We start from the raw sequence: 116,005 nt of genomic DNA, 5'->3' as shown, positions 1-116,005 counted from the left end.
GCAAATGTACTGACTAAAAACTAAAGCTTTTCAAAAATTTGACCCCAAACCATTTTCAAAACACATCATGGAAGCAGGGTGAAAATAAAGACACCCAATGAATGTACAAATTCTCCATTTACATTTGATTATAGCATTATATATTAGTGCTATTCTCTAATTGGCTCTGAGAGTATTCATCTATTTTTTAATATAATGCCCTTGAAATCTACAGCCTATGAGAGATAAGTGCTGGTGAGGAAGCAACAGATGGCATTTGGAATTCACTCACTTCATTAGCACCAGATCATCATTTCCACAGGTTAAGGAGGGCCATTGGCTGGGTTGCAGGTATAATTGGTTCTATCATTGCTGGCTAGCAGCCAGTAAGTACAATGATCAGTCATGCAGTGCCACTAATATGGACAATGTTCAGTGTGTGATGAAGTGAATCAATCACTATCCTGTGTAGCTACTGGGGGAACTGTGAGTATAATAGGGGTCAGGAGCTTTGTAATACATCTCTGATTAGCCATAGAAGAGCAAGGATACCCAACTTTTAGACAGCACTGTTTTATCAGTAAAAGACAGATTATAATGTAAGAGAGTTTATGAATTTGTTATATCTTTAGGGAAAAAACATAAAGGCACCATCCATATTAATTATTCAAAAGTTGTGAAAAGCTTTCTATTATCATTATTTTTATTCTTTATAGTAATTGCTCATATATTTCAATCTGACTCTAATGTTAACCCACAAATTACCGTTTTTTTCTTTCATATACAATCCAGTGGATTAAATTCATCATTAGCTCATGTCTATGATTTTTTAAGGTCATGCATACAAGAGAAATATAGTTCAATTAATCATAAACGACAATACAAAACACAAGAATGATTTGTGTGAATCTTTTTGTGGATATAATGTAGTTCTCATGTGGTAAATGACAACGGCCGAATTTGATTAAAAACTGTGAGTGTTAAAATTTTTGTTGACATATTTGTTGTAACTTATTTGCCTAACTACCGTTGTCTTCGTATCCCGGATGTTACCGCAAGCAACGTCATGTAAACAGGAAGTTCAGTCCCTAACGCGGCGAGTTCAACTCGACAGAGAGCAACACAGTTGTTTTAACGATCTCAAAAATGCTCAAATGCTGTTTTGGCTGGTAGAAATATAACGTCAGATACGTTTATTAGCTACTCCAGCAGCTGGAACTGTTGTTTTAAAACGACTGGCAATGAGTTTGTCCCTTTGAGCTCGGGCGTTAAGAAACTTTTACCGGGCTGCTAACTTAGCTAAACTAGCTAAGCTAGCTAAACTAATGTCAACTAGTTAAGGTTAGCTAGCTAAGTTAGCAGTAAACATTTTTGGGGTCCGGTCAGCTGTTGTGCACATGTAACATAATATGTCTTAATATTTATTTTACATGGGCAACGACAAGAGACAAACGAAACAAGTCATCGTAATGGGAAACAAAGAGCTGAGTCTCATTGACAACAATATAACAAGGTAAGGAAATAATCCGAGTTCATTTTCTAGCTTTGTTCGACCTTTTTCTAAATGTGGTGGTGTCCTCGGCTATATAAAACGTCTAATATATAATTTCTGGGTGGGCTTAGACCACTGATACTGACCTAATAACATCAACACACAAGTACACGTTTCCTTTAACGCATAAAGTATTCACTTTATGTTGTTGTCTAGTTTGCTGGATGTGCCACTGCATCCCACTGTAACATCACTCAATCTGCACTGCAATCACGTCAAGAGGATCGAGGGCCTGACCTCTGCATGGCACCTACGGCACTTAGACCTTTCCTCCAATTCCATTTCTAAGATAGAGGGTCTAAGCTCCCTCACTTCCCTGAGGACTTTAAATTTATCATGCAATTTAATCACCAAGGTTGAAGGTGAGTCTTTCATCACTGTTTTACTTAAACAATAAATGTTTCAGCTTTGTGGGAGTTCTCCAAATAATAATTCTTCATTACTGGTCTTTGTGTTTATTCTGACTTTGTTTCAAGTGCTTTAAGAGCTTTAAAATAACTCAATTGTTAATGTCCCTGTGTCACAGGACTGAATGGCCTGGTGAATCTAACAAGATTAAACTTGTCCTACAATCAGATAAATAACCTCACTGGTAAGTTGAAGACTGACTGAACAGAGATTTTTGTTTCAACACCCAAATAAAAACAAGTGATTTACACATCAATGTTATTGATCCCTGATGTCTTTATTAGGCTTGTTGTATCTTCATGGCACTGAATACAAACTGAAGCACCTCAGTCTCCATAGCAACCAGCTGGACAGCATTGATCACCTGCTGCAGTGCATGCTGGGATTGCAAAGTTTAAGAGAGGTCACTTTAAGCCAGGATCACAGAGACAACCCTGTGTGTAGGTTGCCAGGTAGGGTGTGAAATTTGGATTTTCCAGTATTGTTGTAAGTACTATATATAAATATAAATATATATATATATATATATATATATATATACATACATACATATTGTCAGTGCATGGTAACTGATATGCAAAATATACAAACAAAAGCAAATACGACGGGCAAGATATATGTTTGTTTTCATGTAACAAAGCAACCGTAACACATTATGTTTTAGTTAGTTCATATACATTATACTATAAATGTGCCAATACTGAATACTGGAAGGTCATGCAGCTTTAGCATGTGTGTGTCTGTTGTGCTACAGGTTACAGAGAGATTGTTATGCAGTCTTTGCCACAGATTTCTGTTCTGGATGGCTTGGACCGTCTGGGAAATCAATCAAATCTAGGTCTGGGCAGTCCATTGGATATCCCTGGTTTGGTGGCCTATGTGGACCTCCTGCTCTCCTCAGACGCTAGTCACAATGAAGTGGTAATTTTTGATTCTGTGCTACCAGTGAATAATTCTCTAGTAATTACCCTATTGTCATCTACTTCTGGATAATTTTTTACTTAATTTCTTGATGTTTTTTAAACATCAACCCACTTGAGATAAATTGTCTTTTTAGTAAAAGACACCTGATCAACACACAAGCAAGTATTAAGCATAACAGTCCAAGTATTGTTTTTCATGTAGAGAACCTCAGATAGACTTTGGTTACTGGATGTGTTATTTTGGATCCAAAATTACAGAATTCAGCTTTGTTTGACTTGTTTTGCACATCTCTATATTCATTCACACATACAGGAAATTAGTGTGATTTTCTACCACAGAGCTGTCTTCCCACTTTCCAAAAGTGCTAACAGAAAAAAAAGCATAGTTTTATGTTGTGCAGGGAATCTGATCTCTTTTCCAATAATTCACTGTATACAAAACATTGCAAGAGATGGCAGTTTCTATCAGATTTCTCTTAAAGAATTAATTCTAAAAAAAAATCTGTTGCAGTGGTCTTAAGTGTTCTTAATCAAGTGGAAAAATACAATTTAGGTTTACATTTTAGGTTACAGGGGATGGCATTCTCAACACACCTCGCATTGATGACGTGCTGACCCAGTTTCATCAGCGGATTGCCTCTGAAGCCGTCGTTGATCCAGTCGCACAACCAGATCACTTCCAAGTAGTACGTTCCACTTTGGCTGATCCAGCAGACCCTGTTAATGAAGAACGTATCAAGAAGCTTGAGCGGCAGGTTTCCCAACTCATTCAGCAGGTGCTTATTTAACATTGCTGTAAACTGTTAACTCATGTATAAAAATTGTCAGTGGTGAAGTAGGTGAGAGTAGGCAAAAAAAAAATATAAATTTTGACCTGCATAGCTAAGGGTCGCTTTTATGTGTAGGTGTTATAAATCATGGAATTTATAGCTGCATTTTAGCATCTACAAATTTATGAGAACATTTAATTTGTCATTTCAGGGACACTTCTAGTATCCAAGTTGTATCCCAGCATGACATTCAGATATTATTTGTTTACCTTCAGTGTGAAGATCTTATATTCAAATAGGATTTATAAGGTTAAGTGATCTAATTTAAATTGCTGCTATGTTTCTTAAATGGACCCTACATTCAATTTATTATTTATTGTGAATTATATTTAAATATTTTCTATGTAATTACTATTCCTTTATTATGTAGTTCTTACTTACTCACACATATATGCTGTTAAATATTTTTTAACCCCTCACAAAATATCAGTATTTCTGCAATATCTACTCAGGCCCCTGCAGGTGACAAATCCAGTACCTCTACCAGGTCTGTGGTGATGGTACGGAAAGCTAAGAGGGACATAGACCGCACGTCAGAGAGTGATTACGACAGTGGGAAGGAGAACAAAAGGCGCACTAGGATCCCCAAACATCGTAACAGCATAACAAAGAGGGTGACCACCAAAGGTCAGGCCAGGCGATCAGACAGGTAATTCTACCTATATATGCACCAAAAGATGTCTCAGCTTTCAAGTTAATTACTCTGTAGTGAAAGAAAAAATAAGCTTTTGGTGTGTACTCCCTGATTTTGTGTTTGAATACATTTAAGCACTGTTGGACAATATAACAAAGTCAGGGAGTCTACTTTTGATTAATGATAATCACAGTCATATAAAGTTTGCTGACGCAAAAGTGTATATTATGTAATAATTGACAAAATCTGCATCCATAACAATCAAGCACAATTTTCAACAATAGATATTTCCATTTTGTTCTGCATGCATCAACTTAATATCATCAGCTATCTCTACAATAGAGGAAATCCTTTTATATCTTAGCTGAAAGTGGGTAATAAATTTTCTTCTCAGAATGATGCAAACTTTCTTCCTCTCTGTTAGAAATTACAACTGTCATCTCACTCCAGTGATTAACGACAGTGCTTCTATGGTTTACACCCTCATCTTACTTCATCAGCCACTGATGACATGTGCTTAAGATTCAGTAATTTAACTTAAGTAAGCTCCCAACTGTCCTCATTAAAAGGAAGGTGATTTAGAAGAAATAGCTCAAAATTCAATTCAAAGTTGTCCAAACTTTTCCTACCTATAAAAGTGAGCGAGTCATCTGCTTTGCCCTTTATTGAGCCAGACATTCGCTTGAGGGCTGTCTATAATCAATTTTACAGCTGGTTCAATACCTGTGATTTGTTTTATGTGCAGCGATCAGGAGAATCATAAAGAGAGGAGTTCAAAGTCTGCAGTGGGGCTCAGGAGGAAGGCTGGCTGTGCAGGGGGTGCAACCACAGCAGGTCCAACACAGAGAGCTGCTGAGACTTCAAGTGATGTGAAAAACAAAACAGGGGAGGAGGCAACCTATAGGGTACAGGATGGATAGGTCACCTGTGGACAGGATGGCAGCTTTTGTTTTTAGGATATAAATGCAATATACAAAAATTCTATTTCCATCATCAGGAATACCAAAAAGGATCCATATATACAGTACATACATATGTACAATGTATATATATATTCATAATTATCCTATTTTAAATGAATGGTTGTGCTACCCTGAAGGGTGAAACATACACAGTGTATATAAAAATACAACTCATTCATTAGTACATATACAACTCCAGTCTTCACCCAACCAGTGCCAACTTAAATGACTCAACTTGTGGCAATCAGTCAGCTTAATTATATGCCATATATCTTATGATTAATTAGATATAATATCAGATATATCTTGTCATATATCATATAGCTTAATTATATATGCAACTCTCTCTGGACATTCAAAATGCTCCAGAGGAGTCTGTTGAACGACTTTAATGTCTACAATCGATGGAGTTCCCCTTTGTAGTTATTGTGTTTTTGTAGGAATAATTTAAATGACAAAACATTCACGGGTGTTTATTTTTCATTCTTTAGATCACCAAATTAATACCACCAATCACCAATTTATCACCAATTAATACTAGAGGACGTGTAAAAATTAGTTATGTAATGCAAATTCATCTTAAAGCCAAAGAAGTCATTTTTTCATATTTGTATTTGAGCTTTTGTGTTTTGTGTGCGGCTCAGACTATTGTGGAGGAACGTGACCAGGAAAGGGAGAGACGTTGGAAGGCAGAACAGGCTGTTAGGAAGCTAACAGAGGAGCTAAAGCGCCTGCAGACAAAGGTCAGTGAGGAAAAAGACCTTCAGAGCATGGCCCTGCATACCACAGACAGGTAAGAAAAAAACACTGCTGCAGATGTATGCCCTGTGCTCACAAACAGCAGTACTAAAACAGATATAACGATGAAAAGGGAAAAGTGAACTAGTCTCTAAGGATTTTAGTTTTCAACTACATAATGGATTCTGTACCCTCTTCATCTTTTGTATTGGCTCTCCTGAGACAAGAGCTTACTGCCTGTCTCATTCTCCCACCATTAAAATTCCTCCCTATCATTGTCCTCTTGCAAAATCAAGCACATATTTTGGCTCTCTTGCCCTAAATACAGTATGCCTGCAGTTTTCTGTGATAATAAAAGTAATTCATATAAAAAAAGACAATTAACCTACACACTCATCTTGCTTATGTACCTTATATCTAATTTCCAGAGGCTATAATTATCTATAATGAAATATTCCTTTCTCTGTCCCTTCCTTCTGCACTGCAGAGATAGATCCAGGAGAGTCAGGTGTAGCTATCTTGTATACTCTCCACGTATCCCACTCTGCTTAGATAAATCTGTGTTATGGTTGTAATTAGAAGCCTGGTGACAAGCATATGTCAATAATATTACATTAATTATTCGTGACTGTCATTCTCTAATGACACTGAACATGGCTGTTACTCTGGACTCCCTCGCTTATCAGGAGACGGATAATAGAGAAAGGACTCATAATGGTACATTTAAAGAGGGAACTACTGTATACGTAGTTTTTGTATTGTTTTTAGTTTCCTTAGTTAATACAGGTCTTCAAACATTTTTCCCCTCGTCTTTTCTTTCCCCCACATTGCCGTTTTAATATTAGTTTTTCCTATTTCTATTCCCACTATATTTTCAGTTTCTCTCCCTTGACACATAGTTAGATTTCTTCGATTTCACAGACTGTCAAAGTTTAACACAGGGATAAAACACAGACAATCAAGGGCATCAGAAAATTAGTAGTAGTTGCCTACATATATAAACATGTAAACAAACATAAAAACGCACACACATACATGTGTATATATATATACACTTTATGTCAATAAATGTCCTCACATATATATACAGTATGTATATGTGTGTGTGTGTGTGTGTGTGTGTGTGAGGACATATATATATATAGGATATAATGTATTCTCTTATCCCACCCTTAACCATCTTTAACCATTAAGTAAACCACTACTCTTATTATAAACCTAACCTAATTCTAACCTTAATCGTCAAATTAGTGGTGTGTCGTCATTTTCCCAAAATGTTCCCAGTATGATAGAATTATGCTCCTAATGGTCCTCACAAAGACAGAAGTACAATTACGCGCACACATACGGTACATAGACATTAAGGATATTTCTCCTGCTGCTATTGCACAGCCTCATCATGCATTTCTTCCCACCCAGACTGAAAGAATTGTTGCTAAAGGAGCAATCAGGGCGCTCTGAAATGCAGACTCGTGTTGATGAGCTGGAAGGGAGGTGTCAGTCTCTCATCCAGCAGCTGGAGCAGGCCCGCAGCAGTGAAGAACAACTCAAGACTGCACTACACAGACTGGAGGAAAGCATCTCCCATGGAGAGGCACTCAGGGCTTGCCAGCAGGCTGAAGAGGTACATTGGCTGATTTACTATACTTGAGAACAGTTTAATCACTGAGACAGATAGCAAACACGCAGTTCTTGAGACTCATACAAATAAAAAATATACCATGCTGTTTCTGGCACTCCTTATTACTCATCACTGAACATGTGGGGTTCATATGTCATTATTTTTGTATATACCAGTGTTTGGCAGTTCAGTGATCTAGCCTCTAGAGTGAATAAATGCACTAGCACTCCAGATTAAGGGATTCAATGTGACAGGCTGATAGAAAACACATGCTGACCATCCTCAGATGAAGCGGTACCAGGAGCTGCAGAACAAGGCAGCAGCCCTGAAGAGAGAGTTGGATATCCAGAGAGCCTCAGTACGCCAGCACAAAGACAAACTGCAGCAGATGCATGAACTGCTTGCATCCAGGGAGCAAGAGCACAGGTACATGTGGAGGATTTTTTTTTTTTTTTACTGACCATAGTAAAAAATTTTTACAACTCTATTCCTCTTTGAAAATCCTTGAAAATCTATTTTCATAATAAGTTTCTTATTTAAAGTGATGGGGTCATGCACGTATGCAGCATTTTCTGCTAGTTAACATAAGAAATTTTAATATATGCGCTTTCTGTTTTCATCTCACTGCTGTGAAACTCAGTAGGTAAAAGGTCATGCCTTTTGAGATAATTTTTATTTTGTCACACAAATCTAAGCAAACCAAAACAACCCATAAAGCACATTAGATGTGTTTTGTGTTAAACCCTTAATAAATGAAAACTATTGATTGTTAAAAAAAAAGTCTGTTAAAACAGTTGGTGTCAAAACACTGGTTTCAGGTTAACATTGTAATTTTAAATACATTTTTTTGCATTTTTTTGCATTTTTTTTTTTTTTTTACAGAACACAGCTAGAGTTGCGGTTGCAGCCTGGTGGGGTGGATTTCCATGAGGCGGTGGCGAAAGAAGTTGCATCCGTGGAACAGCGACATGCCCAGAGGGAGGCAGAGCTGCAGGGGAAACTGGCAGACAACAGGAAGCAGTATGCTGCTCTGGAGGATGAGTTCCGCATAGCGCTAACCATTGAGGCTGCTCGCTTTTCTGAGGTGTGCTAAAAGATACACAATAGCCATAGAGATTGCCTGTAACGACTGTTGTTATTCCCTTGAATTTGACTACAAACTGTCTGTACACTCAAGCTGATAAATGATTACTGTGTGTAGTTAGAAAGTGACATAATTGAACTGGAATTGACCCCAATCTGTGTAGCACTAGTAGATATTTTTTCAGCCTGGTGATGAAAGCTTAGATTAAATTAAGATCATTCATTTGACTTTACACAAATAGTTGGTCATTGCCACAGGAAGGAAGCTTCAGAAAAGGATTGAATTTGAATCAGTCTTTACTTTCTCGTTATATTCAGCCTCTCGATAAAATGTAATCTTATTCCTGATTGCCACCGCCTGCACAATTTTCTCCTTCAAGTTTCCAACCTTTTGAGCTTTGAGAAAAGTCTGAATAAGATTGCCAGCCAAACCTTCATGTGAACCTTTGAAAGATTTCTTTCTGTAAATCCCTAACTCTGAAACCTTTTCTGCGAGACCTCAAATCTAACATTGGTAAAATTCCAACAAGCCAGGTAATGCTTGGACTGAAGTCTTTCAGTCTTTTTTTTATGTCCCTGTCTTATTCACATTCAGTTACACATCCTCACTACCTCTCTTTAGGTAAAGGAAGCTTGTGATCAGATGACTGCAGAGCTGATGGAGCTCAAGGCGACCCTTGCCCAGTCCCAGCAGAGGGAGAATAAATCAGGCTCTTTGGTGAAGGAACTCACAGCCATGGTCAAAGAACAGAAGAGCCGCATCTCTGAGCTCATCAAAGCCAAGAGAGAAGCTGTCACTGATCTAAAGGTACAGCACCACTGAAAGAGCTGAGTGATCTTTTTTTCTCTAGCACTCCAAATAAGTTAAGAGCAAGTTTGTTTGAAAATTTACATGATATATATAAGGTAGAGATGATGAGCTGTGGGCATCAGTCATTGCCAGTGCAAAAATGATTCAGCCTGAGCCTGTAGGAGACTGACTACTTCTGGTCCAGCTGCCTTTCCATCTGCTGGCCATGACAGATGGCTGTTGGTCATTAATACTGTCTTTCTGTCTGTCACTCTGCCAGAGCCGTCTGCATTCCTTGGAAGCAGAGGTGGAGCAAGATCAGCGTCTTGGCCTGAAGCTGGAGTTCCTCAAGAAAGACAAGGCGCGTCTGTTGTCTCAGCTCACAGCTCAGGAGTCAGTGATAGATGGCCTCAGGGCAGAGAGAAGAATCTGGGGCCAGGAGCTTGCTCAGCAAGGTGTGATGCATCTAAGAGGCCACTTGTTGTCCACCTTCAATGAGTCTGTGTGGCTTACACTGACAGCCAGTTATTTGTTGCTTATTGATACATGCTAGTGCAGGTCCCTCCTCAAGGCTGTCTGTCTCCCTCTATAATGCATTGTGCTATGAGTCACTCTTTAACATTTGGAGATTAAACATGAAAATGAGTGTAAAGGCATTAGCTGAGGTTTTATTTCATTTGTGTCAAGCCTGCCATCTAGTGGTTAATTGGAACACACATCTTTACACAGTAAGAGTAAGCTGGGCACAAGACAGAGTAGGAAATTAAGTAGCCTAATTATATAATTCAAAGACATTTAATTACTGGTAGGCTAGATGAATAAAAGAATGAGGAACACAATAAGAAAATAAAAGTTGTACATCATAATATGTACAATTTTCGGTGTATTTTTTCCATAGGAGCATCTTTAGCTCAGGATCGTGGACGCCTGGAGGCCAGGATAGAGGTGCTGAGCACAGAGCTGGAGACACAGAAAAAACACAATGAGAGGGACAATGATGCCCTTAAAATTAAAGCCAAAATCATCGATGATCAGACAGAGACCATCCGCAAACTCAAAGAGGTAATAAAGCTTAAAAAAAACAAAACAACCCAACCTACCAGAACTTGTCTCTTGTTCAAACCTTTATGCATAAGCTACAAGCATGGCATGTGAGTTGGTGTATGTTTATGAGCATTTGCATAAGCGTACACTACTGCTCAGAAGCTTTAGAACACCTAGTTTTTTTCCCAGTTTTTATTGAAATTTACAGTTTAATGTCTATTTTGGCCTACTCTGAAAATTAAGCATAGAGCAAAAAAATAATTGGACATAGAAAAGAAATCATGGAATCATTTTGTTTCAGTCCACCAGTTTATCTATCAGTCTTACCCTGTTTTTAACTTGAGACTCTTTCTTCCCCAACTTCCTGCTGTTCAGACCTTGCAGGAACGTGATGATCACATCCATAGACTGCGTGAGGAAGTGGTCCAGACCCATAAGAAGTTCCAGCAGCAGCTGGAGGAGGAAACAGCACAGCAGGCTGAGCTGAGGGAGCAGCTGGAGCATCTGAGCCTGCGCAAAGAGGAGCTGAAACAGCAGCTGGAGAACAAAGAGTCTGAGCTGGAGGAAGTCAAGAGAGTTTACAGGCAAGTGTCCCATCCCAAGCACGAGCACAAAGGTATATTTTGGACAGAAGAAATGTCTGTTTGGAGTGGTGTGTGTGGAACATGGTAAGGCAAAGGAATAAATGTGCATTATTTTTAAACAGTTATTTTGAGACACCACATAATATTACATTTTATTTTGTAGTAATATTTTATTTTACGTACGAACCACAGTCAAATCCTCATTATGGACCAAGACTCCTGCCTCTGATGCGTTTTTACTTTGACACCATTATGTTTTTCTTTTTTGTTTCTGTCCTTTTAGTGATTCCAGTAAGAGGTGGCAGGAGAAGGCAGACCTGCTCACTCGGCTGGAGAGCCAAGTGAAGCGCATGAAGGAAAACTTTGATTCTAAGGAACACTTACTGCTGGAAGAAAGAGATAAAGCAACAGAAGCACAGAAGTATGCTACAAGTTTAGAGTGTATAAAATCTCCCTTCAAGACTTCTTAGCTGCTATTATGGGCCTGTATATAGCAGTTCCACTGCAGTTGGTCTACTCTCATGGTCCAAGCACATTTGTGTAACATGCACAAAATGTGGCCATATTATGCCTGCATAACCAAAATCTAGGTTTTTTTTTTTTAAGTTTTGTATTAGTTGACTAAATATCAAAAAATGCAGCCTTGCTGTGTAATAGATTCAACCACTGATGTTAAATCCCAAGTCATAGACATGTTTTTTTTTTTTTTTTTCATATATGTGCATGTTATTCCATATTACTTTAAATCAAATGTTCATTGTGGGGAACAGGTCAGGATTACTCTGCAGCTCTCCTAACATCTGGATGAAAGGAAAGTTATTTCCTTCGTCAAGATAGTTGATAAAATGTGTTTCCTCTTAAGCCTAACAGAAAGTCTCAATCAGCCCCACAAGACACTAAGTAGTTTTTAATTCATCATTTTACGCACAAAGTCTTGGGGTCAAAATCATGATTTTGACAGTTTAGTGACAAGGAACAGGTGGATGAGGTTATTTTTAGATAAAATATATGTGTAGGATTATGTCAGTGCTTTCCCCATCCACTCTAAAAAAAAATTGCAGCCAAGACAATTTTGAAACATTTTATTAAGCGTCTGACTTTAATGTAACATGTCTTTATTTGTGGTTGTCTTTGCTGCAGAGCTGCTGTAGAGAAGTTGCGCTGTGTGGATGATGCTTTTCGTCGACAGCTGGAGTCTGTCCAGGCTACCCATCAGACTGAGCTGCTTCGACTGGCTAATGAAAAGCAGAAAAAGATTGAAGAAGCCAGCCAAAAGGTGAAATATGGACACTTTTCAAAGAATGATTTGAAATGCCTGGTTTCTGTTAAAATAAGAAGGCACAATCGCTACCATGTGCCAGTGATTTCATGATGAGGATAAGTGTGTGGTAAATACAGTGTGCATTCTGATTAAAATAGTCTTAGTATAGGATATTTAACATTAATTCAATTTTCTGGTGTTTCACCTGCTGCATGAGATCTTGAAAGAAGGAGCTTTGAAAGTGGTTGCCAGTGGTTCCAGGTGACCATGCTGGAGGAGAAAACATCTATAGAAACATTTGAATGAAAGCCTGTGTTGCCAATTAGATTTTGCCGAATGGGAAAGATTTTGTCTCTGAAAGGCTGTCATTCTCGAAATAGCAGACAATTGCCATTCAGCAGTTCATGAAATTATTGAGTTTCTGGATTTGAGAAAAATGAAAGGAGGCAGGTCAAGTTGTAATACAGATCTGCAGATGGAAAATGACAATATCATGAGTAAAACTGCTCTCTATGGTTTCTCAGTGCCTTGTTTTGCCCTAATTGCAAACTTGTTTCTCTGCAACAGTTCATTTAGTTGCTAATATGTATTGACTTAATGAAACACTTCTTTTTAAACGTAATGTGTTTTCTGAAGCTGACATTGTCTCTTTGTGTCTGTGCGTCTCTTCAGGTATTTGAAGTAGAGGAGGAGATGCGTCAGCTCCTGGAGGAGACAGAAACTAACAAGAGAATCATGGAAGAGAAAATGAAACGTCTCACGAGTGTTTTAAAAGACTTTTAACATGTGAAATGTGACTTGTTTTGAAGCCATAGGATTATATGAATTAAATCACACTACTTTTTATGTTAGTTATATTTTAATATATGATTTGTCTAATAAATTCCATCTCGGGTATATTTTTTCATTCTTTTTTAATACAGATACATTTTGTTTACACAAATTCAAGATGAATCTTTAACTTATTACTTATTTTAGTTTTTCACTCATAATGCATTTTTTTTTTTTTTTGACATAATTATTATTTGACAGAAAAATGTCTTCCACACTGATTAAGATTTTTGTCAAAACTCAGGTCTGATTTCAGATTTAGGATCAGTGATAGTTGAAGTAGTCTGCACGATTGAAAGGGGAGGGGCGGGGCCAAATGCAGGGTGGGGCGGGGCTCCACTGACAGGGAGGGCAGGAGCGGGACGAGGGTTGCCGTGGCAACTGCAACCTAACGTAACAGCCGTTCATTTAAAAACCTCACAGGTAACGTTACTCCCGTCCCGCTGAGGGAACAGAGCATATCTATAAGTTCAAATGTTAGTTAGTTTGTAGTTAAACACAGGTGGCAGATTAAAAACAAATAAATAAAAGTTTCTTTTATAGAAAGAAGATGGAGTTTGAGACGACGGAGACTGTACGCTCGACATCAAGTCGCCACGAGAAAAGTTTGGGGCTCCTGACGATGAAGTTTGTCAGTTTGCTTCAGGAAGCTAAGGATGGCGTCCTTGATTTGAAAGTGGTCAGTGAAACGGCGAGGCAGGCTCAGTGTTGTTTCAGGGGCTGTTAACGCTAATCTGTTTTTTGTAATGCCACCTTCCAGCACATGTGAACAAAGGGCTGTCAGTCAGAGGGGACAGTCAGGTGCATTGATTATGTACCAATTACTAACAGATGGACTAGCGAGCCGCCATTATCCAGTTTATGAGTGCAGTAAAGTAGCTAACTAAGTTTCCATTTGATGCTGTTTTGTACTAACCACTACATTTCAGAGATATTTTGGAGTAACGTTATTTTTCTGCTCCAGTCATCTTACTGCTCCAACGTTAGTCACTTTTCGGATTTAGTTAGCTTAAATTCACAGGATGTGTATCTATCATTTTTGCAGTGAAATAATAACCCAGCTCATACTGAACATTAACTATATTAGCTATAAGTGTTCCTGAAGGTCCACAAAATGACTCATTACTGATCCTCTCTCCATATAGATTTAAACGTGGCCTAATGAAACCACGCATAATTCGTAAAGCAGCCCCATAATGATAATGTCATGTAACGTTAATCAGAGCGGCGAGCATAGGACAACGTATATTTTATGTAATAACACCAATTAAAATCAGCCTAATTAAATCAGAGTGAAATTGAATCACTAATTGTACTGCAGACTCCATTGAAACTCCTTTTAATGACCTGCGGAGGTCCCCAGAGTGCACATTGGGCCCCACAACGATGCACTGTATTTGACAGCAGGCTTGCTGTCCAGTACTGTGGTTCCTATTTTTTTGTAATCATAACCTGCAAATCAAAATATCACCAGTTCCATATGTCTGTGGATTATGAGCAGACAAACCAAAGGGTATATATATATATTTTTTTTGTTCAGACAAAGGGGAAGTACAATTATCAGTAATTTGTGACACTGAGGTTTTGAGCCTTACATTGAGAACCGCTAATCAGACACTCTCTCCTTTTAATTCAACATAGCAGCTGTAAACCACTGCTGAGCTATTTAAATTGTCATATTTTTTTATCAGCTAGGACTGTGAGTAAAAAATTTTTGGCATTAATTTTATTTGTAGCTTATACAAAAAAGAGTTGACATAAATTTTAATAGTTGTAAACAAATAATGTCATATTTTTGCTTAGAAACATTTATCAAAAATGTTGAATAATTTTCAATTAATCAACTTTCTTTTCAGTTTTAGCTGCCTTCAGTGTTTTGACATGACTATATTGTCCCCATATCTGCCTATTATTATTTTTTCTAAACATTTGCCTCCATTTATCACATTGATAAGTACTTTTCCCTCTCTTCTTGCGCGCCAAAGCTTGGTAATGCTTACCCAGCAGGCTACTTATATCCTTTATCTTCCCTCCTCCTTCCTTTTCTTCTATTGTATAACTGCCAAGGAGGTGAATTTGCTTTTTGTGGAGCTTAACTTGCCAAATTCTTTATTTTTTGCCTTTGCTTAAATCTCTGTTTTTACCTCATGCACTGCTTGCCATTGAAATTTCAGGTTTTCTCATGTTGACTGTTAACTGTCAGCGATGTACCTCGTCAGTGATGGTTCACATTAATCTGTCTAAGTAGCCTAAGACCCTTTATGGAAATGTCTGTCTGAATTAAAAGGCTGCAGACAGCTTGGCAGTGAAGCAGAAGAGGAGGATATATGACATCACCAATGTACTGGAAGGAGTGGGGCTGATTGAGAAGAAAAACAAGAATATTATTCAGTGGAGGTGTGAAAAGTTTTTTTTTTAATATTTTCATATTCTAAAATCTATTTGAACTTTTGAATATTGTCCATGGTAATATTTTCACAGCTCTTCCTTTGCAATATATAACAACAGGCATCTTCTTCACCTTAGGCTCAGCAGAAGATAATTAAATTACTTATTTTTTGGTAGAACCAGTTCAATTTGTTATTATCCAGACACAAAAGCTTACATGTGGCAAATATTGGCCGGTGACACTAACATTTTCTTTTTTACCAAATTTGATTAGCGAGCATATTTCACCCTTTCTTCTCTCATCTTTTATCTTCCCTGTTTCAAGGGGCAAGAACACAGGCAGCCAAACTCAGGAGATGGTGGAGCAGGCAAAAGCATTAAAGGCACAGATCTCTGAGCTGGAGGTCCAAGAGAAAGAGCTGGACAGCCAGAAGGCATGGCTGGAGGAGAATATCAAACACATTCATCACGATCCCCTCGCCAGCACATATCCTTTTATGCGATCTGACTTTAAATTTTGATGTTTTTAGGATGTTCAGTCTTTGTTTAGTCCAATTTTAGGTAACCTTTTTGTGTATTCTTTTGGCACTCATCGTTTTTTGCAGTATCGAGTGCACAAACTATGCTAACATTTCCTACGGGAAGTTAAAACTGGATACACTTCCATTCTTACGTTGTAAAATAAGAATAAAGCAACTTACTTTTCCACTGAGCAAATTAGGTGATTAAAACATCTGCTACTGCTTTACATGTGATGTGATTCAAGTAAAATGTCACTTGGTGTATTTTGTATTCTTGATTCTTTTTTCTGTCTTGACAGTCTGTAATTCTAGTCCTCCAGAGGCCCCATTTACTAATTCCAGAAGGAAAGAAAATCCCTGCTTAATCTTTTTAACATTGTTTGCTTATTGAACAGCGAAAATGCTATAAAGGGAGGATTATAAATATAATTGCTATTGTCAGTCTCTTGTGAAATAACAGCCAGGTTAATCCTGACATGTACAATGCTCAGTCTTGTTTTTCCAGTTTATTGTCTTCATCCCACCTCACCCCTACCCATAAGTTATACTTCTCTTGTGTTCCTTAACACGTCTGCACTTATAAATTTGTGACCCATGAAGACATATGCAATGCCTTCAGAGGAGACACTCTTCTTGCTGTTGTGGCTCCTGTTGGCACACAGCTGGAGGTGCCACTACCAGAAATGGTCAGCTACTTCTTTAAAACTTTCTTTATTGATTTGGACACATACAATTTTATTATGTGCTTTGTTTAGAGTGTTAGTCACCAGAAGTTAGTTATTCATCATGTTTCATGTGGTTAACCACATGTAGCCGGTTACAAACAGGCCACTGTGATGATAGGTTTTTATGGCTTATGAAGTGGAATTGGAAAGAGCTGGCTAATGAGGCACAGAGCCCTGTACATATTTGGCTGTGTATACTATATGTGCCAGTATGTATTTGCTGTAACATCAATCAACTTAGTTTCATTAATTGATGCAAAACCTTTGGTAACAGTACAGTGTACTACAATTTACATATTTTTGTTGAACTGTGGTTCTAACTTAGGATTCCTTGAAAGAGACTGCTTTGATTCATAAATATCCAAGTATAAATGAATAGTGTCTTTTTCTTTCAAGAATTAAAACTTAAAGTTGATTTTGTTTGGCTAGAGAGAGAACTGTAGAATTGTTTAATTCATTTCTGTGGGTTTGTCATTATAAGTGACCCCTTTCATGTACATATAGCCAAGTGTCTTATTTTGTATAAAAATATCAACTTTAGCTGCTTTAATGACAAGCTTGTCAACAATTGCTGTTCTTAGGGCCAGACTGGTCTGAATAAGTACCAGGTGAACCTACGCAGCGACTCAGCTCCCATCCAAGTCATGCTTATCAACAGGGATTCAGACTCCACAATACCTGTGGTCTTCCCTGTGCCACCCACTGACGACATCTGTCCAATGCCAACTCCACCAAGCACCCCCGCCAGCCTGCAGAAGTTCCCCGTTTCAATGTCTGTGTACTCCACGCCTAACACTACCTCCTCCTACTGCAGCCAGGACTCTTTCTACTCAGACCACCAGGCGGTGCTGCCAGAACACAATGAAATGCTGACGCCATCATCCACCCCTCCTGATGTGCAGATGGGTAAGAACAGAGACTTTAAAATTTAAGCACTTTAATGCTATGAAGCTCCTCTAGAAAACCACCAAAATGTTTAAGGGAAAGTCTTGGCACTTTAATATTTTTGTGCAAAAACACATTTTATACGGTAGAAACTTTGCACATAATAATGGAAAGATTATTTTGTCAAATTCAACTGCAGCTGCAGTAACTTTATAACAAATTGTAGTCCACCTTTTCAGTCCAAAGTACTAGCCCCCGGGCTACTTTCATTATCCTTTCTAAGATCCTCCATCATTATCAACCTGAAATAACATATACGAGACAGTCTGAAGAGACCTATTTGCTATTTCTACCATTAATTTTACTTTCAAGGTCTTGCATACTCATGTTACATGACTACACATTCTTCCACTTATTTTGCCTGGTAGGAAATATAGAGCCTGTGCTTCAGCAAACTCTTCCTCAATTTCCTGAGACATTAAAAGATGTCCTGTGGAACTTTCTTGTAAATGTTGGGACGTTTGCTTTCTGTGTCAGTTACCAAAATGCATTGTGTTTATCCCTAAAGTTTAAAAACCCAGTTTAATGCCTTTTCTAACTCTTTGCATGTTGATTTAAGTATTTAGAAGCTTGCATTATTTACTTATTCCCTGCCTTTGCTGGTATAATGTTGCATTTCATGGCACATCACCAACACTTGTAGATAAGTGGAGTAACATGAAAGCAGTGGTAGGGATGTGAATTACATTTTAAAATGCCTTCAAAGACCAATAGAGATCAAAAGCTCCACAGCGAAACTTGTTAAGTGAAAGGTCAGTGACCTCTTCTCGAGCTTTTCTCAAATTTACCCTGAGCAGTGTGTTAATAGACCAGGATAAGTGAAAACACCTTGATGGGTGTGCAGAGCTTTAAAAGCCAAAATTAAGAGCAGCTAGATTTGTTGGGAAACAGGAACTAATGAATATCGTCTGAGTCAGTCGATTACATAAATCTGGCTTATTTCACAAGCCCAACCAGTAAAATTAGAGTTTCCACACCTGAGGGTCTCAGTGCCATATGCTGTTTTGATTATTTTTTTAATGTCTCGTCTTACACATAGATCTGTATTTCATTATAGCAACAAGAAAATGTTTTGCCTACAAGGTAGTCTAAATATTAGAAACACAGCCCAGCACAAATTTATCGCAGGACAAATGTATTAGATTAGTTTAAAAACTCTGTTGGTTTTAGTAACACTCATTTGTCCAATAACTAAAAGTAATGCATTGCTCAATGGTGTTGTCAGGAAATCAATTCCTGGAGACAACCGGTAAGACTGGCATCAAATGAATCATGTGAATTTGGTTCATTATCGTTTTGAAGAAAGTAGCCACTCAGCAGCTGACTCAGAAATATCAGATGTCAGCACTCTGTAACATGCAAGAACAGGAAACATGTATCCGTAATCCTCTCTGTATATCAGGCAACTATAAAAGTGCTATATAAGTTGAGATGTCTTGTCTACATCCAGCATGTTGAAGTCTCAGAGAGTTAATTTTCACAGTGCAAATAAATTAAGCAAAACCTAGAAAAATGGCATTTTAGCATAATGGCAGTAAGGCATACATAGTTGTATATATTTTAATTTGCTTAATAAACATAATTATAAGTCAACATACTGTGGATATGAAAGCACACCCAGTGACAAATACCCATACAGAAATTTATATTTTAATTTTGTAAACACATCAAGATGTTGAAATCTAATGTTTGGCTTAGAAACTCTCATTGTATAAGTATTTTCCTACATCAGCCTTAACTTGTAAATGTTCTGTCCATTTTCATCAGTGTAAAATACCTTGCAGAATCATTTGATATTTTTAGAAACTGTTCAGAACATCTCTAGTGGGAATAAAGCAAAAACATCCTGAGTTAAAGCAAAGAAAATAAGGCTACAAGATTTTCCCCTGCATCAGTTTTATGTAGCAACTCAGAATCAAATTCATTGCAGTATAAGGTCTGATCCTTTTGTAAGGAGCAGAGCTTGATTGTAAAGAAAACTTTTGTGGATAGAAATTTGATTGAACCCAAATTAAGGGACCTGTTATGCATTTGTAGAGCTAAACAAAAAAAGAGAGGTTTATAGCACTGTTACAGATGATGGTGTTCAGACACCATGTATCTCACATGACACCCTGCATCGCCTAAAAGCAGATTAAACTCAGGATGAATCCCAATTCCACTAATTGCTTCCATGTTTCCCTGACTTATTTCTTTTGCAATAAAAGGACACTTTCCAACTGACATGAGGCGTCCTTTCCTCTGATCCTTAATTATAAAGTGTCCAATCACAAACTGATTTTGGATAAAGGGGCATATCAATCTGGATCAGACTTCCATGGAGGATGCACTTGTTGTACCCTTGTTAAAGCTCTTCTAGGCAGGTCCTCGCTCCTCAGAGCAGATATAAAAGCTTAGGGACATCCTTCGTCATGGTGGACTGTGAAGACTTCTGGGTCAACAGAGGAACGGAGAATGATAAAATAAGGGAATTAGGATTCACCCAGAGAGGTTTTTTTTGTGTAAGAGACTTGCCATTTGTGTCAAAGACAAACCACTTCCTTACCCAGATTTAGATTTCTAAGAGAAGGGTGAGTCTGTGTTGCACCAAGTGTGTAATCATACTTGTGGCAAAAATGAACAAAATCAAAGTGACACTGTCAAAGTGAAACTCAAGTCAGACCTTCCCTCCAGAAAAAAATGAATAGCTAACACAGCAGATTTACCAAACAGCCTTTACTTTGTCTGTCCCACCTGAAATTATTTTGAAGATTTTCTTGAAAGAAAGACAAATATTTCTGGGGCAGCTGTGTTGGGCCATATGCTTCAGCAAGAGGTAGATGGACATACATTTTTGTGTGTTGCATTGTTACTGTTCTGCATTTTTGCTCCACAAAGTTCTCATTGTTGCTACACCGTAATCACTGTTTTTCTTCAGGCATTAACAGATGAATGTAATCAGACTATGAATGATGCTGGTGCATGATTGATTACATTCTTCCTAATAGACAAAGCTGTTGTGATGATAAGCCAAGAAAATAAAACACAAAATGCAGTTTTAAATTCATAAACCATTTTAACAATGTAACTAGTCCTTTTAATAAGTTTTAGAGTTGATATTTTCACTTCAGCGCCAAATTAGTTGCTATATGTTCTGGCCATATTGATCTATTTCTTATGGTGCAATGATTTGCTGCAGTCCTCATGGTAAGCTAGGCTGAAAAGCTGCTGACTGCAGCTTTATGTTGCCAGAATGTTATGATAATGGCATCAAGCTTCTCCTCTGAATCTTGGGAAGAAAATAATTAAGCAGATTGATTATAATGTCACACCTATATCTACTCTTTATAAGGCTTCCACTCTGTGCTGTAATCCTCATTTCAAATAACAAAAAGCACAGAAATAAGATTTTGAAGATTTTCTACACATTTCAATGCCTGTAATTTTAAAAACAGCAGATTCAATGCTCTGTGTTTTTTCCTAAATATAGTTACTACATTTCTAATTAACAAAACACAAATACTTCTCTCTGCTTTCCATGTCTGAAATGTAAAAGGGACTTCACATTATCGTTAAGCATTCTTCCTATACCTCCTCCTTCTCCTGCAGACTGCCACAGTCAGCCAGCTACAGTGTTGGAGCAGCAGCAGATAGACCTAGCAGGCCCAGAGTTCCAGTCTGTGCTGGACATGAACAGCATACTGAAGCTCAGTTCTGCTGGAGACCACATGAAGGATGACAGAGAAGGTGTGGGCATGTGAACTCACTGTATTCTGATTGCATCCAGCAGTGGGGCTCATGGGGAATTTAATGTTTGCTTCACATTTGTTTCAGTTATGGTTCTTTTGAGGCTTTAAGGTCTAAGCATTGGACCTGAACTGATGGTTGATAACATGCTCATACTTTGGTATACTCTGCTGAAACCTGGCTTTTGTGTCTATTACAACCTGATGTTGCATAGTCACACAGTATATAAACATGTTTTCCCTTTTCTTGTAGAAGCTGTTGATTTGATTGATGAGCTTATGTCTACTGATGGTAAGCATCTGAAAACATAGCTTAAGCTTCATAAATAAGAAGTTGTGTCAGTGCTACATCACACAACATCACTATGTCTCATCAACCCATTGATCAACCAGTGTTGCCATTTCTAGAGCTATGAAATAAAGATCTATACCTAGTGTTTCTGTCTTTGACTTATTTATGTTTTACAGTGTCTTAATTGTTGCTTCTCTCTCTGCTACCTGTAGACCCAGACTACAGCTTCAACCTGGATGGCACCGAGGGAGTGTGTGACCTGTTTGATGTGCAGATCCTCAATTACTGATGACTGACAGTGACTGCTGTGTGCTTGTACTACTCTGGAAGAGCTTTTTGTCTTTCACTAAAGGTGCTTTAAACACACCTCTTCCCTTTTTGTTACAATTACCTTTAACACACACAAAACCCTAAAACAATTTTAATTTCAACACAAAGCAAATGCCAGAATAAATTAACCATATGATCCTGATGTAGACTGGGGTAATTATGTCTGTACTGGGTTTTTCAGTTGTTTGGGGGCTATCTGAAAGATTCCAGACAGATAAGGTGCCTCAGAGGAAGTAAGCCATGACAAATGTTTCAGCCTTCTGCTGCATTTTTGCTTGTATTTTTCCCACAACCAATTGAAAGTCTGAGACTTTCTGTAGTTTATCAGCTTTTGGGACTGTAACAGTGTTCTCCTTTAGTTGATATTTACAGTGACTTGTTCGGTATTGGCTTTTTTTTTTTTTCTTCTTTTTTCTTTAGGGTATGTAAGTAATTTTCTTTACTTGTGAAGGATGTTGTGTAAAAAACTAACAAATTTCATGGTTATATTTTTTAAAATGGCCTGTTGTATTTAATAGGTTTTGGTTACGTTTTGTAACTGTGTTCTCATGAAAAAGGGCTGTTTTCTTTTATAAATTATTGTGACACTGCCATTTTAGTCCCCTGAGTTTTTTGTTTTTAAATATTTCCTTTCAAAGCTTGTTATATATTTGAACAGGTAGTATTTTTACTTAATTTAAGTAAATACAATTGGTTCTAGGCTGTTGAAACTGAAGCTGGTTGACTGCCTTAATTGTAATTTAATGATTGAATTAGCCACATTTGTACATTCATAGTTTTGTTTGATTAAAAGAAGTCATGTTTTTGTTACATATTGTCATTTATTTGCACATTTAATTTTTTTTTGCAATACATGAGTAATCTAAGCTGTATGCTAACTATAGGCTAAAATACAAATATATAATGAGGGAAGGAAGATAGTCACATATTATTAATAACAGATATTCAGCTTTCATCATGCAAGACTTTAAGAAAAGCTGTCTTAAATGATACTGAATTTCAAAGTTTGGTCCACAGGTTGAAATGTTTTCTTTTTTGGCAGAGTGAAATGTTTTGCTGCGTTAACAGATGGTAAACCTTAGTCAGATGGTTTCCACATGACAGCACGCATGCCGGAGCATGACCTTCAGTATCGCTTGAGGGCAGCTGGGATACAGGGAAAAAGGTAATAAATATTAAAATTGAACAAATATGAACAATGCATCTATTCTGCTCAGAACTTCTGATATTCCCTTCTTTTTGAGAGCTTAGTGATTTGACAAACCACAACATGTGTCACAGGAAAAACAACCACTGGTGCAATGGAAATTTAAATCATTTTAACCATGTGGTGCTGTGTTTATGTCAAACATACAGCTGGAGACTGAACCAAGGAATGTAACTGATTTGCAAAGAAAAACACTGGCCTGTTTATTTAAATAGGTTCAGGGTTGACGAATGCTGGACATGGACTTCATTGTTGGAATGTATGCCCTCCCTCTCTGTGAAGCTGCTCAGACATACTAAGAATGTTTTCTGGCTGGGCTAAACCAGCAGTTGATGGTTTTCCACCTTTGACTTATAATGAAAACCTGAAAACAGTGTCAGAATGTTTTATAATATCACACCTCTTAGTACACCTTCATCCTATAACTCATATTTTTAAAAAAAAGGTTTAAGTATATTATATTTAGATTTCAGGTTGTGCAGACTTTCTTAAAAATACTGTAAACAACTAAAAGATGTACAGTTGCATGTTTTTCAGCTATATTTCTACAGGCAGAATAAAGGATCAAAGGCACTGTGTTTGCACACTACACCACTGTGAGAGATTAGATTATTTGAGCTATACAGTGATCTAAAATGATTTATCTTCTCTTCTTACCAGTGGTGCAGGCATTTGTAGTACATCTGGTTTATAGTGTGGGCAGATGTGTAACATTAACTGGATCAAGAGGATTTACTTCCAATTAAAACAAGCAAGCTAATAAATAAAGCTGTTTTCCAACAGTGTAAAGTTCCATCTCCTACGTACTTTCACAGAGAGATCTTCTTTCTTCTTGTTTTATGAGGTTTTAGCATGAATCTCAGTTGCACTTTGTACTGTGTGAGAGTTTCTTGTGAAATCAATATGCTATCTCAGGTGGAGCATCAAAAACAACCTTGTTTAAGCTTGTGTGCTATCTGTTTCTGTTTTTGATTCTGTAGAACTGTTTTCTGTAAAACAACTTCAATTTGAAGTTTAAACATACCCACTATAACCCAGCCAGCATGTCCATGTGGGCCCCATTAGGGTTAAGTTTGGGCTGCAAATATGGGTCCCAAGTGGGTTTGTCCATGGCTTCTATGGTGGCCCCACCTGTATTTGCCCATATGGGTTCAAGTGGGTTCTGACTGCATTTCTTGTGGGGCCCAACTGGTTGACTTACATGAGACCTAACTTCAAATTGAACTTGTTTCACAGAAACAGTGGCCGCTGGCTGGTTATTGTCATGTTTATGGTTTTTCTAAAATAAAAATGCATCTCTTCATCCATTACTCACAACAGAGAAACACAATCTTCTTTACTGTTTGAACGTAAACTTACATATATCTTTTAAGAGCATTTTAATAAATGAGCAATACTTATAATAATAATATATACTGTACGTCTTTCACCATCAAGTACAAACTCATATTGAAAATGTGTTTGTCTCTTGAGATGCACTGTTAAATGACATTTCTATCCCTTCCTCCTCTGCAGGATGTTCCCTTCTCCTCCTCCGTCTCTTCTCGCCAAACTTCTTGGCCACTTTCATCATGTGCTGTCTGAAGGAAGACCCCATAAATGCATAGAGGATCGGGTTGAGGCAGCAGTGAGTGAGAGCCAAGCTCTCTGTCACCTGAGCTGCCTGATCCAGCGCTTTACTCGTCCCACAGTGGGTCACTAAAACATAGACTTTGTCCATCGTTCGATAGACCTTTAACACATTATAAGGCAGCTGTGTGACCACAAACACCCCCACTACAATTAGAAGAACACGCAGAGCTTTCCACTTCTTGCCTCTGCTCTCAATAGGGAGATCCTTTAGTACCCGGCCCATGGTCCAGTAACAGATCCCCATAACCAAGAGAGGGAGCAGAAATCCCAGCAGCACTTCAATTATCTCCAGGACAGCTTTACCTCCTACAGTCATAGATGGAGGGTAAATAGCTAGGCAGATGTTCCTGTTAGATGCCCACTTCACTTCTGAGAATATTAAATCAGGAAGACCAAGCATGAATGCTGTCACCCAAACAACTAAACACACCTTCCAGCAGTGTCTCCTGTTAACCACCCTCTGCAACAGCCCTCTTTGGTCTCTACCTTGTGCTTTGGCTAATGCTATGTACCGATCCAGGCTGATGCAGGCCAGCAGCAGCATGCAGCAGGTGAAGTTGACTGTGTAGCAGGCCGAGATGATCTTACAGGCGACAGCCCCCAGCTCCCAGCCCCTCGCCGCATCCGCTGCCCAGAAAGGGAGCGTGAAGAGCAGGAGCAGGTCGGCCACAGCCAGGTGTGTAAGGAAAGCATCTGCCATGGTTTTCAAGCGTTTATGGTAGGCGTAGACGGCCACGACTAAGGCATTTCCTGCCACTCCCACCACCAGACACACTGAGTACATGATGGGGAGGAAGAGGGCAGCAAAGGAACGGATGTCAGCCTTCTCACACAAAGAGGGATAGTCTTCATAGCTAAAGTTAAAGCTGATGTTTTCATGGTAAAAGTATCCCTCCTCTGAGACATCCATGTTCAATAGGCAGAGCTGTGAAAGAGATCATTTTGGATCACTTGTCTGTGGCCTTTAACATTAACAGCTTTGCATGTGTAATAATGTGCATATCTACAGTGGTGGAAAGGCTTTATGTACATTTACTCAAATATATTACAGTGAAACGGCCTTTACACCACCTTTAGTTACCAATTTTCAAATGGTGAATGTGGATTAGTTACAAGAGGGATTTAAAGGTGCAGCGTGTAAAATGTGAAAGGTTTAGGGGCATCTAGGGGTGAATTTGGAGAATGCAACATTCCTAGTACCCCTTATATCCCCACCCCTTCCCCACACCCCATTTCCAGGCCCAAGGGAAATTACAGTGGTGATCGCATTTAAAACAAAATGTGCTTCCTTGTCTAGAGCCACTGTTTGGTTTGCCTATGAATACTGTATAACATTTCTGCTGATAGATGCTGCTAAATATTACACATTGATCCTTTAAGTGAAATCCTCCTAATGTGGTTAGACTGCAAAAAAGTGAAGCTGGTTATACATTTATTGTGCAATACAGGGCTCCACACTGTGACGCTGCTTTGCCAGTCACTGTATACACCAGCTAATGAGGCTAGCCTGGACATGACATGATGATTCTGGCTCTCTATATAGTGGGTGGATGTAGCTAGTCAGCCCAAATGTCATCTGTTTGGAAAGATTTCTGTGACCCGTGCCTGAGGTCAACTTGATTCGACAAAACAAGGGTGGGTTTTGTTATAAAAATTCTAAAAAATGTTTTTTTTAAACATCTTTAGGATGCCAAAAAAGACACTTAAAAGATGGAACATATTTTTCAAGTTGATTTGTGTTTACACAGCCAGCACTCCGCTAGAGCCACAATGTGTAGATACTTGGGAGTTTCTTTGGCAGAGGAAATGTAGTAAATCAAAAAGGAGCACAGATTTAAAATTTCCAAAAGGAAATTTAATTGCTAATTTAAAGCAACAAGTAAATCTCAAGTTTGTGTCTGGAATAATGATCTCAATAGAATAATACAATGCACTTTGGAAATAATCTTTATTTTCCAGCTGACCTAGAACTAGATTTGGCTCTAATGTAGGAAATATGTGGAAACAAACATTCTTCTGGTTTGAGAAACTACATGCACAGAAGACACTCCAAGCTGCAGATGGTTGTTGTATTGTAAGTTATTGCACAAATTATTGTACCGTGATAGGATCAATGCCAACATCCCCCGTCAACATCTGGCCATGATGTTGTAACCTGAATAAAGCCTTCATTCTACTTGTCTGCACTGTGATAAGCATGAAGGATAAATAATTTTGTCAAAGGTATCAGACTCTCATGGTGAGCCACAGTACCTGCTGAGATTTCACCTCCCACACCTTAAGATAAAGTGATAAATGTAGCAGTCGACTAAAAGTCTATTTGATCTTGACTTGTAGTGGAGAAGAGGTATAACTCAGTCTGAAATGAGTAAATATATCTGAAGTAAAGTTAGTACTCATTGCCAAAATGTGACTGTAAACAGTCTGCACCTGTACTGTAAAGTTAAATTATCATTTAATGTAATATGACATCTGAAGTACTTTGACATCGTGATCTTTTTTACAAACTTGTTAAATGACCTTGAAGTTAAAGAAATAATCACTGACACACTTGGAGCTGTCTGTCACATAAATCATAGGCTGCTGAAATGTCAGTGGAGCAGTTCACGGAGCAGTCAGGTGCAGTTCACGAAGAAACGGTTTAAAAAGAGAGATGTAAGGTTAAAGCTGCAGCATTTAGATACTCACTGTGTTTTATTTAACTCTCTATCCCGTCTGTCTGTCCAGTGTTCAATTTGCAATGCTCAGCTTTGGCTGGACTCCCTGTTCAGAGTAAAGGTTTGTTTTTTACACTTGCGCAGCACTAATGGGCGGATTATAACTTGGTCTGTGTTTTGACAAAATAAGCAATGCATGAGTTTACAAAAGAAAAAAATAGGCTATGTGAGGGAGCCTGCTACTATGGAAACAACAAATAATTTGTCTTGTATTATAGATTAAATTACTACTTTTAGTATATAAAGTAATTGAAATATTTACTGTCACACATGATAAAACCATGCAGCAAGTCCTCTTGTTTCTGAAGCTGGACCCAGCAAATACTTAGTCAGTAGCCTATAGTTGTTTTCCTTTGATCAACTAATCAATGAAGTGGCTAACAGTGGCAGATCTAGTTTGATGCTGATGATTTGTACTTTTACTCAAGTAAAAAGATGACTTCATTCAGCACTGTATTGCTATTCTTACTTTAGTAAAATATCTGAGTAGCTGCTTCTTCCCCCATTGATCAATGTCTTATCAAATATGTCAAATCACTGCTGTGAGCAAGTTCATTCTGAGCAAGTTCATTTTACCTTTATATCAAAATTTTTTTTTTTCCACATCACAAATGAGAATCTCCCCAGTCCCACCACCCCTTTACACATATAGCACCAGAGAAAGCTGCAATACATCCCCCTATACAGAGCAGAAACAAACCTATTGAGACACTCAACACATTGTGGCTAAACACTGACAGTTGTAACAATAGCAAAGATTTAGTATTTCCCCTCTCTCCTCATTTGTTTAGGCTAAATTGAAATCAGCAGGGGAAACCACACTGGCAAATGTCCCCCAAATCAAATCACTACATAGAACAAAACTTTTCACTTATTATAGTAGCTATAAGGTGTTGCTGTGAATACACCCAGTAATCAAGTCAGAAACCAGTCTTACCGTTTTTCACTGCTTTGCTTCTCTGGCCAAAGAGCAAATAATCCAGCTGAGTCTTGTAGGTTCCACACTATACACACACTTCTGAGAAGAATGACTCAGAGGAAGAAGTTCAGTTACGGGAGAGAGAAGCTGTATCAAACACCATTTGTTTCAAGTGTTTATGAATGGGGAAAAAAAGACAGAAGTAGATTACTGGCAATTGGTCATTAAACAATACATAAAAGTAAAGAAATGAATGTATGAAAATTCATGTACATTTAAAAATCCATGCCGAAAGATTTTTAGCTCAGCAGGCAAAAGAGAAACCATGCAAAAAAGGATACTGCATCTTAAATATGCAATATTCTAGTCCATTACTCATACAACATACTGCTGCCTCCTTGTAGTGTAGTTCACTGAATTTTATCTGACATCCACACCCACAGTGTTAATAACAGCCCTGCAGCTACAGCCACAAAGAATGTAGAGGATTACATCTGAGGTTAAATCCATTTAGATTTGTTAGAGGCAATTTTCTTCTTTAAAGAAAAAAAAAAAAACGTCTTCTGATCCTCATTCACTCGGGCCAGCAGTAAACACCAGATTCTCTTTTGTTTTCAGAACAAAATTGTTTTGGTTCCTGTCGGTTACAGAAATGTTTATACACATGTAGAGAAAAATCATGGGTTATACATCACCTTTCAGTGCTGGGGAGGTGGCCCATGTGTGTTTACAATACCTTCATTCAAACAATGGAAATGTCTGGGGAAAAAAAATGCAGAGTGCACATCCACAGTCTTCTGTCAATAGCAGATGTTCAGTGGTGTTGAGAGAGCATCTGAAAATAATTACAAAGAACGTCCTTCTCTTTGGTGCCTCTCCAGGTGGTCGTATCCTCATTGACTAGTCAGGAAGCCCCCAAAGCTTCGGTGTGTAAAATATGTGTTGCAAGTTTGCTTTCACAGTCCAAAGACAGGATGTTTAGCTAAACCAGCTAATTCAAGATGTGAGTATGTGCACACTGCAATGTAAACTGTTTGCCAGATAGATGACTGAATATTTTACTTCAAATACAAATGACTTTATTATGATTTATAACCATGGACTTTTCTTGTATCTATGACAAACTTCTGTAGAACACATCCTGTATAGTAGTACAAGCATTTAGTCAATGTAAGAAGAAGCTGTACTCAGATATAGTGTAATAGTACAACATTAAGAAGCCTTAAAGGTGCAGTGTGTAAAATGTGAAAGATTTAGCGCCATGCAGTGGTGAGACTGGAGAGTGCAACCTTTCAGAGCACCACATTTCCAGGTGTGAGGGAGGGTCTTTTCAAACTTAATGCAGCGCTTAGTATTTTCCTGTGGTTACACTCTAATGACAACATATTTATGAATAACAATATTCCATTTCTGCTAATAAATCACTCTAGATAAGATATGGATTAAATGGCTTTAATCCATGAACAATAAAAAGAAGGTACAAGGTTTTTTTCCCCCACCCATGATAATAATAAGAAAATTTGTCATATTAAAAAACAGTTTCTAATAATATTATATTGTGGCTCTAACTTTCTATTGGTACATTATGCAACACAGGGTTAGATGATCTCTTGAAGCAAATCTGTAATTAGTGCAGGTTTTCATGTCAGTTGTCATTTCTCTGGTCCTTGTCTTTGTTCCTCGGACCACTGCAGAAACAAAGGAGAGAAATCACAGAGGAGAGCAGGAATCAATATAACAGTATCCATAGTAACTGTCATTTAATCAGTGAGCTACATTAAAAAAAATACTGTGAGCTCCTTCTGAACTTATTTTTCATGAGTGAACAATTTGCATCATGTTTGTTTACTTACACAACAGTTCACAATGAATGTGATCTCTTTTTAGTTTGGCATCATCACGTCCTAATAATAGCCCTTGATCCTGTTCGAAATCTGTGTGGGCCAAAATCAAAAACATAACTGAATCTTTCCTGTAATATTTTAATATACTTTTAGTTTTTTTATTATTTTGTTTGATATTTTATATCAATATTCATGAGATATTCGCTCTTACCTGGGATGAGATCCTCGTTGTTTTGCTTTCTCTCCTCGCTGGAATGTCTGCAATATATAAAAAGAGTCTGAGAAACAGCTGCTAAATTCAACTCACGCACAAAAAAACATTCATTAATTCATAAAATCAATGAGATGTACACACAAGCAAACTACTGCGTTTTACCTGCTAATGATCAATTTTGTTGATGAACAAAATAAGACATTCAAATCAAACTGTGCTGGTCTTTAGTAATTAATTTTTGAAGATGCATTTACCGGTGGATATGGTTGTTGCTCAATTGTCAACGGCGATGTTGCATCGGACGAAGTGAAGGCTGCGATGAGCAGGAAAACCTGCAGAGACAACAGGATGAGCAGCACAGTTCTGTTCATGGCTGATGAGCTGATGACTCTAATACAGCTGTGAAAGGTCTTTATATATTCACTGCTGAGCACTTTATGTGGCCAAAGATAGAAACATAAGAGGGTATATCCAGATGCAAATTAACCAAATTACCCACTAACAAGGGCACTTAATTACAGACCATTTGAGATAGTTTGTTTAGAAGTGCAATATAATCATCTCTATATATGTGGTATCTGGTATCTCTGCTTCCTTCCCTTGTAGACACTCCTAGGGCATTTCCTGAACAAACGAGTGAACGCAGGTCAGCTGCTTTACAAAGACACGTTATATTTTATAAGTTATTATTTTGCTTTAGGTTACTGTACATAAAGTTGATTAAATGGCACAATGGCTTGGTTGAATAATATTGTGTTGAAAAATCTTTTAGATTTAATAAACTATTGTGTTGTAGTAAATTCAGAGATTGGGTCTGCTTTGATTTTAAGATCAGAACATAGAGAAGTGTAAAGTATAAGTGACCTTGGCAGCTTGAATCCCAGTAGTAGACTGAGGTTGTGTGAGACTGAACCAACCTGTCATGGAGCTCCAGGGCAAAGACTAGTAGAAATAAATGAATTCATGGATTACGCCACAACATTTTAAATGCTGTTGTTGTTTGTCCCACGTTGTTGCAATGTTGACCAGATTTGCTGTGTGGTAGTTTAATTTAAAACAAATATATGTACAGTATGAATCAGATAAATGCAAACAAATACATTTCCCTATGAATGGAATTGAATATATGTAGTATTTCATGCCTAAGTAGATTTTTTTTTCCAGTGTCAGGGGTTTAAAAAGAAGTATTAATCTTTATTGTAGATGTTGATAGCTATTGCATGCTAGTGTAGCATATAAAGACTTTGTGCTCATAATTATTGATTATTGATGTCACCAAAATGGCAAATGTCAAGACAAAAGTTGACTTTTTTTAATAATAAGTAAAGCAACTTTATTGAAGAAAAGATAGTTACATAGTTATACAGAAACACAAACCAAAAGTCCTGAAAGGCTGTTTGTGTGGACAGTCTACAGATATAAAGGTTGCTCTAAGGTGCCCAGTAAGGGTACATAGAAGTACACAGGTGTTTATTGTATCCCAGGCTGTTTATAGCATAGACTGATGAACTACAAATTACTTGCTTTAGCATTTTTTTATGTAATGTGTAGAAAATTTGCAGTAGAAGACATACTGTGAGATATATACATATTTACTGTATACATTTACTGTTTACAATCAGGGACAATGTGAGCAGAACTGCACTCACATACAGGGTAGAAATACATGTTCAAAGGGAAGTAGAAGCTTTAATACCACAAGGTAATCTATGAAACAATGCAAACACAGTACAGTGTGACTGCAGTGAAGATAGATACAAGGTCTTGAGTTATAACTGTTGATTATATAAGAGAACATGTCATATGCAAAGACTGGTTATGAAACATAATGTCAAATTGTATTTTGGCTATGACAACACAGGGAAGAGATTCATTTTGGCCACAATGCAAATTTCATACAATTATTTTAGTTCCAAATAGAAAAGAAAACTAAACTTTCTTAGAATAAACAGAGTAACTCGCTTGAAGCAAATCAAATTAGTGCATGTTTGTTGTCAGGTCTCTGATCTTTGTCTTTCTTCCTCTGATCACTGCAGATACAAAGGAGAGGAATCATTGAAGAGAGCAGGAAGAAGCTTCTTTGCAGGACTTGCATTGTGTTTGTTTACTTACACAACAGCTCAAAATAAGGTGAGCTCTGTTTAATTTGGCATTATGTTTTCATGAGAATAGAAAAGCCTCCTGGTCGATATCTGTGTGGAAAAAATGAGAAACATACATGAGTCCTAATGTGTTCATTTTCATCCCAAATACACCACAAAGATTTTATTTTCCAATGCTTTTCAAATGCCTGCTGCTCAGTTGAAATGACTACAGTTTGCAGCTGGTAATAATAGTGATGCTGTCAGTCTTTTAACTCAGTGGAGATATGTATTAACCTTCACATGAGATATTCGCTCTTACCTGGGATGATTTTTTTGTACATTTGGTCTTTGCTGCAATATACAAAAACAGAAGCAGCTATCAAATACCACTAAACCACAGACACAATAATACACTGATAAAAACAAATGCAAATAAAAAAAACATTAATGATATTGGTACTATTGCTTAAACGAAGGATTTAAGGATTTAAATCGTCCACAAACTGCAAATATAAACAGAACAAAATCATCTGTCAATCAAAGTCATCTCATATCTTTACATGTAGAAACATGAATCAATTATCTCATGACACCATGCAGGGAAATGTCTGCATAGATCTTCTTACCTGACTTGTTTGCTTTTGCCGATCATCATCTGCCATCAGAGCGGCTGCATCAGTGTTAGTGAAGGCTGTGATGAGCAGCAAAACCTGCAGACACAGCAGGACCAGCATTCTGTCCATGGCTGATGAGCTGCAGAGCCTGACACAGCTGCGAAACACACAGGCCTTTTTATACTCACTGCCTTATAATCACTTCCATGTGGGTAAAGAGGAGGGAAGTAAGAGTGTGCAATCAGATGCAAAACAACATATCCACATTAGTAGAAATAGTTTGGCTTTGAGTATGTTTGAGTGAAAGCTAAAAATATTATTGATCCACAGGGGAATTATGGGGCATCAAACCAAGATAAGCCATAACAGAAACACTAATGTGTATATAACTATAACATGGCACAGAGCCAAAGTTCAATACAACTGAATTAAACAAAAAATATAATTCACTTATTGCTTTTCAAAGGCAAACATTTCAATTATGATGTTTAATGTTATTGGTTATTAAGAAGCTCATTCTGTATAAAGTTTGTCAGCTAGCTGTTTGCTGTAAAATTCACAATGCATGTAGGATCAAAGAAAATGGGATACTTGAGTATTTTCACTTCAACCGCTTTATTCTGCATGAAGTACAGAGTGAATCGTTGCTGTAAAAAAGGCTGACTGACTCCACCTTGTGGTCACATTGTGCAGCACTAGAGAGTAAAACATTACTTTGTTTAATGTAGGATTAAGCATTTAGAAACAGACATCTCAGTGAAAAGGCAAACACAAATTAATGTGTCTCTGTAGAAGTAAATGGATGCAGAGTCTGTTGACTGGTCCGTTGTTGGCGGCTGTGTCTGGTCTGTTGACGTGCACCTTGTTTCTTGAAACATCTGTGGCTGGTTTTTGTTTTGTTGACTCAGGAGCAATGTGGAGTGGAGCAGTCAGCCCATGTACTCAGCATCGCTTCCACTTTTCTTTCCAATAGGCCCCTTTATAAAGAAGCAAGAATGAGTTTATAGAGTCTGTCTCCGTTCAGGTTTTTTTTTAATGATGAGCAAAATAAAATATATAAGACTGACATTCATTTTCTTTAGTAAGACTTATCTAAATGGAGGTTTTGTGGGAGATGGTTATTTTATTTTATGACAACAATGAAATAAAATCAGAGTGAAGAGTTTTGACTTACCAAAAGTTTGTAAACCACCACTTCAGTTCCATCCTGGTCTCTGAAAATCGAAAAACCAGCTTTTTGTACCATTCTTCATAGTTTTCACTTCATTGAGCAGTGTACCATAAACACCACATCTGTACAGAACAAATATCAAGTCATCATCTCTCAACCTTTCTTACCCCTGCAGAATGTTGATGGTTATGGCTCAAAGGTCTGGCTGCATCACTAAAAGTGAAGGCTGTGAGGAGCAGGAACGCCTGCAGAGATAACAGGTCCAGGAGCAAACGTCTGTCCATGGCTGATGAATTGAAATGTTCCAAACAGCTGGGAAACACACAAGCAATTAAAAGGGTGTATGCAGCAGCTTAATGACCCATCCACACGCACATACATGCACAAGTATACAGACAGAAATGATTTCAATCTGATTTAATCTGACGGATATCTTTCTTTGGAGACCAGTCAAACCTCTGCTCCGATTGATGTAAAAAAACAACAGGGACTGTGAGGGACAAGCAAACATCATTCTGGAAAATGAACATTTAGTGTTAAATGGATCACACAATGTGTCATGGCACCAGTTCCATTTAATCCAGGATTCCTCACAAGGCTGGATTTGCCTTACTGACCTGTGAGTGCAGTAACAAGCATATGTTTTTTTAAGTTTCTTCTCTTTATGTGTTTATGATGCAAACAACCATCACACCAGAGATCCAGGGTCAAAAGAGCAAATCAAATGAAGCGTCTGAAATCACTGTGGACTGTCTGTTGCCCTAACTTTTCTTTATTTTTACACAGTAAAATTAAGCAAACAGTTTAACAGTTTCATGGTCATCTTGTTTTTTTCACTTCGTTTAACCTGTGCAAATTATGTGTGGTATATTTAAACAATGTTATGTAATTCCAAATTTAATTCAACAAAAGACACTGACAAGCAGAAAATGTTTAAACTCCTCTCCTGTCATTTCAGAGCCTGTCAGTGGTGGAAAGTACATTTACCCAAGTTCACTTCTTAGGTACGTGACCTGAGTACTTAGGTTTTCTTTATGAATGAAAGCTAAATGATCTATTATCATAGATCAAGCTACAAAGGAGCAAAAATAAACCAGCTGCAACTTTTAATTGATGCCTGCACATAATTGACCAGTGATTGTGATCTAAATAAAAATATTGCTTTGAAATGGGCCATTTTGCAGAAATCATTAGATTTGGTTATTTTACATGTATTCTGAGGAGCATATACTTCTGACGACCTTATTCTCTACCTGTCCACTAGTTGTCCTCAGTGGGTTTCTCGCCTGGGTTACCTGCAACCGGCACACCTGCTCCTCATCAGCCTGTAGCTTCCTGTGCCCACAGCCCTCTCCCTTATTTTCTACTGTTATCCTCAGGTCATTTAGTTCTGCAGTGTGCCAGTTAAACATACTCTAACTTTAGTAATTGTGAGTCCCAGCCTGAATGTTTCATAGTATTGAAGTTATTGTTACTTTTGGGACTTTCTCCTGCTTCATTGTGTCCAGCAGGGAAACAGTGGAAGTGGGCACAGACCAGGATCCTGCTAATATCCTGAAGACCAGCCGGCGTCACCCAGCAGCAGTTAAACCTTTGCACCTTCCACACCAAGAAGGAGTTTTTAAAAGAGCGTCTCGAAGACTCCTTGTGACTTTGGGTTTTAGCAGCTTTTGGCAGAGGCTCACACATAACTCAGACGAGGAGTAAACGGATTGTGTTTCTCCTTTATGGCTGGTCAGGGAAGGACACACACTCAGGGACTGGTGAGTCTTTCTACATTTTAATTTGTGTGACACTTTGAGAGCAGGATCTAAAATAAAACAAGCCTGTTTAAAAATATGATTGTTTATCATCATCAGCCTGGACAGGACTTATGAATATTCCTTTAATTATTTCATATAATGTGGGTGGTCAAATGAGGAAAACTGATCATTGTGGTGTTTATTAGTAAAACATTTGTTGTTGAGTGTGCAACATCCCTGAAAAGCTTACAAGATGGTTGTGATAGTTGATACTGAGATAAACACTATTGTGCACTGGCCAGCTACACCCACATTGTCACTGCTTTTATGTTGGTTTCAATCATAGAAAAATTGGCTTGAACATCATGTCTGAGAAAGAGATTTCCTCCTCAGGAATGCTAATGCTGAAAACCCAAATCCTGCTCAGTCCTAATACCCCTGATTTTCTTATGTAAGTTGCTTGTAGGACAAAAAAAAAAAGAGTTTAAAGTTCTCATGGACACATTTCTGTGCTCTAATGTTGAGCTGAGTGTTGTGTGTGTCTGGTCTCTCTGTAGTTGTTATTTTTAGTTGTTGTACAGTGTCAAATGTATTGTTTCTTATTTTACATCTCTGTAGTCCTTTCACAGATTTTCTAGAAGAAATGTAAGCAGTGCTTTATTCAGAGGCTCCTCAGGGACCACCTAAACCTGTGGGCCCCTTGGCCCCTTTCAGTAACCCATTCTCAGTGACTAGATGTAATAAAATCAATAATCTCATGACACATGTAATAAAATGTTTTCTTAATAGTCAAGGGGTGGTTAAATATCCCACATACAAGTGATAATTACAGACATTATGTTCTCACTCTACTACTAGTACTATTATTTTATATGATGAGATACTGTGGTAGCTAATTTTAACGATTAGCACTCCCATCCTACGGGTCAACTCCCCTCAAAGGGTCACAAGATAAATCTTAGAGGGCGATTATAGGAAAAAGGTTCCAATTTTTCATTCTTCAGGATTTTCATAAATCCTGGGAGCCTCCAACCAGGGTTTACAACCAGTTTTGTAAGGGACCCAAATCTATAAAAGGAAATTGCTGGTTTAAGTTTTTAACTGTCGGTTAAAACAGAAACCTCCTAAAAGTGCCCCAGAATTATAGTTAAGTGCAGTACTTGTGTAAATGTATTTACTGTAGATACTTTGTACTGCTGTTTACTCTGTACTGTAAACCTGTCTGCTGATAATTTTCCAATGCAGGAATGTCAATCTGTGTGGCTTTGTTTGATTATATATTGTCTTTCCTGATCTAATATACTGTAGTCTCCTTTTCTAGATGGTAACAACAAGTTGCCTGATTGGTCACAGTGGTTGAGTGACAGCCGGAGCTGCGCCAGTGATGGGTCGGAAGATGGACCTGTCGGGACTAACGGACAGCGAGGCGGAGCATGTGCTGCAGGTGGTGCAGAGGGACATGAGGCTACGCAAGAAGGAGGAGGAGCGTCTCAGGTGAGTTCACGTCACCCTGTCAGGAGGTCAGAAACTCAACACCCAAACATTGAGCTGAAACATTTTATAAAGCTGAGCTTCAGATTCAGCTGAATCAGTTCACTGCAGGTTCATCAATGTGAGCAAACCCTTGTTATTGTAATTTGATAAACTGTGTGATACAAATGTTTGATTATACTGTGGCTGCTTTAATTTTCATAAGTTCATCTCTTAACCCAGACAGATTTAGATTAACTCAAACAACTCACATTGAACATTATAGATTCTGGCAATTAAAATACAAGCAATGATAATAATAATACTAAGAATATTAAGAACAGAATAAAATGGAAGTTTACTTTTATTTGCATTCCAGGCATTTTTAGTCTTCAGTGGAGATTTCCCATCCTGCCTCTCTGCTCTGGTATCTGTGTTCAAAACACAGGAGAGGAAGTGACAGCCCCTTCCTGTTGCATTTAGACCAGCTTCCTCGAACTTAATCCTTCACCTTCCAGACACAACAAGCATAAACACAAAGAGACAGATATGCTAATTGGGTGGATTTGAACGTCCCTGGTGCATATCAACCTGAGGTTGGGCAGAGAGTGAGAGCGCTACACAATAGTAGGAAATTAGTTTGCTTGTTGAACAAAAGTCATCACTCAGTGGCAAGAATAGCATGTATATGTCATTTTCCTGTGGCTTTCTTACCTGCCTTTTATGTTTTATTTACAAATGAGTTCGCCCATACACCATTACGCCTCTGTGTACCTTACTGAATGTTTTCAGTGATCAGCAAACCCAGTGAAGAGATAAGAAATTGCTTTGCAAGGAAGATAGAGATAAACTTAATGGCTGAAATTTCCTCCAGATTTACAACTGCAGGAGGCCTTAACGTGGAGATTTGGCCTGTATTCTGTTTTGATCTCTGCGACAGTCTGGTGGGAAGTTTTTAATGCCAGTTTTACCTGCGCAGTTTCATCTCTTGATGAATGTCAAATGTCAAATGTCAAATGTTGCTGACGCTTGTGGATGAAAACTGGCTCAGTTTGCTTTAAGCAACCAAACCAGCACACATTATCTACCTTTCAATGAGATCACTCATGTCATCACACACTCACTTTAATGCTTTAGATTACTTTAATGCAGGATTATAAAAGATGAGGTATAAAGCTCGATTCTTGCCAGCCCCAGAGAAAGATTGCACACACGTTCTTCATATAAATGCTTTTGTAAGACTGAATGAAACTGAACACAAAAACAAAATGCAAAGGAGGCCAAACTTTTGCAACTAGTCTCTATCTAAATAAAGCTGCTTTCATTGCACATGTACCTTACCCTCAGCTCCTTAACCATCAATTCTTAATATGTTCTAATGTTCAACTCTTTAGTTTAATGTACCACTAACTGCAGACTGTAGTAGACAGTCTCACGCTGCCCTCTACTGCCGAGTAGTAGCTCAGCTGCTGTATTTCACATTATGTGTACTAAGCAATATGACAGCAGACATCCTAAAAAAAAACAAGACGACTCCAATTCAAGTGTTCAAACACAAGAAAAATAAATAAATATAAATGTACACAAATGTGAGTCCACATTATCAGACGTCACTACAGCTTATCTCCAAGAAACAGACTTATTGCCAGGATTATTGCAGATGACACAGCTCGAGCCTCGCTTTGTTCTCTTTATGCCTGAAGCTGTAAAGCTCCTTTACACGAGGGTGTGTGAGGACAGAGCTGCACTCTGGAAACTTTGCAGTGTGAGCTGCTAAACATGTACTCTATGCCTCGTGACTGAGCATGCAAACGAGAGCGAGAGAGATCTATTGCAGTTGTTTCTGCTTTGTGTGTTTCTGCATCGTCCACTGTTTGTTTTTTAGCTGCAGTTTTGCCCTGCTGAGTCACAGCTACTGTGTTTAGGCGTGTGTGTGTTTTCCACATATTCTTAATGGGATATTGCCATGTGTGTGTATATTTCTGCATGTTACTTTATATCTTGTGTGTGAATATCCTCCTGTGACCCTGTCTGCTTGAGTGTGTGTGTGTGTGTGTGTGTGTGTGTGTGTGTGTGTGTGTGTTCTGGTTCAGTGTTATTTATACCATCCACTGAGCTTCAGTGATTGAGAGTGCTGCAGCAGTGAGAGAGCAGCCGTGTTTGAGGGACACCGTTAAATTTTTATAGTTTGAGAGTTACAGAAAATGGGACCTAAAGGTTGGTGCTCTAAGAATTGCTGAGCTAGTGTTAAAGAAAAGACCTCTAATGCTATAGTGTGTAAAGGATTAGTTGATAAATAATTAAAATTTAATCTGCAACAGTTTTGACAAATTGTGCCTTGAGTTATTTTATATATTTTTCAACCCAAAAAATCCCCAAATTCACATTCTAGCTTGTCAAGCTGCTTTTAGACTGTTTTGGAGACATCAGCTTAGATTTAAGGAAATTGTGACTTTCTGACATTAGTTTAATAATACACATTTATAATGACAACAATCAACCCTCACAGCATCATTAAGTCATATTCTCATTCATTAAGATTTTCTGTGGTTATCAGATGGATATTTCAACCACATTGAAGTATTTTCTTCTCCAACTCTATTCTCAGTCTCTGTCATTCTGTATATAAAGCACACACCAGTTTACTTTAATCATTTCAGAAAGTGGATTTTCCTCATGTGAAAAAAAAAAAAAAGCAGGGTGTCAGAAAGGATTGATGAGTTTTACTTTTTGTTTTACATTTTGAAATTTCACAATTGTGAAACTGAAATGAAGGCAACTTTCATTTCCACAATGACTCTACTCTCATGTTGTCAGACTCCATCAGTCTCCAGCAGTAATCACCCATAAATGATTCAGTTATGGCTGATGCTTCTGCAGCCCTGATGCCAAAATAATGGCTTTTTCCTTTACATTTTCCTTTTACTGCTACTTACACCGTAGTTTCCGTTGGTGTTTTTTCTCTGCCTCGATCCATCTTGTTTTTCTACTGTCACTTGTTATTCTGTCGTCTTTTAGTACAACGTGTCTGCATTAGTTTAGAATGTAGTGTGTGTAACTATTCATGTGCATCTGTATGTGACTATGGATTAGTGCCTTTCATTAGCATTTTTATTCTACATGAGGGACATGCAGACAAACTAGAAGTGTCTGCAAGTATATGTCAAATATTTGACAGGTGCATTTAAATGTAGGCAGGTGAGATCTCTGTTGAGGGTTAGATTTATTTCGCTCTAAAATTTTTGCAAATACCAGAACCTCAACTGTAGTTGCAACGTTTTAGTATGTGTGCTTTTGCCTTTGCTGTCTGCTACAGAGACTAAAATGTAAAACTTGTTTTCATCTTGAATGTAATGTTTCTGTTTTCCAGCCGTCCCGCAGTTTTTTTGTATCTTTAACGGCAGGTGTTTTTTGCAGCAGGTTATGTTAATTTTTGCCGAACACTTTTAGGTCTTCACTCACCAACTGTAGTTCCAGATTAGAGGGACCTTGTTATTCCAGTTCTGCCCTGAGTACCCTGGCTCCCTGTAGACTTCAGACTTGATTCTAAGGTCCTTTTATTGGTTTCTAAAGCTTTAAAAGGTTTAGGCGAGCCTGTTTACCTGAACTCTTAAATCCATATACTCCTCTGTGAGCTGTGAGGTCCTCACATTCAAAGCTGCTCTCTCAACACCGCACTGGAGATTCAGTTTCCTCCCTCTGAGCCCCCAGAGTGTGGAAACGCAGACATCGAACAGGCGACCTCAGTAAGACTATCATTTAAACCTTGCTTTTAATGAATATAGCTGTACTTATAGCTGTATGAAAGATATAATCATTATTTTTAAACTAAGCATGGATCACTACACGTAAATGTGACAGACATAAATGATAAATTTCTTGATAATGCTCTAAAACCATTTAGCTCCCTTGAATTAAACAATGTACATTAAGTGATACATGTATTAGATATTGCTCCTCACTTACCTTTTAGTCATATTTAAAACCTGATGAAATTAAATGACCATCTTTGGGAAACCACTTTAATTTCACCTCCACTTTCATTAAAGGGAGACAGAGGATTTATGTGACAGGTTGTGTGTTTGTGTGCAATGTGTGTCCTCATTGTGGTTTGGCACACTAAACCTATAGCTGTTGATTTATCCAGAGTTGAATTCATCCTATGCATCCTACAGGCTGTCACAAATATTCTCTATTTTTAACAGATTATAGTGCACACACACACACACACACACACACACACACACACACACACACACACACACTCACACACACACACACACACACACAGACACACACATTCCTGGTTTTACTATCTTTCTCCCTCTAACCATCCAATCTCTCCTGCTCTCAATCCTCCCCCTCCTCCTCACAGTGAACTGAAGCAGGAGCTGGATGAGGAGGGCAGTCGCTGCCGCCTGCTGTCACGGCAGAGTTGCTTCAACCAGCGCTGCTGCATCCGCTGCTGCTCGCCCTTCACCTTCCTGCTCAACCCCAAGCGCCAGTGCCGTGACTGCCGCTACAACGTCTGCAAGGCCTGTCGGGTCTACAACAAGCGGGACAAAGCTTGGCTCTGCTCCGCCTGCCAGAAGAGCAGGTAAGGTTAGTGGTGGTGTTAGTAGTGGCTGTGTGTGTGTGCGTGTGTGTGTGTGTGCGTGTGTGTGTGTGTGTTTGTGTGTTCCACATACAAGGAGGCTCAGTTTAAGGATGAGAGTCTGTCAGTGGTTATTAAGGTTATTAAGTTCTGCTGCTGGAGAGATGGATTTAGCACTTAATGCGCACAACATAGTCACTCAGATCTAGTGCAGGATAAAGTTGACCACTGGCTGGAATACTTTACTCATTCTAACACAGAAAGTGACTCACTTGCTCTTTATGTTGGAAAGTGTGAAGCAACAAAAATACATGGACTAATGAATTTAAAAATATGGATTGTGCCGTTTCCATACAGTATTTCACACAGTTTCATAATGTATTAATCTGTCAGATCAAACTTAGATTATTGTCACATTTTACTGCTCGGGAATGACAGTTGGAATATTTGCCAAATATGTGGTGATGTGGTGACCTCCCTAAAACTATTAGAAATGAACTCTACATTATCACCTTCACGAAGGGAGAATTTCTTTCAGGGGAAAGTAGGTGGTGTACACCCTGGACATACCAGGCCTTCATAATGAACAGATGGACAAGGCAATGACACACACTGTGAGCAGCTTAACATTAAAAATTCACCTTCACACCCATTTCAGAGTCTCTAAAAATCCAAACTAGATGATTCTATGCCCCATTGTGTTTAATGCCAATGTGCTGTGCCAATGCAGAAAGTACTGTGCCCTTTTATACAGATAGAGTAATGGTGCAAGGCTTAAAGGGTGAATGGGTGAGTCCAACTTTCAATCAGGAGACTGGAGTTTAAATCTCATCCACAGATCTGCAGTAATGTCATTTTTTTCAAACCATATCCACAATATTTCAAATATTTCAAAGGGGAACTCCACTGATTTTACACATTAAAGTCTATTTACAGGTCTTAGGGATTAATACAGCAGGGAGCTGTGTGAAATCTGTTAAATATCCTCAAGTGGCCTCAAGTGATAGATCAGCATCAGTTTAAAGTTAAGTTTGTAAATCTTGGGGGGTGTGGAGTTGGAGAGAAGTGAGCCTACCCGGCTCCTACAGCCCACTCCTCATCTCTGCCTGAAGCCAGCAGCTTGAGGCTGATCTTCATTGTGGGTAATGTTCTCACTATGTTTAAACAAGGACCAGTAGTGTGTGGAATAAAAGACTGTATCTGCTGCATCCATCTCCTGCTCCACCATGAAGCTGGAATAGTTGTAGAAGTGCAGTGCTGAATCAGTGAACTGTTTTAACTGTGCTCTAGTGAGCATGCATAGATATTATCGTCCTAAGAACAAGACTCTAGATGATAGAACATTAAAAAATGCTGTAGAACATAAGGGTTTTGCAGAATCATTCAAAATCAACATTCTTGTTTGGTGGAAGGACATTGTCTGGTTTGACATGCACTTTGAGAACCTTAATAACGTTCAAAAAACTTCAACTCTTATCAGACAATATTAGATTCTATAAAGACGTTTTCTTACATCCAAACTGCCTGTTCAGTCTGTTTGAGGCGACTGTGGTGATTGTTGGAGGAACCTGAGGCTGGGTGACACATGGAGACTTCCTCTGTCACCTCCACCTCCACTTATCACACCTACTCTACACACACTCGCTCTGCTCCTGTCACACTGAAACTCCCTGACACAGTGAACAGATGGTAACTCATTAAACACGCTGACATGAATATCTTTGTGCTCTCCCGCAGCTGTCACTTCTAAACATTCAATTAACTTTTTCTTAAGTGAAAAACATAAAATTGAGTATACAGTCTTTTAGTTTATCTTTTACCACATTGTAACATGGTGCGTGATCATGCATTAGTAAAACTATCTGTGATTCAGAAGTTACTTGTGTAAGTAATAGATTTTCAGATGCCGTTTGCTTTTCGATACATCATCTTTATGCAAATCAAATAGCTCAGGGTTTTCTGGCTCTCACTCATCATTTCGTAAAGTCACAGAGAAGCAGCTGAACTGCAGACTCATTCCCACTTGCTACCCCTAATATCTCTCTCTGAGCTCAGTATGTGCTGTATACAGAACTAAAAATCAGACAGTTGTTAGAATAATGTTGCATTGTGTAAGTGTCCGGCCCTATAGCACAGAGTGAAGATGTGGGCCCATCTACTTAATGCACTCTGAAAATGTTGTCAGTGTTTCTTTGATGGTTAGATACAGTCTGAGTGTAAGGTGGTTTGAATCGATGCACAAATATTCAAACACACACACACACATTACTTAGAGCAGCTTTAAGAAGAGGATAGAGGATAGTGCAGTGGTCGGCCGCTGATGGGTTTGCTTTCAATTATAGAAGTACATAAAACAAATACTCAGACCTGGACTCCTAATGTGTCAGTGTCAGCCATATGTAGTCTTGTACATGTCTGAAATGTTATTTCTAATTCCTGATAACTTGTTTCCTTTGCAAAACCCATATATACAAGTGCGTGTGTGTGTGTGCGTGTGTGTGTATATATATATATAATAAGATAAATAGAATATTAATATATTTATAACAGCAATAGCAGTTTAACGCACAAGATATACCTGTAGCTCAGTATATGGGAAAATTAAACTGCGGGTTTATCTGTCTGTCAGGTTGCTGAAGACACAATCATCAGAGTGGTTCTACACCAATGTGAAGAAACGCTTCAAGCGTTTTGGCAGTGCCAAGGTGTTGAAGACTCTCTACAGGAAACACCTGGCAGAGCACAGTGCACTTTCAGAGCTAACCGGTAAACCACCGTGTTCATTGATGCTGCTGCTAACACATATTTTCATTAACCCATCCATCCATCCATCCATCCATGCACAGATGCCCGAGTCACCACCTTGAACCGCCACCTTATTGTGGTGGAGGGGTAAGTAAGTAATCAGTAAGAACTGATTGTGTCTCCCTGAATACGTCAGCTCTGATTATGTTTTGAATCTGTATTTGTCAGATTTCTGCTGTTTGATATCTCAAGGCACTGGAGAACAGGATGTTTGGAGCAGGGTGAAACAGGATTAAGCTCTCACTTGGCCTTCATCTCACATAACTTCATCAGATTACTCTGGCTGCTGACGCGCTCTGAGAACATCCATGTTTGTTTGCTTCCTCCATATCATCAGTCAGCACGGGAAATGATGGTGTCTGTGCTCTGTTATTATACAGTATATAAGCACCTGTGTGTAGGTAGATGTGGTAGGTGTATATATAAATGGAATAGAGTTGAAACTATTCGCCCTTTCATTGATAAGTAAATGGAGTGTGTTCCTTTTCTGAATGTGTTTGTGATGAAATAGAAACTAATTTAATTACTATGTTGATTTGTAGCTTAAATACGTTTTAGCAGAAAATAGCAGAAATGTACTAATTTCAGCTTCTTACATGTGAATGTTTTCTTAGTCTCTGATAGTAAAATAATTATATTTGGATTTTAAAAACATCACTATGGGTTCTGGGAACTAGTGATGGTTATTTTTGCCATTTTCCCTTCAGTGCTTCTAGAACTAGTGTGTTTCTTTAAGCAGTCCGACACAGTTCATTATTATGAAGCATGTGGCGCATACAGCCTGGGCTAGGAGCTTTGCTGCAGCCAGCCATGCTGAAAATGTATTCGTAGTACTATCCAGTGCTATGAATAACTAAGAGCGTTCGCCCAGCAGCATATGCTCCCACATTTATAGTAGGTCTAGTCAGGGGAAGAGTGATACAGGCAGAGAGATGCATCTCCAGGCCATTAGTTCACAGTGTCTGATCTAATTGAACTGAAAAGGGATTTCAGAGAATTGTGTTTTGTGGAGGAGAGGTCCCTGGATGCAGATGATGCAGAGCTGTGACCGTCATAGGAGAATGACTGATGTTTTTTGGCAACGTGTCACAGTTTAGTGTCTCATCCAAATTTAGGTAGCTGTGTTTTCATTTCCCCCTCACATGCACTCTCTTAGAACCAGTCGTATTTTACATTTTAATTTGTTTATGACCGACCTGCACTGATTCCACTGTTTATTCAGCTGCCAACTCCAATCAGCATAGTCTGACTCATGGAAGGCCCTGCTAATGTTACTTTGCATAAGAACAATACAAGCTGCAACTGGAATCAGAATTAATAGAGCTGACATTTGGGAACTCAAAGCTGTTGGTATAGGCATCATCATGCATGAGGTTTATGCAGCAGTGAGACTCTCATAGCCCAAGGACTTAACAGTGCTCAGAGGCCTCCTTCTCAAAGGAATCACTGACTGTGACCCTGAGGACCAGAGCAAATGTGCCTGAGAACGCACACACAGTAAAAATCATACAATACTTATGATATAATGAAATATATATAACGCTGCTAAGCCAAAAATCAGTTTATTGAAAAGCCATTTTGCTATTTTATTATTTTTTCTTTGTTTTTTAAATTGAGGCTTAATTAGCCACATCAAAACAGAGAGACGGAGGAAGAATCACCAGTTAAGCACGAGGGGTTGCCCAATAATTTGCAGGAAGACAAAGAGATCCAAGCACAAGGCGTTTACATCTGCATTAACACACACTTTTCTCATTCAGATAACATGCACATCCGTTCACTGACAATGATGTTAATTGCTTCTGTGATTGAGCTCATTGAGGTTTGATCGTAGCTCACTGGTTCCTGCAGTCTGTGATGAGAACTTGTGAGTGGACATTAACTGGATACAACAGCTGGGAACCAGTGACTTGGACAAGATAGAGATGAGGGGGAATAATGGTTTGAACAAGTAAGGCGACTGTGACACACTGACACCAGATTTACACTTATCAGTGGTATCATGGTCTTTTTATCATGCCCTTGACAATCTCAGTAAAATTGCTGTCTATATTTAAAGATGTGTGAATGGATGTTTTATGACCTGTTTCTGTTATTATATGTAATATTTGGATTTTTTTTTTGGCTCAATTGTTTTATTGTATCAAAATATTACTTAAGCTGCCATGGTTGTTACCTGAGTTAACCTGCCAGTGTTTGTGATTAGTCAGTGACTTACATATGCTTATGCATGCTGCTGCTTCATGGTGCCTTCAGGGTAACTCTGACCTTTAGCTGCTGTAGTAGACAAAACTGTTGTTCATGAGTGTTTTTCATGTCTCTCTGCTGGGGCCATATGTGTCCTCATTAGCTGTTACAGCAGACGTCTGCACGCTCTCTGTGAGGTGGTCACAGAAACAAAAGACAACCCTCCAGCCCCTGAAATAGAGAGGTCTTCAGTTTGTCTTCATTTACCATATATCTCCTTTATCAGTGAAAGTGGAGTGCATTTTTAAATGATCTACAGGTCATATCATTTGGTTAAAGTCCCCGGCCCTTAAAATGATTGGAAGTGACCTCGTGTACTCTACTCTACATCCGAATCAGCGCCTGCTGTGCACAGATCAGGTCGCCTGGTAATGCCACACACGGGGCCGCACTAATGCACTTACATAACCACAAACGGCTGCATTGTTGCATGAATATTTACATGATGTGAAAAGAGCTCAAGGCTCAGAGTTGGAAGAAGAAACTACAAAACGACTGAACTCTCTGCTGCTCATTCACCAACTCAAACATCCAGTCATGTATTTGAAATCTCAATCCTCATATTAAATGGCAGAGATACTGTTTTTGTAGTAATCCTTTATGCTTAATCCTCCATCTGATTTAAAAGTCACAGTGATCCAGTTTCAGGGTTAATTTTATGTAAATATACTGTATCTGTCTTTTCATGTACATGTCCAAATCTGTGTGTGTCTGTGTGCGCGCAGAGGGCAGCGCCTATGAAGAGAGCATCTGCAATGAGGGCAGTGTCTGTGGGAGCGACTCAACCTTCTACAGACAAACTGAAGGTGCAGATGTATTTTATGATTTCACTGTTTCTTTTTACTGTACACCTGATTTTGTTAAGGATTTTTTTCTAGTCATCCCTGGACATGTGCTGCATTAATATGGTTTTATTTCCATGTCAACTAAAATATTTGATTTACACAAGATGCCGTGGAAAAATGACATTTCTATACAGTAGCTATTTATCAACTGGATTGATCAGTGTTCACTTTCAAATCTGTACAGTAAATAGTGATAGTCAGCCCACCTTACCATAAAAACCACATGCATGGCTTTATCCAAAGGAAACCAGTCTGCTTTACTGGATTGCCTTAGAGGTGCAGTGCAGCATCTAGTGGTGACATTGCAGAATTTAATCTTCAAACTCCCGATCCCCCAAATCCTGGTGCAAAGGAGGGTACAATGGCCATCACTTTTAAAACAAAGTCTAGATTCAGTGTTTGGTTTGTCCGTTCTGGGCTACTGTAGAAACATGGTGGTGCAACATGGCTGCCTCTGTGGAAGGAGACCTGCTCCTAGTGCAGTTTTAAAAGGCTCATTCTAAGATTAAGAAAATGCAACGGTAGGTATTTTCCGGTTATTGCGCATTAATGCCAACATTTTTATGAATACTATATTTCTGCTACTAGATCACTCTAAATATTAGGTGTTTAACCTTCAAGGTTGTTTCCATTTAGTTTTTTGTACAAATAAAACATGTTAATGGGCTAAGCTACTGTCTCTTAATGTTAAAGGTCTGACAGGACACATAACAGAATCCTTCTCATGTAAAAAGACAGGACCTCAAGATTGAGGTAATAAATCCGAATCCTTTTGGAGTCACCATTCGAGGCTTTCATTAGATCAGTCCACTCTCACAGTTCACTGCCCTGACGAAATGAGTGTGAACAGTCATGGTCCTGTAACATGAATGATGCTGACAAATTAGTTACACAGGGCCTGAAAAAAAAAAAACTGAAAAAAAACTGAAAAAGCTGGAGTTACTTCCTCTTGTTGAATAACATTGTTCAATAACAATAAAACCAGTTATTGTTTCTTTGTTTTCAGAGCACAGCATGGCAGAGACCCTCACAGTGGCCTTGCGGGTGGCAGAAGAGGCCATAGACGAGGCCATTTCCAAGGCTGAGTTTGATGCTGCCAGTCAGGTTATTGATGATGCTTAAGTCTTATCAATAGTCTATTGTTATTTTCCAATCTGTATGCACTGCCTTGCCCTCTGTGTTGTAAAAGCCAGTCACTTATGGGTTCAAATGTTTAAATGCCTTCTGACCTTTAATTTGCACGATGTGTGAAAGGTGGATTCTTTGAAACAGCACTGTACTGTAGATGTAGCAATGTAATACTGTTTATTGGTCTGTAAATAGCAGACTGTTTTTATTTCCATCAAGCTCCTCCTTAATCGGACTTCTTTGCCTTTTCTCTCTGAGTCAGATTATGGGAAACATAAGGATTACCCTGAAATCCAAATGGCAGTTTAATGCTACAATATAAGACGATGTCAGGGTCATTGTTAGGTCACCATGAAGGCAAAATAACACAAATAATTGGCAATAAAGAGCCTGAAGTAGTTCTTTTTAACAGCTATAATAGCAATAACTATAATATCTTACAATTTAAAATGATTCTTCTTAAATATAAAATAACAAAGAATTCATTTAAATTCATGAAGCTGTAGTTCCCTGTAATTCCACAACCTACAGCACCACCAGGTGCAGACGTGTTGTTTACAGCAACAATTCTGAAGCTGCACAACTACAATGAAATGACCAACATCTATAAAGAGTCGCAACTTAAATAATCAGAGTTTATAACTGCTCTATGCTGAATCCCACAGTACATCTGTGGTCCTGCAGCTGCTTTATAAAACACTACTGTATTTTGGGGAAGATTTACTTCTCACTAATCTGATAAAGTATCCCAAAGCATTTGGACTGAGTACAGCAAGGATGTATATTTAGAGGAATAATCAGCTTATAGTGTGTGTGGTTCTGAATGGCTTTCTTCTGTGTGTGTTTATTTGTTTACCAGGAGAAGCAGAATGAGGCACTGTATCTGCGGGAGCACAGAGGAGAGCTCATTGAGGAACTGGCCAAAATTATTGTACAAAAAGTAGGAAAACATGATGAGCTGCAGACACACTTTGCTTAGTTACACACGTTCACACAGTCCTAATCCTGTCTCTGTGTGTGTAAGATCATTAGTAGAAGGAAGACTTTGGCTGAGATGAGGGCAGAGTATGACCAGGACTGGGACCTCAGACATGACACTGACCATCACCATCATCCACACTCCGCCTGCGATCAAGCCTGCAGCTCCCACAAACAGCAATCGGGACTCTGGGTAAAAAACAAAATAATAACAACACACCACAGTTACAGTCTTAGGATGGAGTTGTTTATCTGAGTGTGTTTGCTGGAATATAAATCCAGTGGGGGTTGTGGGGGGTGGGGGGTGACAAACAGCAACATTCTGGTTAAACTGTTGATTCTGTGACATTGGGAGTTACTGCAGAGGGAGAGTGTAAAGGTAAAGAAACAGATAAAAAACCTGAAACTTGATTTGATTTTATTGACATCCAGTTTTCCCACAGAAGGGCTGTAGATAAAGTCAAACAGTTGGCATAGCTCTCATTCCTTTCTTCTGTTTTTAGTATTTTTAATGAATCTTATCTCTACTCAGAGGTCACACTCTGCATCCTCACTGTTGGACAATGAACCTCTGGGTCTGAAAGAAGATTCTTCTCAGACATTCAAGAAGGAAGGCTGTGGGTCGACCGCGTCAACCTGGAAGAGTGTTGACCGGTTGGATAACGCTGGTATGGTCTTGTTGCTCTTTGCTTTGACTTGTTTTGACTCTTGTTTATATTTGCTTTGATTTTGAAAATTTTAAAATGCTCCACAAGTCAACATTACAATTTGATTCAGTGATCCAGCTATAAAAAACACTGGATCTGAATATTTGACTGTGTTTGTCCGTGCTTGCATGTGGAGGGGTGTCATCAGTGCTGAAGAGCCCAGACGGGAACTGGATTGCCCTGCAGAGCTCCCAGCTGTCTCGTCCCAGTCTGTTGACCAAAAGGAAGAGCCTGGTCTACAGTGCCTTGGAGAGGGAGTCGGGAGTGGTGTCCGCATACGAGGGCATGGATTCTGACAACGAAACCAAGCCTGAGCCTGACAGCTCCTGGGGCTCAGTCCTCCTGGAGATCCACAGGAAGATGACAGACTCCAACTTCACCCCACAGGACCCTCAAAGCAGGATCCCACTGCCACTGATGGGGCGCCGAGGCAGCAGAGACCATGTGTATTCAGACTCTGAGGGGAACTGGAAGTCTAATAAACCTCTGATTGCTGTGTTTAAGAGGAATTTTCCTGCAGAGATCAGGCGACCATCATCCCGCAGGACCAGTATCATCGATGTGAACTTTAACGCAGAAGGAGCAGGAGAGGAGCAGCAGAGCAGTGTGGCTACTGAGCCGGAGGTGGGGAAAGTCCGGAGAATGTGGAAGAAAAGGAGGAGTAAGAAAGAACGACCGGCTGCTTCTTGTGTGTCGGTAAGACAAAAATCTCATCAAACTACAACCGGGTTAGATGAAACAGCAGAAAATAATTCAATAAAAAAAGGTTTTACATAAATGTGAAAAGTGTTCTCACTGCTGTTATTTCTTGTAATCACAGGATTTGGCCAAAAAAGACAACCAGTCCCAACATACTTCTGACGACCTGACCTCTGGAGCCACGACACCTGAATCTTTTGACCTCGAGAATGACATCATTGGACATGGAGCCAATCAGATGGAAGAGGAGCTGGCATTAAAATTACAAGCGTTAACAGGCCGAGTTTCGGACTCCATCGATCCACAAGAAGAACTTGCTGGATATGATGGACAAAGGGTGGAAAGGAGCCGAGGAAGTGAGGACAGAGATGAAAGGCTGAAGGAGATAGACAAAGCAAGAGCAGAGGATCAGGAGGAGGAAGAGAGAGGTTTAGGAGATGTAGATGATGAAGATATGAAATGTAGGTTATACAGTCTTGTCGCTCAGTCAACGCTCACATACCTCTCCTCCACTGATGATGAGTTGGACAAAGTTGGCCAGAGTGAAGGAGAATGGGAGGGAGACAAGGATGAAGATATGGAGGACAATAAAGAGCAGGAGGAGAAGACAGAAGGACTCACTTATAAGCTCTGTCAGCTGGAACAAGTCAGAGCTACACAGTTTTCATCCACAGAGGAGGAGCTGGACAGAGCGGCCGTTAATGAGAGGAGAGAAGCGAAGGATGACGAGAATGAGGGGCTGGCGGTGAAAGTTTGCAGATTAGCTAAGCAAGTCAACGCCACCCAGTTTTCATCCACAGAGGATGAGTTGGATAAAGCAGGGAGAGGTGCAGAGGGGGAGGAAGTGATAGATGAGGCAACGCTGTGGAACTTACAGGCAGAAACAGCGGTACAGATCGCTCAGCTGCGCGATTTGGCCAGTCTAGTCAGCGCCTCTCAGTTTTCGTCCACTGAAGATGAGCTGGACAGAGCTGGAGAGAGAGAGCCAGAAGAAATAACTGAAGGAGCAATCAAGGGCATCGTTGATGTGGACAGAGAGTCACTGGGAGATTTGGATGTTAAAATGTTCAATTTGAGGGATGAACCGGAGGAAACAACGAATGAGAACAGTGATGAAAAAGCGGAAATTATTTTGGACAGTCAGATTATAAAAGATGGCCAAGAAGACAAAACAGAGGTAGAAGAACCAGAAAGGACAGCAGTGACTGAGGATGAAAGAACAGCAGCAGAAGAGCATGTGTGTGACGATAAGTCAAAAAGCAAAGCAAAAGGGATGGAAGAAGGGAAGTTGAGAAAACTTGAGGAAAGGACTAAGGAGATAGTAGCCTCTAATGAGACAAGACTGAAACTAGAAAATGAGCCAGCGGCAAAGTGGCTGGATATAAATGAAGGAGTGAGACAAGGAGAACAAAGGTTTAGTTCAGAGAGTCGGGGGAAGTGGGAAGCGGCAGCAGACAGCAACGAAGAAGAGTTTGACAGAATAATCAGCAGCATGTTGATGATGACTTTGCAGGATGTGCAGGTAGAAACTATAAAGGATGGAGTTGCAGAAAATGAGAGAACTAGTAGAGAGCTAGAGGACGGACAGACAAGGAGAGAGATTAAAGTGTGTGCAGAAAGTGGATTCGGGGAAAAGGCTGTTGATGTCCGAAATATAGATACATCAGAGGAGACAGGAAGTGCAAAAGAGTTTCAAAGTCAAGGTGACACCAGGCCAAAGCCAGCAGTCAAAGAAAACCCGGGAGAAACTGTAACTGAGGAAACAGAAAGAGATATTTCCAGAAAAAAGGAAGGTGAAACTGCTACAAGCAAAAATGAAAATGAGCAGGGAGAAAGAGATACACGTTCACATTTATCAAATTTAACAAAAGAAAACCTTTTAACTGTCAGAGAGACACTTGGGACGAATGAGGCCGAACAGATGTGTAGAAGAATAGAAACGGATGACGAAGAGCGAGAGGATGGAAGAAAAGCGATGGAGACATTGGGAGTTACTGCAGAGGGAGAGTGTAAAGGTAAAGAAACAGATAAAAAACCTGACGAAGCCAAAAGAAATGCAGACGATTTGGGTCGGAGCAGCACATCGTCTCGTCAGGAGGAGCTACTGTCACCAGAGGAGATTCAAAACGTAAGCACTGCAGCTCGTTACCCGGTAATTCTAACTTCAGTCAGTCTATTTAACATTGACAAGATCTTTCTGTTAAACACCACCAGATCATTGCACTGCAATTAACTCAATAACCAACTGCTGCTGCTCTGTCTGTCCCGTCTCTCCTCTGTGCACTGCAGGGCAGTGACATGGAGCTTTACAAAACAATAGTGTTTATATCTACTGTGTTGGAGCAGGTGAGAGTTAACTCCTCCTTGAGTTTTTTCATGCAACTTATCTATCACTGCTGCTTAAATCAGTCTAACACTTATTGGCCAATCATGTGATTCACTGCATTTTTCTGTAAATGTTTTTAAATATTTTATTAGGAATGGAGTGTTGAGAAATCAGATTAAATGTACTTCCTATGATACTGCAAAATAGTGAGTTTTACAAATATATCAGTGACTCCTTTGTGTGTGCATTGTAGAGATATTCAGCGGTTTCTCTGCGCAGCATCACCACTGAGGTGCTGAAGGTGCTGAACGCCACCGAGGAGCTGCTGCAGGGAGTGGAGGGGGGAGACAAAGCTCAGCTCTCCACCACAACACTGCCCCCCAACAGTGACCCTAAAAAGCTGGATGAACAGTTCTCCAGACTGGAGGAGAATGTAAGTTTCAGTTTTATTTATCTTTTTTTATTATCACATTTTATTTCTCGCATATTTCAGTATACTAGATTCTGCAACTACTTTTGAGTTGAGTTTTATTTTGAAGAATTGTCACTGTGGTTTATGAAACAGACTCAAGTAAAGAGTATCTATTCTACTGTGTGTTGAAGCATCTTTGAAATATTATAAAATGCTAATAAATGTCAGTGTGTGCTGAATGTAACCTAGCATGGTACTGATTCAGATAAAGCCTCACAATAGGTGATTTTTCTAGTGAAGCTTGCTTTGTTCTGGATGTGCTGCAGGTGTACATGGCGGCTGGTTCAGTGTACAGTCTGGAGGCAGAGTTGAGCGACCTGGAGGAGTGTGCACGGGGAATCTGCAGCTCCACGTCAGATATGGAGCTGTCCTTCCTGGAGGAGCAGGTGGCGTCAGCTTCTGCTAAAGTCCAACAGTCTGAAATACAGGTGGGCTGAACACCCATTCTTTACAGCTGAATATGGCACAGTAGGAGAGCCAAATCTGCTTGTTATTACACCTCAACACTTTAAGCTGTGAGCTGTGTGACGCTTGTGATGGAAGAAAAAGGTGGTGTTGATAAAAAGATGAAACAAAAGACTGTGTGTGTGAAACAGCTGCACTAACTGGAACACTGGCTTAATCCCCAACTCAAACTCCTGCACACACAGATCCTGTAGGTAGATAAGGTTTGAGTACTGTCTCAACATGTGATATGTGCTCTGGTGATCACACTGATAATAGTATAATAGACAATGGCCCTGAAACCAGCTTCACCTTATGCTATCAGAGGAGCAGTAACTCTGAGATGGCTGAGATATGCTTAAGGCCTGCAAATTGATTTCTTTCCTATCACAGCAGTGAAGACCTGTGCATGATGTCAGGTGTTCCTGGATTGTTTTGACTTGATTAGGAGTCAGCTCTTTATTTACTTGCCACCATCAAAATATAACCACTAAAGTTTGATGTATTGACTGAACAGGATTAGCCTGATTTGTGAACTGTTCTTCTTGGTGACCTCCAACTTCTCTCAGATTTGGGAGCTAATTTTAAAAATTGATGAAATTTGGGGTTATATAGTATTTTGTTGTTTAAAAATAGGATAGTCATTATTCTTACAGATGCACTGCAAACAGACTAACAAGCCCACAACAGCTACAACACAAGGCGAATGTACTTTATTACCTATTTCTTCTCTAGATCTGTGACATCTCTGCGAGAATTGCTGCTTTGAAAAGTGCAGGCCTCAATGTGGACACACACTCACGTTTCACTAAGACCAGGACCATTCCAGTTATGGTACAGTATCTGTGTGCATTATTACATAGTTGTCAGTATTGTAACAGTGCCCAGCTTTCAGAATGTGTACATCCTCACACAGCAGTAAAGAAAAGTTTGCTCTTCACAGCCTGCCACCCTGAACTCATCAAGGCAACTTCGGAGGCGATTACCTGCACCACCAGTGAAAGGTAAGAAACGTTGTCTTTACTTGTTGTAAATAAACTGGTACTATACAAATGTAACAGAACTGCTTTATATACATGTGCAATTTGACAAAAGAAGTCTCCTTTTATTACCCCTGATCATTTTGTACTTAAGTTTAACTTAAAATTAATACAAAATTGTTTTTTTTCAATTTTATACCTCAGACGAAAAGAAAACCTGAACCATCAGTCCAGGACCTTCTACACAGCAGTGCCTTGATCCTGTTACTCTGCAGCATACAGGCCACTCTCAGTGTATTCAGATGCTATTTTGCCTTAATTTTCTTCTACACTAAACAAGCCTCAGATAATGCAGGACACTTGTACTGTATGTAGATTTTGTGTAGTTGTGCCGTATGTCACAGATATAAGAAAACTAAATCTTGTCAGAAATATATAGTAGATGAAACAATCTAGAAGCTGAGTCATGGAAACTGGACTTTAACAACTTTAGTTTCAGATTGGTGAGAAAATTCATCAGTGTTGATCATCTTTAAATATACGGAGCTGGTAAGCCCACAGCTTAACAAGGAAATCACTAACCTCAAGGATAACACGTTTATTAACCTGCTGTATTATACCTAGTGCTAGTTTTGCTATCTGTATTTCCATTGTAGAGGTTCAGGGAAATGAGATGTGTTAAGTAGCATTCAATGGGGCAGGAATGTTGAGGTCAGAGTGAATGATTTCAGTTTTGTTTTACACACTGGCAGCATGATGGTGCAGTGGTTAGCACTGTCACCTCACAGAAAGATGATTCTAGGTTTTAATCCCTTATAAACCTGGGCCCTTTCTGTGTGGAGTTTGCATAGGTTTTCTCCAGATACCACAGTCCAAAGTTGTTCAGGCTCAGGTTAGGTTAATTGGTGACTCTAAATTGCCTGTAGTTGTGAATGTTTGTCTTTCCAGTGTGTACCATGACTCCCACCTAATGTCAGCTGGGATTTGCTCCAGACCACCATAGCTTTTCACACATTGAGTAAGGAGGGGGGCACTAGTCAGTCAGCAAGTTGACCCAGATGTATATTCCTATGCGCTTAGTTGTAATAGCTTCCTCAGTCCACTGTCTTGTATTTGCTGTTCTTCAGAAATCTTCTGAGAAAACCATGAAAAATGATTTGAGTGAAATATTTGTTCTGCGCACTCTGAGCCTGACATGATTTCCCCAGTGACTGCCGTTTAATGCAAGTTCTTGTTTCCCTGGATTTCTACAACGGAGGCAGAGATAGCAAAATCAGCACAGGCTACAGAGCAACCATACCTGCCTTTTGGGGGAAATACAGAAGGTAAACAAAGTTACCCTTTAACATCATTACTTGTTCATTTATAAAGTGAAATCAATGACAGAATTTGTAACATTAAAACTAGGATTTGCAATTCAAATAAGGTTTTGATGCATAAAATGTGGTATAAATCTGAAAAATAAGTTTTGAAAAATAATATTTGCAGTTTCAACACTCCTGAGTTTCTAACCTACTTGTTTCAAAAGGGGAAACTGTAGAAAATGCACCTTATGGTTATAAAATTGATCATTAGGACAGAAACATAAGGTTTTGGTAAAATTCTCACACTATCACTGAAATTGTATTTTTCAGTTTTTAAAATATTGCATGAAATGTATTTTCAGTCTTTTAAATTATAGTTTCAAGGTTAGAAATTATCATTGATTTCACTTCATATCCATCTAACTTGTTGAATGAAGTTATACGAATACTGTACAGTACAAACCAATGAACACTGTTACCTGTCTATTGTGAATAAATAAAACAGAAACATACATGGATCCATTCATAGCCTGTTAAAAATGCTGAAAGATGTTTCAAGTCTGAAATTAATACTACAGTCAATATAGACTTGTTTTTCCAAAGCTGTGGATATTGTAGTGTATATATTTGTACAGCGAAGTTATCAGTAAATGTTAAAGAAAAAAAATAGAAACTTCCAAACAGATGTTATGCACTGAGAAACACCAGTGAAAAGACTTTGCACCTTATTTGCCCCTGAGATGAAGGTGGGTGTACTGGTGAGGAATGTAGTCTGTATTTTTGAGATGAGGAAGTGACACCCAAATATGACATTCCTTCTCGTGAAGAAGGTGTGGGAACGTCACAAACAGCTCTGGAAAAATAACAGCCATCTTTGAGAGAAATGTTTCAAAACCAAACACTCAGCACTATTCCCTCTTGCTCTGTAGTACGTTTCCATCCACTACCGTTTAGTGAATCTCAGAACACAGCACATTAAGATGATGTATTAAAAGCCCTAATCCTCAATGGTAAAATTCTTTATACACCATGATTCAGTCACTAAATACATTTTGCAGTTTGAGACTTTTCCTGGCATTTCTGCTGCATTGCTTTGTGTGCAAACTGAACATGTACACTAACAGCTGGATGGAAGCCCACCTTGTGTTAATAGCTCTGTCACTCACCAATTCCATACAAACATGAAATCAAATGGTGCATTAAATCATCTGGAGTTACAATTTCCTCATAGAGGCTTGTTCTTTTCATATCTGAATTCTGTCCTTAAACTGTGCTTGAGTAAAACAGGAATAAAAGTCAGTGTTCAAGCAAGGAATGTTAACTCACATAGACCAGTTGGGTCCCCAAAGCCCTCTGGGATATGTAGTTTAGGTCAGGAGCTGTCTGAAATTAGGAAGCGCTCCCTTTGATCGGGAACTATGAATCCTTCTTTTTGCTCACTCTCTCTTCTGTCTGACATGGGGTCAAGGACCACCATGTTGTCTTTGTCGTGAGTGGGAGCTTCCACCTCACAATATGAAGGGTGACCAGATCCCCTTCTGAATTTCATAACTGGCCAGTGGGTTGGACGCCGCTGTGGAGGAGAGAGAAAATAACAGAAATCTGTACTAGGATGAAGGTGTTCAAATCATTGTTAGTGGTGGTGTACACTTATTATGCTTAAAAGTGCTCTAATATTTTACCTATACAAGTCTGTAAACAAGAAGGACATCAACTTTTTTTTTAAACATTTGTACGTATAATATATTTCAGTACAATAGCATCAGCAACTGTGGTGTCAGTGCTAAAACATAATTGAAATTACCCAATTCTGAGAATGCCAACAAAAACTGAACATTACATGTAGAATTTATAGCAGTGCTATTGTATTAAATTATAGTTTGCAACAGTGTACCTAGTAAAGTGGAAACTAAGTGCTATATTATTCATGGAAATCTGCCAAAAGTAATACAATAAAAAGTTTAAATACATAACTATGTTCTGTAATAGACACACACTTCTATGCTCGGTATGCTATAACTGTACTGCCACAGTACTAAACCTCATCAATCACCTGGATCTGGGGCAGACATTCTGAAAACAACAGAACCTGTTTAGACCAAAGAAAGTTTTCAAAACTAGTTAAGTTTTCAAAACTGACAATTCAATCTACATTTGACAGAAAGATGTCAATATAAGGATAATGAATAGATACGAGGGGAAAAGGGTTTGAGCCTAGTGATGCTGAAGAAAATGTCAATCATCAAAACATTCAAATTCCTCATCCAGAAATGAATCTCTGCAGCAAATGTGTTGAATTCTGCCCATTATTTTTTTTTTAGGTTTTTAATAGAGCAGGTCATGCTGGTTACAGAGAATTGTTGCCGTGATTAACACTGAAAAACATTTACATTTAGGGATCATACAAGCATCTAATTCTAAGGTCATGGTAATTTTCTAGTAGGTGTTTTAATGTCACTCTTTGTTTATGTGGTGGAAAGACCAACTTTTTATCAAAACTACCAGCTGGATGTTACTAACCTCCATGAAGAAGAGGCTGGCACTGGAAGTGGGATGATTGTACATGTAGACGGACAGAAGGACAGCTGTCGCCATGAATATCATCAGGATAACAATGCCCACCAGGAGACCAAGCTGCAGCTCATCGCTCTCTCCTGTGTTCTCACCTCCTGCTGCACAGGCGTGACACTGACGCTGAGTGACAGCTATTTTCTAAATGCTCCACATTTGTTACTGAATTGGCAAATATGTTTTTTTTCCTGTGTTTTAAGTGGCAGTACTTTGCGTGCCTAGGGCCATCACAAAGCAATGATCTTTACAGATATATAGTGCAGGCATCAGGCGATGACTTACATGCTTTGTTGACGTGAAAAGATATCTTTGTGTCACCTGGGAAAACAAAAACATGACATATTCATTGAAATGAACTTCGTATTATAGTTTCTGTTTATAAGAACTCTTGAGCCAATAAGAAATTTTAATAAATGCTGTATAAACTTACCATCTAGTTTACTCCCCAAGCATTACAGTTTTGGCGCCATATGCAGTGAACAGATCACTTACACTATGTAACTACGCATTTGTAAGGTTTCACTTTATTAATCTCCTTGAACTTTGTCGTCTAGTCATTTTGAAATTGAAAATATCCCAAAATTTGAGAAAGGCTAAAAAAAAAAAATTTGGAGATTAATGTTGAGAGTAAACAGATGACATTTTACTGCTGTACTTTGCACATGAAGTACTTACTCTTCTGTATAAGTAAAATAACTCTGCATTTGTGTGAGTAAGACATGATGCAGACAATAGCCACTACAGTCAAAAATAACAGTCGTTCCATATTCTGATGCAACCAGGACACAGAGTGATGCATCCGTAGCTGAGGACACTATGCAGTATTTAACATGGCACTGTATACACTGCACTATGAGCTAACAGAGGGCTGGGAAATAGCTGACCACTTAACCCTCACACTGTCAGAGCTTACAGAACACCAGGTGATACTCTGCAATGACAACAAACTTTAATTCATAAAATGGAAATGAGCTGGGGAGCTGTAAAACAGAGTTCTATTCTGTCTTATGCCAGATAGGACTTTGTAGCTTGCATAAAAACAAAATTCTTCTACAAAAAAATATGAATGTTCAATCTCAAATTGTTTATGTACATCTCTATAACTTATAGAGAGGGCCAGATTAGCATAAACCGCTGTTTTGTATTTCACCACAGTTTACTTGAAAAGCCTTTATCAGCTTACCTTCTGCAGGTTTGCTGGTTAGAGGCTGTGCAGGGGCTATTGTGCTGCTGTGTGTGGAGGGGTTGGTGACAGTGGACGTCTTGCTGAAGGGAGTGGAAGTCATGCTGGAAACCCTCTGCTGCGCTGATGTTGCTGTAACTGGAGTAGACATGTGTGTCAGGTGAGGAGATGTGATGTTCATAATGTCTTTCATCTGAAGGCACCGGGGAACCCGTCTCTGGAAAAATAAACGTCAGTATCATCACCTTTTGTGAAGAAAGAGACATGGTGCCACGGTCTATCTGTGTTAAACTTCAGTACTATACTGAAATGATAAAATAATGAGAACCTCCTCTGGGCAGCCAAGGTCAACCCAGTCCTGCCGGTTACGATCAAAGCCACTAGAACATCTGAGAAAGGATGGAGAGTACAGTTGAGCTGTCATTATAGGTTTACCTTTATACATGTACAAGTAGTGTACTGACAGAGCAGAATCTAACTTTATGTTAAAAAAAAAAAAAAAAAAAAAAAAAAAAAAAAATGTTTAAGGGACAACTTCAGTTTTTTACAGGCAAAAGTTTGTTACTTCTAAGTTTGATATAAAACTTTTGCAGGCAGCAGATATAATTTTTATATGTTCTTTATAAAATTTGAATGAATAACACATTTTAAAAGAAAGTGCAATATTCAATGGTATGTGCTTTTCCAGTTTACCTTTGTAGCCGACTGCACCAGCTGCAGTTAAAGCCAATCTGAGAAGTGACACATGAACCACAGCTGGAGAACTGGAGACATGCTGAAAATAAAGACAGTAATAGTAACTTGTGTAGAGCAAGAGACGCCTTTGGCTTCTGAAAATAAAACTTGCATGGGACAGACTTCAATTCCAGTCGCTAGTATTCTTTACCCCCCCAAAAAAGTATAATATGGATTTTTAAACTAGATACACTAATGAACTGTGCACAGTGAAACTTAGTTGTTGTATGAGTTGGGGAAAAAATGTGCAAAGTGTGTTTTTTAAAAGTAGATTGAACTTACTAGGAAGAGGTATCATCTCCACAGCTGTAAAGTTAGAGATTTTGGACTTGAGGATGTTGACTTTATGATATTCATAAATAGTTGTCCTCCGAACATCTAGAGCATGAAAGAAATAATGTGATGTGGGCAGTTACTACTGAGATTCACTGTTTTGCTTATAAAACAAATATAACACTATATATAATGCAGTTATAAAGTCATAAAGCTTTAAGTTTTTTTAAAAAGACAAAGGTGTCGCTCACTGGGGATTTGCTCTATTTCATGAAGAACTACAAAAGCATCTGACAAGCCCACTTTGACAGGATGATTCTCAGAGCTGATGCTGTTGATGTCAACTGGAATCTATGAAAGAAAATGTTGTATAATGAACCTCATTTTACATAAAAAGAAAAACCTGAAGAAGAGAAGAAACGTCACCTCTTTGTATGCAAAGACAATTCGTCCATTGTCGTGCAGAACAGCCTGGAAGGTGAACGTTCCCAGACTGATGTTGTCCTGGATGTGAATGCAGCTCCACTGAACTACAAATGCAGTTCCTAAAGGGCAGACAGGCGTAATTTGCGACCATGCACATATTTCCAGCAAAAAAAAATGTATGAACAAAAGAACAGAATTGATGACACTGTAAAAGTATGGCAGTGCAAAATCTGTCACTCTTACCATTATCACAGTAAAACACAGTCGAGTTTTTGGAAAGGCTTGGGACAAAATTAGCCATCAGGGGGGCGATGTACTGAGTGGCTGTGAGCATCCGGTGGATTATATCTCCAGTGTAAATGAAACCTGAAAGATGAAAACATGCAAAGTTTGTTGTCAGTACTTTGTTTGGGCATGAGACATTCATAATATTCCTTTGTCAAACGATAGCAAGCTATTCAAAATTTTACATAAAAGCAATAAAGGAGACCTGTGATGCAGGTTACACTTTCCTGAAGCAAAGACTCACCTCCAGTTGCAACTGTGATTTCTTTTAGAATATGACCATAGAAAGGAAAGTTGAAGGAAAGATTTACTCTCTGCAAGGAAAGAAAGGCAAAGTGCAATAACAGTTGTATGTTAAAAATGAACAAAAACTGGTCAAGTACACCAACAATGAGAAAATATATTTTGCCAAAAATGTTGACATTTTCAAGAAAAGATAAGAAGATAAAAAGTGTCACTGTAAACAGCATCTCAAAATCTCTCAAAAATTCTTTTCATTCAGAAAAGCCAAAGTAAACACAGCAAACAGTTTCCCAATGAACTTTTAAATTAAATATTTCATTTGCACAAAACTGATTGTTCCTTTCATGTAAACAGATTGATTTCATACCTCAGCCTGCCTGTGGGTGTTGGAAAGGAAGCCATGCACCTTCCACTGATTTTCCTCCATGTCATCAATGTTCACCCACAGCTCTTTACTGGCTGCATCTCCAGGGCCGTAGATTTTAGATATGTAGTAGGCATGATCAGCATCCTGTCCAAACAAAAAATAAACTATATCCCAATCTTTTTTTTTTTTTAAAGTGTCTGTCCAGTCTCAACATGTACATCAGTTCCAAAGTAAATACCAAAAAAAAAATACAATTGTCTTCATTAAAATGATTCTACTTACAATATATTCATAACCACGTGATTATTCTTACTAGATTTTAGCTGTTACTCTATAGCCTTTAACTAGGTTAACCTGCCCACTTTCCACAACGTTTGTTTTTCATTTGTCTTAGCTTTAGAAAGCCTACCACAATCTGTGTAAAATTGTTGGGTCTCTCCTCCATCAGCAGGTCAGGGTCTGACTCCTGTGGTTGGTGTCGGTCTCTATAACGGCCCCTGTTATCTGTAGCCCATCCAGGCGCTTCAGGTCTTGGCCTGGATGTCCCTCTGGGCTCGTTGTTTCCTGCGATAACGTACCTTTCTTCTGTAAGAGACAACCCCTGTGTGTTGGTATGGTAGACCCCTAAAGAATCAAAGATTAAGATCAAGTTATTGCCGTGATGTGAAGTTGACTCTGATAGGCATCTTATAGCACTCCAAACACAGGCTTACAATTAGGGAACAAACTGGTTTTATGACCACAATAACATCGTGTCACAAATGTGGCTATCTGTAACTTTGAATAGATTTTTGAAAACATAAAAATAACCATAAAGAAATAATGGGAAAAAAAGGCAGTCATTGCTGTCAAGGGCTTAAAACAATAAACCTAGGATATAAATAAGCCTACACACATTTAGCAAACAATTCCTCAAAGCTCTGAATACAGTCTAAATAAGCTGTAAAACTGGATTGTCACAAAAAAGTAGAATTTAGACAAGAGCAAACAATATTAAACATTTGCTAGTTCCAGCTTAAATGTGTTCTCAATTTTCTCCAGCGTTATTCAATCCCACCAACACCAAAAACATACCATAACATACATATTACAGAAGCTAAAGTCTCTATAAAATGCACACACCTTATTGAATATTTCTATTTGATGGAATTTTGCAGCTGTAAGAGACATGGAGTCTTGGTTTTCACTCAATATGCCATATACACCAGTGGTCCTAGCGATTTCTTGTTACTGTGTGTGACCCTATTCTGCAATCATAAGTCTGTGGTATTATCTACAACTGAGGAACTGAGTGTATGTATGTCATGGCAGAGCTTGAAAAAACTGGCACACAACAAGATACTGTCAGTGTGCAAAATTATTTTAAAAACCTTCAGACTAGTCCAGTGGAAATAAACAGGGAAAACTGAATATTAATGCTGAACACAGAAACCCTTGCAACATCACTAAACTAATTTCTGCATCTTCTTTTCACATACAACAGGACATAAAGAATTCCTCAGCGTGGGTCATGTGGTAAACATGCGTGGTCAGCCTGTCATTCTGCCCCTCCAATGACAACACTGCGTCCTAACTTTTCTTTTCACAGCAATGGGTGAAAGCATGCTTCACATTCTTCACACAGTCAGCTCCAGGACCAGGCATGTGAGCCCAGACAGCAGTGGGTGTTTTGTTTACAGTTCGGTCACATGGTGGTCCTGTGGCTGCAGAGCTCTCATATCCCTCCACGTGTTACTGTGACGTGGGCAGTGTATCGATGCTATAGGATCTATATTACTGCAGATGGCAAGAAGAAAGGGCACTTCATGAGTAGCGAAGGAAACACACTGCTGCCAAGACTGAGGGTCTGTGAGACTCAGTTAAAATGGCCAGTCTGTTGTTAAATATCACATTAACACATGTTAAAATGTATGATTTTTTTTTTACAGATTAACATGAACATTTGCAGTAACTAGTAGGTCTAATAAATATCCTAACTAGCTACTCTGCTATAACTATAATATGCTGTGCAAACATGAATAAAACATTTCTGGAATCCCTTTTAAACACATAGACCAAACTGTTTTTAATAAAAACACTGGCAGAGAAAAAAAACACATCTTTCAAGCCAATAACGTTAATTATACATGAACTGAAATAATAAATATAAAAAAATTACACTGAAGTCTCAATGTTACGCTAAAATGAACGGCGCAAAAAACGTTAATGTAAGATTAGACTTATAGCTAGCTAACATTTATATTTAGACGACACAGAAATATTAGAATAAATTATTTTTATACAATGTGCAGTAACGTCACAGCTTATACTGTAGTTATTGCGCAAACTGCATTATTTGCGGATTCAGTATCATTTTATTAACGTTACTTACCATAAGCGGCTTTTAGCTTCATGAAGCTTATCTGAAACTGGAGAATCACGACCAGTTCTGAAATGAGTTGAAATGCCTTTGTGGCGCTTATTGCCATCCTGTTTCTGTTTGGAAAGCAGCTTCAGAGGGCAAAAAATATAAATATAAATAAAATAAAATAAAAATAAGCTAATGTTAACGTTAGCTTGTGAAGTGCACTCCGACGTCTCACTGTTGGTAACTTATTTTCAACTTTCCCAAAATTACTCAATCGTTTAATTTAAAAACAAATTTAATTAAAGTAACAAAATGTAAAGTTTCTCATCGTGGTGTCCATGCCTGGGTCCCAAATTGTCCCCAAAGCACATGTTTGCGTTTTGCCAACCGGGCGCTAAAATACGGAATTGTCCCGTAACTAAGAAACTAAAGTATAAGGCAACCCGCTCTCAGCCCGTCTGACACAAACACTGGATGAGCTTCTCATTGGTCTGACTGGGGGGATGACAGAGAGCATCGCATATTAGTTTTAACTCTGCAGGGCCCTATGTTCTGTTAACATAATTACAACAAACTGTTTTCTGTATGAGACACACTAAACAGAACAAGTGTACTGTATGAGAATGCATACCTTATTAAACCTGCTGGAAAGAGAGGGCGGGAAGGGTTACTAGGTTAGTATGTTTTGGAGAGCTGCTGCAAAACTGGCCATCTTAAAAAAATAAATAAACACAAATCAAAATCAGCATAGCAATTTCATGTTCATAACATGTAGAGAGTTAAAGTGAACTAATACTGCATCAACATACAAAGGTCAAAATGAGTATACTTTAAGAGAGGGACCAGAGGGCTGCATTCTGAAGGCTCACCACTGGATGGCACTAAATCTTTTACATTTTACTTATTGCACATTTAACTTAAAACACACAAGCTTCATTAAGAGTAATTAGCAAGAATCACAAATACTGACAAAGCACTATTAACTTTCACTTAAACACAGTACTTCAACCCCACTGTTTATAAATTTCTCTACACAGATATGCTCTCTTTTAGAGTAATCTGCCTAAACAGAATCCAATTTGACAGCGTTACTATTTTCCTGCCCACATTATTAAAGCGTGACGTGATGTTCCCTCCCAGGCAAATATTGAAAGATGTTAACCCATGCCAGCCTTCCACAGACACACACCTGGTACAAAATGAACCTTAGGTCTGTAGAACTGCCTGTAACGAAAATATTTAACTTACTGCAGAGACAGTCCTAATATGCATTAATATGTGTATTTCAAGTATGATGACGAAACATATATATGTACAGATTTTTTTTAATGCAAGAAATGCAATACTCATGGATAAGATTTCTAATTAATGATATGCTAAAGAAACATTACCAAAACGTTTATGGATCACATCAAAATACAAGAGCACTTCAGGCCTATGCCTTGACAAAAAAGCCCAGGAACAGGTTTCAAAGTCTTCAAAGTATGGATTAAAATGATGACCCATTATTGTTTCCAAACATACATTGTGTCAAAGATTTAAGCTTGCAATTCAATGAAGAGAAAATCATGCTGGGAAAAAAAAACAAATTAGCTCTTAATTGAAAGGTGTCACGAGCATTTTGACATTAAAAAAACCATTACCATTACTTTTAAGACACAAACACTTCACAACAAATCAGACGTTTGAAGACCGCCATTCTCCAAAGTTCGTTTAGTGCCACTGGTTCGATCTTTCCAGTATTCCTTTGTTTTGTACTGAACAATACAGCAAAGTAAGAAAAAAGGCCAGATAAATCCTCCAAGATTACCTAATGATGCATACATAAAATGGTCAACTCAGCTTATTAGATCAAACAGAAACTGTGTACTCCATTTCTGAAAATGTAGTTTCCTGCAGTCTACATCCTACAATTAAAATGTACATATTTTATTTTTACATGGATAATTTGATGTTTTCACAATTTTGAGTTTGGACAGATGAAGCAAATAAGGCATGCTGTATTAATGAGTAGTTAGCTTGAGCTGCTGGCAGATTTAGCAGATGCTTTCTAATTTAACAAACTGACAAAAAAAGGAAGTGCACATTTTCCCCAAAATGGTGTTCTTGTCTTTCTAAGTTGTTTTTTGGATCAGAATGTTATCTTAGCACCAACATTACAACCGGCATGGCCTCAGTTGTCTCAATTACACCGTGATAGAATAAATTCTACAATGATCTATTCATGTTTAAAAATGCCTCTGACAGCATCTTTAATTAACAGCTATTTGTGTCAGATGTGGGTGGAATGAAAAAACTCTTAATAGCAATCTTCATCTTAAAGACTCAGCACTCCAGAAGCTCCACCTCAAAGATGAGAGTGGAATTTGCTGGAATGACAGGAGGGTGTCCCCTGGCACCATACGCATAATCTGGTGAGCAGGTCAACATGGCCACTTCGCCACAGCTCATCTGCAGAGGAGGTGAAGAGTTAATTAGAAGAAATATCACTGGTTAATTTGTTTTTGTTGATCTCTATTAAAAGAAGTTAGAGTGATTTACACTTTCATAATACTGGAGGACTCACAAGAACTAACTTTCAATGAAGAGAGTATTCTGACTTTTACTCTCTAGTATAGCTCACACAGGTTCCTAAATTTCCCATCATGCAACAGTGCTCATTCACTAAATGCAGACCTCTTAAACTTTTGCCCGTTTCATAACTCATACTTTGCTTTTGCTTAGAGTGACTTTTCACAATGCAGTTCTCATGGATTCTGGGTCAGTTTTATAATATGCCTAAAGCAGCACGAGATGTAAAAATTTACAAGCATAAACACATCCCAAAAAATGCCTTTTCCAAAAATGTTACATGATATTTTATTGGTTTCTTTTCTTAAAATACAGTTCTGCCCATAAAAAAAATGTTTGGTATTGCTATTGCTCAAAAATACAAGTCAGACCAAAGTTCAAAGTTCAGTTTGCATGTCTCAATATGTAAGATCCCTTCCTGCTGGGTACCTAGCCAACTGACTTCAGATATAAAGTAGTAATCTCCACAATTACCTCACTGATTTTTGTGTGTAAAATCTGTAGAAAGCCTCTAAAGTTCCTACACTTACCTGAGCTACACCCTCATCCCAGCCACGGATTACTTCACCCACTCCGAGTTTGAATTTGAAGGGCTCTCCCCGGTCCCTGGAGGAGTCAAACTTTTGTCCATTTGTCAGTGTGCCTGTGCAACAATAGAGAACAGGAACAACAACAAACCCATTGGCACTCTATTAGAGCTGCAGCGATTAAATGATCCCCATTTTGATAATAGATTAAAAACATTCTCTTGCTCTAACTTACCAAATGTAAGGACCTTTTCTTTCTCAGGTATTATAGTTAACACCATATTTTTAAATTTTAGGCTGCTAGTCAAAGAAATTGAGGCTTGAAGGTGTCCCTTTGGGCTGTGGGTTACTACAGTGATGCTATTTTATAGATATTAACGATGAAAAAGTTTGGCAAAATAATATTTATTGGAAAGAATCATTAGCCCTACACTCTAAATACATAAAGCCACCAAAACAACAAGGCTTGTAATGTTTTGTGGCACTTTAATTACAGTGTGATCAAATATTAAATAAATCCATCCGCAGAAACAATTTTAAAATTTAAAGTAATGTTTGCACAAGTTGGGACGAAGGGTTTGATTTAACTGCGTCCATTCATCATGAAGACAGAGCCAGGATGCGGTTAGCATTGTTTAGCTTAGCTCAAAGACTGGAAACAGAAACCGCTAAACTAGCCTAGCTTAGAATAGCGAATCAACGCCTTTAAACCTTGGTTTTAAACAAACGCGATACATCGTGTGGCCAGGCTAGGCTAAGTTACCCATTCATATCTTGTTTCCAGTCGGTGCTAAACTAAACTAAACAAAGCTAATCGAAGCTAAGATAAGCTAAGTCAAAATAAGCTAAGCTAAGCTAAGCACATCCTGCTTGTAACGTTAGCTTCATTTACGCTCAGACGGCACCAATAATATCCTCCACTAGGATTGTGTTTAACGTTAAGTGTATTTCCCAATTGTAAAAATATACAATGGATCAGCAGTCTACATTTAAGTAATACTTTCTATTTGAAGTAAACTGGATGAACAAAATAACCTCACACCAAGCAACAATGAAACGAGTCTTACCAACGTAGTGCACGGAAACCATCCGTCCTTTCTTCGGAAACGTCTCTCCTAAAGGATGAAAACATGGATTCAAAGTCATACATGGGGAAACCACAAAATTTAAGCTTTGTGTCTGTGGAATAACAAAAAAACTTACCGTCTCCATTTCTTACGGTCTCAACCTTTACACCCATTGTTCTGTCCGTGCAGCCTTTCGCTCTTCCTGACTAAAAGATGGTTCAGTCCCGTGTGAAAAGGTTGGCTCGTTCATGGAGCCACTGCGCGTAACATGAACCACGTGGTATTTAGGGCGTGTACGGTTTAAAGAAACATGTCTTCTGCTCGAGGGTGCGTTTGTGTCCACGTGTGGATGCTTGTCGGGAAGTAACAGAAAGGAGGAGGCCTGCATGTCCTAACTATGTGTCTGCCAGATGTTAAATCATATTCCCCATATCACTTACAATTTAATAACCTGGCCACATCTAGTATCCCTACACTTTTGCAGGGGTTATTTTATTCATTATTCAGCTTAATAATTAAGATTAAAACAGTTACTCCAAGCTCTGATTTGCATTTGATCATTACATATAATGCTACACCACTTTTTTGTCCTCTCTGGGGTCAAGATCGAATCTGACACTGAAGGACTATTATTTGTCATGATAGTACTAAACTCTGTATATGTTATATACAGTACATTCAGACCCCCTTCACTTTTTTATGATATTACTGATACAATTGTTTAAATTAATTTTGTTATCATTAATCTACGCTCAGTGCCATATTAATGACAATGTGAAAACTGAATTTTAATATTGTGAAAATATGTGTCTTGTTTACACTTTAAATTAACTTCTATAATGAAATTATCTTACAGTTACAGTACACAAGCATGATTTACAATTTCACTGTGGTTGATTTATAATTATGAATCTAGTCTAAGAATCAGATGAACCCATAGTGGTGTCAGTTACATGGGGCGATGGATCATACAGATTGTTAAAGAAGGAAAAGTTGGATTCAGTTCCATGTTGTGTGCCCTGAGAAAAAAAAAAAAAAAAAACTCTTTTATTATGAGTCAGTTCAAGAAATTTTATTATCAAATCTGTCTCACTTACATCTATCTTGCAATCAAAAAGGTCAAACACAGAGTTCTGGTCGATCACATCGTTCTTCAAAATTGTTGGCTGGTTCCTAAAACAAACATAAAACAACACAAATGAGTGTAATTTAGTGTTATTACAAACATTTTGTAAATTGTGTGTATATTATAATTATTGTGTACATTTTACAACACCTCTTGTTCAGAATAAAGAGGAAGATGAAGATGATGCCTCCACCCAGCAGAGTCAAACCAACTGCGAGGCCTACAGACAGCAAATCTGCAAACACAGCGATATTCGACTTTTATACCTTGGCAACATCCATTTCTTAGTTTACTTTTAACATCCACTGAATGAAAATACCTTTTTTTTAAGCATTTGCACAAGGAACAACCAAAAATAATCTACTCTACCAACAGGTTCTATCAGGTAAGGTCAAAGCCTGATATAAGGTAGCCTATTCTACTTCTGTTAAAGCATGTTTATTAAACCACATTTATCCCAATTACTTTATGCTTGTTTGCACTATTATCTAGGCAATCCCACAAAAGGAGCGACGATTTTTGACAGATTTAACAGATAAAGTGTCAAATCAATCCTTAAGAATAGCATATGCAACAAAATGTACTTCTATTTTATGTCAAATAACTAAGCCTGATACCGTAAACTAGATACTCAGCCTAATGTTACCATTATTACTATCAGGGGTGATGGTGGGCTCTGAGTAGCAGGCGCCTGGATGGATGGTGATGTCATCAAGAGCAACATCCCCACCTGTATTCATCCCCCTTTGATACACAAACAAAAACTGAGAGAAAAAAAAAAGAGGGATGTTAAAAGTCAGCATGGCAATCGAGGGAATTCTGAAGAGACATTAGCAATTAGTCAGTGGTTGTTTTAAACAAGTTATTAACGCTTGACAATTTTTGCCTGTCGTGTCACTGACACTTGCTTTAAATAGACATATGTAAGATAAGATAAAATAAACTTTATTCATCCACAAAGGGAAATTCAGCATATATATATCTTTTATATTGAAGTTGTATTTTATCAAAATAGTCCAAAATGTTCAAGCTTAGTTTTTTTATTCGCCAATCTGAAGAAAATGGCTTTTCTTCAGATTGGCAAATACTAAAGGCCACACTAAAAGAGAAAAACAAAACCCTGACTTTCTCCATCTGCATTCAGTCATATATTACCCAGAATGCTTCTTCATGATTAACAGACACACTGGCCTCCTGCCACTTGTCTCCTTTGTTTCCCGTCTCAATCCACTTCAGAATGCCTTCTTCATTGCCACTAGTGTGGATTTTTCTATGGGAAAAGATATCACCAATTTAAGACATTACATTTGTAAATCAATAGTAAGTTTATATTTAATGATGCTACCGCTCAGACATTAACAGTTTTGTTTACCTGTCGTTTATGTAAACTCTAAGAGTCCCAACATGGCTGCCGTACATGTGGTACCAAAAGGTGAGACAATGCCCTCTAGTGGATGGCTGGAAAACATCACTGGTCAGAAAGGACATGTCTCCCCACTCACCCACTGAGCTGTCCACATATAGATAGTGACCTGGTGAAAACATGGTAAAATCACTCAAACATATCAATGAGCTCTTACAGTCACATAGTCATAAAGGTACAGTAGTGCAATTTTCTGACCTGCTAACACATAAACCTAGAAACATTATATCTATATACTGACCATGTGTTGAGTTGGTGGTGTGATCAACGCTGGGCCCTGTGTTGGGGTTTGGGGAGGCTGCTCTGCCGTGGAGCCAGTCTCCTTGGTCCACTTCTGCACCCAAGTTGCTCCAGCTACACATGTTGCTCTCAAAGTCACAAAATCCAAAAGGTGGACAATGATCATCTGTCAGCTGCACATCATCAAAAGCCATGTCTCCCTCCTGGGTGGGGCCGGCCTTCATACCTTCCACCACAATCTGAAACATAATGAATGGATTGTTGGAGACCACATAATTTAAGTGAGTAAATGTATTCAGTTAAGAGTTAAGAGTTACCACACTTTTTCAGGCAGATCATTGAGACTCACCCTGAAGGGCCGGATCCGAGGCAGAAGGGAAGCCTGGGCAAACCTCCACAGCCGGCCCTGGTCTCCTGTCTGAGAGAAAATCAAAGCTTTCTCTCCATCTTCACTTTGCTGGTAAACCTTCAGGGTCCCCATGCCTTTGCCATACATGTGGTACCACAGCTGCACACAAAATCCTTTGCCTGAGGGGCCACAGAACGGGAAATCATATTGAATGTGATTTCAATAGTGATGTGACGTGTGAAGTGAAATATGTGTGACGTGATATGATGTGTGACATATTTCAAAAGTGAAATATAGGGAATTATAGGGAATATCTACATCAGCTGGTATTGTACCTTTCATTTCTGTACATTTTAAACTGCATAGATGTATTTAAAAACATTTTTTTTCTTATACAGACATCAGTCAATCAAACAAATTATCAATTGTTTTAGACAGAGAAAGGAGACACTTGACACACTACTACTATTTAAACTGACGGAACTTTTTGGCCTTGTAAAATTGTGGCTCTGTGCCTGGAAGTATCATAACACCTATTATAAGATGGCGATCTCAAAGGAAATATTTAGACAACAGAGGAGAACGTGCTAGCAACTTTGCCTGCAGGGTATAGCGGTGAAGACATTGCAGCTGTCTGCCCAGTGTGGTCCGCAGCAGACGAGGGGAGGTAGTAGTAATGGCCTGTAGGCGTGTTGGTGGTGTGGTCACTGTCTGGTCCCGTGTTGGGCCTGTGAGAGGAGCCTGACTGTCTGACCCAGTCAAAGTCATCAGTAGTGTTCTGCTGCCAGTTACAGCTCCCCTCCTCAAAGTCACACAAATCTGCAACATATTATTTTGGAATGTAACTGGTAACTAAATGTTCAGCCATCAATATCTGTAAAATACTGTGTGGAACTGACCATAAGTGGGATTGCAAATATGGATGAGTACTCTGCTCCTGTGTGCATGACACTGTTTTACTAATTTCTTTAAGTTAAAGTCCTTGATGTATCACAATTTATGAATGAAAGTATTCTAGCTCCAGCTTTTTTGTTCTTTTTCAGTTTAGCAATTGTTTTGCAATATCAGATAATTATGACATTCTCTATAATCCTTTGATTAAAAAAAAACAAAAGCTGATATCATTGTCAACAAATCCTATGAAAAGAACAAAACCAAAAGGTCCTCCCTCAGCCTGTCTAACCCTAATATCAATGTCTATGTATGAGGCTTCATATACACAGACTATTTGTGGGTGTTGGTCTTTTTATGGGATTTGCAACAGTATTCTGTCTGCCAGTGGTTCTCTGATCTAGGGTCCCCCTGATATCTTGGGTGCCTGGGCCTGTGCCTACTAGGCCTGTTCAGTAAATCCATCCATGCCTATCGGTCAGGATTTGATCACATAAAAGTGGCAACAAAAACAAAATAATTGTCAACATTTTTGTTTGTTTGTTACAAGGTATGACAGCATACTCATGCATTTAGAGGAGAAAGACAAGAAAGAGAGGATGTTTGTTTGTTTACTGGGGAGAGATAGTGGATTCTTGAAAATGTATGTGCTCACACTCAATTTGCTACTTGTAATACAGTTACATGCCAAACCATTTAAAAACAGTTGACAGGTTCGTCAACTCACCTACACATCCATATGAAATGTACACAGGTCTTTTCTAAGATTTTCTCCAGCTTCAGCATTCTTACCCAAGGCAGGACATGGTCCACTTATGAGGGCGATGTCATCAATGGCTATGTCCCCTGCCTCTCCTCCCACTGTCGCCTCCAGAATCACTTGATGGACTTTCTGTAAAGTCACGTGACTCTGCACCAGCAGCCACTCATCCCCTTGATTTCCTGATTTTTGCCACACCTACAGGAAAGGCAGGAGGCTGATTCACTCATCACAATGAGGATGTGAGGAAGTTTTTGCAACACCATGGTATCGACTGAAACTGTGCAGCTTGCACTCAATATGCTACACATTAATGTTATTTTGCAATCAGCATTTCACAACTGCATAAAAGTATAATAACAGAGAGAAAAGTCAGTGCAAACAGACAGAAATATTTCTCAATAAGCCTCACAGCCGTTTTTTCTGACACTAGTAAAGGGAAGTAATATGCCCAGAATAAAAAAAAAAAACAAACAAACAAAAAAAAAAACATGGCCTTAACTGTCTTCATTTATGTGGAATCTTGGTTAATGTCATGCATGTTTTACCAGATTCTTCTCTAAGGGATCAGCTGTTCGAAGAAACACTCTCAAAGAGCCCACAGTAGCTCCAAACATGTGGTACCAAAATGTGAGACAGTATCCCTTTGCTCCAGCAGGTGGCAGCAGTGAAGACTTCAGCTGGGCCATATTCCCCTTCACAGATGGTGGGGAACTCCTGATGTAAATGTATTTTCCTGTAAAACAACATGCTACACTGATTCCCAATCTTTCTGGCTTTAGATTGTTTAACACTCAGTAATGAATCCCCTTATAGTTATCTTTGAGCAGTGAGGACTTTTAAGCAAGAACTGACGTACATTTGAACACTTTTATTTTTTAAAGAAATCTCGGGAGGGGAAAATATTTCCTATTCCATGAAATCAAAGAAAATATGCAAAAAAATGTAAAACCTAAGGCAAAATTGGGTGGGAGAGTTGTTTCTGATCCTGATAATCATCTTATGACCAAGTCAGGTTCATCTTGTAAACTCAATTATTAGTGCAGCAAAAAGTTGGCTTTGCTGGTCTTAAAGGGAAATTTTCAACATGGGCCAAGATGGTACAAAATGTAATTCATAAGTGCATAACAGTATTGTATAGCTATATTATCTGTTTAATATTTCTGGAGACTGGTGGTAAAAATAGTCTATACAAGAGTACAGACCTTTGCCACTAGTATGATCTCCTGCAGGCCCAGTGTTCAGGGTTTCAGTGGGACCCGACCTGCTGAGCCAGTCCAACTCATCTTCACCCCCCTGAACCCAAATACACAGACCATGTTCAAAAGAGCAGTCACAGGCAGACAGAGCTGAGAAAGGGAAATGCATTATTTTAGGTTAGCCATCACTTTATCACCACTTTTGTTTGTGTACGAGGTAGGTAAGAATATTGGAAATATGGAAGCAGAAGGATGATGCATGCACAACACTCATATCTCTACTACTCAATCCAAATAATCTCACATGTAATGTTGAAGGAACCTTATTTACCTGGTGGCTGGTAGGATTTTTCACAGTTCAGAAAAGAGATATCATCCACAGCAATAATGTAATCTCCAGTGGTTATACCTCTGTGAGTAAGTTTACTCATGCTACTGAACAAAACCTAAGGAAACACATAATTGCACTTCATTTATAGACATCGACTTATTGTGTAAAATGTAATGCAGTTTGATTATTACACTATCCTCATTCTCATGCACACTCCACATACCAGCTCAAAAATACTTTGCACATACATTTATTAGATCCCCATACAGAGTAAATGGATATGGGTGATATATTAAAGATCATAAAGTATGTTTTTACAATGATGGACCAAAATGTTTTGACACTATCAAGGCTTTGGCAAATGATTCACATCTTTATCATAATAAACTTTTATGCCCCTTGCCTCTAAGGTAGAATGTGCATTTATTATATATCACCACTCATTCATGCAGATTTTACATCTGAATACTTCTTATGTAAACATTAATATGTAACTGTAAATGTAACAATGCATCTGTTTAGTGAATACATGAGCATACACCTTATAAGTTTGCTGGAACAGGCCAAGAGGCAGATACTCTGCAATCCAATGGGAGACAGTGCTGTGACTGCGTGACCACAGGATTGCTTCACTACCGTCAGCTTGCTGCATAAGCACTCTGAGTGACCCAGCACTCTCTGCACTGATGTGGAAGTGAAACCTGGGGTTTAGTAAAGAAGGAAGGAAGAGGAGAGTGTTGGATTGGGAACACAGAAAGACGGGGGCGGTGGGGAGCATTGAGCAATTCATACAACTGTATAAAAACAAATAATTTTACAGAGATTAGGGATGTTAGTAAGAGAAATGTAGTGACTGATGCCTTGGTTTTCACTTACAGTATCTGGCAGTAGGGGGATGAACGGGGCAGTGTAGGACTCTGGAGTCGGGCCTCATTTTGTGTGGACCCCTGAAGGAAATTCACTCTCATGTAGTAGCCTATGAGGGCAAACATCTTGAGTGAGAAGAATGTAGCATGTAGCAAAAATCAAATTAACTAATTAAATCGTTACAGCAGTCACCTGTTTCTGTTGTGTGATCAGTAGGTGGTACTGTGCTGTTATTGGCTTTCTGTCTCTGCCACTTGCTTTGTCCATCGCCAATGTCAGTCCATTGACACTGGTCCCTCTCAAATGTGCACGGACCTAAAACGTCAAGAAAAGTGTCGGAATTTGCACAATTTTGTGAAATATTTGTATTTTTCAGTATTTACAGATATATTATCAAGAATCTACTTCCTAGTTCAGCTGAATATCAAAACAACTGCCAACACTGTATTGTTTGAATCATCTTTTTTTGGGGTAATTTAACATTTAATAGTATTTTTCATGGAAATTCAGTAATCCACACATGCAGTATGACACCAGAAAAGGAATTTCAGCTGTGTAAAAACTGCAACACAAATTTTCTCTATAAAGAACTTTCACTTCTTGTGTATATTGTTGTATCCTTTTATGTGTGACCCAATCCACACATGCACGCATTTCCTGATGTTATCCCACAGCTCATTTTACCTCACCACTGTAATTTTTATAAAACTGATAATAAAAAAAAAAGCACATGAAATAAAATAAACTTACAACTTTTGACATGCCTTGCTTTTCCTTTCTGAATATTCAATCTGGCACAACAGATTCAAGAAATGTCATTCTTTCACAATCAGTGGTCATATGCTGAAATTTTCTGCAGACCCAAAAATACAAGCTGTTATATTTACCCAGATTCTTGACTTGCTCCTTTTCTTTTGTACTTACAATGATTTTAAAAAAGTTACCAGAAAACTGCCCTTTTAAAATGTAGCTCACCACAGCCATCTTCGTCCTCCCCTTGGGGACAGTCTGGATTATAATCACACAGTAAGGTAGCTATGATGCATGCTTGTCCAGCTGATCGCCAACAGAAAAACTGATTGTCCTGTAACACCAAAGAAAAAGTAAGTGGTTTTAAACAGGTTTACTAGTCTGTTACTGTATATGTAATTCTTCATGTTTCATAGATTTGGCTATAATAGACATGTCGAGCAGTCTACCTGACAAAGGTTGACTGGTGCAGTTGAGACTGAAGGTGTGGCTGGAGATGGTGGTGTATTAGAGGATGTAGGTGCAGCAAATGTGGTTGATGTGTCAGGTAGTTCACTGTTGTTATGATCAAATGCACACTCTTTGGAGAAAGAAACATCATCCAGTGCAACCATCCCTCTATAATTGTCCCCATGCTCATATCTGAAAACAATCTAAGAAAGAAAAACAAGCCATTCTGATCTTCAGTCTCCCTATTATTCCTCTTATTATGAAACATCAGTTAAACCTCTGTGCTCCTGCAGAAACATGGCAGCACAACACGGATACCTACGTGCTCCCAATGTAGATTTAAAAGTCTCATTCTAAGATTAAGAAAATGCAACTGTTGGTATTATTTGGTAATTACACACTAATGACAACATATTTACGGACACTATATATTTTTTTCTGCTTATAGATCCCTCTAAATGTTACACATTGACCCTTTAATGCATGAATACTATTATTTTAAATCTATTTAAAATATATCATCACTTGTATATTTAACAATCTGACAACATTTTCATAAATGAGGGTCTTTTTAACAAAAGCTCTCATTTATTATTTAACCAACAGCCTGTGTCTTCACTGACCTTGCTGCTGGCTGATGAGGAGAACATGACTTCTGCTCTCTGCCAGCTGTAGCTCTGTGAGTTTTCCCTGAGCCATAACAGTCTGTCGTCATTACCAGACTGCAGTGTCCTGGACCGGGCTGTCAGTCTGCCTACAGCATCATCCAGGCTAAAGTAGAAGAATATCACCTAGATATAGATGAAGTATTGAACATAGAAAAAAATTAATACCTTATATCTAAGAGAGAGGAACAGTCATCAACATAAGTAATATAGTGATAGTAGAGATATAAACATAAACTGCATAATAGATGTGCAGCAAGGTAAAACTTCTGAATGCTTTTAATTACTACAGCCAACAAATACAGATAATTATGATGAATCTGAGGATTCAAAACACACTAGATGTACATTCATCTAGATCTAATGTATACACTGTTTTGAATTTTAATGCATTATTCCTAGACAGATCCAGCCAACATAGTCCATAAGCACACTCAGTGTACTCACAGTGCAGTTAGTGCTGGGCAGTAAAGTTTTGGAGAGAGTCTCTGATACCTGGGCCTTCTTGGACAAAGTCCCAGGGATGATGTAGTGTCCTGTATAATAATACACAACATAAAGTGTAGCACTGGTAATTGTAGATAAATTGTCTGAATGACATTATACTTCTTGCAAATTAAGATATTCAAATGAAAGAGCACAGGGATTATTCCTCTGCCAAATGATTCAGGGAGTCTAATACCTGCAGCAGAGTTGTGGGTGTGATCTCTGGGAGGCCCATGGTTGGGCCAGGCCTCCTGTCCTCTGCAATGCATCCACTCAGCTCCAGGTGTGTCCACATCACTGTCTGCCCAGGAACACAGGCCTTGTTCAAAGCTACAACGCTCCACCTCACCTTTTTTTTTTTTATCATCACATAACACAGGAGTAAAAGTCAAAAAACAATTATTACAAATAATAAACAGAATAACAGCCAAACACAGAAATGTGTCATGCCAATTTTGAAATGTGTATCTACAGACAGTATATGAAGATGAATATTAATAAACCTTAACCATTCAAACAATGTGATATCTCACCGCAATTGTTCTCATCAGACCAGTCCCCACAGTCATCGCTGAAGTCACACACCTGAGTATGCTCCACACAAACACTATTGTTGCATATAAACATACTCTCTGGACACAACGGTTGGGGCTCTGAAAAGGAAACAAAAAAATATTTTATGAATATAAGTCAGCTTAAAAAAAAGTGGACAGCTGAATCAAAATGTAGAGTATCAAAGCAGCCTACCAGGCAGGATGCAGTTGGTGAAATTTATGTCATCAATGGCAATGTGTCCAGGACTGCTGAAGGTCCTGGAGGATTCAAACAGAACAGTGAAGTCCTGAGGGATTCGACCAATCATTACCTCACCATGTTGCCACAAATCTCCATTGTTACCAGAAAGCCACCACAGTGTGGTAGTCCTGGAACCCTCTTTTACCAACACATTCAGCTTTTCAGTGCCTGAAACCGCATACAGAGTAAAAGAAACACACATGCTAACATGCATATGAAGGGAGCATGACTTTTTTATGGCTGCACACATATAAAACATACCTTCTCCATACATGTTGTAGTAGAAATGTAGTGTGCAAGTGGCACTGGCCTGTTTCATGGTGGGACTTTGCAAGGCTGCAGGGCTCATTTGAGCTCCTTGATCAGACTCTACTGCTATGTACCAACCTGGAACCCAAAAGCACAACGCTTTATTATTTCAACGCACTGTCAGCAGTAAAGCAGTGGCAGATATATTACACTAACAAGATTGAAAAGTTGTGAAAAGAGATTTTGTGGCAGTTTTGGGTTTTTGGAGAGGATTGGACATCCTCCTCCAACAGTTTTCCAGCATATATATAAGTGACTGCCCAACATTATGACACAGTAGATTCTATCTAACTGTAAAGTGGCTTGGATTCAGAACACCTGTCCCATTGTAGATAAAGGAGGCATAAGAGGGAGTGTCTGTGGTCCTACCCAGTTCAGTGCCCAGAGTATGGTCTACAGAGGGTCCAGCGCTCTCACTAGTATTCCTTCCCCTCGCCCACTGAAACTGGCCAGCGCTCACGTCCTCCCAACCACATGAGTCATTTTCAAATGAGCAACCCCCAAATCCCAAACTTGTCCCATTTACTATGAAAAAAGAATACAGCTTTAAAGGTTACTATCACAAAACATATTTCATGAATAAACTACAGGAATAAAAAACACAAACACAATAAAAATACCTTGACAAAGGCCTGATGTGAGACTGATGTCATCAATAGCAATAAAGCCTTTGTTGTTAGTCTCTGCCTCAATCAGCACCTAAACATGAGGTGGTGAAGGGAATATCACAGATAAAACATCCATTCTTTCTGTTACGTTTAGGTTCTAATTTTTACCACCACACTAGTTCTATGGTACCTGGAAAGGACTGGTTCTCTCTACAGACTGAGAGAACCTGCTCCACTCGTGTTCACTGCTGTTGCTGTGGAACATCAGCTCTTCCTTCGTTGGCCCTGTTCGCAGGTACACTCGCAATGTCCCAGAGTCACTGACAAGCCACAAATAAATGTTACATTATGGTTTGAGAAACACCTTCTGTTAGTTTAACCAAAAAAACATTTGTTTGCTTCCTAAAATTATTTTCCAAAAACTCTTTACTGTGTTCTATCAATTTGCAAAAACACGTTTATCACTAATAAAAATACCTTTACCACTACCACACAGATCTATGTTGTAAAGCATGAACTCTGACACAAAATTTTCTCAGTGGTGCACAAAGTGGGGCAGGTGATTCATGTCTAAATGACATTTGTACACACTTCCTGAGGAAGTCAATGAGGAAACTAAACAGGATAAACAGGATAAAGTGCATCCTCTGCATTGTCACATACTGGTGGGTGCAAAAAGTGAGGTGATTTTGTAATTGTTTATTGCTGACCTGCTGTCCATATGGTACCATAAGGTGAGACAGGAGGGGAATTCTGTCAGTTGGATCCACTCTGACACTACCTGTGCTAGACTGCTGTGGTTTTGGTGCCTTGCGGAGCTCAGCAAGAACCAACCTACATTACGTAAAAGAAGACGACAAAATCTTTAAAAACAAATCAGTAAGAGTTATATCTGAAAAATGTCTGCTCAAGTGGCATTTTCATGTTTCTTCTATTATACTACAGTGCATCTGAGATTATACCCTCTGGGCTCTGAGTGGTGTGGTCTGTGGGTGGACCCTGGTAGCCCCCATTGGCTAGCACCCAGTCATGTCCATTTTCTTTGTGGATGTTGACCCAGCTGCACTGTCCAGACTCAAAGTCACAGCTGCCTAAAGGACTGCAGGCCCCATCCCTCAAAGAAATATCATCTAGTTTCACTGTAGTATTAGTGCCTGGCACATAGTCTGCTTTAAATGCTACCTGGTGAAGGACATGATTTGTTTTAGGTATCATCTTACAGGAATGAGATGCAGTTTAGCCACAAGCTTTGAAAAAGACTGTGCAGAAGAAAATGGAAAGGTGTCATTCTAAAAAGCTCACATGGAATTTTGCAGGAGAGGACACAGTGACCTCTGCCACCTCCCAGCCTGTAGAAGGCACTCCAGACCGCTGCCAGAGGACATCACCTGGTTCCTCATTTTTCAGCACATGGACAGCAATGCTGTTAGAGAAAACTGCAGGTAACCAGTACCTGAACAAATACAGTACACACACAAACAGTAACATTAAAATCCATATCTGACAACATTGTGTAAATGTTTGTGGCGGCAGTACTGGACTCACCAGAAGCGTACACACATCTCTGCAGCTGAAGTGAGCTGTGGTGTGAGCAGCTGAGCTACCTCAGTTTGTGTAGAGGTTGAGATCTTCACAGCCATGTAGAAACCTACAAGAAGGACACAGTAAAAAATACAAATACAGTTTTAAATAATATATAATACAGTGAGTTTTTCCATCAGCAGAACTGACACATTTGTTAATTTTGATCATTGCAGAGCAAGCTTTTTTTATATTTGCATGTTCCCTCATTTCATGTTGCCTCAACTCAATTGCAAGAGCTACGTTACATGCCATATGAACAAGGTACTAGAAAAATGAGTCAAATGCGCAAATGAGGTTAAGAATCTCCACTTACACTAGCAGTTATGTGAGGCTAGACTAAAGCACTGGCTTGAGCTACTCTCTAAAGTGTGTTTGTTTGTAACTCCCCAGTTTTCTACTCACCATTTTCAGTTCCATAGGTGTGATCCATGTGATGTTTTGTTGCCCTTTTGCGAACCCAACGACCCCTATGACTGACATCATTCTCAAATCCACATAAACTGGAATCAAAGCCACACACATCTGGAATGATGTAACAAAAGGCAGAGCTGTAATAATCTTTAGTATATCTTGACTTTATGTGAACATTAGGCAGGAGTCTTACTCTGAATACTGCAGACCCCCTCTCTCACTATAATGTCATCAATAGCGATAAATCCTTGGCTGTTGGTGTTTCTATGACCAATGAACATCAGCTGTGGAAGAAGGAGGAATGCAAATAGCATCTTCTATTACAAAGAAAGTGTTTATAAAAGCTGATTTTGTGTTTGTGTAGCCTATCTGTACAATTGCTTATTCAGGTGAAATAGGCCTGTGCTTATTTGGGCAGTTACACCAACATGAATGTTTGTGTTAAACTGTACCTCTATGGTGTTGTTCATGCTGATGGTTACTTGTGCGTTCATCCACTCTGGATTCTGGGTCCCTTGGCGAGTCCAGACTAAAACTTCAGATGATTTCTAGAACAAAGCAAGTCATTGTTCTGTAGCTCTAAAGTACTGCCATAGTAAACAAATCCTGTAATGGAAGGTTTGCAGTAGCACGTTTTAAATTGAATCACCCGCTAAATATGTGATCAAACAAGTTATTAGTCTTTCTGCCTGGATGTTGTGTGCATGTAATGTGAAAGCAAATTTCCCTCTGGGGACAACAAAGACATGCATAGACATATAAGCCAGCTAAGGTACATACTGTCTTAACCAGCAGGTCCAGGGTGGACACTGAAGGCCCGAGCATATAGTACCAGAATCCAACACATATGTGTGCTGTAAGATTGATGACAGGAACAGAGATGACTGCTCTCTGGTTATCCTCAGATCCAGATCCATGTACCATTATAAAGAAACCTTAGTAGACAAAGAAAACACAGAGGAATTCATCCAGTTTCTGCATTTTTGCTTGAAAATTTACATTTTCTGATGCTTTTACCACATAAAGCAATGTATCAAAAAACATTTTTTAAAACACAAACATTAGGTATAAAGACACCTGATGTTTTTTTGTAGCACCAGTAGTAATGCTCATATTAATGTTAACAGTCAATACCTTTATTATTTCCTACAGTATGATCATACTGAGGTCCATCCCATGGCTGAATGACCTGAAGTCCACTACTGAGAGCCCATGTGAAATCACCACTATCCCCCTGGCCCCAACTACAAAAACCTGTTTTACAAGATAAAAGTTGAATCTTATTGTAATTGTGTCTTAAAATACTGTATGAGAAATATAGACCAAGAAAAAACAGACGACATAATATTTACTTTTTATATGATGATACATCTAGTTATCAAGTCTAAATTATGCAAGTGCAGCAAAAACACCTCAGAATGTTGTGTTGAGTACATTTTAGACAGATATAGCTGTAATTGATGTAATTGCTTCAAAAACTGTTGAGAGTAACACTTATATCTGCCATGTCAAACATCCTACAGTCAGTTGATTAATCACTCATCACTTTTTCTGACACAGACCTTAAGCACTTTTATAAAAGATGTTAAAATGACTAATGATCTTCTAAGCTCAGCAGCAAGCCATGACATGAAGGAATTATTCAGGCATTCAGAGCTTTCCCAGGGTTACCTTGTTCAAAGGAGCAGTCCATGGCAGAGGCTGAAGCAGATGTTGTCATAGTGGCAGGGTTTGGTGTAGTGATCAGGGTAATGTCATGGCAAGACTTACCCCTGATCACATGGATATCATCCAGGGCAAAGCTTCCATCCTTTGACCCAGGACAGCTGGCTTGTAAAACAATCTGTGATAAAGGACAATTTCTTATTTAGAGTGATTTTTTAAATTTTTTTACAGTTGATATTTTCAGAATATATTCAACACTGTATATTATCAAGTTATATATGCTGTTTTACCTGGTGAGGACCCGATGAAGAGTAATCCACCCTGTCTTTGATCCATGTGTCGTTCATGTATCCACTTGTATTCCACACAGAACGCAGTCCAGTAGTCTCATTCAGAAAAACTGTCAGTGTAACATATGAGGGCCCTGAAAGTAGCACAAAAAAACCATCAGGTGCCTGACATTTATTGGCAAGATTGGAAAAAGATGGATAGAGTGATAAGCAAATTAAGATTTACTAAAACATTTTGCAAATGTTACAAAGTTCTTCACTAACAAAATGCATCAAACAGTATAAAGAAATAGACATATCTCCTGCTACATGCACAATAATGTTAATCAGGATGAGACAACAGACAAATGAGTTGGGTTCACAGTAAAAACATACAGCATGTAATGTCAACAACATGTTCATTTTTTAACAACATTTGTTTTAACCAACCAAAACTAGAAAACACTCACTGTTTGTTAACCACCCTCGGGCATAGTGCCAGAACTCCAGACAAGCTCTATCTACAGCCGCCATTGTCTCACTCTCCAGTCGGGCGATATCTTCAGTGTTAGATGTAGAGGACACAAAGAAAGCAAAGTGGCCTGTACAGAGAAATAAAACAATAACATCCACGCATTACTAAAAATATTATTCAAATGTAACATCTTACTTAGATGCTTTACCTACAAATATATTCCAAATAAGACTATACATTTTAAGCATTTAAAGCTTAACTGGCAAGTGTTAAGACATTCAAAGTAATCCCTAAAAGTGTCCCTGTATGTTCCGTGTCAAATATAAGATTCCAGTTGTGCTCCCCAGTTTGTGAACTGCAAAATGCCACACTCATTATGATGATGGTAGCTACAGTATATGTGTGGTGACTTACCTAGAGAAGTACCTGTGGAGTGATCCCTTCTTGGGACCAAATTACCCTTACTACCGCCTGATAACCAGTCCCAGGCCACTCCAGACTCTGCTGGAGGACTGTTCACCCAACCGCAGAAATCCATCTCAAAGTCACAAAACCCTGTATGAAATGGGACACACACGTTTATCTTTCAACTATTTTTTTTTCACTTTGCAGCATGAACTTCCTAGTGGTCACTAACCTGGTGGGGCACAAGCATTATTCAGGACAGTGAGGTCGTCGATGGAAATATCCCTGCTCAACCCATCTCCAACCACTGCCTCAAAAATCACCTGTCAACCAGAGTAAGAGTTTTAACTTGGAAGACAACCTGTGACTTTTTTTTTTTTAATAAATAAACTTTAGTTATGTAGCACTTTTCACAAACAATAGCTACAGAAAGTAAAAAGTAAAAAGGTGGACAACAAAATATACAAAAATGTGTGCATCAAATGCACAAACCACATAAATAAACTAAAAAGCTTAAAAAAAAAAAAAAAGCCAAAAAAACTTTTGGTTTTAAGATGCTTTTGAAAAATGAGCACCAATTTGACATTTTTTGGGGAGTCATCACTTACCTGATATGAGGCACCAGGACTGAAAAGTGTCACTCTCCCATGTCTCCAGTGCTTCCCCTGATCACCACTTCTGTTCCACAGTTGGATGGGATCTCTGTGAGTGTTAGGAGTTTGAAGGTAAACACTGAGTTCACCCACCCCACTGCCCTCCATGTAGTACCAGAACATGAGACATTCCCCATCAGGAGGGGTAGGCTCCATCACCGCAGTCATTATTGCACCTTTGGACCCCACAGGTTGTCTCCACAACTGGGCACTCAGGTAATAACCTACACATAAGATGAAATATAAACACATTGATTTTTATTTGCATGATTTCTCCAGGGTTCACCCCTAATTTTGGTAAGAACACAATGAGCAAACACCCACATATACGTTTTTTATATTTTTTAAATTTACTGTAGATTAGAGAGATAGGACTGTTTGAAGGAGTTGCAAACCTTGCTGTGTTCCCAATGTGTGATCTGTGGCAGGGCCTGAAGAGTTGGCAGGCTGGGACATCCCTGTGATCCGACTCCAAGTGAAGTTTGAAGAGGGTTGGGGCAGAAGACCACAGAGGGAGCCCTGGAAGGTGCACTCTCTCTCAGGTGGGCAAGAGCCATTCCCAGTGCTGGACACTATTATGTCATCGATGGCTATGCTCCCTTGCTTACCACCCACAACAGCTTCTATAATAAACTGGAAAACAGCAGGAACTAATTGAAGTTTCAACACAAAGTTTACATTTTGTCATAGAACATATGTTTTTATTTGTTTTACAATTTGGTCAAGAAAAGTCAAAGAAATCGAAACCATAGCTCTCAAAACTGCAATAAGCTAATCCAATACTAAACAGCAATACAACAATACTAAATAAAAATACAGCAATATTAACTTTAAAAAAAACAGTATTGGAAAACAACACAGTACAAACAGCACAATATGGCAAAATCAAAATATTAGTTGTATTTGACAGAAACTTTAGCATCAAAATACATGATTATTATGGATAACAGGGGTATAAAGTTCTTCAGAAAATAAAATGTGTTATTCTAAAAACATTCCTTGAAATGATCTTGTTAGCAGCAGAGGAATATATACAAAAATGAGCAATAAAAATACCTGTATTGGTTTGGCACTGATGAACGTGAGATCAGCAAATCGCCATTTGTTTCCCTGGGTGCCGCTTCTCATCCACACAACGGCCTCTGGTTCACCAGAACGCTTTGCAATAAACATCAATGAACCTGATTACAAAATATTATTCAAATGTCATTCAATGTCCATTACAAACAAAATGGAGAGAAAAAAGTGATTAGAATTTTTAAGAACTGTATGGATTTTAAGAAATGCCAGAAGTAAGTTGTTTTCTACAAGTTTGATTGTATTTGAAAGTGTGACTATGGACAGTGAGGCACATACCAATGCTACTGCCAAATATGTGGTACCGGAAGCTCACACATATGACGTGACCCGCAGGTCGAGGGAAGCTGATGAGTCTGGCTGCTGATGAGGTATTTATATTAGGTGTAGCTGTTATGATCATGTAGTAGCCTGTGAAAGAAAAGACTTTAATTTCACCAAAACAATTCCAAACAAACTGCTGAAAACAATATCCATGTTTACTTTTAAGATATTCACCATTCTGTGATGGGTCTTCGTTAAATTTCTCTTTACTCCTTTTCCACAAAAGGTGGGCAGAATAGTCATGGTACCATGAACAGGTGTCCTTTTCAAAATCACAGGAGAGCTGGTCTGATCCTGCAGGGATGTCTCCCTCTCTACAGTTCTCAAAGCTGATATCGTCCAGCATGACGTCACTTCTTGCCATAAATGAAGGGCTGAATGAAAACAGCAGCTGTAGAAAGTGTTTTACTCTACATTTGCTCTGAAAAATCTGTATACATGTGACATTACACTTACATTATATTGAGAGATGCTTTTTGTCCAAAGCAACTAATTACAGTATGATCACTAACATTTACAGTGGTGTGAAAAAGTCTTGGCCCCCTTCCTGATTTATTTATTTTTTCTTGTCACACTTTAATGTTTCAGATCATCAAACAATTTAAAATATTAGTCAAAGATAACACAAGTAAACACATCATGCAGTTTTTAAATGAAGGTTTTTATTATTAAAGGAAAACAAAATCCAAAACTACATGGCCCTGTGTGAAAAAGTGTTTGCCCCCTAAACCCAATAACTGGTTGGACCACCCTTAGCAGCAACAACTGCAATCAAGCATTTGCGATAACTTGCAATGAGTCTGTTATAGCGCTGTGGAGGAATTTTGGCCCACTCATCTTTGCAGAATTGTTGTAATTCAGGCACATTGGAGGGTTTTCGGGCATGAACCGCCTTTTTAAGGTCATGCCACAGCATCTCAATTGGATTAAGGCCAGGACTTTGACTAGGCCACTCCAAAGTCTTCATTTTGTTTTTCTTCAGCCATTCAGAGGTGGACTTGCTGGTGTCCTGCTGCAGAACCCAAGTTCGCTTCAGCTAGAGGTCACGAACAGATTTTCTGGTAGACAGCAGAATTCATGGTTCCACTTATCACAGCAAGTCTTCCAGGTCCTGAAGCAGCAGAACAATCCCAGACCATCACACTACCACCACCATATTTTACTGTTGGTATGTTCTTTTTCTGAAATGTGGCGTTACTTTTACACCAGATGTAATGGGACACACACATTCCAAAGGGTTAAACTTTTGTCTCGTCAGTCCACAAAGTATTTTCCCAACAGTCTTGGGGATCATCAAGATGTTTTCTGGCAAAACTGAGACGAGCCTTTATGTTCTTTTTGCTCAGCAGCGGGGGGCAAACACTTTTTCACACAGGGACATGTAGTTTTGGATTTTGTTTTCCCCTAATAATAAAAACCTCCATTTAAAAACTGCATGATGTGTTTACTTGTGTTATCTTTGACTAATATTTAAATTTGTTTGATGATCTGAAACATTAAAATGTGACAAACATGCAAAAAAATAAGAAACGAGGAAGGGGGCCAACACTTTTTCACACCACTGTATGTGGATTGAAACTCCATCAAGAAAGAGCTCGACATAATTCACCATTAGTAATGTATGAGTAAAAACATGTTCAGTGCTCCAGTACTAGTGTTTATAGATGCATTTTTTATTGCTTGGAACAGGCAACTTCCCTGACTTCAGCATGGACCTCATTCCGCCATTGATCTACTGGAAAAAATTACAGGCACTATATTGATTCACCAGGGAGGAAATTAGGTGTTATAGAGAAACAGGAAACCAGATAAAGATACAATAAAATTTAGAGGTACAATAAAAATAAATTAATAAAAAAAACTCAGCAGAGCTACACTGTGAATCTAAATCTAAAGCTATTAAGATAATAAAATAAACAGAGTACGGTATTTAAAAAGTCAAGCTTAACCTCTTCCTCTAAGTAAACAGTTCAGATTGAACTGTGTGTCTCCAGCCAAATGTCATAAAAGATATTACTGTATATGTATATTATTGTATGTATACTAACCTTGTATCCTCCTAGCTGATTACCAATGAAGACTGTGGCATTCTCCCAACCATTTGTCTTACTTTTAGAAATATCCAGCAAGTCCTTCTCATCAGTGCCTCTGACCATTTTTACTTTAAAATGTGATGGTAGTGGTGACATGTCAATGTACATATGGTACCAAAAGCTGAAACATATTAACACTCAAATAATAAAAAATGTGACTGCCAATTTAGGACATTTCATGACAAATAGACAGACTGTTTTTTGTACCTGATCTGGCATCCCAGAGCTGCCTGTTTCTCAACTGAATACTCCAAATTAGCAGACGCAAGGAAACTACCTTCTTGTTTGCCATCTATATGCATTACATGTCCTGTGACCAACAAATAGCCAACAGTAAGATTATGATCGAGGCAATTTAAAATCCCACTGCATTTATTTGGATTAAATTATAAACAAAGTAATAGCAGACAGGGAACATGATGCAAGGGTAATATTTACCCCAAGAGCTTCCTGTGGTATGGTCCTGTCCAGGTACTGAGCTGATGTTTGCCATCTGCCACCTCCAGCTGTATGAAGGATCGCTGGTATCTTTCCAGCCACAAGTGTGATGTTCAAAGTCACATGAGCCTTACATAGGAGATGGGGAAAAATGGGAAATGTAAGCCAGAGAGTATTTGAACCCAAAAGTGTTTTTCTTCTCAGCAGCTTATTCTTCTCTTTGGTTTATCCTGAAAAAAGGATACCATGCATACAGGATAAAGGTCATTAAAAAGGTGCTGAACATAGATGGCAACTGGCACAGCCATGTGGTGGTTAGCAATGTTTCTTCACAGGGAGAAGGTTCTGGATTCACATCTTGTTTCTCCTCATGTCTGTGTCTGTTTTCACTTGGTGCTCTTGATTCCTCCCACTGTCCAAAGACATGCAGTTTGGGATTAGGCTAATTGGTGACTCATATATACCTGAAGGTGCAACTGTGAGTGTTAGTGACTGTCTGTCTCTATGTGTCGGTCCTGTGACTGGCAAACAGGTCAGGGTGTACCCCACCTCTCACCCAAGGTCAGCTGGACCCTGAGCATGCCAGGATAAGTGGTAGATGATGAATAGATGCACAGACAAAAAACAAATGCATTGAAAGTTGGCAAAACCTGACCAAAATCAACACTCAGGAAAAGTAACATCAAGTCTTCAGTTGAGAAAGTTCTTTAGAAAATTTAGCATACCACAAAACTCCTCTTCTGAGCAATTTTCAAAATGCTCTTTAAAATCACAGGTGTGTCGGGCATGAAGACATTCTCCAGATGTACAGTTGAACTCCCCGTCAGGAAAGGATAACATGGTGGTCAACACTACAGCAGAGAGCGTTTTATTACAGAGATAAGATTGCAGGGGTGAAATGACTAGAGCTTTGAATTCCAACATGACAATCTTTCTTTCTACACAGTTACACTACCAGATAACTACAAGCACTGACATTCTATAACACGTGCATTTTTAACCCACTACAGATATTACACAGATATTATTTTCATAGCTCATGTCAGTCAAAAGTCTTGTAACCCCTTTGACATCTTTATAGGCCTCTTATTTGACAAATATGCACATACAGTGAAGAACACTGATTTAGGGATAAAAATGATAAAGAAATGTTTTAGATTTAGTTTTGAAGACCCTTACCTGACAGCACAATTAATAATTTCTTCATGTCTGGGGAAAAAAAACAGATGTCACTTGGCAAGAAATCCAAAGGAGAGGCAAGATTCCTGAAGCATGTTTCCTATCCCAGTAACCCTCTGATTAATGGTTTTATCCTTAAATTACTGAAGTGCAACTTTTATTACAACAACTCAGATAAGGCCATGTGTTCTTATCAGAAAACCCCAGCTTAAAGTCCAGGCTATAAACCTCATGACCTTTCTCTTGCCTTACAGCTCATGAGCATGTCTCCAAATTGGTATATAGGGGAAGTGTTGATGTAGATTTTATTTTCTTTAAAGATGCTCTCCATATTACATATTCCATATTATGTATTATAATACATCTATATTAATATATAAAGATTTAACAGAAATCACTGTCATATCAAATTGGCTCTTCCTGTGAACCATATGTTGTCATGACCAAGCCTTAATGGATCCTCTCTGACTTTTCAACTGGGAGAAAATTTGATACTGCACACGCTCAGTGTTCATTTTACCAGCTGTAAAATAAATGTCTATAGTCGTAAAGTAAGGACTTTTGAAGGCAGCCTTAACACACACAAAAAAACTCCAAACCACTCTAAATGATATCTATCACAGGTGTCAGGCCACACATGTTAGGTGTGCAGACATCTGGCCAATGAAACTGGCAGTGACATCATTTTACAAACAGCAAACTATCAAAATGGCAGAACAAAGGTTTGTTTGCTTTTCAGACATAACTAATTCAGTCAGTGAAGTGAGACAAAATAGAGGCATTTCAATTTGTATTCAGTCACTATAAGTCATGTATAATGTGAGTTTATTAGTTTATATTGTGTACAGTGCTGCCATCAATTCAAGGCAGTACAAAGCAACACTAGTTGTGAGCCAAATGTGAAATGGAGTTAACACCTCACCAATTAGGCCTACACCAGTCAGGTCTTGGAGCATACCCACACATTTTCTCATTATGGATTATTTGCATTTTTTTTTTCATCACCTAACCCTTCTTTTTGTGAGCTGTCACTTTTTTTTGAGAAACTTTCCAAATAAATTTTTTGCATCTCAGTTAGTAATCATTGAGGTGAATTTGTTTTGCCTGGTCAGACTCCCTCCAAAACTACTACACAGGTTTATTTTTTTTGGCTTGTCTTCAGTTTAATTTCTCATTAAGTTCACTGTCCAGGTTTAAGCTGGGTTGTGACCAGTTATGGGTTGATCCATGATAGTCTCTGTGTTTGAGATTTCCAATTTTCAGTTTTTGCCTCAGTTTGTAGTTTGTTTCCCAAATAAACATGTTTGGAGATCATCATTTGAAACTACACTAGTATGAAAATTACAAGTTCTACTAGTTGTGCATGCAGGCTTTAGAAAATCGGTCACTGCAGTGACAGAGGTTTATGTTTTAGCGCAGTCCCCCAACACAAAAAGCAGAATATCAAAGAGGAAGTGAAAATGCAAAATGCTATGATAAATGTTAAGGAATTGTGGAGGTGCGAGCTTCAACATATGAACGCCCCCACCCTAAAACAGGATACCGTGTTGCTACATTCAGGATGCACAAAATGTTCTCTTCATCAGCAACTGTGTTATATCACTTTAGTCTAACAGCTGCACAGTAAATTTTGGGCCTCTTTGCATCTATCATAACATTGCTAGTATAAAGTGAATTTGTGACTTTTATTCCCTTTTGCAACATAATCAATCAATGAATTCAATCCTAAAGAAAAAGTAGAAAGTAAAAATGTAAATTGTAAAGAAGAAAAAAGTTGAAAAATAAACACAAAAAAAAAAACAAAAAAAAAAAAAAAAAACAGACTAAGCAAAACTCACTAGTTTATTGCTAATTTCTTTCTAGGTGGTTGCTTATATTGATCAAAGTTGCTCCACAATTCTTTAGGATAGTTTCTGGTATTTTTGTTAAAATATGTAATAAGTTCAAGGAAAGGTCAGTTTATTGTGCAAAGCAGAATTCAGTGATTTTTTTGGTTGTTGCTATGGTTGCCTGATAATTTAGTAGTAACAAAGAGGTGTGGGTTCAAATTCAAAACCTATGAACAAATAAAAAATAAATAATAATTGCACTTGCTAATGAGCAGGTCCTGAGTCCTTTCAGACATCAGTGGCAGCTAATGTGCATCAAAGAGAATGAGAATTGATGCATGTCTGCACCACTGATCCTGATGAGTCATGTTTAGGACGAATCTCTTACAAATCACTTTTTTTTCCAGGACAGAAAGTGGAAGGGGCCACTCAATTCTGTAGTGTGACATCCGTGTGAGGAAGCATGTATGTGTAAGTTGTCCCTACTTCCCTCCCAACCCCCCTTTATACCAGTGGCACAATGTTGAAATGTGCCCATCTGAAACATGACACTTACTCAATGTAAAGAAGGAAAAAAGTGAGTGTCACTGCTATTAAGATTCCCTCCTTTTCAAAGTCATCCTCATAAGTTCTCTGCTTGCAATGCATAGACAATGGCTACAACTCTGAGACTTATCAGAAGAATGCTGACCCCAAGGATAACTCTGGCAGTTTTTGTGCTCCTCATCCCAACATCCGAGTGTTCAACAGCAAATGGTACAGTATGCACACAAGATTTCTTAATTCAAATATTTGTTGGACTGGATTAGATTTTAATTTAACTTCTGAGAGTCAGGAAGATATTAAAAATACTGCAAAGACTGAATATGTTAACTGTATGATGAAAAGTTAATTCCTGTAAGGACATGTCAAATATACACCTTGTCCTTAGCTTTAAAAAGTGCAGATTTGGGCTAAATAAAGAAGTGACACTACTGCAGTGACAGACTCTGCTGGCGGCATCCAATGTTTTAAGGATGCTCAGAGTTCATCTGTCACAGCTGAACAGGAAACAATGTTTTCAAGAGAGAAGCTGAAGTAGAAAAACAAAGATTAGTGCAAAATGCTGTCTTCCAAAATTAAAGGTTTGCTATCAACAAACATTTTTATGAAGTTAAAAAATCAGTTATTGTAATATGTCAGAAGGAACATTTCAGTATGCACTTTAGGTTGTTCAAGCTATAACTCTGTGTAGAATTACTGAGACTTTATTTTACATTTCTCTCTGCAGATGGCTCATTCTCACTAATTAACAAGGCCACTGGCTTTTGTTTGCTGAAAAGATCTAGCCGCTGCAATGACATGCGCTGGACAACTGGTGAACGGCTTTTTGCTACCTCAACCAGAAAATGCCTGGGAGTCCAGGGCAAAAGTGTGGGGAGTGAAGTGAGCCTCTATGACTGTGATGACAAGTCTGACCTCCAAAAGTGGGAATGCAGGAATCAAACACTGCTTGCTCTTAAAGGCCAGGAGCTGTACATTGAAGTCAAATCTGATGAAACTGTAGCTCTTTCTAAAACTGTTGGGCCAAATAATCACCTGACAATCACAGGAACATCCAGTGGTGCTTGTTCACGAACATACAGAGGTAAAGTACAAAATTTCTGCTTTAAAGTGTGTAGTAGAAAAAACAGAATGCTGAAGTAAATTAGACTTTACTGTGTTGAGAGAAACCTTGGCTCACTTCCCATATTGCTTGGCTACTTTAAGACCCTGCTGTGGATCAGCAGGTTTTAACTGACTTTTTATTGGGATGTAGCAAACATGTATTGTTTGTCTGGTAAAGTATTAACATTTAAAATGATGAACTGATTTGCTCTTCACATTATTTTAGCTGTGCAAGCCTGCTGTGAATTTGTAGTGTAGTAAAATGCAACAAACCAAACGTCAGCTCTTTCCTAAAAAAGTTTGGCAAAATGACACATCTCTCCAGAATAAATAATTTTCAACAGTCCAGTTTAAAAAGATTTCATTGAAATGTTTTTCCCCCTTTTAGAACTTTACACCCTCGAAGGAAATGCATTTGGAAAGATCTGCATGTTTCCCTTCATGTATAAAGAACGGTGGTATGGAGACTGCACTATTACTGATTCCTCAACAAAACGTCTTTGGTGTGCAGTTGAAACAAAATATGAGCATGAACTGTGGGGATACTGCCCAACATCCTGTGAGTCCTGTTTTTAAAATTAAAACCTCACTACAAGAGTGTTTTCTTGTACAGGTTATATGCATTTTTAGGCAGCTTAATTTGGCTCCACAGCACACATGAGATTTGAAGCTGCTGTGACTGTGAGCTATCATTGTGTAGTGCAAAATACATACTACTTTTGTTTAGAATAATAGATTCAAATGTTTGAATGACAAAGAAAATTTTAAATTTCTCTGTATCAATGCTCAGCCACAGAACACTGGTCCAAAAACCTTGTAACAGGAGCATATTACCAGGTCAACACACAGTCAGCTCTAACTTGGCACCAGGCTGAAGCCAGCTGCAAACAGCAGAGTGCCTTCCTGGTCAGCATCACCGACCCCAATGACCAAGCTTACATCTCAGGTAAGGTGCCACCTGGTGGGTGTTTGCTAGTACTGACAGATTAATAGAGGATCATTGTGACAGCTGGCATTAAGTAGAGATTGTACAGTTCATTTCCATGGACACCTCTGTACTTGCAAATCTGTAGGTCTCAAAAGTCAAATTACTCATTTATTCACCATTACATTATTGCATGTACTATTTATTTCTAATAAATTCAACAAAAAATATTTTGAAGCCTGGCACTCATTTGGGACATAAATTGCAATGTAAGAATTTGAGGTATATTTAGGTTACTTTATACTTGCGTGATTACTGTATTTTTGCAGACTTGTTAGTAAGCAATGAAACTGTGTCAAAAAGAGGAACACTTTCTTTACTCTTTCTTTTCCCTTTCGTCCCTCTCAACCACACAAAAACAAACACAAAGCTTTAATGGGAGCAGGGAAAAAGAAACTTTGGATTGGGACGGTTCTGGACCCAGAACATGGATGGCAGTGGACAAATGGGAAGCCTTTCCGTTACCTGAGATGGAATACTGGTAAGTTTTAACTCCATATTGTAAATATGTAAGTATTTGCTGGAATTTTCGAAGGAAATTAGAGAGATTTATTGAAAACATAAATTTCTTTGTATTAGCAACAGATCACTTTACTACTTGGAGGGGTCACCTTGTGATGAACCCACAGAGAATCACCTGTAGTTCCACCTGGGCTAGTTGCAGTATTATAGCATCACTTCACTGTTTGGTTTTATGGCCTGAAAATTTCCTGGTTTGATTTACTGTCACAAATGTCATAACATCTTTTTCAGACACAGATTAGTCACTAGCTGTTGAATGTAATGGAGAAATTAGATGCTAAAGAGAGAGATAATATCCCTCAGGAGCTGATGAAGACCAAAAGTGCGATATCAAATTATTTCAGCTACATGAAAATAAAGCTGTCTTTGTCCATAGCGAGTTAAAACCATAGCATAAATGCAGCATTTTATTCATATAAAAGTGTGTGGATCTGCACTAGTAAAGCTGCATTCTCAAGTTAAATTGTCATCTTGTTTTAGGACATCCACTTCCTAATCCAGGACACAACTGTGCATTTCTTGAGTCTGCTGGACAGCACACCTGGCAAAGTTCAACATGCAACAAGAAAATGGGCTACATCTGCTATAAAGATGGGGCCCCACCAGCTCCCCCACAAAGTACTGCAAGATGGTCAACTCTATTGTTACTCTAAAATTCATATGACACACACATTGTATATCAGTCATCCAACCACATAAAGTTTTGCTCTTTCCATAAGCAGTTGAGGAAGGATTTTGTTCAAGCCCTTGGATTCCCTACAATGGCCACTGCTTCTACCTTCTGCGTACCCCTAAAAAATGGACTGATGCTCAGAAAGAGTGCCGCAAAGAACATGGGGACCTAGTGAGCATTCGCAATGTGGAAGACCAAAGCTTTGTCATTTCTCAACTTGGCTATGGTATGTGATGGCGGAGAGAGAGTGCACATTTACAAAGACTTAAAATAGCTGTAAACTGGAGAAGTGCAAGGAGGTCACTCACATATCCCATTGGGAAATATATAATTAGCAAAGGACATCTATAATTTCAATAGGTTTAGAACAATATAGAAGGGACTGCCCTTTTGCCTCATTTGACCAAAGATTTAGTGGTTCAAAAATAATTGGAAACAGGGTTCATTTTTTTCTTGAGCAGTTTGGTGTTTCTGGAGGTTTTCTGGTTGTCATGGATCTAAATTTGCATGGTAAAGAAAAACCCTGTTTACTACCGCCTACCAAGTCAGGAATGTTTTGCAGAATGATCACTGACAAAAATCAAAAGACTTTATGTCCTTAACCTCAGAGGATTCACCATGAGACTAAACCATATGAAAATACATTGCTGGAGTTCTAGATCAAAGTTCTGTGGATCGACAAGACAAAAAAAAATTAACCTTTATTAAAACAATAGTAAGAAAAAGTGCAGAAAGAAGGGAACAGCTAATGGCAGAATATCCTTAACTGGCCCAGTCAATCACTAGATAGAAGAGTTAAAAATACCTGCACTGAAGGCCTGGGAGAGCATCACCATAGAAAATACAGTGTCTGGTCACGCCTGCTGCTCAAACTTTGATCATTTTATGTTAAAAGGACTATAACTCCAACTAACCCAACTCACATTAAAAATAGACACATAAATATAGAATTAAGTTTTTTTTGTTTTTTTTTTTTACTTAATGAATTTGAGTCTGAAAAACAAAAAAAACAAAAAAAAAAAGCATCAAACTACTTTGAGTGTGGACTGTATCAGGACAAGACGATGATGCCATTTGCCATTTTTCCCCAGCGCTGGTACTAATAACTCCATTACTCTCAGTGAAATCTTAGCCGCTGGTTTATCTTAGGCACAGACTTCACTGTCCTGTCTCTGCAGCATCCAGTGATGAACTCTGGATTGGACTGAATGACAGGAAGATAGAAGGCCTGTTTGACTGGAGTGACCAATCTACTGTTGGTTTCACCAGCTGGCAGTATGGGAAACCTTCTGTTTCCGCTACTGCAGAAGAAGATGACTGTGTTCTCATCAGCCAAGAGGTAAGAAGCTCCATGTACATAAAATGCAGCACATATATCTGTCAATACATACATCTATAAATACATGTATCTGGATAAGTGTAAGTGCCAGCTAGCATTCTGGTTGTGCCAATTCTTAATTAAATCCTGCCAAAAAAAAAAAAAACTGCATAAAACAAGAAAAACATAAGAAAAAAAACTCCAAAATTTAAACATTTGTGCATCTCTTAAAAGTCATATGTCCAGAGTTGACCTTGACTTGTGCATACTAACTACTAAAGTACAACTAAACTTTTGGAATAGATACGGTCAAGGTCATTGTTTCCTTTCATGATGTTTTTTTATTTCTTGTGTTTACCAACATATAGAAAAATAAAAAAGTACTGAATAAGGGATGTGTAGATATCTGCTACATCCAATCCACACATCTAGTGTTAGTGTTTTTTTTTTCTTGTCAGAAGGGGAACTGGGAAGATCGCTCATGTGATGAGCAACATGGCTTCATCTGTATGAAGCAGAGTGAAACTGAACGCACTGAACACGAAGTAGAACTGAACCAAGGCTGCAAAGCTGTGAGTAAAGTTTACTTTGTATCTCAGAAAAAAGTATCAGATATTCACCATGTGATCAGGGTGTATTGTTAAGACCCACACAAAAACATTGAGAAGTAGCTGGATCATTCAGCTGTAAGTCTTCTCTCCTTTGCAGATCCATACAGTGTAGACTTTACGTACATGCATATAAATACCTTATTTTCCGGACTATAAGTCACACATTTTTTTCACATCCCAGGGTTTGTCTGGCGACTTATACAGCAAAGAAACTTATACCTGTATATTTACAGTCATTTTGTCAAGTAGTCACTAGCGTTACATGGCACTCTTAGCACTCCTGATATGACTTCCGCTTGTTGTTATGTCTAGCCTATGTTTTTCATAGGCTATTTTAGACTATACTTAGAATAATCAAAAATTCGACTTATATACCCGAAGCGACTTACACGTTATTTTTGGTTCAACAAGGTTGTTTTTGCTAAAAGCAGCTTATACTGTGGTGTGACTTATAGCCAAGAAAATACAGTAACTAATAATAACAGCATGACTTTACTTTTTGTTTGAAAAATATTAGAGAACTACAAACCAAACCAAAGTGCATGTGTTTGTATCAAAACAGATAGCATTTAGCATTTCAAAGCAAAACTCCTCTGTTTTAATCAGTATTTAATTTGCTACAGGGTTGGAAAAGACACGGCTCCTACTGCTACTTTGTAGGAACTGAGACAAAGACTTTTGATGAAGCTAAAGGCGACTGTAAAAGCTTAGACTCTTACTTAGCTGATGTTTCAAACGGGTAAGAAAATATCATGTTAGCACAGCTAACGTGTGTTAGTTGTGCTGTAAATTTCACATCATTCTGCCAGCCAGAGCTTCAGACTTGTGTAAATCTTCCCAGGGTGGATAACGCATTCCTTATCAGCTTGGTGGGGCTGAGACCAGAGAAATACTTCTGGCTTGGGCTGTCTAACCAGAAAAACATTGATCAGTTTGTGTGGACCAATACAGACTTCTTGAAGTTTACACACTGGAACTCCCTAATGCCAGGTTTGGACAACTAAGGAAAGCCATCTTTAGATAGTAATTTGAAATGGCAATTTCACAATTTACATTTCTCCCTCAACAACTCAAGGTCACCAACAGGGCTGTGTTGCCATGACAACTGGGATTTTGGCTGGACTCTGGGATGTGTTGCCCTGTACCAATAAGGAAAAATATATCTGCAAACACCAGGCAGAGGGGGCAGTTGCAACTGTTCCACCACCAACTCAAACTCCTCCTAAATGTGCAGATGGTTGGAACCGAGTGGGAACACGAAATGCCTGCTTTAAGGTACTACTAGAAGTTTAAAGGTGCATTAAATAAGATTTTACATGCCTGATGAATCAATTGAAAATGGGACAGGGTAGAGATGGAGAGGGCTAAAAGGAATAATAGGACTCTCATTTGATTCAGATGTGGATGTGTTTATTTGTTTAGATAAGATTAGCAACCTAAGTTATGATTTTAGAACTTAGGACTTTAAACTTTGTATAATGTTGGTGTCTTGTGTCACATTAATAGTAACCAGAACCTTCTTATGAATTGCGAAATTTACATTAGTCAGCTAACTATAGCTTTGGGCAAGAGGTTGCCTTTTGTACAGTTTGTCACAACCAGGCATCCGTAATTCACATAGCTAGAGAAAAGAGGACAGGATGGCAGGGGAAAAGGGTGGGGAAAAGCATTAGGAGTGGTTAAATAAATTAGGCAGAGTGGCTTTAATGATATTACAATCAGATTATATCTAAATCATTTACTTTAACTGCGCTAATTTTCTTGTCTTCAAGTTTTTTACAGGGCCTCGCTCTGAAGAGAAAACCTGGTTTGAGGCTCGGGATTACTGCAGGGCCATTGGAGGTGATCTCCTCAGCATCCACAGTAGTGCTGAGCTACTAGTGCGACGGTAGGAGCTACTCAATTTTAACGTAAACATAGAAGTTAATTTGAAGCATTAATGTCACACATCTGGCACCTTTAAAACAGAGTTCCCATCAGTTGATCCTTGCCTCCAGATGGTGTCAACATGCAGAAACTTCATTTTAGCTGCTTTTGCAAAAGAATATTAAGATGGAACATCACCAGATACCTGTAACATTAGATTCTGCTTTTGTTTAAGCATTTTAAAATAAAGTTTTAGTTTTATGGATAAAATAATTAATATGATTGTTTTGCACTGCAGCCATGGAAAAGCCTGGATTGGACTTCATATTCCTGATCTAAACAGTGGTTATGTATGGACTGATGGCTCCCCGGTTAGTTGTGTCTTCTACAACTAATTTGATAATCCATATTATTGAAACTTGATTTGTATACAGTATATATATTAATATTTACAATAAACTAATGCATTTTTTTCTTTGTTCACAGTTAAACTTCCAGCACTGGCAGGAAGGAGAGCCAAACAACTTTAATAATGCAGAGTCTTGTGCTGAATTCAGAATGTATAACTCAGATGAGTATGGGTCTTGGAACGATATGAACTGCGAGAGTTACAATGACTGGCTGTGTCAAATCCAAGCAGGTAGGGTTGAGAAAAACTACTGACTAGTAACTAACTAGTATGCATGCTCTTTCATGTTTAGTGCTTTCTTCTACACTTCAAAGTTTGCCACAAGTCATATAAACACATAATTAATACCGCCTTGACATTTGTGCTCAAACAGACACACAAATTCTGCTAATGCTACTCCCACACACAGACTGCTGAGCTACATTATCCCACAGTATAAGATTAGACAGGAAGTAATTTGCTGTGCTAGGTCTCTTTTGAATGAAACTGACACTTTATCCGCTTCTAGGAGTGGAACCAAGACCACCTCCAAATGATACCACTCCAGGTTGGTTGAGACTGTATAATCAAACATACACCACCCAACAGACTGCTTTAAAGTCATACTTGGCTTACATTGTCAACAATGGATGATTTACAATACATGGCTAATTTCTGATTTCATGATTGAACTAACCGGGCTACTACACTACGGAAAAAAGGTCCTTGGCCTTAGTGGCCACTTTTACAAGAGTTTATGTAAGGACCAGTGATATTACTGTTACTGAAGTCTAAAAACAAAAAATTCTATATATTCTAACTTTTCAGACAATTATAAAATTTTTTTTAAGAATTTTAAAACGTCATTAACATTAAGATTACTTTAAAATGTCTGCAGAATATAATACCACTCCAGATGGTTGGCTTGAATGGAGAGGGAATCAGTATTTTATTAATAGATTGTCAATGGCTATGGAGGAGGCTCGTCAGTTCTGTCAAAAGAGGCATGGTGACTTAGTATCTATCAGCAGTAAAGATGAAAATATCTTCTTATGGAAACAGGTGGGTAGTCTTTGGTTTACTAAAAAGTAAGCACAAATTGAAATAAAGTTTACTAACTATAAAGCAAGTCGCAAACCCTTTGTGTGTATGCATACCTTTACAGGTTTCCAGAACCTATGGGTCCTTTTATTTAGGTTTGTCAGTGGATCTTGACGGTTCATTTTGGTGAGTATCAGTGAATGTCCTTATATATAATATGGTAATTTAAAGGACAGAGAAAATGTCTGCTGATTATTATTTTAGGGCTTTCAATGATTATTGTCACAGAGCTTCTTTAGCTGAAGCAATGTGAAGTATTTCTGAGTGAAACACAGACCTTTTTTTTTAAAAGCAAGACAGGATCAATTAAAAGTGGGCATGGGCCTGCCAGCTAAATTTTTATATGAAGGGTGGGGTTAAATAGTCATTCCAAATCACAGATTGGATACATTTATGTGAATGCCCACAAGTTCAAGAAGGGGCACTAAAATATATTCACATTTTAGAGAAAAACAAATACATTTAAAAAAAAAAAATCAAATGAGTAGTTAACATCACTTTCACTCACCCAACTCACCTTGTTTTTAAATGTTTTTTTTTTTAATTTCTCGTTATATTTTTGTCAATTCTATAATTTGGCAATCTGTCTTCTTTATTTGCCATAAAAATACCAACAATATTCCTAATTGCTTATTAATATTATTCTTAAAAAGGTCTAATGTCAAGCAATTACCGTTGATGATTGCACATTCTAATTAAATTGAACTGTGTGTGCTTCAAGGTGGATGGATGGCACCCCATTGTCATTGCAAAGATGGGATGAAAATCAACCTAATTCAAATGTCTTTGATGAGTCCTGTGTTGTTATGACTTACTATATGGGTAGGTGATCTTAAGAAGCCCATGCAACCATGACCTGAGAAGGACAAACAAAGTACCAAACCTAGACAAGATGTACTAGATATGATGTTGTATCTATTCTGTACTCATAGGCTTCTGGCAAACTTGTAATTGTGGCAAAGAGCAGCAGTTCATTTGTAAACGAGGACGCTCACCACCCACTAACACCACTGCAGCCCCCACAGTTCCTCCTAAAGGCGGCTGTCCACTGAAATGGACAAAGTTTGACTCAAAGGTTAGAAGATTAGTAAAAGAAGATTAATAAAAGAAAGCTAGTGTTTAACTTAAGATCAAACAACATTACTTTATTTATTAACTACAGTGTTACAGTATCAGCACCAGGAAGGTGACCTGGGAAGACGCAAGGAGCCAGTGCATAACCATGGGAGGCAATTTAGTGTCTATTCCTACCAGGCGAGTGCAAGGTTTGTTCTACTATTTTCCTGTAAATTTTCACAATGATAATAGTGATATCAATTATGTACTGGGAAATGTGCCACACTCGTAACCTTCAAAAAACAAACAACATACTATAAATTAAAGTTTGGGGAATATAAGAGAGAATGTGCCAAAATTAGGATTTTTTTTTTTTTAAAAACAAAGTTTCTGCCATTGGCATTTTCAGCATTTCTGATCACTAAAATGGCAGAAGTAGCAACTACAGACCTGTGGATTGGTTTAAATAGTATAAAACAGGATGGATATTTCTGGACCGATGGAAAACCAAGGCGATACACCAACTGGGGTAATTCTGTAAGTATACCAATCATGTAAACAATAATTTGACAGTTTGTCAGTAGTGGTCACACAGATATTAATCATGTTAATATTTTTATTGAAAAAATTTGGTTCTGCTATTTAGAAACAAAGACGTCGTCCATTGAGCTTTTATCAGAGATGGAATGAGGTAACGTTTCCAAGATTGATTTTGAAGTTGTACTAGTTTTTATTATTATGTAGACCAAACAAATCACATTTTGTTACTTTTTAATTTTAAATTCACAATGAAAAAATTTTTGAAATCTTGCCTTTTCCTCTGTCTTTCACTAGGAAGATTGTGTTTTGATGACCAGCAGTCCAAAAATTGGGATTGGTAAATGGTTGATTAAGTCTTGCAATGACAGCAATGGATTTGTCTGTCATCGTGATCTTGGTGAGTTTATCAATGTCTTCTTTTAAAATTTGAGGTTCAGTGTCTTACATTAAAGCCCTAATGTGCTGTTGGTGTACAACACCACTGTGCTCCCAGTATTATCAGTGTGTATGTCATAGTCATAGTCAATGTCATAGAGTGTAGAGTGAACATCGTTTTTTTTAACATGGTTTGGAAAATGGTTAGCAATCATATAAAGACATTATTTGCAAATAATGGGTTATCCATGCAAAATTAAAGTACAAAAATGATATTTTTCTATATTGCCCAGCCCTATCTAAGGTACAGTTACTTTGACATAAACAATGATCTCTGTAATAATGGAAAACGATAAAAATAATTGTTGAGATATAACCTTTCTTCAGTAGAAATATAAGACATTACAAAATGACAGAACTCATTCATCCATGTTTTGACAGAAAACACAAACTGTCAGTGACAATGAAAATAGTGCCACGTTGAACCAATCATGTGGCTTGAAGAGAGTAACCTTTTTTACCATCTAAAGCAGGGCCATCCTCTATCCTCCATCCTTTAAAATGATTTAAAAGATTTAAAGTCCAGACCCAAGCAAATACTGGTGGTCCAAAACATGTGTGACACTTGGTGCATAGCAACAGACCTTGTTTACTTATTTTAGTTTCTGTTCTGTAAATCGTGAACACTTCAATATTTTACTTGTAGATTTAGGATTTACAAATTAAGATTTTATTTGTTTGGAGTTGACCAAATTTAGTGTGTTCTGTAACACTGGGTTTTTGACTGTTCGGAATACTGATTTACAATATACTTATTATTATATATAACTATTTTTTAAATTACAGGTGTTTCATGTTAAAAGAAAATCATATTTAAATCAAAATGAACCTCATATATTTACATATCAGGAGTAAAAAAAACCTTTAAGCTTGACATCGTGATAAATATCGTTACTGACTGAACAAAATTATTGCGACAGATATTTTTCTATATTTCCCAGTCCTAATCCTGATTTGGTTTTTGCCATGTTCTCAACAGATCCAAATATCCAGCCTAAACCAGACCCAACAATCCCTAACATCTATGTAGCCCTGGGAAATGATAGCATCAAGTTTGTGACTAAAAATCTGACCTGGGATGATGCCAGAAGACACTGTGAAGGTGATAAAGCCAACCTGGCTAGTCTTCGAAATGAGTGGACACAGGCCTATGTTGAGCTGCTGGCTATGACTCTCAAAGCTCCTCTGTGGCTTGGACTGAACAAAGAGCAGGTACAAGGTTACAACCATTTTGAAAGACTGTAGTGCAAGACTCCTGGCTAGTCCAACTTATAAGATCTGCTCCAGACATGCTTTAGGATGTGCAAAAATGTTATGCTTTGAAGAATAATTGGACATTTTTTAAATTTAATATTACTCTTCCCCTCTCACTGAAAATATCTATCAGTATGGTAATATTTGTAACAAACAAACATTTCATTTTCAAATTTTCAATGTGTCTTGCTTTTTGATGCGTCTTGTTTATCTAAGTTGCGTTTTGGACCATAAGCTTCCAAATGAGCTGTGTCACAAAATCATCTCGTACATACATGTCAGATTTAGGACAAATGTGAACAATAGAGAAGAACAAACATTCATGTGAAACACTAATTGAGCGGAGGGGGTGTATAAGTAGTATTTTAAATCAGATACTATTTAATTAGAAATGACTAATTTACTGAATATGATGTAGCATAAAACCCTCACAAGGCAACTGACCAAGTGTTAGAATCTATCTCTATGGCTAGATAAATAAACAACAATGAAAAGTGATTGTATTTCATCCTTCCATGCTTTCAGACTGGAGGTTCTTTTAGATATATTGATGGCTGGCACCTGATGTTTTCCAACTGGGCTGAAGGTGAACCAAGTAGGGACCAACCATGTGTGTACATGGATATAGACGGAAAATGGAGAACTGCTTTCTGCAATCAATCCATGAACAGTGTTTGCATGCAGTCTACAGGTACACTCATGTACAGGAAATGTGACATGCAGCTCATGGATTTTGATGTAAACCTATGTATCTTTAGGGGACTATAGTGCATATTGAAAATTATAATGTAATTGGCCAATGCCAAGTATTCTGTGCTCATGAATGTCTTTAAAAGAATAATACTGAGTCAAAACTTCAGAAAGAGAAGGTTATTTTTAGCACTCCATGAAAAAAATTTTCCCTGAGCTCAGAAAGTCCTTTCAGCTTAAGACCATGCACCAGATTTTTAAATGGTTTCCTTAAGCTAATGAAGGAACAGCTAATTCTTCAATAACCAAAAAAAATCTAAATAATCAAATGTGTAGGGTAGATATAGACAGATAATTTGTCGAAGGTGGTTTTAGCTCTTTGCAGATATCTCAAAATCATTGGGCTGATCAATTAACAAGAAACTACAGCTCAAAATGGCAAAATACAACTACTGACCAACGGCGAGTTCACTCAGATAGTTCACCACAGGCCTCATTCAGGATCACAGCTGGTTTTGGAAACAATCAAGAAGGTTTTACTGCAGTGCAGGAAGAAGGAAGTTTGAATTAAGCTAATCACTTCATCACTCTCTGCTCACAGATGTGGCACCAACAGAGTCAACAAATTTCCCAGGAGTTTGCCCTGAAGAAACAAATGACGAGATCCATGAGAGTTATTCCTGGCTGCCATTTAAGGGTCACTGTTATGTGTTTGTCATTCAGGAAATTGAATGGGCAGATGCGGCAACTAACTGTGCAAGGCATGGTAAGAGACAATGCATTCAGAGAAAGTTTGGATTCTTCAATTTTAGATAAAGTGCAGATTGAGCTTATGGTGTGTGGAACACATGAATAATACAACCAAACTATTCTTTGCTTTTATGAAGGTGGAATGCTTGTTAGCATTGAAGATCCTTCTGAGCAACAATTCATAAAAAACTATGCAGAAATGTTTCAAGATACTCACACCTCTTTCTGGATTGGCCTGTATAAAACTCATAAAGGTATGATCACACCCTTTGTCCCTGCACGAGAAGACAATTTTGAAGAAAAAGTCTTTAATTTTAACAAATAGATAACAGCATTAATGTTCTTGCTGATGAAAATTACCTAAACAAAAAAAAAGATCATTTGGCAAATTACAGCCATATAATCATATAAAATAATTATTTGGAAAACTAATACAGTTAAAATAGTTAGTCATTCATTTAGTTTCTTTTTGGCTGTGTAGGGACCTGGAGATGGCTGGATAAAACGGTGATGGACTACACTAACTGGGCTCCAGATGAGCCCAGTTATGACTACGGAGAGATTGGGACCTCTGATGGGCTGTGGAGGTCAGGTCGGAGATGGCATGACAGACCATATATCTGTGAAACACCAAAAGGTAAGATACCTATGTAGTTCAAATACATGCTGTCCCAAAAATGAGACATCCCTCCCTGAGATAATTACTAGTACTAGTTATTGTAAATGACAAATTAATTTGTCTAAAAACTGACTACTACAGTGCATGTGAAATAACTGATGTCACATCTGGTTACCCACGTCATAACTTGTGATTATATAACTTCAATTTCCCCGTGTCCTTCCGTATAAACTATAAAAACCTCTTTCTCACCTACAAAGCCCTCCACTCTCTAGCCCCACCATACATCACTGATCTACTACATATATATTCTCCGCCTCGAACTCTCCGCTCCTCTGGTTCCACTCTCCTGGCCACCATGGGTGCCTGGCCACCATGGGCGCTAGATCCTTCGGCCACACTGCGCCCTGCCTTTGGAACGTTCTCCCTTATGGCATCCGGTCTTCTCCGGACTTATCAATTTTTAAATCTTCGCTCAAAACTTATCTGTTCTGTCTAGCGTTTTCCACCTAACTCTCTCAACTTCTGATCTGTTGACCTCCAGCCTGTGATGTTCTACTACCCTCTGCTTGTTTCATATTGTTGCTCTGTGCTCTGGGTTTCAATCTACTTTATACTGTACATCGTCCACTTCTTAGATACTCTACACCTTTGCCTTTAAATTTTGGCCCTCTGTTTATGTGTTGCTGTTATTGTTGTTTTAATGCACTCTATGTATTTCATGCTGTATGCTCTATGTTTTTCTTTTTTTTTCTCTCTGTAAGGTGACCTTGAGACTTTAAAAGACGCCATGAAATAAAATGTATTATTATTATTAAAATATGTTGTATTAATACTATAATTCTCCCAGAAGAAACCCTGAAGGTTTAAAATCAGCTACTTCAAACTCAACATTTATCTTCAGATAATCAACTGAATTAATTTTTCTAGCTGCTGTAAAAATAATACTAGAAACACAACAGTAGACAGAAGTAACACCTTGCAGGATGTGGAAATGATAAAATTTCACATTTATAATCCTTAAAATGATTTGGTATATGCTTATTTTCACTCTCTTCCCACCAGTGATGCCATCCCCAAAAACAACCCAAGGTAGGTTAAATCTTTTTATTTCCTTAAGATGTATTTGAATTACATCTTCAATATCAACATGCACGGAACATGTAGGACTTCTTTTGGTATTGAAAATTATTTAGCAGAATAAGACTGAAAAGAAAAAAAAACAATCAATGTTTAAAGTAGTAGTGTGCCTGACTAAAACTGTACTTTGTGAATCTCTGCAGAAACTCATACAATCATTCTTCGCAGTCGTGTCCACACAAGTTTGATAGTTGTGCTGATTATTACCATCACTTCCATGCTGATAGCTGTTGCATTCTTCCTCTACAAGAAGTCTCCTCGTCCCTTACCCACCTTTGACAACCCGCTGTACTTTGACGGTCAACGATCCCAGCCTGATGTGGTTGATACTAATAAACTTATAGAGAATGCAGAGCAAGAAAATCCTGAGCCTATTATAACTCTGTGATTTGTAAATTATCAGAACTGGGACATTCAGTATGGTGCGTCCCAAACTGAGTATTACACTTTTATGTTTTGTGTGTTTCCTTTTGGCTGCTCCCTTCAGGGGTCGCCACAGCAAATCATCTGCCTCCATTTAACCCTATCCTCTGTATCCTCCTCACCCACACCAACTATCCTCATGTCCTCCTTCACTACATCCAAGAACCTCCTCTTTGGTCTTCCTCTAGGCCTCCTTCCTGGCAGCTCTAACCTCAGCATCCTTTTACCAATGTATTCACTGTCCCTCCTCTGAACATGTCCAAACCATCTCAATCTGGCTTCCCTGGCTTTTTCTCCAAAACATCTAACATGAGCCGTCCCTCTGATGTACTCATTCCTGATCCTATCCATCCTCGTCACTCCCAGAGAGAACCTCAACATCTTCAGCTCTGCTACCTCCAGCTCTGCCTCCTGTCTTTTTCTCAGTGCCACTGTCTCTAAACCATACAACATTGCTGGTCTCACCACTGTCTTGTCCACCTTTCCTTTCATTCTTGCTGACACTCTTTTGTCACACATCACACCTGACACACCTTTCCTCCACCTGTTCCAACCTGCTTGCATACGTCTCTTCACTTCTTTTCCACACTCTCTGTTTCTCTGGACTGTCGACCCTAGGTACTTAAAATCCTCCACCTTCTTCACCTCTACTCCCTGTAACCTCATTGTTCTACTTGAGATTTTCCTCCACCTGCTCCCTGCTCTCACTACATGACAATGACAATGTCATCTGCAAACATTATGGTCCACGTAGATTCCTGTCTAACCTCATCTGTCAGCCTGTCCATCACCACAGCAAACAAGAAGGGGCTCAAAGCCGATCCTTGGTGCAGTCCCACCTCCACCTTGAACTCCTCTGTCACCCCTACAGCACACTTCACCACTGTCTTACAGCTCTCATATACATGTCCTCCACCACTCGAACATACTTCTCTGCCAGTCCAGACTAACTCACTTCCTCATACAAAACCACAGCTCCTCTCTCGGCACCGTCATACACTTTTTCCAAATCTACAAAGACACAATGCAGCTCCTTCTAGCCTTCTCTGTACTTCTCCATCAGCATTCTCAAAGCAAAAAAAATAATATATATATAAAAAAAATAAATTCCCGTCTCACCCCTATGGGTGGTGTGTGTGTCTTCCTCAATCTCGGGTCCTCTACCAGAGGCCTGGGAGTTTGAGGGTTCTTCGCAGTATCTTAGCTGTTCCTAGCACTGCGCTCTTCTGGACTGAGATCTCTGTTGTTGTTCCTGGGATCTGTTGGAGCCACTCTCCCAGTTTGGGGGTCACAGCCCCGAGGGTGCCGATTACCACGGGGACCACTGTTGCCTTCACCTTCCACATCTTTTCTAGCTCTTCTTTAAGCCCTTGGTATTTCTCCAGCTTCTCATGTTCCTTCTTTCTGATGTTGCTGTCACTTGGGATCGCTACATCTACCACTACGGCTTTCTTCTGTTGTTTGTCCACCACTACTATGTCCGGTTGGTTAGCCATCACCTGTTTGTCGGTCTGTATCTGGAAGTGCCACAGGATCTTAGCTCAGTCATTCTCCCTCACCTTTGGAGGTGTGTCCCATTTTGACCTTGGGACCTCCAGCCCATACTCGGCACAGATGTTCCTGTACACTATGCCGGCCACTTGGTTATGGCGTTCCATGTACGCTCTGCCTGCTAGCATCTTACAACCTGCTGTTATGTGCTGGATTGTCTCAGGAGCATCTTTGCATAGCCTGCACCTGGGGTCCTACCTGGTGTGGTAGACCCCGGCCTCTATCGATCTTGTGCTCAGGGCCTGTTCTTGTGCCGCTACGATCAGAGCCTCTGTGCTGTCTTTCAGTCCAGCTTTTTCCAGCCACCGGTAGGACTTTTCGATATCAGCCACTTCTTGTATCTGTCGGTGGTACATGCCGTACAGGGGTTTGTCCTGTCATGATGGTTCTTGCTCTTCTTCCTCTGCATCGGGCTTCTGTTGCCTGAGATATTCACGTATTCAAGTATTCCATCGCTTGGTGCCATCTTCCTGATGTACTCATGGATCTTGGCTGTTTCATCTTGGATGGTGGCTCTGACGCTCACCAGTCCCCGGCCTCCTTCCTTCCTCTTAGCGTACAGTCTCAGGATGCTGGATTTGGGGTGAAGTTCTCCATGCATTGTGAAGAGCTTCCTTGTCTTGACATCAGTGGCTTCTATGTCCTCTTTTGGCCAGCTTATTATGCCAGCGGGGTATCTGATGACCGGCAGGGCGTAGGTGTTGATGGCTTGGACCTTGTTCTTCCCATTTAGCTGACTTCTTAGGACTTGTCTTACTCTGTAGGTATTTGGCTGTGGCTGCTTTCCTTGTGGCTTCTTCTTGGTTCCCATTTGCCTGTGGGATTCCAAGGTACTTGTAGCTCCCCTCAACATCCACTATGCTGCCTTCTCAAAGCAAAAAAAATCTCATGGAACAGAACAACTTAGGCTCTACAATGTCTCAGTGCAAATGATTTGATTTTTCTTTTTCTTTTTATACAGTTAGATTTATATATACCGGGACAATGAGAAGCAGTATCCTGACCATAGCTGGCCACAAAAGAGCTTGTCAGTTATTTCTTTCATCATTTATGAGCTACTAAAATCTGGGGTGGTTGTATAAAAATGTCTAATTTCTATATGGTCAATACCACACTTTTGCCAAACCTCTTGAATCAAAGCTGAAAGTCTTTGCTTCAGTCACATCTCGTGCGTTTCATTTCAAATTAATGTGGTGCTGTACAGAGGCCAAATGACAAGAAGCTTATCATTGTTCTAATATATGTGAACCTAACTGATATGAATGACTGTATATAATTGTTACATGTTATGCTTTTGCCTGCCAGATGTTGTCCATTGCTTGTACTATTGAAATGTGTAAAAATGAAAAATAAAAATTTAAACAAAAAACTTTATTGCCTACCACTGTAATATTCAAGAACATTAAACTTGGCACTAAAAACTAAATGTTATTAAATAAAAACAAAATAAATAAACGAGAAACTGAATGCACTAATATACTCCTGCATTCCTTTTTTGTAGCCGATTCATCTAAGTCACAAATATAATTTCATATAAAGAAAGTCAAAATCTCAAAAGAGGTAGTTGTAAAGTCAAAAATGTGAAAAACCGTTGAGACAAATTAAATGTTTAGATCAGCGTTTCCCAAACTTTTTTTATGGCACCTCCCTTTTTAAAAGGCAACTGGCATTATCTAGAAATCAGTAGAGTAATTTTTTGCATAAATTAACACTCCTCACCACTTTTACTGAAATTTACAAATCACCTTATGTTCAACTATTAGTTAGCGTAATGTTAGCTAAGGTCTGCTCTTTACTTAGGCTGTAGGAATCCGTTCCCAAACATCACCATAATGATTAGTTTGGGCAGCTTTAGTTGCAGCCTGTTTTTCAGCTGGGTCTTTCTTTTTTAGCAAAGTGAGTATTGGCTGTGGCTGGTTGCAAAATCTGACATGATTATGATTACACCAAACTTGTGTGATAGAAAACCAACGAACTCTCCAATCTGGCTCCAAGATGTCCTATAGATATAAAACTTTAAAGTATAACTATGAATTAATTCTGCATATTTATTTGGATGAAAATCTCCTGCAACCAACCTGCGACACGCTGTCACAAGCCAGTCACTGGGAATGGATGCTATTTAGTACATGTAAGAACTAATATTTAACACTGACCTATCTTTACAATATGATAAAATGTAATTGGTTTTGCACTGGAGATAATGTATTAACTACTTGATAATAAAATATGATGAACTATATAATTATTCATTTGTGAGAAAAGGAGCTTAAGGCCTTAGCCAAATTGTGCTGGCACAGGCATCTAACGTTTGTCCATAGCTAACATCTTTCCTAGTAAGAACAAGATCCCACCGTTAATGTTGCCCAACATTTTTGACAAAAGAATTAATCATCATGCCACAACTCACTGACTTGACTGCTCTCACAGGTCACCCCATTTATTCACAGATGCTACTTCTTCTTTCTAACAAGCCAAATGATACCATTTACTGTTACACTGATGACACATTCAAAGTATACACTAAATGATAGTATGCCAGATTACTACAACATCCTGTAATTTTAAATACTACTTTATTACTAGAATTTGCTCTATGAAGCTGATTGACTAATCCACCAGAGCCGTTTCCTCCTGACTCATCTATGTTCAGTAGATTGTCGATTCAAAGTCAGGTGATTTTCCGAAGAACCATGAGATTAAATGTCCATCTGTCTGCATTTTGACCAGTCTGTTACTAAGACAATGTGTACTGATAACTGTATTTAGTTAGCATATCCACATAAAAAATGCACAGTATATTAAAGATAACTCAAACATAAGAGTTTTTCATTAGCTGAAATAGAATAATGCTTCAGCATCCACATAACAGCGATTAAACGTAACTAAAATTGTTTCAAGGCCCCTGCACTACTTGTTTTCCAACCATCCCTGCACTCCTTGCCTCTGATTGGCTGAACACACCTGATCCATGTAATCAGCTGTGGGTAGGGATGCTGTGACGATGCTGTGACAAACCTGGCTAGCCTGAAGAATAAGTGGACATGGGCTTATGTGAAGCTGATGGCTAGGAATCTCAATCCTCCTCTGTGGACTGGACTGAACAAACTACAGGTACAGTGCTGAAAGACTCTGAAACAACTTAGAGTAATTTAATATTGCTAATGCTTGTCTAGGACTATTGTAAAAAGACTTGCTACTTGTGGCTACACTCACTAGCCCCAGTAAAGATTCTTAAATTTTAAAAAAATGCTTTTTTGCACAAATGCCTCCCACAGAATTAATATAATGGCACAATTAGATTCATAAGTGCTAAGTATTCCAGTAGAAAATGTCAAAATATTTCAGCAGTGTTGAGAAGCTGACTCTAGGACTACTGAAGAATCTGCAGCGTAAGATGTTCACAATGATGATACTAATATGCTGACATGTAGCAGGTATAATAACTATAACTATATTAGGTTTGCATAAGAGGAAGCTATCTTTTGCTAGTTAGCACTAACACCAAATTAAAGTTTAGAACTGATGCGAATGTGATTAATTGCACAGGTACAAAAAGTTAGACAAATTACTATTTTGACCTGATGATGGCACTGAATAACGGCATAATGTCAGAGCTAGAGCTGAGTGACAAACATGTAAGACTCCATTCTGAGGGAACAGAAACATCTATTTCAGTGAAACCAAAACCGTCAACCTCATGGTGGCAGTAGAGGAAGTCAGAAAATCAGACAGCACTTGTTCTCAAGGCACCAAGCATGTGTATCAAAGTATCAAAGAAATAGAACTAACACTCATTATGATGGTTCAGCCTGGATTACAGTGGTGGGCTGACCAACAGAATGGCATTTTGATTCATGCAACCACGCCGCTAAACATTCTGCATTTATTGCCTTAAAACACAGTTTGCACACTTTAATAAAAATAATGTGAATGCTATCTGATCAATTTTTGCTTTCAAACAATGGTTATTTAAAATATGTTCCTAGCTTTTTACAACCAAACTTGCCATTCAGTAGACCAGGCGTTGTGTTCTGCCATCATATTAAGTAGCATAGTGTTCGCTGTAACTTACCTTTATCACACAATGATAGACATCCATCTGCACTGTGATGACGGCAAGAAATTGGGGTCAAACCTTATCAAACAATTAATTTGTGTTAAATATTAACGTGTTCAAATTTTTAGATTCATCGCATGAGTTAATGTTGACAGCCCTAATAACTTAACTTTTAATGACTTCTTCAATGTTTATTTATTTAGGCAACAAACAGAGGCTGTGCAGACAGGGTTTCTGACATACAGTGGGTACGGAAAGTATTCAGACCCCTTTAAATTTTTCACTCTTTGTATCATTGCAACCATTTGTCATAATCAAAAAAGTTCATTTTATTTCTCAATGTACACACAGCACCCCATCTTGACAGAAAAAACCAGAAATGTAGAAATTTTTGCAAATTTATTAAAAAAGAAAAACTGAAATATCACATGGTCATAAGTATTCAGACCCTTTGCAGTGACACTCATATTTAACTCATATGCTGTCCATTTCTTCTGATCCTCCTTGAGATGGTTCTGCTCCTTCATTGGAGTCCAGCTGTGTTTAATTAAACTGATTGGACTTGATTAGGAAAGGCACACACCTGTCTATATAAGACCTTACAGCTCACAGTGCATGTCAGAGCAAATGAGAATCATGAGGTCGAAGGAACTGCCCAAGGAGCTCAGAGAGAGAATTGTGGCAAGGCACAGATCTGGCCAAGGTTACAAAAGAATTTCTGCAGCACTCAAGGTTCCTAAGAGCACAGTGGCCACCATAATCCTCAAATGGAAAAAGTTTGGGACTACCAGAACTCTTCCTAGACCTGGCCGTCCAGCCAA

The 116,005-nt window shown here is 38.5% G+C and overlaps 9 protein-coding genes and 1 long non-coding RNA gene across 14 annotated transcripts; 4 read left to right on the top strand and 6 right to left on the bottom strand.

Moving 5' to 3' along the window:
• The first annotated feature begins 1,064 nt into the window (after positions 1-1,064).
• Positions 1,065-13,308, top strand: lrrcc1 (leucine rich repeat and coiled-coil centrosomal protein 1). Its single transcript, XM_026314588.1, has 19 exons — positions 1,065-1,492; positions 1,688-1,893; positions 2,058-2,123; positions 2,224-2,391; positions 2,694-2,860; positions 3,429-3,638; positions 4,145-4,341; positions 5,072-5,231; positions 5,933-6,081; positions 7,446-7,650; positions 7,934-8,073; positions 8,530-8,731; positions 9,353-9,538; positions 9,801-9,975; positions 10,419-10,582; positions 10,940-11,148; positions 11,432-11,569; positions 12,289-12,424; positions 13,082-13,308. The coding sequence occupies exons 1-19, from the start codon at positions 1,410-1,412 to the stop codon at positions 13,190-13,192; spliced, it is 3,072 nt and encodes a 1,023-aa protein (XP_026170373.1). The 5' UTR covers positions 1,065-1,409; the 3' UTR covers positions 13,193-13,308.
• A 450-nt stretch (positions 13,309-13,758) lies between these two features.
• On the top strand, positions 13,759-22,557 carry e2f5 (E2F transcription factor 5). Its single transcript, XM_026314462.1, has 8 exons — positions 13,759-13,919; positions 15,528-15,637; positions 15,954-16,103; positions 16,715-16,835; positions 17,456-17,780; positions 21,408-21,545; positions 21,798-21,836; positions 22,049-22,557. The coding sequence occupies exons 1-8, from the start codon at positions 13,791-13,793 to the stop codon at positions 22,123-22,125; spliced, it is 1,089 nt and encodes a 362-aa protein (XP_026170247.1). The 5' UTR covers positions 13,759-13,790; the 3' UTR covers positions 22,126-22,557.
• A 64-nt stretch (positions 22,558-22,621) lies between these two features.
• ackr4a (atypical chemokine receptor 4a) lies at positions 22,622-29,228 on the bottom strand. Of its 3 annotated transcripts, none has more exons than XM_026314460.2 (4): positions 29,134-29,228; positions 28,660-28,753; positions 27,694-27,768; positions 22,622-25,930 (listed from the first exon to the last, which is right to left on the bottom strand). In XM_026314460.2, the coding sequence occupies exon 4, from the start codon at positions 25,913-25,915 to the stop codon at positions 24,818-24,820; it is 1,098 nt and encodes a 365-aa protein (XP_026170245.1). In that variant the 5' UTR covers positions 25,916-25,930; positions 27,694-27,768; positions 28,660-28,753; positions 29,134-29,228; the 3' UTR covers positions 22,622-24,817. The 3 variants fall into 3 exon arrangements, with proteins under 3 accessions (XP_026170245.1, XP_026170244.1, XP_026170246.1); XM_026314459.2 differs by lacking the exon at positions 29,134-29,228 and adding an exon at positions 28,915-29,050 and having other exon boundaries at positions 28,660-28,788; XM_026314461.2 differs by lacking the exons at positions 27,694-27,768; positions 29,134-29,228 and having other exon boundaries at positions 28,660-29,038.
• Positions 29,229-32,237: 3,009 nt separating this feature from the next.
• On the bottom strand, positions 32,238-33,551 carry LOC113134659 (uncharacterized). The gene is made up of 4 exons (XR_003296084.1): positions 33,410-33,551; positions 33,103-33,134; positions 32,812-32,891; positions 32,238-32,729 (listed from the first exon to the last, which is right to left on the bottom strand). It is a non-coding gene; the product is annotated as an uncharacterized LOC113134659 (long non-coding RNA).
• Positions 33,552-36,109: 2,558 nt separating this feature from the next.
• On the top strand, positions 36,110-57,971 carry myripa (myosin VIIA and Rab interacting protein a). Of its 2 annotated transcripts, XM_026312983.1 has the most exons (16): positions 36,110-36,331; positions 37,632-37,804; positions 42,156-42,377; positions 45,004-45,140; positions 48,152-48,232; positions 49,278-49,375; positions 50,259-50,339; positions 50,424-50,570; positions 50,910-51,045; positions 51,221-51,780; positions 51,905-53,911; positions 54,363-54,542; positions 54,848-55,009; positions 55,761-55,859; positions 55,969-56,029; positions 56,210-57,971. In XM_026312983.1, the coding sequence occupies exons 2-16, from the start codon at positions 37,695-37,697 to the stop codon at positions 56,224-56,226; spliced, it is 4,098 nt and encodes a 1,365-aa protein (XP_026168768.1). In that variant the 5' UTR covers positions 36,110-36,331; positions 37,632-37,694; the 3' UTR covers positions 56,227-57,971. The 2 variants fall into 2 exon arrangements, with proteins under 2 accessions (XP_026168768.1, XP_026168766.1); XM_026312981.1 differs by having other exon boundaries at positions 55,761-56,029.
• Positions 57,972-58,033: 62 nt separating this feature from the next.
• Positions 58,034-65,879, bottom strand: plxdc2a (plexin domain containing 2a). The gene is made up of 15 exons (XM_026312985.1): positions 65,764-65,879; positions 63,802-64,016; positions 63,393-63,536; positions 63,027-63,096; positions 62,741-62,863; positions 62,498-62,616; positions 62,323-62,422; positions 62,081-62,176; positions 61,757-61,838; positions 61,392-61,452; positions 61,064-61,280; positions 60,163-60,198; positions 59,830-59,981; positions 58,636-58,882; positions 58,034-58,162 (listed from the first exon to the last, which is right to left on the bottom strand). The coding sequence occupies exons 1-14, from the start codon at positions 65,858-65,860 to the stop codon at positions 58,682-58,684; spliced, it is 1,713 nt and encodes a 570-aa protein (XP_026168770.1). The 5' UTR covers positions 65,861-65,879; the 3' UTR covers positions 58,034-58,162; positions 58,636-58,681.
• A 1,167-nt stretch (positions 65,880-67,046) lies between these two features.
• On the bottom strand, positions 67,047-70,341 carry LOC113133924 (peptidyl-prolyl cis-trans isomerase FKBP1A-like). Its single transcript, XM_026312984.2, has 4 exons — positions 70,041-70,341; positions 69,905-69,952; positions 68,841-68,953; positions 67,047-68,190 (listed from the first exon to the last, which is right to left on the bottom strand). Exons 1-4 carry the CDS (start codon positions 70,075-70,077, stop codon positions 68,065-68,067), a joined length of 324 nt encoding a protein of 107 aa, XP_026168769.1. The 5' UTR covers positions 70,078-70,341; the 3' UTR covers positions 67,047-68,064.
• A 330-nt stretch (positions 70,342-70,671) lies between these two features.
• Positions 70,672-78,074, bottom strand: LOC113134174 (MAM and LDL-receptor class A domain-containing protein 1-like). Its single transcript, XM_026313410.1, has 17 exons — positions 78,035-78,074; positions 77,283-77,405; positions 77,100-77,199; positions 76,765-76,924; positions 76,224-76,338; positions 75,899-76,042; positions 75,242-75,429; positions 74,726-74,891; positions 73,643-73,861; positions 73,043-73,221; positions 72,695-72,932; positions 72,403-72,562; positions 72,186-72,300; positions 71,677-71,794; positions 71,181-71,265; positions 71,002-71,077; positions 70,672-70,923 (listed from the first exon to the last, which is right to left on the bottom strand). Exons 1-17 carry the CDS (start codon positions 78,072-78,074, stop codon positions 70,822-70,824), a joined length of 2,328 nt encoding a protein of 775 aa, XP_026169195.1. The 3' UTR covers positions 70,672-70,821.
• Positions 78,075-79,124: 1,050 nt separating this feature from the next.
• Positions 79,125-91,398, bottom strand: LOC113134173 (MAM and LDL-receptor class A domain-containing protein 2). Its single transcript, XM_026313409.1, has 32 exons — positions 91,273-91,398; positions 90,548-90,676; positions 90,317-90,419; positions 90,065-90,230; positions 88,191-88,407; positions 87,972-88,103; positions 87,672-87,796; positions 87,011-87,248; positions 86,571-86,839; positions 86,195-86,285; positions 85,972-86,112; positions 85,553-85,684; positions 85,104-85,237; positions 84,820-84,991; positions 84,283-84,402; positions 83,929-84,083; positions 83,601-83,696; positions 83,342-83,432; positions 83,140-83,259; positions 82,699-82,801; positions 82,456-82,606; positions 82,116-82,335; positions 81,864-81,987; positions 81,344-81,473; positions 81,166-81,244; positions 80,915-81,070; positions 80,498-80,623; positions 80,189-80,404; positions 79,975-80,094; positions 79,638-79,742; positions 79,403-79,491; positions 79,125-79,130 (listed from the first exon to the last, which is right to left on the bottom strand). The coding sequence occupies exons 1-32, from the start codon at positions 91,385-91,387 to the stop codon at positions 79,125-79,127; spliced, it is 4,371 nt and encodes a 1,456-aa protein (XP_026169194.1). The 5' UTR covers positions 91,388-91,398.
• Positions 91,399-94,072: 2,674 nt separating this feature from the next.
• On the top strand, positions 94,073-109,722 carry LOC113134140 (macrophage mannose receptor 1-like). 2 transcript variants are annotated; one of them, XM_026313378.1, is made up of 31 exons: positions 94,073-94,311; positions 94,826-95,182; positions 95,591-95,761; positions 95,993-96,148; positions 96,558-96,668; positions 97,190-97,327; positions 97,432-97,608; positions 98,561-98,721; positions 99,159-99,272; positions 99,935-100,050; positions 100,153-100,301; positions 100,387-100,586; positions 101,084-101,199; positions 101,476-101,548; positions 101,664-101,817; positions 102,095-102,133; positions 102,464-102,627; positions 102,731-102,792; positions 103,388-103,488; positions 103,599-103,741; positions 103,829-103,931; positions 104,132-104,259; positions 104,369-104,413; positions 104,557-104,659; positions 105,677-105,909; positions 106,477-106,642; positions 107,243-107,407; positions 107,529-107,645; positions 107,873-108,028; positions 109,076-109,102; positions 109,294-109,722. In XM_026313378.1, the coding sequence occupies exons 1-31, from the start codon at positions 94,209-94,211 to the stop codon at positions 109,536-109,538; spliced, it is 4,293 nt and encodes a 1,430-aa protein (XP_026169163.1). In that variant the 5' UTR covers positions 94,073-94,208; the 3' UTR covers positions 109,539-109,722. The 2 variants fall into 2 exon arrangements, with proteins under 2 accessions (XP_026169163.1, XP_026169162.1); XM_026313377.2 differs by having other exon boundaries at positions 97,429-97,608.
• The last annotated feature ends 6,283 nt before the right edge of the window (positions 109,723-116,005 follow it).

The sequence above is a fragment of the Mastacembelus armatus genome, chromosome 17 (assembly GCF_900324485.2).
Source record: "Mastacembelus armatus chromosome 17, fMasArm1.2, whole genome shotgun sequence".
Lineage (NCBI taxonomy): Eukaryota > Metazoa > Chordata > Actinopteri > Synbranchiformes > Mastacembelidae > Mastacembelus > Mastacembelus armatus.
This window is presented reverse-complemented; position numbering and strand designations above follow the sequence as displayed.

What these genes read in the sequence shown, in the direction of transcription:
- lrrcc1 (XM_026314588.1), top strand. Translation starts at nt 1,410, where the DNA reads ATGGGCAACGACAAGAGACAAACGAAACAAGTCATCGTAATGGGAAAC. An exon ending in CCCTGTGTGTAGGTTGCCAG is followed by an intron (nt 2,392 to 2,693) that starts GTAGGGTGTGAA and finishes GTTGTGCTACAG; the next exon opens with GTTACAGAGAGATTGTTATG. An exon ending in GAAGTCAAGAGAGTTTACAG is followed by an intron (nt 11,149 to 11,431) that starts GCAAGTGTCCCA and finishes CTGTCCTTTTAG; the next exon opens with TGATTCCAGTAAGAGGTGGC.
- ackr4a (XM_026314460.2), bottom strand. Translation starts at nt 25,915, where the DNA reads ATGGATGTCTCAGAGGAGGGATACTTTTACCATGAAAACATCAGCTTT.
- plxdc2a (XM_026312985.1), bottom strand. Translation starts at nt 65,860, where the DNA reads ATGGCAATAAGCGCCACAAAGGCATTTCAACTCATTTCAGAACTGGTC. An exon ending in GAAGCTAAAAGCCGCTTATG is followed by an intron (nt 64,017 to 65,763) that starts GTAAGTAACGTT and finishes TTGATTCTTTAG; the next exon opens with GGGTCTACCATACCAACACA. An exon ending in GGAGATGATACCTCTTCCTA is followed by an intron (nt 61,839 to 62,080) that starts GTAAGTTCAATC and finishes CTTTATTTTCAG; the next exon opens with CATGTCTCCAGTTCTCCAGC.
- LOC113134140 (XM_026313377.2), top strand. Translation starts at nt 94,209, where the DNA reads ATGGCTACAACTCTGAGACTTATCAGAAGAATGCTGACCCCAAGGATA. An exon ending in CCCACCAGCTCCCCCACAAA is followed by an intron (nt 97,328 to 97,428) that starts GTACTGCAAGAT and finishes TCTTTCCATAAG; the next exon opens with CAGTTGAGGAAGGATTTTGT. An exon ending in TCCTACCAGGCGAGTGCAAG is followed by an intron (nt 103,932 to 104,131) that starts GTTTGTTCTACT and finishes TGGCATTTTCAG; the next exon opens with CATTTCTGATCACTAAAATG.
- LOC113133924 (XM_026312984.2), bottom strand. Translation starts at nt 70,077, where the DNA reads ATGGGTGTAAAGGTTGAGACCGTAAGAAATGGAGACG. An exon ending in GACCGTAAGAAATGGAGACG is followed by an intron (nt 69,953 to 70,040) that starts GTAAGTTTTTTT and finishes TTCATCCTTTAG; the next exon opens with GAGAGACGTTTCCGAAGAAA. An exon ending in GGGATGAGGGTGTAGCTCAG is followed by an intron (nt 68,191 to 68,840) that starts GTAAGTGTAGGA and finishes CCTCCTCTGCAG; the next exon opens with ATGAGCTGTGGCGAAGTGGC.
- e2f5 (XM_026314462.1), top strand. Translation starts at nt 13,791, where the DNA reads ATGGAGTTTGAGACGACGGAGACTGTACGCTCGACATCAAGTCGCCAC. An exon ending in AAGAATATTATTCAGTGGAG is followed by an intron (nt 15,638 to 15,953) that starts GTGTGAAAAGTT and finishes CCCTGTTTCAAG; the next exon opens with GGGCAAGAACACAGGCAGCC. An exon ending in CCCTCCTGATGTGCAGATGG is followed by an intron (nt 17,781 to 21,407) that starts GTAAGAACAGAG and finishes CTTCTCCTGCAG; the next exon opens with ACTGCCACAGTCAGCCAGCT.
- myripa (XM_026312981.1), top strand. Translation starts at nt 37,695, where the DNA reads ATGGGTCGGAAGATGGACCTGTCGGGACTAACGGACAGCGAGGCGGAG. An exon ending in AGTTTGATGCTGCCAGTCAG is followed by an intron (nt 49,376 to 50,258) that starts GTTATTGATGAT and finishes TTTGTTTACCAG; the next exon opens with GAGAAGCAGAATGAGGCACT. An exon ending in CACCAGAGGAGATTCAAAAC is followed by an intron (nt 53,912 to 54,362) that starts GTAAGCACTGCA and finishes TGTGCATTGTAG; the next exon opens with AGATATTCAGCGGTTTCTCT.
- LOC113134173 (XM_026313409.1), bottom strand. Translation starts at nt 91,387, where the DNA reads ATGTTATCCTTTCCTGACGGGGAGTTCAACTGTACATCTGGAGAATGT. An exon ending in TCAGTGCCAAACCAATACAG is followed by an intron (nt 87,249 to 87,671) that starts GTATTTTTATTG and finishes GCTGTTTTCCAG; the next exon opens with TTTATTATAGAAGCTGTTGT. An exon ending in CACATTGGGAACACAGCAAG is followed by an intron (nt 86,840 to 87,010) that starts GTTTGCAACTCC and finishes TCTTATGTGTAG; the next exon opens with GTTATTACCTGAGTGCCCAG.
- LOC113134174 (XM_026313410.1), bottom strand. Translation starts at nt 78,074, where the DNA reads ATGGCTGTGGTGAGCTACATTTTAAAAGGGCAGTTTTCTG. An exon ending in ATCCCTTAGAGAAGAATCTG is followed by an intron (nt 74,892 to 75,241) that starts GTAAAACATGCA and finishes CCTTTCCTGTAG; the next exon opens with GTGTGGCAAAAATCAGGAAA. An exon ending in TTTTTGATTGCAAGATAGAT is followed by an intron (nt 70,924 to 71,001) that starts GTAAGTGAGACA and finishes TTTTTTTCTCAG; the next exon opens with GGCACACAACATGGAACTGA.